At 43.3% G+C, this 120,636-nt stretch overlaps 1 protein-coding gene across 5 annotated transcripts; it reads right to left on the bottom strand.

Annotated features, from left to right (window-relative positions):
• Positions 1–9,226: 9,226 nt before the first annotated feature.
• Positions 9,227–90,886, bottom strand: SNX31 (sorting nexin 31). 5 transcript variants are annotated; one of them, XM_027561429.1, is made up of 14 exons: positions 90,731–90,885; positions 90,564–90,638; positions 79,626–79,740; positions 73,060–73,124; positions 57,186–57,296; positions 52,377–52,467; positions 50,473–50,560; positions 46,593–46,662; positions 34,897–34,989; positions 30,859–31,062; positions 22,801–22,914; positions 18,970–19,047; positions 13,350–13,403; positions 9,227–10,215 (listed from the first exon to the last, which is right to left on the bottom strand). In XM_027561429.1, exons 1-14 carry the CDS (start codon positions 90,794–90,796, stop codon positions 10,126–10,128), a joined length of 1,314 nt encoding a protein of 437 aa, XP_027417230.1. In that variant the 5' UTR covers positions 90,797–90,885; the 3' UTR covers positions 9,227–10,125. The 5 variants fall into 5 exon arrangements, with proteins under 5 accessions (XP_027417230.1, XP_027417228.1, XP_027417231.1 ...); XM_027561427.1 differs by having other exon boundaries at positions 13,350–13,406; positions 90,731–90,883; XM_027561428.1 differs by lacking the exon at positions 9,227–10,215 and adding an exon at positions 12,975–13,254 and having other exon boundaries at positions 13,350–13,406; positions 90,731–90,886.
• Positions 90,887–120,636: the final 29,750 nt, after the last annotated feature.

Here is a 120,636-nt window from a genome sequence, read left to right as displayed (position 1 = left end):
AAGAGTTGGACACGACTGAACGACTTCCCTTTCACTTTTCACTTTCACGCATTGGAGAAGGAAATGGCAACCCACTCCAGTGTTCTTGCCTGGAGAATCCCAGGGATGGGGGAGCCTGGTGGGCTGCCGTCTATGGGGTCGCACAGAGTTGGACACGACTGAAGCGACTTAGCAGCAGCAGCAGCAGCCTTCTTAATGTTCCAACTCTCACATCTGTTCATGACAACTAGAAAAAACATAGCTTTCACTATATGGACCTTTGTCAGCAAAGTGATGTCTCTGTTTTTTAATACACTGTCTAGATTTGTCATAGTTTTCCTTCCAAGAAGCAAGCGTCTTTTAACTTCATGGCTGCAGTCACCATCTGCAGTGATTAGGGAGCCCAAGAAAATAAAATCTGCCACTGTTTCCACTTTTTCCCCATCTATTTGCCATGAAGCAATGGAACCGGGTGCTATGATCTACCAAGAGCTGTAGTCATCAATTAATAGTTGCTGGCCTTCAGGTAAGTCTTCTCTGTAACCCAAATTGATATATTAGTAATAGCAACTGGCTGCTCTAATTTTCAAATATGAACCTAAGTTTTTTCAAAAAGGGTTTGACTACTTACATCCCACTTTTTAAAATTCCTAGACGAAATGCAACACGTGCCTAGCCAAAACTATAAAGATAGTGGGTGGTGAGAAGTACATTTACTGCAACTTTTTTTCCCTGAGTTTACCAACAACTCCAGTCCTGTGGCCAAGAAGACTTACCCTGCACAGAGATCCTCTCTCCCCTGAATTTTAGCATACTCACTCAGCCAATCCACCTTTTCCCTCTAGGGGGTCTCATGTCCATCCATTCCTTGGACATTACTAACAGTGTGTTCCTGGAAATGTCATGTAAATGTTTGGGATTTTTGTCAAATTTGAGAAAGACTCTATCAAATCTCTTTCACATAAGAATAAGACTTCAGACATTTCACATTTTCTTGTGCAGTGACTATCATAAATATTAAATATTCTTTGAATTGATGACATTTATTAACCAATTTGTCATTGATATTCTCCTTGAGGTTGTGTGCTGAGTTTATAATGTCTTCATTGATGCCAGTAAATTGTGTCAAATCAGCAAAGAATTTCTCCAGTGTGTTCTTACAATTTCCTCTTTTTTATTAATTGGTTAACAAACAATCCAAGACCTTAGTCATTACTTCTGTTCGAATGAATCTTTCCATCTTCATGATCTGCTTTTGTTTGATCTGAAAAAGTGTAGTGACTGCTAAGTGTGAGAAGTACAGCATTCCTCCTGGAGGATCTGAGAACCCGTTTCCTTGTTTCTCCAGCTTCTAGAGGTCACTCGAGTCCTTGGCTCATGGCCTCTTCCATGTTCCAAATCAGCAGTGTAGCATCTTTTCTTCTCTCTGACTTCTGCTGCCAACTGTGTATCCTCTCTAACTTTGACCCTCCTGCCTGTTTATAAGGACTCTGGATCATGTTGGGTACATCTGAATAATCCAGAACAGTCCCTCCATTTCAAGATCTTTAATTTTAGTCCCATCTGAAAAGTTTTTTTACTGCACAAGTTAACATAGTCACGGATTCTGGGGATTAGGACAGGGACACCTTTGGAGGAAATGTTATTCAGCCCACACAACGGCCCTGATGCTTAAACTCCATTTCCTTCAGGGAAATCTACCTTTTCTTCCTCATTAGCAAAATCTGTTTGGTCCTGAGTTCTGATTGTGAGAGTTCCAACAAGAGGAATACCTATAATTATAACTAGGGTAAGTGTTAACGAAGGAAAAGAAGGGAGATGCTGTATGAGGGCAAACAGTGCTGGGCCTAATTTAGATGGAAGAGCAGCAATGCTTTTGAATAAGTGATATTTAACTGAGATGCAGAGGAGGAGGAATTAATTATACAGTGAACAAGTGGAGTGATTCAGACAGAGGCAGCAGTATGTGTGGCCTGGGAATGGGGATGTCAGCGGGTGACTGAGTTGTGTCCCTGCCATCAAATCCTTAGCACCACCTACAGTGAGTGACACATCGAAGGTCTTAGCCCTGGCAGCATGTTGCAATCACTGCAGGGCCTTAAAAATACCAACACCCTGGCCAAGACCGAGTCAGAATTATTTGGAAGTATGGCCCAATATCCATAGTTTTTAAAGAGAATACTAATGTGCAGACAGGGCTGAGAACCCACTTTGTTAGATACAACCACAGGAGTAAGAATAAAAAAAATGACAAAAAATATTTGCTTGGGGTAGGATTTTCTCTTAAGAGGTTTTCTTCTTTTTAAAGAAAAGAAGGGTTTTGGCCATCTTGATTATACATTCCTCTTCAGTCTTAGAAAATGCAGAAAAAGCTTTCAAAAACATTGTTAAATAAACTATAAGTTTATATTGTACAATACAGAGTATATAGCCAATATTTTATAAATGACATTTACCATATAAATGTAGTACAACCTTTAAAATTTGTGGATCGCTATGTTGTACATCTGTAGCTTACATAATATTGTACATCAACTATATCTCAAATTTTTTTAAGAAAAGACCACTTTGTGACAGAATGCTTATCAGAAGACCCTCAAGTGATCCAGCAACCATCCAGTAACCAGTTGTCTCTGTAGAAAAGAGATGTGTTGGAACGGACAGGTGTTTTAAAAACACACCATATCTACAAAGGAAAGGGTGTTTCTTGGTTTTGAGTTCTTTTCCCAGGTGTTCCAGTTTTTTGTAGTACTAATGAATGACCATAAGGGGGAGACATGCTCCCAGAAAGCGTGACTTCCCCTGTCTCCAGTCTCTCACCCAGCCTAACGAGACATTGTAACACTGAGAGTTCTCAAGGCATAATCGTAGAGAGAGCAAGTCACAGAATTAGACTTAAATACCGTATATTTATCTACACCAGAGTTCTGTTCATTTCAGTTCTCCAACAGTTTACACATTTAAACCACTGGAAAAATAAATAAATAGCGTATGTGTGCCAGGCATTATATTTACAAAATTAAGGGAAAAAATTGAAACCTAGGAAGATAGTTTCCTTCAGCAGCCAACACAATTAGAAATGAAGCAGCAAGCAAATCTTTCGAAAAGGGATCTCTCTTCTTTTGTTAATTGAAAAGTAAACATCTTAGGTCTCCTTGAATTTCCGGAGTTACTAAGACAACAACAGCTACACCCCTGGGAAGAAGAAAAGAGCTTGGCTGCTTGTTGAAAACTCAATTTGTTATTTTTCTTTGCACTTAACCTGCATGTGGCAGAACCACACAGGTTTTCACGTGTACATTAGATTGAATAATATATGTGATGGGAATGTATATAGTGCCTAACCCCAATTATCTTTCTCTTCCAAAAGTAAAGTAACCGATTGTTAGCCAGGGAATACCTTTTGCAGAGATTTAAGCAAATGCATTGCTTTGCAAGCCTTTAAATGTGACTGGGGAGATGTGGGTTTGGTCAGAGAGGCAGAATGGCTGTGTGAGGGGATAATGGATTTATTACAGGCATTCTGTCTCACACAGTTGGGGCAGGAGTCCAGGAAGTGAAGGTCTGGAAGGAGGTGTTGGAGGCTAAGATCAAAGGTCACAAACTAGTTTCTCTGAGAATTCTAGAAGCCAAGTAAGGCTTGAAGCCCGCTGCAAGTGGGCCCATGAAGGGGGTCTTTGGGACTTGCTGTTTCTGTGAAGCCAGCTACTACTTTGTGAGCCCCCCACCAAGCAATTGGTGGTGGGCCTGGGCTCTGTCGGTCAAGAGGAAGAGCTGGTACAGAGTGGAGAGGGACAGAAACTTCTAGAAACTACCCTTTCCATGTCACTGTATCTGATTGTCAGAAGGTAACAGCCACTGCCTTGCTCTGTCTCCCAGGTCTCCTGGAAAGTCTTCTCTGTGCTAATTTTAAACTGGAACCACATAGGAACCGGGACACTTGGTTCAGCTCCCACCTTAACCAGCACACATGTAAGTTCTTATAACCAATTTTACAGATGAAAAAACTAAGGGCCATATAGGTAAATCGCCTATACTCACATTACTACCTGGAAGCAGAGGCAAGCTCAGAATTCGGGTCAGAGGGGTCATCTTCTACTCCACTCTCATGTCTCATCTTTTGTGGTAGTTAAACACTGCAAAGGATTTCAAGAAAATAGGAGAAAAAATTCAACTCATCACTTCTGAGTTCCTTTCCTAGGTTAAAGGTCTCTGAGTAGCCTGTGTACCAACACTAGGCCTAAATCACTCTATCTTGCCCAGACTGTCTCTGGGCACCTGGGTTACTGGGGCTCTTTGATAAGAAGTTATGCCTGTGACCACCAGATCTCAAAATCATTAAGTAATGAGATATGAGCTATTAGGCATGTGATGGATCATCTTATTTGGGGTGTAGGATTATGTGAGAACTTGCCCAAAGAACATTGTTGTTTATCGCAGAAAACATCAATACATACTCTCCAAAGTGATGGGAATACCAGACCACCTGACCTGCCTCTTGAGAAACCTGTATGCAGGTCAGGAAGCAACAGTTAGAACTGGACATGGAACAACAGACTGGTTCCAAATAGGAAAAGGAGTACATCAAGGCTGTATATTGTCACCCTGCTTATTTAACTTCTATGCAGAGTACATCATTAGAAACGCTGGGCTGGATGAAGCACAAGCTGGAATCAAGATTGCCGGGAGAAATATCAATAACCCCAGATATGCAGATGACACCACCCTTTTGGCAGAAAGTGAAGAGGAACTAAAAAGCCTCTTGATGAAAGTGAAAGAGGAGAGTGAAAAAGTTGGCTTAAAGCTCAACATTCAGAAAACTAATCATGGCATCTGGTCCCATCACTTCATGGGAAATAGATGGGGAAAAGTGGAAACAGTGTCAGACTTTATTTTTGGGGGCTCCAAAATCACTGCAGATAGTGATTGCAGCCATGAAATTAAAAGACGCTTACTCCTTGGAAGGAAAGTTATGACCAACCTAGATAGCATATTGAAAAGCAGAGACATTACTTTGCCAACAAAGGTCCATCTTGTCAAGGCTATGGTTTTTCCAGTGGTCAGGTATGGATGTGAGAGTTGGACTGTGAAGAAAGCTGAGCGCCAAAGAATTGATGCTTTTGAACTGTGGTGTTGGAGAAGACTCTTGAGAGTCCCTTGGACTGCAAGGAGATCCAACCAGTCCATTCTAAATGAGATCAGTCCTGGGTGTTGTTTGGAAGGAATGCTAAAGCTGAAACTCCAATACTTTGGCCACCTCATGCGAAGAGCTGACTCATTGGAAAAGACCCTGATGCTGGGAGGGATTAGGGGCAGGAGGAGAAGGGGACGACAGAGGATGAGATGGCTGGATGGCATCACCAACTCAATGGACGTGAGTTTGAGTGAACTCTGGGAGTTGGTGATGGACAGGGAGGCCTGGTGTGCTGCGATTCATGGGGTTGCAAACAGTCAGACACGACTGAGCGACTGAACTGAACTGAACTAATACTTGGGTTTCCCTGACAGCTCAGTTGGTAAAGAATCCACTTGCAGTGCAGGAGACCCCAGTTGGATTCCTGGGTCGGGAAGATCCCCTGGAGAAGGGATACCCACTTCAGTATTCTTGGGCTTTGCTTGTGGCTCAGCTGGTAAAGAGTCTGCCTGAAATGCAGGAGACCTGGGTTCTATCCCTGGGTTGGGAAGATTTCCCTGGAGAAGGGAAAAGCTACCCATTCCAGTATTCTGGCCTGGAGAATTCCATGGACTAGTCCATGGGGTCACAAAGAGTCGGACATGACTGAGCGACTTTCACTTTCAACTAATACTTAGATACATGATGGATATAAATTCAGTTACAAGTAAACATTTTAGGTTTAACCATTGTGGTACGTGTTCAGTCAACACGTAAAAATAAACTCTTACGTACAGTCTTCCTGTTTTCTTCCTTAACGTGGTGCTATACGAGTGATGGGAGTCTATGTGCTTTCTCTCTGAGCGTAAAGAGGTGTACTTGTTGGCCTAGTGCTCCTGGAAAGCATGAAGCTCCACCAGCTTGTGTGAACCAGAATCTATGAATCAACTCTGCGATTAATTGATTTTTGAACAGAATACATCTTCAAGTTTGTTGGCTTTTGCAACCTGTATGTTTACTAACTGCCGTGTCACTTGTCTCGCTCATCATCTTTGTTGTGACCTTCTCATGATTAGGATCCAGGGGCAGTAGATTTCCATTGTCTCTTCCTCTGCTCACCAGACCCCATTCCAAAGGACTGGAGCTCTTCAGAAATTCTGCAGGGACCAGTTTCTAGTGCAAACAAAAGCACACATGTGCAGAGCAAAGCCAACTCACACTTTTCAGCCTGCTGCTCTGAGCGCCTCCACCCCAAACAACTGCTGTACCGCAGACCCCATCAAATATGTGCTCTTGTGGACAGATGGAAAACCCATTAGGAAGTACAGCCAACTCTGTGTTCCCACATTTCCGGGAGAGAAACCACATTCGGTGCAGGAGCAGTGCAAAATCACTAGGGTCAGTGCCTTTAAATCAACTGAACATCTCATCTCTTCCAAGATATTACACAAGCAAAGCCCATATGGTTAGCCAAAGGCTCTGCCCTACAGGAAAGTACATGGGCTAGGGCTAGACCAAAGAACCAAGCCCACTTTGTATTTTTTTCTATGGCTCTAACTAATTTTTTTTATCTGGGAAATTATTATACAAATGACTTGTTTTTTAAAAATAGTAACAAATAGATATTACAAAGCAACTTATCAGAACAATTATAGGTGAATACGGTGGCAGAGGGAAGTACAATTATAAGGCTTAAGCTGTCTTATGGCTTCCCTTGTAGCTCAGTTGGTAAAGAATCCGCCTGCAATGCAGGAAACCCCGGTTCAATTCCTGGGTCAGGAAAATCCTCTGGAGAAGGGATAGGCTACACACTCCAGTATTCTTGGCCTTCCCCTGTGGCTCAGCTGGTAAAGAATCCACCTGCAATGTGGGAGACCTGGGTTCCATCCCTGGGTCGGAAGATCCCCTGGAGAATGGAAAGGCTGCCCACTCCACTATTCTGGCCTGGAGAATTCAATGGACTATATAACAGGGTCACAAAGAGTTGGACACGACTGAGCAACTTTCACTTTCTTTTCAAGCCATCTTATGAGGGATTATTAGTTAGCCATACATTTGTAAGTTAATTCAGCATGTCTTATTTGGGGTGGGGTGGTGTCTTATTTTGAGCCAAAAAAAAGTTCATAACTTTCTCTTGACTTTTTTCCTGGGATCACAGATGGCAGGGTCAAGAGCTTCCTCATGAAGGAGAGAAGCGCTTTCTACTCCATCTCCTACCTGAGCCCACACGGGCCCCTCCCTCAGCCTGCCTGGTGGACCACCGTCCACCCACGGCAGGAGGAGAGAGGACCAGAAATCATCCGGAGACATCGTTGCTGCCACGGCGTGCTTTGCTTTCGTTCTGCCTTTTAGGATCATTTTGGCCATTATTTCCCCACTGAGGCTTGTAACCTATTTGGTTTTCCACAAATTAAGATCCCTCAGCTCTTCTTAAATTCACCCTGAGGGGGAACTTAAGGCAATTTTTTATCTACATGTTTCACACAAAATTTGCTTCCCGATTGTCCACATGGGGATGTGTGCAAGCCGGACACTCACCAGTGGCTTTGGCGAGTCCATCAGCTCTTCAGACAAAGCCCACACATGCTTCCCTCCATGGGTCCCAACGGGGCTCAGATTTCAGGGCCCAACCACCACTGAATCAGCTCTGACCTTTTCCCCCATAATTATTTTTGTGAAAATTTCAGACTCAAGTGTGTTTGCCTGTGGGCAAAGTGCCAGTTATTTTAGGACTATGAATAGCGGTAGAAACATATATGTATGTCTCGACATGGAGATAAGTGATGTTAATGACTGTAAACCCATAGATTAAAGCATATGCTGATTTCCAAAGCCACACCACACCCCTTAGGAGTTACTTGAATGAATTTCGCAATTGCCTACCTGCATTACTCACGCCCCGAAGGATGTCTTCGGATGTCTTGCTGGGGCGGATGGCTGTGCTGTTGGGAAGGTCCTACCTCACCCCAAGCAGTGATGGGGTCTCACTGGCCATCTTCTCTCGGAGCCTGCAGCTGGGAAGGTCACTCTGGCAGTTGGAAGTCAGGCTTTTTAACCCAATAATGAAGTAGCTTTGATCCAGAAGTGATTCAAACCCCCAATTCCTTCCAGATAAAGGAAGGCCCAGTAACCCCCATAGGAGCTAATTAATTAATAGCTCCTTCTTATCTTGCATAACTGCTGAGGAAGTTTGTTTCCCACTGTCTCAGTTCATTTATTCTTCACAGTATGTACTATGGAATGCACTTCATCACTTGTATTTTTCTTCTCCTATTTTGATATTGATGGTGATCTCAATGTCTTGGGGGAAAAAAACTATTAAATTCAATGCTTCTGTTTTTGCCATCATCAAACAGGGGTAAATTGCTCTACTTATACTAAGGGATGCTGCAGTCCTGTAGGCATAGGTGCTGGTCCCTCTTATCTCCTAACCACTCCCTTAACCTCAGACTTCGCTAGCGCAGAGCAGGGTTGCTTATCCTTCCCTGGACACTGCACTTGCTCTCCCACCAGAGTCGATGCTTCTTTCTACCTGCGTGCCCCTATCTCTGCCTCTGCTTGACTCTGCTTTCTTCAAAGTCCCTCTTCACCTCAGGCCTTCTTGACCACCCCCTGCAACTTCCTATGACACACAGGACCACACTACACATTGGACACCTACTCCCATGCTGTCTTGGATTATTTGCAACTATGTATCATTAAAGGGTTAACATTCAACTATTTTTGATCTACAACAGCAGTTAAATATGGTTCCATCTAATATATACATTTTCTCACCCAAATACAAATTCTCTTTGCATTTCTAAGGTCTTCAATAAATCCTTACACAGTGTAGGCATTTGCTATTAAAAAGAAATAGACTTTTGACTATTCTTAAATTGGCAAAATAGAGAATAAGCTTCTGTTTTAATTGGAAAATGTATCTTAGCCCATTAATACACTCACCATGGGTGATCTGGGATGATTCCACCTTGCAAAAATGTCCCACCATCACCTAAAATGTAAAAATGAAACTTCATGGCCCTAGGAATTATGGTTAGAGATAGTGCTTTATAAATATAATAGGGCTTTAATAGATTCTACACTTCAAAAAATCATTCACAGAGTTTTTTCACCAATAAATCGTACACTCACTAGAATATATTCCTATTTATTATATAATTAGTTACACAACACAGTTAGAAAAGAACATTAAAATATCACACTTTATTGATTACATTGATTCCTCTGTCCCTCTCCCTTATTGCAATATTAATTCTGTGTATAATTCTATTAGTTATCACAATGAACTGAAACTGGATAAGGAAAAATCTAGTGAAAAAGTATACATCGTTTTAAAGCTAAGATATTTGATATTGAGTGAAGGGTCCCCTTGGTTTCCAAAATAAAAATATCCAAAATAGCGTCATGATTGTTGAACTGAACTCAGTATACTAAGGACAGAATGTACCTACAACTGTGGAGAAACAGAGCACGGGGCAGCCTATTACTTTGAGTACATCCATATTGGTAGGCTCAGAGTTACATAAGAAAACAAATTGGTGTTTCATCACCTCCTTGTTCTGATGCTTTGGACGGATCAGTGAAGTCCAGATTTCTTTTTCAATGATTCCATTTCTTAGAGCCACAGCTGATGAGTCATGTCTTCAGATCTTAACCCCAAATGCATTTGTAGTGTTTTAGATTAGGTCTTTCATTCATGCAATATCAGAACATATAAAAGGCTTCATGAAGCCAGGACAACATATATTTTAGGGGAAGAAAAAAGAAGGAGGTTTGTACTAATTGATTCAGATTTGCCATTTGTCATTTATAAGTCATTAAAAACAAACTGTATGACCTTGGTTTGCATTTTCTTTTAATCTTGAGACAAACAGAGTTTTGAAGTAGTCTTGATGAATATGGTCCATCCAGGAAAAAAATGGGAAGGCTCACATTTCTTCCATTGGTGGTAGGAAGCCCACTTTCAACTTCCAAGCCCTTTCATGGTCAAGATCACCTTTAAGACCATTTTAAGAAGTTAGACTTTGTCTTCAAAGATCTTCCTTTATGGTCCCAAAACCACAGTCAACTTCAGCTATCTTAATCTTGCTTTTTCTTGGCAGAAAACTAGAATGGTCTTTCTGTTACAAAGTAAACAGAGAGGTCAGAAATACATATGAGAGGAAGTAATTTCCATAACAACAATAATAGTTAAAAAGCCAAAGATTAATATTAAAAAGGCAACAGAAAGGTTATATCTGTTAAGCAATGATTGTTTTAAATGGTTTTACCCTGGATTTCCCTGGTGGTAGAGTGGATAGGAATTCATTTGCCAATGCCAGCGGATACCTGTTCGACCCCTGATCCAGGAAGATTCCACCGTGTCCCAGAGCACAGAAGCTCCTGAACCACAATTACTGAGCGTGTGTTCTCCAGCTGGCGCCCAGTGGAAACCACTGAGGTCCAGGCGCCTAGAGCCTGTGCTCCGCCACAAGAGAAGCCACCACACTGAGAAGCCCCTGCACCGCAACGAAGAGTAGCCCCCCTCACCACAACCAGAGAAAGCCCCCGTGCATCAATGAAGACATAGCGCAACCAAGTAAATAAAAAAAATTTTTTAATGGTTTTATCTTGTAGCAGCTGTGTTTCAGGGGTGGGTATACATCAATGGCACCCCACTCCAGTACTCTTGCCTGGAAAATCCCATGGACGGAGGAGCCTGGTAGGCTGCAGTCCGTGGGGTCGCTAAGAGTCGGACACGACTGAGCGACTTCACTTTCTCTTTTCACTTTCATGAATTGGAGAAGGAAATGGCAACCCATCCAGTGTTCTTGCCTGGAGAATCCCAGGGACAGGGGAGCCTGGTGGGCTGCCGTCTATGGGGTCGCACAGAGTCGGACACGACTGAAGCGACTTAGCAGCAGCAGCAGCATACATCTGTTACTGTTGAGGGCGCCCCCTACTGGTATGAAGAGGCATGTCCAGAGCACCTTTGCAAGCACTGGGGCGTCTCCAGGTAACACTTGAACCCTGCCTCTCTTGTCTTTTCCTCATCTCTTAAAGACATATGACTTTCTGTTTTTATCTTCACCAAAATCTTCAGTGCACATCCCTCACAAAGTTTTACAAAAAAGTATTATAGACATTTTAACATACTTTAAGAAGTTACGGTTGCTGCAGACCTTCAGTGAGTGAATAGTCGACTTTCAGTGTTTATAAAATCTCTAAGACAGAGTCACAGAGACTGGGTTTTGGCCCTGGTGAAATAAATGTGTGGCAGCTCACCAGACAGAGCAACTAAAACTTTTTTTTTTTCCTATGAGGAATTTGTCTTGATAGAGAGGCCTCATGGCAGAGCAGTTAAAGGAACAACAGCAACAAAATTTTATTTGTTAAATAACAAAGAGTGTTTGGGCATGGATACTAACTCTGTCATTTACCAGCTGGGTGACCTTGGGCAAGTTACTTAACCTTTCTTCTGTTTTCAGTTCCCTTGGCTACAAACCAAGGATAATAATAATATCTGGCTTGCTGTGAGTTATATGTGGAAAGCAATTATAACAGTGCCTAGCTCAGGATAAGCTCTCTATAAAGGTTGGCTAAACTAAGTTGGAATTCAATACAGTTGGGCACCAGGCTCCCTTCCAACCTGCTGGCCCTGCTCAGAGCATCACAGAGGTTCACCTCCTTTAGCATTGCGGTTCATCCATGCTGACTAGCATCTCTGTTGTTCTAGGACAGTGGCTCTCGAACTCAAACGTGCATCAGACTTATTTGGAGGGCTTGCCCAATACAATTGCTGGGCCCCAGCCCCAGAGCTTCTGGTCCAATATGGTTGGGGCCTGAGAATTTAAATTTCTAGTAAGTTCCCAAGGGATGCTGACCCTGACAGTCTAGGGACCCCACTCTGAGAACCACTCTTTTAGAGTAATGGTTTCAATCCTGGCTGTACTTTAGATCATCTGGGCAGCTAAAAAATCCCACTGCCAGGCCCCTCAGAAAAATTTGTTAATAAATCAGAATCTTTGAGAATGGGGCTCAGCCATCATGTTTCTTGAGCTCTTCAGGTGATAACATTATACAGCCAAGTTTGAGAACCACAGCTCTATGCCATACTATGCTGCTGACATGGATGAATTTAAGTGATGAAGTTATCTTAAAGATAAAGAAGAAGTCTGGTGCAGTGTTTCCCATTGGCATTCTTGCTATAAATGCTGATCTACTGGATCCATCTTTTGGGGTGGGAATTTGCATTTTAATAAGCACCCCAAGCATCCCTTATACACATCCAGTTTTTTGACCTGCCTGAAGACACATAGCCAGTAATTGGTGGAGTTTTCACTGTCTGTCTCTGATGTAAGCAGCCAGAAATGCTGTTATTATGTAAGAGAGAGAAGTCTGCTTTTAGTCTGTGTTTAAAATTTTTCTCTGATCTTATCCACTCAAGGAAGGACCGTATATATTTATAAATACTGTAATTATATACTAACTACCTTTATATACACAGCAGGCTCTGTGACAGGAGCTGAACCAATAATGAATCCCATTCAATGCTACTTAGAGGCCACCTTTATTTCATTCACACCCACTAAGATATGAACCTCAAAAGGAAGAGTTAGTTAAGGACACAGCTGTGGAATCAGACTGCCTGCTTCCTTCTACCAACTGTGCAACCTGGAGCAAGTCACCTAACCTCTCTGTGTTCCAGTTTCTTCAACTGATCTGAGGAATGGTGATACAGTACCAATGATACAGGATCATGGTGAGGATAAATGTGTTAATCCACAGAAAAGTACTTTGAATGGTGTCTGGCCATTAGTGTTTATTAATGCTTTCTATTATGATATTTACTGCTATAGTTATCTGCACAGCAGACCTAAACACTTGAAAAAGCAGTTTATCAACTTAAAGGCTGTTTTATTCAGAATACACTGCAGAAAGTCTATGAAACCAAAACATACAAACTAGAAAGAACATTTTCAAAAAAAAACTGCACGGAGTAGAGAAGAAAATCACTAGAGTTTTGTGTTCTTCTTGGAACTTTTGTATATATAAATTCAGGAAAGCATTTCTCCTAGCCCAACTGGGTTCTACAGTAAAAACACTCTGTTTCTGTGATGGTCGTCCAATTGGACCAGTCTGCGTGGAGGAGCTTCTGAGAAAGAGAATTCTGGCTTAACCTTAAAAGTAGAATGACTTTGGTTACTTAAAAGGGGAAAAACAGGCAGATTTATCAAAATTATAATATACCCATTACATAATTTTACTCACAGACCTGGTTTTGTTGAATGTGGTATTTTTTACTTTTGCCTTGTTCTGGAACTTCAATCTGCTAAATAGATTAGTGAAATGTCAGTCAGCACAGCCAGAGAAGCGAGCACACAAATAATCTATTTAACCAGCACATTTCTCCTTCCACAATAATCCTCTTAATGGTCCCGAAGGCTGCCAGTCAGCAGGACACCTGCTCGTCATCCGCACAATCCCCCTTCGTTTGCAAGTACCTCAGCGTTTCAGAAATCGAGTCCCCGAAAGTGAAGTGAAGCTTAATGTTTAACGTTGGTGGCTGCCTATGGATTTTGTGATTTAACACAGCTTTTAAAAGGACTTCACACAAAATGAACTCCTAAATCCAGAAATAATCCACCGAGCTCCAATCCATATGCTGAACCAAAGCCAAATGGGGCTCTGATTAATCAAAAGGCATCATTAATCAAGAGAAGAATCAAACTGAAGTTTAAGGCACTTGAATATACCTCATGCACATAAAGTAACCTTAATATAACAGTCAGGGGCCCAGCAGAAAGCAGATGGCTTACTCCTGGGGTAACCGAGGGAGTTTTCCACAAGGAACTGCTTAATGGAGGTGTGGTAAGGATTAGAGTGCACCAATGAATGGATGTAGCTAGTGGCGAGGAGCTGGGGTGGGTGTGGGTTCTCACCACTTCTGGGTCTCAAGGGGTGAGGGGAGCAGCTGGTACTGGAACCAGAGTGGCCGAAGCAGCAGGTAGGAGAGGTCGCTTCAGGAGCTGTGGCACTCAGTCGAGGACTGGGCCAACCGCAGAGACCAGGCAGGGACGGAGTCAGAGAAATAAATACCCTGGTCTCCACTTCCTCCCACCTCACTGGGTTTCCCCATGGGTGACCCCGGTTGGAAGCTGGAGGTCAGAGGGTAAGATCATAGCACACCAAGGTCAGTCTCCTAGCCAGGGTTTAGGGGAAAGGACTCTTAGACTTTTCCTATATTGGGTTGGCCAAAAAGGTCATTCAGGTTTTTCCAAGCATACTGAAAAACCTGAAAGAATTTTCTAGCCAGCCCAACAGAAAAAGAAAAGAACTACTATTAAAGAACTATGCTTTCGGTGTGTATCTGAGCTTATCACTCTCTCATCCTAAATGTCTCTTTACTAATTGCTTTTCTTTTCCAACAAATAAACTCCTTGACTCTGGATTCTCAGTTTCTAGCCACTATATATGGTAAATATAGGCATCGGTAAATGATAGAATGAGGGGGTGAATTAACTAAGTTGCTTGTTATTCATGAGATCATGTCCCCTATATAAAGCAGGACATTACAAAATAAGTGGGATAAATAACACGGTACTGCACAAGAGGATTAATTTTTAACTATGATTAACTTAATTTTTCTGTAAAATATATCGCTTTGAAGGATACATAGGACTTCCTTTGGGTCAGTATTCTCAATAGAGATGTCCATATATTTGCAGCCTATCTCGATAGTTTTAAAAAATCATTATTAGGTCTTGATAAATGAGAAAGTAATGTTCCGAGGCCTTGTGTTTTGTTATTTTATCATTTTACAGCATTACATGATAGTCTGTAAGTAGTCTTGTGCAGTGAAATACAGAAGTTGGGGGAAACTTCTTGGAATTTTTCTCTCTCCTAGTCTCCTTCCCCTCCTTCTCCCTATGTAAAAATAAAACACATTAGAATTGTTCAGCAATTTCTGATATAGTTTGGTTCCTTGACTTATTTCAGTAGGCTTTTTATATTTTATATATCAGGGTGATAAAGTTGGGGGGGAGTTAATCCTTTTTTTCATAATGCAGGATTCCTGCACTCTCTCTCTCAACAGAGAGTTTCTGTTGATAGCATAATCCTTCATTCCTTCCCCTCTGGCTCTCTGAAACTGTCCTCCTGCTATGCTCGGACCATTCTTGTGACGGCTGTAATGTCAGTACCTTTTCTGTTTTCTGAACTGGACAAGCTATGCAGAGGCTGCCGATCCTGGGACATCAGATAGCACTGGCCTTGGTGTTTCCCCTTCTCATCACATAACAGGAACACACTTCAAAGCCCCCAATGGCCTTTTACACTGTCTGATCTCGCCCCAAATGAAAGAGAAGTGGAGAGAGAAATATATATGGTTATGGTAACTGGGGAGGGGAGGGGAGGTATGAGGCAAGCTGGAGTCAGAAGGCCACCTTGTTCTTCACCATTTTTCAGAAGACCAGTTTAGAGATTCAGACCCACTGTTAAGTAAACCTAAGGAAAAGTTATATAAACTAATAAAAACAAACTAGGTATAGACTATTTTTAAAAATAGTTTTTCAATTCAGAAAATATTTACTAGCATATTTCTGATAACTCATGTATTCAGATTATGGTTCAATATATAAATAATGATAATTATAATGATCATAATACACTTTCAGAAGCTCCTTAGGAATGAAAGTGAAAGTCACTCAGTCCTGTCCGACTCTTTGCAACCCCATGGACTATACAGTCCATAGAATTCTCCAGGCTAGAATACTGGAGTGGGTAGTCTTTCCCTTCTCCATGGGATCTTCCCAATCCAGGAATCGAACCAGGGTCTCCTGCATTGCAGGCAATTCTTTACCAACTGAGCTATCAGGGAAGCCCTTATATCCTGTATGCAGGGAATACACGTACTACATAAAATCCACCTGCTTTCTTTTCTTGGTGTCTTTTAGATTTCTTTACATAGCAGAGATTGCTGTTAGCCTACTCCATTATTCATTCTGTTGTTTCTTAGTAGTAACACCCACATTTATTTGGAAAGACAACATACTCTGCAAAAAGACTACATTTACCAGACTTCCTTACAGTTGGGTGGGGGCCTGCGATATGACTAACTCTTGGACAATGAGCTATAAGTAGAAATTCTATGTGAGACTTCTGAGACTCCTCATTAAAGAAAAAGGGTGAGTGCTTCTGCATACTTTCCTTACACTTGTTATCTGGAATGTGCATGTAATGGCTGGATCTCCAGCAGTCATCCTGGGCATGAGGTAAAAGCCGCACACTGAAGTTGGCAGAGCAGAAAGATCTCTGGTGACACCGTGAACTCACTATCACAGCCCCATTCTGCCTACTTCTGGGCTTTTAGATGAGATAGAAACAGACTTTTATCTTGTCCAAAACACTTATTTTGTCTTGTTTTTTGTCATTGGCAGTCAAAACTACTCCTAACTAATATAGTTTATTTTCAAATAAAATAATCCTTTAATTTTGTTCTAGTTAAAAGTAGCAAATATTAAAAAAAAAAATCAATTTAGGTTTTTGTATAAGAGCACAGCTCTAAGAATAATGTTACACATTTTTCTCCTTTCTGGTTTTTCAATTAATACTGTCTTAAGAATTTAACACTTTTTTGGCTGCATGGTTACATTTTTCTTTAGTGCATTCATTTGACTTCAAATCTTAATCATCTCTTCGTAAGTGGTTCAAGTCTTAACCTTTGACACCATTGCCTAAAGCTAACTAAGCTAATTAACTCTAAGTTAGCACTAAATTTCTTCTTTCAATTCTTTCTTCTTACCAGGATAAAACAGTACTATTTAATCTCTCAAGGGACCATCTGCTTTATTTATGGGGTTCAGTCGGTTACAGTTTTCTCAGTTTTTCTTTCCCTCCCCAGATTCTTCACAATTATAAAATTTTAGAATTTATTCTGCCTTGTAAATTTTGGTCTATGAGACTTCTATAAGTGATAGGTGTCAATTCAGGCTTTATATGTTTTGCCTAGAAAATGAGTAAATGTCACAGTCTGACATTTATATGGTTACTTTAAGCTCCATAAAATGACTTGGTCTTATCAACTGTACTTTGTGAGGAGATCCAAAGTTCAAAGAGATGATCTGTCTTTTCTATCTCCTTTCCAGGGTCCCGTTCTACCCAACGGTTTGTATTAATAGATGAAATTCCAGACTAAAATGTGGACTATTCCTACAACATTCTCTTGAAATGTGAACTATTCCAACATCATCCAATTTTCAGAGGAAAAATCTTAACTTCTTTCTAAGAACCAACATAAGGAAAGAAATTTGATGAGTATTTGGATAAGGCAATACAAGTTTTATTGACTACCATGATGATTTTGCTATCAGTCACCAGGATAAATTATAGATTTTAATTTGCATGCAAATCTATGGAATATGATGGTGTGGTTGTTTTTCTTGAAAACTTTAAATAGATTACTACCTCCTCCTACTGTAGAGAAAACTCTTTTAGATATTCATTGTACAAGTATTTCCTGCATCAAGTAGCTTACACTTTATCAAACCACATTTGAGAGCACTTCTCCCTTTTAATGGGGCTACATTAATTGCTTTTCTCTGTATATACACATACATATATAAAATGATATATATTTATGTTTATACATATTTATAATATACATATATTTAAATTGAGGCCTAAATGGGTCCATCCTTCTTAGGAGGTTAGATTTTATTATGCTTTTAAAAAAAAAGCATTCTTGATTGTTTTATTGGTGTGATTTGCTATTCTCTAGTACATTTTGAAGTGTTCAAACACCAAGGGGCAGTGATTTTTATCTTCCCTGGGAAAATATTTTGAGTTCTAGAAGAAAGAAAAGTAAATATAAAATGTAACATTTTTCTGAGGAAAAAAGCTGCAAAGTCAAGTAAAGATAAGTGTTAAACTAAAGGTATAATCCGCCCTCTTATAATACACTAAAACCTTAGGAAAAGTTTTCAAATATTTTCTGTTGTATTTTTAAAGCCCAGTGTGTTATCCTACAAGAGAATTATGTTTATAAATGTCATTTTAAAAAATCAAAGTGTACTGTCTTACTTGGGACAAGCTTGTATCCTGATGGTGACAAGGCAAGTAGAAAGTTTAGAATCTCAGGGACTCTTTACAGCCCCAGCACCAACACTTACAGTGAGCAACTAGGCCTTTATTGAAGATGGAGACAAGAAAAATAAATTTTACACTGAGAAAAAAGTATAGCCTTGAGAGCTTCTTTTACTTGATGGCTTCTCCCAACTGCTAAAGGCATTTTAATTTGGTACAGTGGAGGTATCAAGAGGCTGTGAGTTCTATCTAGAGACAAAACTTCAGAGCTTATTTAAGCTCTTAGCTGCTGTGCTGATTCTGTCCATGTTGTTGCTTTTATGGTAAATCTGGAATCTTCCATTTGGGAGAAGGCAGAAATACAAGGATACAGAGTTGAGGTTTAGCAAGTTCTCAGCAACCCAAGGACAACTGACTTCTCCCTGGGAAATTGGCTTGAATTCTGAAGATTGAGCTCCCAGGGAGCTGAGAAGCTCACTTCTGGGCAGTTGGGTTCGTCCCTGAATTTGAAAGACCCTGATGCTGGGAAAGATTGAAGGTGGGAGGAGAAGGGGACGACAGAGGATGAGATGGTTGGCTGGCATCACTGATTTGATGGACATGAGATTGAGCAAGCTCTGGGAGTTGGTGATGGACAGGGAAGCCTGGTGTGCTGCAGCCCATGGGGTCGCAGAGTCAGACACGAGTGAGCGACTGAACTGAGCTGAACTGGAAGACCAGACTCACTGTGTCCGGGAAAATTCATGAGTGTAGTTTAGTGCCAGCTGATGGTGGAAACAAACTGAAACACAGACACAGACAAGAGCACTTACCATTTCTGGATTCTCTGCAGCTTGCTTTACCATCTTTTCTGAAATCATCTTTTTCAAGCAGCTACTCAGCAAAAAAGCCTAAGAAACCCAGAAATAAAGAACTCTCTCAGTTAAAGACTTCATTCTCTTCCTTCCCTCTTCATACTGAGAAGCAGGTTTTGTGCCCTGTCTTCCAAAAGTATGCTTTTAAGAATTTAGAGTTCTTTGACTTTCATTAATTTCATAAGATGTAACCAGCAAGTAACCATAAAGTTTCTCAATTACAGGGATATACTTGCAGTAAATTTTTTAAAAGATAGATTAAAAATGACCAGGATCTCATTACTAATCTTTCTCAAAACTGCCCCCTTACATCCCATTTTTTTCCATTACTTTGTAAACAGCTCATGTTTTATGAGCAACAAATAATAAAAATCGCTTTTACTCACAATCAAATCAAATGTTGATGGTCAATCTTCTATTTAACTGTATATATAATGATTGAGAGACCTATAAGTCGGCATATATATTAACCTGTTTGAAAGGCTATATTAGCACCTTATGGCTCTTGCTGAACTGAAGATAAAATTAGTCATTTTTCTTCCTTTTTTAATTTCCCTGGTATTTTTAGTTATTCACTGTCAAGACTGACCACTGCCCCTAACACCACCTGTGGCTTATCGATGGCTCATCACTGCTAGTGGCAAGACACATGTCATACACATCTTGCTGCACAAAAGCTGGGGCTTTCCTTTCTCTAGGTTACCCCATGTGCCAAACTTAAGGTTCCCTTGTGATTTTCCCTTTTGCTCCTTTCCTACAGATTCTTTTATTCCCCCTCTTTTTTCTGCTCTCAACTCTTGGACTGTTCATTTCTCATTCAGCCCCACTGAGGTTTCAGACAACAGAAGCTCAAAGCTTGAGGCTAGAGAACTTTAGTATAAATTGTGCTCGAGGATGGTCCCTGAACTTGAGGGTGGGGGGATGACAGAGAGGAGGAGAGGGGAGGGAGGGAAAGCTTGGGTTATGGCAGCCAATGCAGAGAGCTTTTGGAGGACAGGACATAGAAAGTGGAACTAGAGGGCAAAGGGGCTACATAGAGGGGGCATTTCGAAGTTTTACAGAGATGGGTTGCATTTTATTTAAGCGGAGAGAAAATAAGGGAAAGAAAGGGCTGCCACCAATAAGGAAAAGAGTCACGGATGTGGGGTTTATACACAGACACAAAGCTTGCCTTCCTGCTTTAGCTAAGAATGAACCCTGTTTATCTGTGCATATATGTTACCCATGAAACATCAGGGTACGAAACAGGTAAACGACAGCAAACCCTGAGCCGATGCAGCTAGGAGGGGTGTTTAATGGTGTCCCACAAAGTGTAGACGATTCCATACGCCTATACAATGTACTGAAGCCCGGGTGCCTAGAGTCTGTGCTCAGCAACAAGAGAAGCTGCCTCAGTGAGAAGCCAGAGCACCGCAACGAAGAGCGGCCCCTGCTCCCTGCAACAAGAGAAAGCCCAAGGGCAGCAACAGAGACTCACCACAGCCAAAAAATAAAATATAAGTAAATCAACAAATCTTACTATTATATATGAAGACCATTCTGAAGGAGATCAGCCCTGGGATTTCTTTGGAAGGAATGATGCTAAAGCTGAAACTCCAGTACTTTGGCCACCTCATGCGAAGAGTTGACTCATTGGAAAAGACTCTGATGCTGGGAGGGATTGGGGGCAAGAGGAGAAGGGGATGACAGAGGATGAGATGGCTGGATGGCATCACTGACTTGATGGACGTGAGTCTGGGTGAACTCCGGAAGTTGGTGATGGACAGGGAGGTCTGGCATGCTGTGATTCATAGGGTCGCAAAGAGTCGGGCTGAACTGAACTAAACTGAAGCTTCCATTTAAAGGGCCCAGGAAAGAGTCAGGCCAAGCCCTCTTTCCATATTTGCGAGGCACACAAACCTCATTTCTGCCTTTTGCAGAAGTAGCCCTTGGGTGCACATCAATAAATCCATACTCCAAAGGAAATAAGACCTTACTAGGACTCTTTTCAAAGGATGTTTATTGCACCTCTCCTTAGTGGCTTAAACTCATTCGTACAGACTAGATTAAAAGACCATAATAAAATTTAACTACCGCACTTAGCATTCGGAGGGAAGGGGGTGGTTTTGCTGCCAAAATCTCTCTCTATGTTTCCATGTGACTGCAGATTTTGCCTCAGCAACCATCCTACCACTTCCCTAAGGATGTTTTATATTTAAAGTGAACCTGGGGGGCCATTTCTTTAACCTGGGATTTTGATTTAGTACTTTGTTTTTCAGAGGACATGGATATCTATTATCTCTTGATCAAAACTGTACTAGTGGAGAGTTAAAACTGAGCTTTGGTTGCCTAAAACTGGAATGCTGCATGGAACACAAAACTGACTGTGATCACCAGGCACAGTGGTAAAGAATTCACCTGCCATTGCAGGAGACGTGGGTTCAATCCCTGGGTCAGGAAGATCCCCTGGAGGAGGGCATGGCAACCTGCTCCAGTATTTTTACCTGGAAAATCCCATGGACAGAGGAGTCTGAGCACGCACATCAAGTACTCAAGTTGACTATAATGTTGATGCAAAGATTACTTTGCTATTTTGGTTTTGTTTTAGGACACTTGCAGTTTTGACTCCAAATTGAAATAGTTTAAGTTAGCTAAGTAAAAAGAATTTCCAATTGGATTTGGCATATTGAAAATTAGATTTTTAATGGGTTTTTTATTTAAAGTAGTTCACATTTACTTCAGATTTAACTATTGCTACCCAAAAGCCAATGTCCCTCCTTCCCTAGTAACAGAACCCTGATTTGGGAATGACAAAGTACCCAGCTCTAGGCAATGACTCATGCTTATCCTAAGTTGATTATGAATCCTGTTCCTCTATGATAAATGCTTGACTCCCAGATTCCCTTGAAGCTAGACTCCCTTGAAGCTAGGAGTGCTCGTGTGACCCAGTTCTGGCCAGTAAGACAAAATGGAAAGTCTACTGGGGGGTGTAGGGGGGGTGATTCTGGGGTATGACTTTTGCTTTTATCTACTTGGAAAAGGCCAAAAGAATTATAGGGATGCCAACATCTCCCTCTAGTATTCTTACTAAGTGAGATGATAAAAAATTTGTATTGTATAAGCCAGGGGTTGGCAAACAAATCTTGCCCCATCCACTTGGGTTTATAAATAAAGTTTTATTGGAGCACAGCTATACCCATTTGTTTATATCTTGTCTGTGGCTTCTTTTGTGCTACAGAAATAGAGTTAAGTAGTTGCAACAGAGACCATATGAGCCTAAAAACCTAAAATGTTTACCATCATTGATTCCTTGAGAAGTTAACTAATCCATGGTCTAAGTCACTGATAGTTGAGTCTTCTGATACTTGGTAAATAAATTTGTTTCTAATTTATATGAAAGCTTGGTGACGAGTAAAACAAAACAAGTCTGAGAGCTGGCTCACTGGAAAATACCCCGATGCTGGGAAAGACTGAAGGCAAAAGGAGAAGAGGGCAGTAGAGGATGAGTTGGTTAGATAGCATCACCAACTCAATGGACACAAGTTTGAGCAAACTCTGGGAGATAGTGAAGTACAGGGAAGACTGGCGTGCTGCAGTCTATGGGGCCACAAAGAGTAGGACCTGACTTAGCCACTGAACAACCATAAAATAAAACCAAAACAAATAAATGGTATTACAGGCCTAAAAGTGCATGTGCGGCATACTCTAATACTCTGCTCCACTCGGGTTAGGGCAAGGTGCTTTGTCCACCCCAGCATGCAAGAGAGCATTTAGCACTGAAGGTTTTCCTGCTCTGCCCTGAGAACTTACCTGTTTGGTGTAAATAACAAACCACCGCCAGTGACTGTCCTCGAAATACTGAAATCTGAGCTCTAAGTTCTGGTTGAGAGTTTGCTGTGGCCCATCCGTATCCAGCAGAGTCCCCTACAAAGGAAAAGATATTACTTGACATTCAGCAGGAATTTAAATGGCTATTATGTGCTGCACAAAATATCAAAACAAGTGAGAATATCCCTATTTCCAAGATGCTATCAGTCTTTTGGGGAGCCATGAATGTACAATAAATCATCATAGTTTGATATAAGTATTATAAGGGAAGCAAACACAGGTTATGGAAGTGAACAGGTTGGACATCTAATCCAAACTAGGAGGTAAAGGAAGTTCTGGTGGGGTGGGAGTGGAGGGAGAGTGTTATCTGAGCAGCAGAAAAAATTATCCAAGTTTGTTGTGTGTTTTTTTGAGGGGTGGGTGTGGTGATAACAAGTGTTTCCCAGTAGAAGACAAAATAAGCGCAGATGCACTGAGGCATGGGGGAGCCGGGCACTCTGGAGTGTGGCTGAATCATTTGCCGTGAGGGACGGGGCGCTGAGAGAGGAAGGGCAGGGCCAGAGCCTGGAAGCCTGGTAGGAAGCACCTGTGATTTTTGCTTTACAGCATCGATCACTTTTTCTTCTGGTACTAGAGTTTCAAATTCCCCTGGGAAAAACTTTTCACTGTGGCTCTCAAGCTAGGACAGTCAGGAAATGCTGCCCTCTTGGAGGGTGGCACGTGACCCAAGCTCAAGCCAACTGGATAAATACTCTGGGTCTCTCATTTGATTCCAGGGCAGAGGATCCAAAGAGCAGGTCCTGATAAAGAATCCCTGCTTTCTAGAAATCTTGAGCTCCTCTGGTTCCTGGTTATCCTGAGCCTCTATTTCAGTCTTTTTTTTTTTTTTTCACCCTTTCCTTTAAATCAGTGCATTATCTCATACCCCTCTAATAAATCCTTTTTTTTTCCCCCCCGCTAGAGCCAGAAGTATTGGTTTCTACTATTTGCTACCAAAAGATCCCTGGCTGTTACAGGTTTTACAAGCTAAGTGAAGGAGTCTAAACTTCATCTTAAGGGCAACAGGCCATTTTGTTAAAAGATTTTAAAAGCTGAATAATAACACAAATTTGTATTTTAGATCTATGGGTCTGGCAGCATCAATGTAAAAAACTGAACTGAGAAACAGCTGTTTTCAGACATAGAACAGCAGAGAATGCAGAACTGTCAACCCTGAGAAGCAGAAAACAATAAGGTGAGCCCTGTGGTTACCCAGTTTACTGCCTGGAGGAGTTTCCAAGATTCAGTATACGGAGGGAAACCCAGAGTCCAGAGGTGTTAAGTTGGTAAGAAAGAGACAAAAATCTGTGAAGTCATGGTTAGAATTTATGGGATAGAAGACTGAAGACAAAGGTTTCAAATCTCTTGGCTAAATAATGATTTGTGCATGCGTGCGAGATGCACAAATTTGTATCTGGGAAGTCTGGGGAAAGAACCACTGAAAAGCAGCAGGTTGAACAATTCCAAAAGCTCTTAAACCAGCCTGGAAATAGTTTCTATCAACCTGAGTAGAGATAGCATAATAAACAAGACATGGAGAGTTCTAAGAACGGCAGCTATTAAGTAAAGTACTAAATTAGTCCTCCAGACTTCTCTTGATCTGCCTTAAGAAAGCTTAAAAGCAAGTCTTAAAAAAATAAAACTAATTCCAAGTAATTTAATTGTGTGACAGAACAAAATTCAATCTTCTTTAAAGGAATACAATAAAATCCAACATTCAACAACGTAAAATTCACAGTGTTTGGCATACCATAATAAATTACCTGGTGTGCAAAGTATGAGATAAGCGTACTCTGCAAATAGGAGAAAAATCAATCAATAGAAATGTCAGAGCTGATGGAATTAGTAGACCATAATATAAAAACAGTTATTTTAGATATGCTCCACACACCAAAAATTTAGAAAAAATAGCATGATAAGGAGAGAAATGGAAGATACAGAAGAGACCTTCATGGCCTTCTAGAGATGAAAAATAAAGTATAATAGTAGAAATAAAATTATAACAAATGGGAAAGACACACATTATATGCTACAGAAGATTGATGACCTTGAAATCATGACAACAGAAACCACCCAAAATTAAGTACAGAGAGAAAAAAAGACTGAAATAAAACCACAATGAGATACTACTTTACATCCATTAGAATGGCCATATTTTAAAAAAAAATTAGATAATAACAAGTATAGGCAAGGATATGGGGAAGTTGGAATCCTCTTATGCTGCTGGTGGGGATATAAAATGGAGAAGACACTGTAAATGACAGTCTGGAATTTCCTCAAAAAGTTAACCATAAAAGTTAACCACTATGGTAGAATTACCAGCAATTCCACTCCTCAGTATATAACCAAGAGAAACGAAAACCTATGTCCACATAAAAAAACGTATGCACAAATGTTCATAGTAGCATAATTCAAAACAGTCAAAAGGTAGAAACAACCATCAATGTACAAGTGGATATATCTGTACAATGGAATATTATTTGACCATAAAAAGGAATAAATACAGATATATGCTACAACAAGAATGAACCCTGGAAACATTATGTTAAGTAAAAACACCAGTATGTTTTTTTTTGAATTGTTCAACCTGCTGCTTTTCAGTGGTTCTTTCCCCAGACTTCCCAGATGCAGATTTGTCCATTGCCCACACACGCACAAATCATTATTTAGCCAAAAGATTTGAAAGATGCTCTCTGGAGCTCTTGCTCTATGTAAAACCCTTGTCTTTAGTCTTTTATCCCATAAATTCTAACCAGCACTTCACAGATTTTTCTCTCCTTCTCCTCAACTTAGCAAGACCTCTGGTCTCTGTTTGGGTTTCCCTCTCAAAAAACAAAAAACAAAAAACAAACATTCACAAGCACCATGTATGATTCCATTAATATGCTAGGTTCAGAACAGGCAAATCTATAGAGGCAGAAGGTAAAGTAGTGGCTTCCTGGGCCTGGTGACAAGGAAGTAACAAATGAAGGGTCTGGAGCTTCTTTTTGAGGTATTCTAAAATTGACTGTGTGATGGTTACACAAGTCGGAATATACTGAATGCTACTGAGTTGTACACTTTATATTGTGTGGAATGTGAATAATATCTTGATAAAGCTGTTGCAGAAGAAGGGAATGATGATGTGGTATTGGTAGAGGGATCTATGCCTCCCTCTGTGTGTCTACACAAAGATCGATGGAACAGAACTAGACCCACACAAATGTGCCCAACTGATTTTTTACAAAGGTATGACAGCAATTCAACTGAAGAAAGATGGTCTTTGCAATAAATGGTCCTGGAGCAATTGTACTTCCATAAGCAAAAAAGGGAACTTTGGCAAAGAATTTAGACTTGACACCAAAAACACAATAAAGAAAAACAACTTCATCACAATTAAAGTCTTTCGCTCTGCAAAAGACCCTGTGAAGAGAACGAAAAACTACAAAGTGAGAGAAAATACTAGCAAGCCACATATCCAAAAAAGGACTAATATCTAGAATGTAAGTGCTCTCAAAACTCAATAGTAAACAAAAAATCCAATTGGAAAATGGAAGAAATTATGAAGACATATCACCTAAGAAGATACCCAGATGGTAAATAAGCACATGAAAAGATGTTCAACATCGTTAGCCATGAGGGAAAGGCAAATTAAAATCATAATTGAATACCAATACACACTTGTCAGGATGACTAAATAAAAAATAATGACAATACCAAATGCTGATGAGAAAGTGGAGAGACTGGCTCGCTCATCCATCGCTGGTGGGAATGTATAATAAATTGGCTCAGCTCCCTTGAAAACAATTTGGCAGTTTCTTAAAAAATTAAACACGCAACTTCCAGCAACTACAGTCCTAGGCATTTATCCCAGAGAAATGAAAACTTGTGCTCAGACAAAAATCTATGAATCAATATTTATAGAAGCTTTATTCATAATAGCTAATAACTGGAAACAACCAGATACCTTTCTTTGGGTGAGTGTTTTAAAAAATTGTGGCTGTTCTATACCATGGAACATTGCTCAGCTGCCAAAAGACACAAACTACTGAAATATACACACCAAGCTGAATGAATTTCCAAAGAATTATGCTGAGTAAAAAAAATTCCCAAAGATTACATACTGTGTGGAGATCCAACCAGTCCATTCTGAAGGAGATCAGCCCTGGGATTTCTTTGGAAGGAATTATGCTAAAGCTGAAACTCCAGTACTTTGGCCACCTCATGCGAAGAGTTGACTCACTGGAAAAGACTCTGATGCTGGGAGGGATTGGGGGCAGGAGGAGAAGGGGACGACAGAGGATGAGATGGCTGGATGGCATCACTGACTCGATGGACGTGAGTTTGAGTGAACTCCGGGAGTTGGTGATGGGCAGGGAGGCCTGGCGTGCTGCGATTCATGGGGTCGCAAAGAGTCGGACACGACTGAACGACTGACCTGAACTGAACATTCTTTTATTTTTTAAGGTAACAAATTCCTTGCTTTTATTTTATGTTTACCTCCTAAACACAGTCAATTCTTGTTGTTCTATAGTTCTATAGCTATGTTCTATAGTTACCATAAACACTGCATTAGTGAGTTCTGATACACAGTCCAAGGGGAAATATAGGTTTAGGTCACAATATCTTCATCAACTGACTGGTGCATAACCTTGTTTTGTGTGTGTGAGTGTTTGTTTTTTCTAACTGAGGTTATAATTGATGTGCAAAAAAACTGCACATATTTAATGTACACAATTTGAAGAGTTTGGACATATGCATGTATCCACGAAATGATCACCACAATCAAGTCATAAATAATCCATTACTTCCAAAAGCTTTATAAAATATTCTTGAAATGACACAATATGAAAATGGCAAACAGGTTAGGGTTGCCAGGGGTTCAAGAGGGATGAGAGTGGGAGTAAGTGGATGCAGCTATAAAAAGCTAACATGAAGCATCTTTGTGATGATGGAAACGTCTCAACTTTTCGTTGTATCGACATCAGCAGCATGGGTGGTGATACTGTACTCTAGTTTCAAAAGATGTAATAATTGAAGAAAAGTGGGTAAAGTGTATGCAAAATCTCTGGACCGTTTCTTTCGACTACATATGAATCTATAATTATATCAAAATTAAAAGTTGACCTTTTAATGAAAAAGTCATTTACTGTTGAAAGCAGAAATAATTATAACACAGCATGAGGTTTATAATATATGTAGGAATAATGCATGGCGACAAATAGCACAAAGGATGGACGGGGCAAACCGAGGCATGACTGTTGCGAGGGTTTAACCTTCTTGTGAAATGATGTAATGCTCAAAAGTAGACTGTGATAAGTTAAAAAGATGTATATTAAAGACTCAAGTAACCATAAATTTAAAAGGTGTGGCTAAAAAAACAATGGAACAAATGAATGTCTAAATAATAAAATAATCTATAGAAGACATGAAGGAAAAAACTAACAAAATTTAAAGAAATGGACAAATCTACAATTATATTTGAAGATTTTAACACTCCTCACAATAGCTGATAGAACAAGTAGAGAGAAATGTGTAAGGATAGAGGAGACTTGAACGTCATTAACCACTTGACGAATTGATATTTATAGGGTTAGAGTTAGGGCAACATACGCATTGTCAACAGTGGCAGCATATACATTCTTCTTGAGTGCACACCAAACATTTCAAGATATACCAAACGTTGGCCACAAAACAACTTCCCATAGTTTAAAGGGACTGAAATCATATGATGTGTTTTATTCTTCTGACCCCAAGAGGGTAAGAGTGAGGCAGTGAGAAGGGTTAGGAGGCTGTGGGATTTCATCCAGGCAGCAAATGTTGAGATCAAGACATGAGGGCAGAGAGAAAAGGAGAATCTGGAAGGACAGCAGTGCCATAGGATGATGCGAAGAGCTGACTCACTGGAGAAGACCCTGATTCTGGGAAAGATTGAAGGCAAAAGGAGAAGGGGCCGGCAGAGGATGAGATGGTTGGATAGCATCATCGACTCAGTGGACATGAATGTGAGCAAACTCCAGGAGACGGTGAAGGACAGGGAAGCCTGGTGTGCTGCAGTCCATGGGGTTGCAAAGAGTCGGACATGACTGAGCAACTGAACACCATCACCACCACCAGTGTCGTAGAACAGATAGGTCTGTCTGCATCAGCAGTTAAAAATGTAAGATAAGAGAAAAGTTAGGGGTAATTTCAAAATTGCTGATTTGGCAACTAGGGGTGGTGGTGGAAATCCTATTTACCAAGATAAGGAACACAGGAGGAAGAACCCTAGGTTGGGCATATGGGAAAAGATGAGTCCGGTTTGGGGAAAGGATGACCTTGAGGTGTCTGAATCACTTGGCGAAGATGTCAAGAATGCAGTAGGAAATACTGGACCTGTTGACAGTCATCTGGGAAAATGACTTCAGGAGATAAGTAGAGGAGAGATTCTAGAAATGGAACCCCAGGAAACACCAGCATTTCAGGAGTGGTCAGAGGGAAGGCAGCCCACAAAATTAGAGGAGGAAGCAGGGGGAGTCGTGAAAAGGAAGACGTGATTGACGTATCAAATGCTGCAGACAGGCCTGTCTCTCTACTTTCACAATACTGAGCCAGCTAAAAAATCCCCATGGGTTTCATGGATTTAGTAGCTGGGTGTCATGGTTGCTTTAGTAGGGTTTGTTCTCTACTAGTTAATCTCCATTTCCTGTGTAAATGGGATAATGCCTCTTAGCTCACTGGGTTATATTTAAGAACTTAAGTAAGAAATGCTACTTTTTATAAATATTGACCTTTGTTTTCCTCTTAATGAAAAAAAAAAAAGAATTAAATAGCGTATGTGTCATTGCCTAGCATAGCTGGTACAAAGTAAGCACTCAGTAAGTCTGGTCAGAAAGCTCTCTCTTGGAAGGACATGGCAATGCAGGTGTGATGCCAGAGATCCTTACGAATAGCTCTGCTGGACTATTTACAATAGCTAGGACATGGAAGCAACCTAGATGTCCATTGGCAGATGAATGGATAAGAAAGTTGTGTTACATATACACAATGAAATATTACTCAGCTATAAAAAAAAAAGAACACATTTGAGTCAGTTCTAATGAGGTGGATGAAACCAGAGCTTATTATACACAGTGAAGTAAGTCAGAAAGAGAAAGACAAATACTGTATATTAATGCATATATGTGGAATTTAGAAAGACGGTAATGACGATCCTACAGGCAGGGGAGCAAAAGAGACACAGGTGTAAAAAACAGAATTTTGGACTCTGTGGGAGAAGGCGAGGGTGGGATGATCTGAAAGAGTAGCACTGAAACATGTATATCACCATATGTAAAATACGTGACCAGTGCAAGCTTGATGCATGAAGCAGGGCACCCAAAGCTAGTGCTCTGGGACAACCTAGAGGGATAGGGTGGGGAGGGAGGCGGGAGGGGGGTTCAAGATGCGGGGACACATGTATACCCATGGCTGATTAGTGTTGATCTATGGCAAAAACCATCACAATATTGTAAAGTATCCCCAATTAAAATAAATAAATTAATTTTTTTATTAAAAAAAAAAAAAAAGGAACAGCTCTGCTGGGCAGCATCCAGTTTCCAAGCATAGAGATCTTGTTGGTACTGAGCACATATTAAGTGTTCAGTAAATGGTAGCTATTATTTCTACATGTTGTTACTACTTTAGATACCCTTCAAGCAGTAGAGAAGTCTGCTGTTGGAAGGTGAGAAGAGGAGTGTCTCTACAGCAAGAGTGAGGCACTTGTCCCAGATAACAGGTAGGTTTTACCACTAGGTGATGCTTTGTGCGTGCTCAGTGGTGTCCGACTCTTTGCAACGCCATGGACTGTAGCCCACCAGGCTTCTCTGTCCATGGGATTTTATGATGCTTACTGTGGCTTAGATGCCAGTCCACTCAAGGTACTGATTCAAATGGCAAACCTGTCTCCCTGATACCAACACTGTCATCCAAAAACACTAGGATTTTTAAAATCGTGGATGAAGGCTTTAAATGATGGGAAAGGCAAGGTGCCAAGATACTCACAAGGAAAGTGACCTGCCAGCACTTCACTCTGTCCATCTGGAAAATGACGTCCTGGGTCTGGTTATCAGGCAGGGTTATGCAGCAGCTGATCTCATTATTGCCGACGGAAAGAAGGGCCTGGCAGCCGGGCTCTGGGTGGTCACAGGTGCAGGGTTCCAGCCGCATGTACCCATAATGCTGGACCTCCCGGGCGAGCTCCAAAAACTGCTCCAAAGCGGGGTGGGGACGGAGGAAGCAAAAGACTGCTTGAAGCGGATGAAAAATCTCATGTCAGAAGCTACTGCCATTCTAACACAACACCCGGAATGGAGTCACAGTGAAAGCACCTTCTTCTTCCAGGTGACGCAGATGAAGACCACGCCCCGTGTGCTGACAGGGCTGCCCAAGTTCCTGGGTGTGTGCCTCCTCGTTGACCATCATGTCCCTGCTCTTTTTACAGGGTTCAGACATAGTGGAAATAAAATATTCAGTGTGTGAACGATGAAGGAAGAAAAGAGTAGGATGTCATCAAATGAGTAGTTATGATTCTATCTCAGTAGATTAGAGCAGCAGAATAAACAAAAAGTGAATGTTTAAGATGCTGTGTTTAAAAAGAAAAACAACTAAGCTGAGATCAAATTTTTACAGGCTGCTTTATATGCTGGTGGTATTCACTGTCAGAGACGGAGGTGTTGGAAATGGCAATGAAGTGAGGGCGAGAGTGAGTCTGCTAAGTCGAGTTTCACGGCCCCAAAGTGCCAATGGAATGTTGGTGATGTTTAAGGTTTAGCTTTTCCCTCTGCTTTTATTGTTACTGAAGAACAGAGGACAGCTGCAGGTCACACCTGTGGTCCTGGCATCCTGTCCTGCTAATGTCTATTGAGGACCTTTCGACAAAGTGATCATTGGCGACTGCCTTCAAGTAACCTGCTATCAGTTCAGTGACCTCCACTTTGTTCTTCCAGCCTACGCCATGGTCCTATCTGACGGGGTGGAAGATGTGTGTTCAGAGAAGGTAGTTGACACCTCACCACATGGTTAAATCAGAAAGTAGGCCACTCAGCGACAACCTGACTCTTTCCCAATCCTTTCCTGAAGCAAGGTAACTTACATCTCCCTTTTGAGGGCTACATGAGCGCTCTCTGATAAAGAGAAACGCCGTGAGGGACGGGCAACTCTTGGTACCAGGTGGCGGAAGGATTCCAGGCTCCTGTCCCTCCTGGCCACGTGTCGGATCAGCTCATTGCACTGAGGCCCATGCATTCAACTTAGGAGGTGCGTTCAGCTGCCGGACCTCCCTTTGGGTCAGTGGGAGACATCAGAAATGACAGGTGGTGGGTAGATGTTACCTGTGTGGTGGGGACAGGGGCTGAGTAATCCTGCCACTGAGCATTCAGAGTAGTTTCATGGCTCTTGCTACAAAACTTCTTTTGTATTATATGGTATAAATTCTTAATTGTTTATTTTACTCTTTGGTAACACAAAAAATTTGTAATAAACTGTAATACACTCTTGGCTGCAGTGCTCTAAAAGAGGTGAAAGTGTTTTTCATTGAAAGTTAACCTCCATTTCTCTAAGAAGTTGGTGATCAATAAGTAACTTGCTCAAAATGCTAGCTGGCACCTGCCATTCAAAATGAGGTGGGCGGGGAGTACTGATATTACTGCCTGTGTGAAAAGTAGAGGACAGAAATTTAAAAGGATTATCTACTTGAAAATAAGTTTTGTTTTCTTATTGGACACATCACACAGCTTGCAGGACCTAAGTTCCCCAACCAGGGGTTGAATCCAGGCCATGGCAGTGAAAGTGCCAAGTCCTAACCATGGAACCACCATGGAATTTCTGAAATTTGTTCTCTTAAGAAGTACCTGAAAAAGATAATTTAACACGTAGAACTGCAGAAGGTATATGAGCTTTTGGCAAACTTACCTGCAGAGCCGTGGAGTAAACATCTTCAATTCTGTGGGCATATGAGCACTGCTGCCAGTACCCACCTCTACTGCTCTAGCACAAAATCACCACTTGACAATACACACATGAGTGAGTGTGGCTATGTGCCAATAAAGCTTTATTTACACAAACAGTGGCCCAGGGACCAAAGTTCAGTCTCTCTCTGATTTAGACCAAATGACTGCTCCTTTAAGTTAATTTCACTCATTTTCAATTCCAGGTTTTCTTGTACATGCACACAAAGTAAAGCAAAAGTTGTTAATGTGTTGACTCCATTAGCAGGAGAACTTTTACAAACACTTAAATAACATTGGTTTTAATAACAGTATGCTTAGATGCTTCAAGAGAAAAATCATTTGTTAAGTTGAATAATGGTTCAGTTTTTTTCAAGTGAAAAAAAAAAAAAAACACCTCAGCCATACCCTGTCCTGAAGCAGTACACGTGAGTCTGACAAATAAGACATATTTTAACAAAATAAATGGCCTCTCCTTCATTGTGTTATCTTTTTTATTCTTTATATTTAGCCAACCACTAAAGCATTGACTTCAAACAAAATGCAAAGAAAATTTAGAGGACTAAATTCATGCACTCAAAGTGAGAGTTTTTAAAGATCACTATTAAAATAGTATGGTAAAATGATGTAAAACATTCAACCATAGAAAATAAACTTTGTTCTATGGCAAAAACACAAATTTTGTTAGAGCATAGCAGCATGGTTAAAAACAACGTTCTTACTAAACTAAGAAGTTTATAGGTCAGAAATGTCCTTAGAATTGGTAACTGTGTCCAAAGCGATAGCAACATGATATTCATCAAAATAAAAGCTGTAAGTATAAAAATTTGCAAACACTCAGAGAAATTGAACTCCAAAATTTCTGAGACAAAGCTGTAATGGAATACCAATGGGAAAGTGGGAAAGTGTTAGTCATTCAGTCATGTCAGACTCTTTGCCACCCTATGGACTGTAGCCCTCCAGGCTCCTCTGTCCATGGGAATCTCCAGGCAAGAATACTGGGATGGGTTTCCATTCCTTTCTTGAGGGGATCTTCCCAACCTAGGGAAGATTCTTTACCATCTGAGCCACCTGGGAAGATTTCTCAGTATGCTGCTGCTGCTGCTGCTAAGTTGCTTCAGTCGTGTCCGACTCTGTGCGACCCCATAGACGGCAGCCCACCAGGCTCCTCTGTCCCTGAGATTCTCCAGGCAAGAATACTGGAGTGGGTTGCCATTTCCTTCTCCAAATTCTCAGTATACCAAGGGGGAAAATACTAAATCATGACAGTATATGCTTTTTCCCTTTTTTTTTTTTTGCAACTCATCAATAAAATTCTAAAAATATGGTGACTTTGAAGGATGGCTTTCTATATCAACCTAAGTATAAATGAGTTACCTAAATTTTATTTGCATTTTCTTCAAAATCAGTGCTTTGGTGAGGAGCATTGGTAAAATATAAAGGTTTTTTAAAAAAAAGATAATACAATGAAGCAAAGACCATTTCTTCTGTTAAAATATAACTTTTCAGACTCATATACTTCTTGGGGGTATGTCCGTTGGTACTGTACCGTCTTTATGGAAGTTTTAAAAATGAACATTTAGAAATAATGTGAAGAATAATAGAACATGGATTCAAGACAGACAATGTTGGCTGCTGTGTTCAGGGACCTTCAGCCAGGAACCATACCAGGTGTTGGGAACACAGAGTATGTATTATATAAATTAGATGGACTCAGTCCTGGGCCTCGTGGTGCTCGCTGCCACAGTGATTTATAGAAGCAAATCCTGGAAACAATCTGACTTCCAATAATAGGAAATTGGTTAGCTAAATGATAACATAATCATAAAATGGAATACTCTGCATCATTAAAAATAATGTTGAGGGTCTATATTAATTAACTTGGCAAAGGATGCACACTATATTGTATTTTTAAGAATCTTTAAACAATAAGACTTTATTAATTTTATAATAAGAAAAATCAATGAAGGTATTCTCATTTTTAAGCCCCATTTTTAGTGCTTGATGGGTTTATAAATTACAGAAACAGCTGAATTCCAATATGTTTCTCTAACTCCCTTCCAAGAGATTTCTCTTGGTGCAATATTTCATTCACCTTTGTTTGGTTGTCTTCTTTCTGGAGATCCTCTAATTTCTGCCTCTGCACCTCTGTGGGTTTGGCCCATTCTTTTTCAATGTCCTGTATTGCCTTAAAACAATATAAGTTGTAAAATTAGCAAACTTAACAGAAATGAATTAACCTAACAAAAATATACTCGTGTATGAAACCCAAGTGGGCATATATAAGGATTTATCAGGTTATAAAGGTTACATTTAAAATTAATTGGGTGTGGGTACAATGGTTTGGGTACAACTGGTAGCACTTGGAAAAGAAAATAAAATTTTCTCTTTCCCCACACCACCCAATCAAATAAACACAGATAGGTTAAAGATTTGAATGTAAAAACCATAAAAGAACCAGAAGAAAGTAAAAGTATTTTTATCTGATCAATAAGAAATACCTTTCTAAGCTACAAAGACAAATAACATACAAGTGAATATATAATTACATAAAAATAATAAGCCTCCAAGAATAAAACTAAGAAGAAAATGGCAAACCAAGGCAAAACTGCATCATATGTGGCAAAGAGTTAATCTTATTTACATAAAGCAATAGTAAAAATATAAATACCTCTAATAGGAAAATGAAGAAATGCTATATATCAGCAATTAATAAAAAGGAATTCCAAATGACAAATACAGATTGAACCTCACTGGTAATCAAAGAATCTGTTTGCCTCTCAACTTGGTGAAGATCCATCAGTTCAGTTCAAGTCGCTCAGTCGTGTCCTACTCTTTGTGACCCCATGGACTGCAGCTCGCCAGACTTCCCTGTCCATCACCAACTCCCGGAGCTTACCCAAACTCATGTCCACTGAATTGGTGATACCATCCAACCATCTCATCCTCTGTCGGCCCCTTCTCCTCCCACCTTCAATCTTTCCCAGCATCAGGGTCTTTTCCAGTGAGTCAGTTCTTTGCATCAGGTGGCCAAAGTATTGGAGTTTCAGCTTCAGCATCAGTCCTTCCAATGAATATTCAGGACTGATTTCCTTTAGGATGGACTGGTTGGATCTCTTTGCAGTCCAAGGGACTCTCAAGAGTCTTCTCCAACAACACAGTTCAAAAGCATCAATTCTTCGGCACTCAATTTTCTTTACAGTCCAACTCTCACATTCATACATGACTACTGGAAAGACCATACCTTTGACTAGATGGGCCTCTGTGGGCAAAGTAATGTCTCTGCTTTTGAATATGCTATCTAGGTTGGTCACAACTTTTCTTCCAAGGAGTAAGTGTCTTCTAATTTCATGACTGCAATTACCATCTGCAGTGATTTTGGAGCCCAAGAAAATAAAGTCTCTCACTGTTTCCATTGTTTCCCCATCTATTTGCCATGAAGTGATGCGACCAGATGCCATGATCTTAGTTTTCTGAATGCTGAGTTTTAAGCCAACTTTTTCACTCTTCTCTTTCACTTTCATCAAGAAGCTCTTAATTCTTCTTCACCTTCTGCCATAAGGGTGGTGTCATCTGCATATCTGAGGTTATTGATATTTCTCCTGGCAATCTTGATTCCAGCATGTGCTTCATCCAGTCTAGAGTTTCTCATGATGTACTCTTCAAATAAGTTGAATAAACAGGGTGACAGTATACAGCCTTGATGTACTCCTTTTCCTATTTGGAACCAGTCTGTTGTTCCATGTCTAGTTCTAACTGTTGCTTCTTGACCTGCATACAGCTTTCTCAGGAGGCAGGTCAGGAGGTCTGGTATTCCCATGTCTTTAAGAGTTTTCCACAGTTTGTTGTGATCCACACAGTCAAAGGCTTTGGCATAGTCAATAAAGCAGAAATAGATGTTTTTCTGGAACTCTCTTGCTTTTTCTATGATCCAGCAAATGTTGGAAATTTGATTTCTGGTTCCTCTGCCTTTTCTAAAACCAGCTTGAACATCTGGAAGTTCATTGTTTACGTACTGTTGATGCCTGGCTTGGAGAATTTTGAGCATTACTTTGGTAGCATGTGAGATGAGTGCAATTATGCAATAATTAGAGCATTCTTTGGCTCAAAGAATGGTGTGATCAGATAACCACGATGGTGTGATCTCTCACCTAGAACCAGACATCCTGGAATGTGGAGTCAAGTGGGTCTTAGGAAGCATCACTACAAACAAAGCTAGTGGAGGTGATGGAATTCCAGTTGATTCATTTCAAATCCTAAAAGATGATGCTGTGAAAGTGCTGCACTCAATATACCAGCAAATTTGGAAAACCCAGCAATGGCCACAGGACTGGAAAACGTCAATTTTCATTCCAATCCTCAAAGAAAGGCAATGCCAAAGAATGGCAACGTGAAGACAAATATATATATAATATTCAGAGTTGGCAAGGGGTTAAAGAAATAGGAAGCTCATATAGATCTGACACAATTTAACCTGGTACAACTTTATGGAGATAGTTTGGTATTTAAATCTAAAACCATCTACAGGAATGATAAACACAGATTAAGAAAAATGTATTAATAAGGCTATTACTCAGATCAGATCAGATCAGATCAGTCACTCAGTCGTGTCCGACTCTTTGCAACCCCATGAATCGAAGCACGCCAGGCCTCCCTGTCCATCACCAACTCCTGGACTTCACTCAGGCTATTACTACTACCACTTTTAATATTGAAAAATTTTCAACTATAAATTGTGGCAAACATATGTATAATGCTTACTGTGTGTCAGGCAATGTTCTAATTGCTCTAAAATAAAAATCAACCCCAGCCCCTCCCCTCTTTGGTAGCTACTACTTTGTTCTCAGTATCTACTTGTTTGCTTCTGTTTGGTTTGGTTTGTTCATTAACTTTATTATACTATTTATTTATTATTTAATTTATATTTTGATCAAATCATACAGCATTTGTCTTTCTCCATCTAATTTATTTTAGCAAAATACCCTCAAGGTCCATCAGTGTTATCACAAATGGCACAATTTCATCTTTTTCCTGGCTGAGTAGTATTCCACCCAAGGAATGCTTGAAGCCACCAGTATATGAAAGAGACAAGGAACAGAAACTCCCCTAGCACCTTCAGAGGGAACATGGCCCTGCCAATACCTTGATTTCAGACTTCTGACCTATGGAACTGTGAGAAAATAAATTTTTATTATTTTAGAGCTCCTCCCCTATAAAGAAAAAGGTCAATCCTCACAGCACCTTATGAAGTAGGTACTATTAATATAGGTGATAGAGTTTAGGTACAATCAAATAATAGGTTATGCTACTATTTAAAATTATATAAAATATTTAACAACATGGGAAAAGTCTATGAGGCATTGGTACATGAAAACATGTCAAGTTACAAAATAAGGGCATAGTAATCAGGTCCTGATTTTTATAAAACAAAAAAAAATAAATATAAACCAAGCCCCAAAGACCTTGTATGTACACTTAGCAGTCAAGAAAAATGGATGTGTACATGAGTGAAATGAATTAATAGTATACGAAGTAAAACACTGAAAAAGTTAAGAGTTGATATGTATGGTTGATATAAGATTTGGGATGATGTTTACTTTTGTTTTTGAGTCCTTCCATATCTGCACATTTTTATAAAATGAAAACAAATTTTATAACTGAAAAACAATGAGAAGTGAATACACTATTAGGCCCTGTTGGCTGGGCTTTGAGTAACTGCCAGCAGCAAATGTTCTCAAACTCTGACTCCCTGACGGGCTGTTCAGTCCCCTGTCCTAATCTGCACTGCAGGTTCAAGCCGAACAACACTGGTCTCGATGCCAGAACTCACTGAAGACAGACGCCCCCTGGATTTCCTGAAGCCCTCGGCAGCTTTTCCTGTGCTCTTCCCCTCTTCTCCTGGCACGCAGCCTTCCCTTCCCCTTTATCCTTCCTGGCCCCAGGACAGGCTCTGAGATCAGCTTTCCATCTCATCAGCTGCATACACTTAGCCTGAGTGTGTGCTGTGCTAAGTCACTTAAGTCATGTCCAACTCTTTGCGACCCCGTGGTCTGTAGCCTTCCAGTCTCCTCTGTCCATGGGCTAATCCAGGCAAGAATACTGGAGTGGGTTGCCATGCCCTCCTCCAGGGGATCTTCCTGAGCCAGGGATCAAATCTACATCTCTTATGTCTCCTGCATTGGCAGGTGGGTTCTTTATCACTAGCTGAGATCATGCTTTAGAGTTTTCCACTGGCCCTCAAACTATTAACCCTTCTAGAGAAGAACCAGAGTCCTTTGCCAAAGTGTATCTTGTGCAACGTCTTATGTACAGCAATCTCACAAACAATTCTTTGCTATCAGGTACTTTATACCTTAGTATATGATAGTCTGAATATAGCATGAATATACTGAATATAGTATATGAATATAATATAGTATATGATAGTATATACCTTAGTCTGAATGTAAGTCTATATGTTATGACCCTTATATCACTGAGGGACAGGGTATGTCTTAGCTCCAAGAGGATAAAGAAAAGTGGAATACATTTTGATATTACTATTGAAGTTGGGGAAAAGGAGATGGATTTAAAGAGGAGAAGAAAAACAACTACTATTTGTTGAGACCTTTTTAAGAAAAGTTTTCTCATTGACTTTTTCCAAATTGTCCTGTGGGTTAGGAACATTTACCCCCATTTTAGAGATGAGTAAAATCAAGATCCAGAGATGTGATAACTTTCAAGACAATCCAGTAAGTAAGCGGCAACGGTTGGATTAAAACTCGGGTCAGACTACTCTACCAAGCCCTCCTCCTATTGCCCGAGACACTGAATTTTGACCACATAGGCAGCTACACACCGCAAGACTTTCTCCTTATTGTCAACTGTTCTCAAAACTGAACGTAGATACCATACCTAAGCTAAGAATGGAATTAGCATGGGTGTGAAGAAAGGAACACCTTTTCTTTCCTGAACTCACTTGATCTTAGAGCCCTGTAAGGACTGTTAGAACCTGGCAACGATGTCAGAGAGAAACCTGACAAAATATACAAGGTAAACAGCATTCGTGGTGGTAAGTAGGTAAGTACTAACTAAAGATACATCATTCATCATTAGAGGACCTGGGACTCTCAAATGTAGAGCTTTAAATATCCGACAGGAGAGGTAAGATAAATGTTTTTGTTTTACTACCCTTGAAAACCTTTGACCCTGATTATGATTTCACAAGTCATCACTCAAATATATTATATACAGTGCCTCGCTCCAGACAGTGAGAGAGTCAAGTTTAGATAAATGCCTCTACTCAGTTATATGGTTCCCCAAAGACTGCCTGACAGAGACTCATGTGGAACCTAATTTTTAAAATTGTGTGAAATCACATAAGTCACGGTTTTCATGAGCTTCAATCACACACACTCTAGTGCTCTCTGCAGAGTCTACAGCAGTGAGACATGGAGAGCGCATGCCTTTTCAAACAAGGCAGCAGCCACTCGGCTCCAGGTGGCTGAGGCAGAACAGACCAAGGCTAAGGAGCACTTTGGGTCACGGGGGTATTAGGAGGGTAGTGGGCAGCCCACACTCCCCTCACCACACCACATGCCCTGATGCAGGGCTTGACCTGCCTAGCGGAAGGGGCACCTTTTTCTAATTTGCACAAATTGTAACCAGGCCAGTGGTGGCCCAGCTGAAATGTAGGCCCAGACTGGACAGAGCCTTTGGTATTTTTTAGAAAATCCAGAAACTTCTATTTTTATAGGCAATCTTCCACTTTGTTTGTGGTTTAGTTGCTAAGTCGTATCTGACTCTTGAGACCCCAAGGACTGTAGCCTGCCAGGCTCCTCTGTCCATGGGTTTCTCCAGGCAAGAATACTGGAGTGGGTTGCCATTTTCTTCTCCAGGGGATCTTCCCGACCCAGGAATTGAACCCAGGTGTCCTGCATTACAGGCAGATTCTTTACCAACTGAGCTACGAGGGAAGCCCCCACTTTGTTTAATGTCACTTAAAGTTTTGAAAAGAAGGAAGTAAACACCTTGTGGGAATCCACTTGGCTCCTGGGACATCGCTAGACACACTAGCTTTAAAAAATTTGAGAGTATTTCTTAATGGTTAATTATGATGGCACAGTTATTTATCAGAGGAACTCCCCAGAATTCTTCGATTCACTTTTTAAAAGGATGATTGCTTCTCACTCATTCATATCTCCTAAGCGCCCAGGACACAGTCTGTGCCCTTGGCCATTCAGAGTCTAATTAGAGAGACGCAGATGTGAACCTGCATTCACAACACTGGGTGGGAGTGCCACGATGGAGGGCAGAACAAAATGCCAAGGGGGCAGAGAGGACTTCCCAAAGGAGGCAGCAGTTGTGGTTCCCTCCCTCCTGCTGGCCTTGGGCCCCCTTTCCATTTCTCAGGAGCTTCACTCAAATTTGAGAAATGATAAAGGCAGAGGTTGTTATGACATCAGCTATATAGTTTCTTGAAAACTTTGCCAGGCAAAGAGCTAAGGTTTGAATACCAGTCTGTTAAAGCTGGAAGAACACTTAGAGACTGTTAGTTCAGTCTCTTCACTTCACAGGGAGACATTGTAGTTCCAGTTCCAGAAGGAAGAAGTGACCAGTCCAAGGTCACCCAGAGGAGAGGGCCACTGACAGAGCAGGGACAGAAGGCATTTTTGAAACTACCGTTCAGTGTGCTTTTCAAGAAACCATCTTTTCCCAAGCCATAAGAGGAGGAAACACCATCAGTTTCTCTCTGGTTTACAACTCCTTAATGAAGATTGATAAACATCATAAGATTCTGCTGCTGCTGCTAAGTATGATGCTAGTAGTTCCTAATTCTTGTTACCCTGTATCCCTGGAAACCATCCCACAGAAACAATACTAGAATTAGGTGATGCATTGGCAAACAAACCGGACGTAACTAACAAGGCATTGTAATAGCAAGGAAACAGTGGTGCTAAGCCTCAGGGAACATTTAAAATGGTAAATTACATTCCAACTCATGTAACAGGGGTAAAAGTACATTGAACATGATTATGCATGGATCAAAGCAGGACGTGAAATGAGCTGAAAACTATATTCTGGCCATAAAAGCACAATAGTGAACATTAAACATTTAATAAGTGATATTTTGATTTGCCTTCTTAGAGTTTCATGGAAATCGTTTACTAGATGGTCTTGGTCTCTTAAAAAGTCACCTAAGGAGAAATGGGTGTGAAGGTTGTGACTCCTCCAGTGACATTCTGGCTGCTGGGTCCGCTGTGACTGCTCAGTCACACACCCACCTTCTCTGCCCTGTGCCAAAAAAGCCAAGGTCCCTTCGTGTGGCTGGTGGTCTACTGGGGGAGATCTCTACACAAATGATGCTCTATTTTGTCAAACTGAAAACTCCACTGATTTTATGATACCATAATCTTGTGTGACACTAAGAAAAAAGACTGCCAAATAAATTATGACACAGAACCACGAGGCAGTCCTGTGCAGCGTATCCCTCCTGGCGGGTAATTGCTTTCATTTCTTCTGAGGTATCTGGCGATTTCTCTCGCCTGCAGAGGCACTGCTCAGCCTGTGCTAGGCAGCCCTTTTGCTTAATCATAGTATAAAACAGAGCAGTTTCCTCTCTGTGTGAACATAAAGCACTTGGTTGTCACTTTGCAAGAAAATGTGAAACATGGAACTACAGTCATGTCTTCAAAGATGAACATTTGCTTTCCTGGTACAAAAGGGAACCCTGCCACCCTGTCTTTGCCTCTCTGCGTAAGCAGTAACTCCCCTTCCATCCAGAATCATACTTTTTGAAGTGATTTTAAATGACAATTAGACTCAACACATATATCAACAACACACCTAATCCTACTAAAGGGAATGGCTCTTTATCAGTTGCTACATAACAAACAGGGAAAAGGCAATGGCACCCCACTCCAGTACTCTTGCTTGGAAAATCCCATGGATGGAGGAGCCTGGTAGGCTGCAGTCCATGGGGTCGCCAAGAGTCGGACACGACTGAGTGACTTCACTTTCACTTTTCACTTTCATGCATTGGAGAAGGAAATGGCAACCCACTCCAGTGTTCTTGCCTGGAGAATCCCATGGATGGAGAAGCCTGGTAGGCTGCAATCCATGGGGTTGCACAGAGTCGGACACGACTGAAGTGACTTAGTAGTAGTAGTACATAACAAACCACTCCAAAAATGAAGACTTGCTAAAAATAATCTAATTAAAGCAATTGAATTGTTGAAAACAAGACCAAAAGTCACCTAAGGAAGTACATGTTTTTCCTCTTCTATGCTCTTTAGCAAACCAGAGCATCAAAATCCATCCTTTTACCTTTTTTTGCTATAACCAAACTACTGCAGGAGGTTCTATTAATGTTTTCTTGTCTCCTGAAAGAAAGTGAAAGTGTCAGTCACTCAGTTGTGTCCGACTCTTTGCAACCCCATGGACTGTGGCCCTCCAGGCTCTTCTGTCCGTGGGATTCTCCAGGCAAGAATACTGGAATGGGTTGTCATTCCATCCCCCAGGGGACCTTCCTGACCCAGGGATTGAACCCTCGTCTCCTTTGTCTCCTGCACTGGCAGGCGGGTTCTTTACCACTAGCCCATCTGGGAAGCCCTCCTTGTGTCCTGCTGCTGCTGCTGCTAAGTCACTTCAGTCGTGTCAGACTCTGTGCGACCCCATAGACGGCAGCCCACCAGGCTCCTCCATCTCTGGGATTCTCCAGGCAAGAATACTGGAGTGGGTTGCCATTTCCTTCTCCAATGCATGAAAGTGAAAAGTGAAAGTGAAGTCGCTCAGTCGTGCCCGACTCTTAGTGACCTCATGGATTGCAGCCTACCAGGTTCCTCCGTCCATGGGATTTTCCAGGCAAGAGTACTGGAGTGGGGTGCCATTGCCTTCTCCGCAACCTAGATAGCATATTGAAAAGCAGAGACATTACTTTGCCAACAAAGGTCTGTTTAGTTAAGGCTATGGTTTTTCCAGTGGTCATGTATGGATGTGAGAGTTGGACTGTGAAGAAAGCTGAGTGCCAAAGAATTGATGCTTTTGAACTGTGGTGTTGGATGTGTCCTAGCAAAGCTCATTAAAAGCAATGTCTGGAACTTCCCTGGTGGTCCACTGGTTAAGAATCCACCTGCCAATGCACGGGAAACGGGTTCGGTCCCTGATCCAGGAAGATTCCAAATGCCGACAGGCAACTAAGCCCATGCATCACAACTACTGAGCCCACGCTCTAGAGCCTGAGATCTGAAACTGCTGAGCCCACGAGCTGTAACCACTGAAGCCCCAACTACTGTTGCCTAGAGCCCGTGGTCTGCAACAGGAAAAGCCACTACAACGAGAAGTCCACGCACCACAACTAGAGAGAAACTCTGCTTGCCGCAATTAAGAGAAAGCCCGCAGGCAGCAATGAAGACTCAGCAACCAAGAACAAATAAATAAATAAAAGTTAACATTTAAAAAGGGTTTTACCTGTTTTTTTTTTTAAGTAACATCTGAAACTTCTCCCCTCTCTTCAATTCTGCCTTAGCTTATGAAAAGCTACAGAGTACAGCAGTTTAGAACCACGCTACATAAAAGCCACCTGCAAATGTGTTTTTAAATCCCTTTTCCTAATCTTCCATGTCTAAGCCTACTCAATCCTTTGTCAGCAAACTTTATTTCTTCTTCTTAAAAACAAAGATGGCCAGGATGGAGGGGACACATGTATACCTATGGCTGATTCACACTGATGTATGACAAAAACCATCATAATACTCTAAGGTAATTAACCTCCAATTAAAACAAATAAATAAACTTAATTTAAAAAATGTAGATAGCACCAACTTCCTGACAGAGTTATTATGAGGCTCAATTAGTACAAAGTCGGAGAAGGCAACGGCAACCCACTCTAGTACTCTTGCCTGGAAAATCCCATGGACGGAGGAGCCTGGAAGGCTGCAGTCCATGGGGTCGCTAAGAGTCAGACACGACTGAGCGACTTCACTTTCACTTTTCACTTTCATGCATTGGAGAAGGAAATGGCAACCCACTCCAGTATTCTTGCCTGGAGAATCCCAGGGACAGAGGAGCCTAGTGGGCTGCCGTCTATGGGGTCTCACAGAGTCGGACACGACTAAAGCGACTTAGCAGCAGCAGTACAATGTAGGATCCCCCAAAAGGATTAAGGCTAAGGTCATGTCAGGAATAGTTCTAGTTTCTGGAGATAATAGCAGTAAACAAACAAACCCCCAATTTCATGGAGAAATCATTCTAGCAGGGAGAGACAGAGTAACTCAAATTTTTTATATAGTGAAATGGTAGAAATGCTAAGGAGAAAATAAAACAAGTGTCAGGATGTGAGATTTATTCTGAGATGGGATTTATTTATTTATTAAATAATAAATAATTTATTATTCAAACCTTGGGAGGGTTTGAATAGGCCAGGAATTCGACCCACCGTTCTGGGCTTGAGAATAAGCTGTTGGGTAATTTCAAGGAAATCCTTAAAAGAAGCTTCCAAACTTCCCTCCAGAACTCTCTAAGCCAGGCCTGGGAAAGGATGGGCCTCCAAAGATGCTGCCCTGTGAAGTTGAACAGTGGCAGGGAGCTGGGGAAGAAGTGGGGGCTGAGGTGGGGGGCTGAGGTGGGCGGCTGAGGTGGGGCGCTGAGAGGACTGAGGTGGGGGGCTGAGGTGGGGGGCTGAGGTGCTGAGGTGGGGGGGCTAAGATGAGGGGACTGAGGTGGGGGCTGAGGTGCGGGTGCCCGGCGATACATCACAGGGGCAGCATCTGCTGACCTCCAGACAGATAAGCAGAACCTTCACTGCATGAGTCGGAAAAAGAAAGGAGGCCAAACTCTAAACGTGCTTTTCTGTGGATTGAGGGGCAGGAGTAAGGCAAGACCAACTACATCATTTGCAGGACTTAGTACAAAATGAAAATGTGGTCCTTTTATAAAACTTTAAGAATTTTAAGATGTGACAGCAGAGAGTGAGACAAGCCTGGGGCCCCTCTGAGCGTGGAGGGAAGGGGCAGTGCAGCCTCACAGGCCACTTGCCTACGAAGCTGGCCCTGGAGACAAGTACGCTACTTGTTGGTTTAGGAAAAAAAGATTATGCTAAAGTGAGATTTAGGGACCATGTGTGACTTTAAATTGGCTTCCCCGGTGGTTCAAATGGTAAAGAATCCATCTCCAATGTAGGAGACCTGGGTTTGATCCCTGAGTTGGGAAGATCACCTGGAGAAGGCAATGGCAACCCACTCCAGTAGTCCTGCCTGGAGAATCCCATGGACAGAGGAGCCGGATGGGCTACAGTCCACGGGGCCGAAAAGAGTCAGACGTGACTGAGTGCCTTTCACTTTCAGTTTTTCTGTGACTTTAGATTAGCAGGGCTGTCCTTTCCTGGCTATTAAATTAGCCTAGATGATGGAATGTCAGCTGCCAGTGTGGAGAGATGGTTAGAATGGAGGTAGAATTATTTTCCCTCAAACCCTACTTCTCTTAAAATATTTGTTTATTTACTGTGATTAAAATATGCATAACATTTTAACCATCTAGAGGTGTACAATTCACTGGCTCTAAAAACACTGACAGTGTTATATAACCACCACCTCTCTTTATACCTAAAGCTTTTTCATTATCCCGAGCAAAACATCTATCCCCATTAAACAACAACTCCCTCCACCCCAGCCCCTGGTAACCTCTGTTCTAGTTTCAGTTTATAGGGATTGGCCTCTTCTAGGTGTCGCCATAGAATTCTGAACTGCCACACACACCTTCTCTGTTTCAAGGCCTATAATATCTGGTGTTCTGATAGCCCTTGGTTCCCCTTACCTGCATGTAGATCAGATCTACAGCTGTTCTGCAGTCCATCAGCCTGGCGTCAAGGGATGGGTCCAGGTACCTGCATGATTCAGGAGTGTTCAGTTAATTTATGACACAGTAGATGGTCATACCTGGGTTGGCATGCTCTCTCAATTGGTGGCCCTCAATGCCTTGAACCAAGGCCCCTTTTCCAGCACAGCCACAGTCTTCTGCCTGCCTAGTCTTCCGGTGACCTCTGACCTCTTCTGTTTCCCATTGTCTTTATGCTGCTGCTGCTGCTGCTAAGTCGCTTCAGTCGTGTCCGACTCTGTGCGACCCCATAGACGGCAGCCCACCAGGCTCCCCCATCCCTGGGATTCTCCAGGCAAGAACACTGGAGTGGGATGCCATTTCCTTCTCCAATGCATGAAAGTGAAAAGTGAAAGTGAAGTCGCTCAGTCGTGTCTGACTCTTAGCAACCCCATGGACTGCAGCCTACCAGGCTCCTCCATCCATGGGATTTTCCAGGCAAGAGTACTGGAGTGGGTTGCCATTGCCTTCTCCAACATCTGCTTATTTAACCAATATTTACTGAGCAACTATTATATTCCAAACCCTGAAACACATCAGTAGACAGAGCAAAGTCCATGCTCAACTTATATTTTATTTGAGGGGAAAAAGAGAGAAATATGAACTAAATGGGTAGACAAATGAGACCATTTAAATAACTGGTAAATTAAAGCAAGAAAACAAGACCCAGAATAATAAGGTGTTTAAATAATGTTGATAAATACTCAATTCTGCTCAATGTTTCATTATCTCTGTTCTTGGTGAATTATAAAAGTCAGCCATAATATATTTACACTCACTTATTCTTGACAATAAACAGAATGAACAACAACAAAATTAAGGTTGATTTCATCTGAATAAAAATAACCCAACTCTGGAGATACAAGGATTTTGCAGCTGTTACAACAGAAGCCTGTGAAAACACACTGCCTGATTCTTAGGATCTGACTCATTGTAAGCCTATTTAGTGCCCTCTGTGAGTAGACATGCACAAAAAACAAGGCTTTAAGGAAATGGTCCACATTCCATTTACATCAAGCCTCAAGTCTCAACGCCCCCTTCCCACCGGCAATTCCCGGTATAGCCATCTGCCCTGTACCCACATCCATATCACTGTCCTATGCCCAGGCCGCCTCACCTCTTGCCTGAGCTGCTCAGGTGACCTTCTCACCAGACATTCCGCCTCAGTTGTGTCCCTCAGTCCCACACTCCACATGTGAACTGGAGTAGTCTTTCCCAAGGAACCTTTCAGATGCTCATAGTCCCAGGGATTGGAGCACTTATCCTGTTGACTCCCAAGGCCCTTCATAGGAGATCCCACTTTCATTTCCAGTTCTCTGTCTGACCTCTCTCCCCTGGCCCACACTCTATACATTCCAACCTTGTCTTCTCTTTTCTCCCTCCATTCAAAAGACCACTCCCCTCACCTGCCTTCTTCCTGGACTTATTGGCCTCTCCCACAAGCCTCACCCTCGTGTCTCCTATTCTGGTCCCTACTCCCCAAGGCTGTGTTAGCAACCCATCCCCTGGGCTTCCTCAGCTCCCTGAATTTACCCTGATCTCTGCTCTGATCAAGCTGGTATTACACCAGATATGAAGATCTCTGAGCCCAGGGGCTGGGTCCTATTCAGACCCCTTGCCCCTCTGGACCTTGGCAAAGGGACTTGCAAATAGCAGAGCTTCATGTTTGTCTAGCAGATCCAGGATTGCCAGGATGAAGTGAAGTTACACATACTATGTGAATGCAGTAGCCAGCCAAGACCGGACTGAAACCGTCAGGAGAGGGTACGCCAGGGTTGGTCTATCATCAGTCTGAAGGCAGAGTGAGCAGAATCACGGAGCTCAGCAGAGGAGGGGGAGGAGATGATGGGATTGTCATAGACCAGGAAAAGGATGAAAATACAGATGCTCGAAGATCAACTTCATTCTAGCGGCTGGGGAGAAGCAACTGAAGCGTTCCTATGTATGTTCCATTTAGCTATTTCACCCCTGCACCCCAGGTGCCCTATGTGGCAGAGATAACAACTGTTACACCAGAGATGGAGAGCCCCCAGACTCACCCCAGACCGGAGCTCTGAGAGGCCACGGCAGGCCACCCTCTGGTCTAGAAGGAACTATACCATCTTTAGCAAGAAGCATCATGGAATTGACAGAAAAATCCCTAAAACTCGACTTGTCCTCACCGACAGCCCTCACCTGCTGGGGCTTCCACAGCAAGTGGTAGCCGACCTAGCCTCCCTGCTCCCACCTAGTGAGGGCTCCCTCAGGACAGAGGGCCAGGACCTGCAGGATCCTGCCCCCAGACTCGCCCCTTCCAGTAACCTCGTCCTCAGCTCTAAGAGCTGAAATAGGCCCTCCTTTCCTCTTGGTCCCCACGAGCAAAGGCAATCTGCCTGGATCTGAAATGCAGGCTGATGATGGGGTAGACATTTTATCTTGTACTTATGATCTAGAGTTTATCTATTTGATGTAGACCCAGGCAAAGCCCAATTTCTAATTCAAGTTTAAGATGAGGGACAGAATCCTCATCTCTTAGAGAGTTCGTGGACAAAACAGTCTAATCCAGAGGGTTTGTTTTTTAATTACAATTTTCATCATGATTATTATCACTATAACAATAAAAAACATGACCAAAATTTATTGAGCACATAGGATTACTTCATTTAACTCTCACTATAATCCTGAGATAGACTCTATCATTAATATTCTCATTTTACAGATAAAGAAATTGAGGCTTAGAGAGCTTCAATAACATGGCTAGAGTTATTGAGCTAAACCCTGAGACGCACATATTCAGATCCCAGGAACAACTGTGCTTAGCCACCTGTTACTCACTAAAATCTCAGACAAAACTGCAACCTTTTTGCCTTCTCAGGACTCTCTGCCACATATTTCAATTATTTCTCAGAATACTTTCGAATAGCAGTACATGAACTTCTAGCCTTGCTGGGAATCCCTTTCCAAAATTTGAAGCCACAGCCTGGAGCTCTAACAAGGCACCACAAGGTCAAGATTATTACTATTCCTTGATTTCAAATGCCTTTCTTTAGAGCTTCTGTGTTCAGATTACAGAATAACTGGGCCAGCAGAGAGTAAACCAAAGAAGCAATCCAAGACAGCCACAGTGATATACACTGGGAAATACAGACTAATCCGCCCCCCGTGCCAATGGAGAGTGTCCTGCTTCTCACTGTTATTTTGTTCACTTGTTCTCCATAGGATCCCTTGTATCTGGGGGAAATAAAGGTGTTTTCTGCAAAAATACAGCAGATTTTTTCCCCCTAGATTTCATCTTCTCAATCTAGGAAAATATGTCAGGCTCTGGTAAATAAGCATGTATAATTGGAATCCATTAGGAAGGTAAGCTGAATACATAGAGTTCAAGTTCACTGCAAATTAGCTGAGTCCTCTCTGCCTTCAGAAAATGCCATAGTTCAACAGATAAATCAGACTTGCTTGTAATCATCAATAAACTCCTTCAATTAAGTAGTCAGTCATATATTCCAAAGCAAACCCTGCAATTACTTGCCATTACCTGCTTCAATTCCCAGTCCCCCTACCCCCAGCCTTATCTTCATGGTTGCCATCCTTATGATACTATCCCTCAGGTTTTTAATCTGAGCCAGTGAAAGTCATCCTCAACAGCCTATTCTTTAGGACAAATATTCTGGTTCATTTCCTCGCCCTGCCCTCCTTCACTGCTTTCCTCTTGACCTTCCCCAAGGCCCTGAGCTCTGTCCAGCTGTTAGACTGTAAGCTGGACGTGGTGAGATTCAGACAAGTTCTTATTAGCAAAGCTAAGATATCCCGAAACACTCTGTCATCATTAATGCTTACTCACCACTTCCTGAGTCCAACCTTGCAGTTTTCCACTTCAGAACTTCGAAGGCTAACACATGGGAGTTCAAAGTCGGCCAATTTTTTCACGACTAGAGAAAGAAGAAAGAGTCTTCCTGGTTGAAATACATACATATTTACACACAGTGTTTACATACAGTGCTTTAAAGAGATAAAATAGAGCATTAATATTGGAAGGAATAAAATCACATTAATAATATTCTCTTGCATTTGTATACAATTTTTAACTTTCTAAAATTCATTCAAAAAATGAGTAGCCTTTGATCCTCATAAAAGACTAGTGCCTTGGGCTTTCCTGGTGGCTCAGTGGTTAAGAATCTGCCTGCCAGTGCAGAACACACGGGTTCGAATCCTGGTCCAGGAAGATCCTACATGCTGCAAACAAAGCAACTAAGCCTGTGCGCTACAACTATTGAGCCTGTGCTCAAAAGCCTGGGAACTGCAACTCCTGAGCCCTCCCGCCACAGCTCCTGAAGCCCACATGCCCTGGAGCCTGTGCTCAGCAACAAGAGAAGCCACCGCAATAAGTCCATGCATCACAACTACAGGATAGCCTCCGCTCGCTGCAACTAAAGAAAAGTCCACGCAGCAATGAAGATTCAGTGCAGCTAATACATTTTTTAAAAAAACTTCACAGGTATTTAAAAAAAAAAAGGGGGGCCAGTGCTTTGAGTAGGGGACATTTTCATTGTGATGCGGATGAAGAAACTGGGGTCCACAGAGATCCAATGCCTTCACCAGCACACCACAGCTCCTGGTGGCCAAGTTAAGAGGTTTTCCTAACTTCCACCTCCAAATCACCTCCCCAAAGCACCTGAGAACATATATAAACTACTCAGAGGTAACATACCATTTCACAACAACAACAACAACTTGTAATTTCTAAAAACGCACTGCAGAGAAAAGCGAAACACATGGGAAAAGACCCTGATGCTGGGAAAGACTGAAGACGGGAGGAGGGGATGACAGAGGATGAGAGGGCTGGATGGCATCACCGACGCGATGGACGTGAGTTTGAGTAAAGTCTGGGAGTTGTTGATGGACAGGGAAGCCTGGCTTGCTGCAGTCCGTGAGGTCACAAAGAGTCAGACAAGACTGAGCGCCTGAACTGACTGAACTGACTGATATGAAACATAATGTCATCGGTCACTATCTCACTGCAAGTAGAGTTTTTTAAAGGATCTAAGAACTGAATTATACCATCCACACTTTCAAGCAAATATTCCTTAACAAGGAGACATGATGGTCTGATGGGATCTGCTGATGCCCAGAGTCCAGCACTCCAGACAAGGGGGCTGTGGCATGGCTGGCGGCCAGCAGCCAGGGCAGAGATGAAGGTGCGCCTAGATAGCAGGACTGGGGTCAAGAGCCCCCAGAGGAAGTGTAGTTACTGGAAAGAACTGACGTCTTGCTCCTGACTTCACTGCGTCTCTGGAGCTGCTCACCCCAGCTCACCCCGAGGTCCAAGGCACAGTGAAAGTGAAAGTGTTAGTCCCTTAGACATGTCCAGCTCTCTGCAACCCCATGGACTGGAGCCCATCAGACTCCTCTGTTCATGGGATTCTCCAGGCAAGAATGCTGGAGTGGGTTGCCATTGCCTTCTCCAGGGGATCTTCCCAACCCAGGAATCGAACCCAAGTCTCCTGCATTGCAGGCAGATTCTTTGCCATCTGAGCCACCAGGGAAGCCCAAAGGCATAACCTCAACCCCCCAAAACAGATGTCCAGTCCAGGAGCCAAGAGTCATAGTAGGGACCACACACTGGGAGTTCCCTTTGAAGTGAGTGTAACCGGCCCCTCAGTGGCAATCCTTCATCTCCTGGCTGAGCACTTGCCCACACCAGCCTGTACCATCTCAGGCTGCCTGCACCTCTTCTGTCCTTCTTACCAGACAGCCTGCCTTCTTTGCAAAACTGAATAAGAAATAGGCTGAAGTATTCCAGCAGCTCCTGACACAGTCCAATGTTGTGTGACACCACCTTTAACCAAAGACAAGAAAAAGGGAAAAGTTAGGAGCGGCCACCTGTAAATGCCAATTAAAAAGAGCTTTAAGGGGGCAGTAGACACTAAGAGAACTCTTTCCCAAATCTAAAAATGGTTCATACTCATTTTAGAAAATTTAGAAATTAAAAAAAAAATACAGTAAAGAAAATAAAACTTGGTCCCCCTGCAATGGACATGAACTGGTCCCAGCTGAGACTGGTTTGTCCCATCTCACATGCAGGCACGTCTTCCCAGATGGTTTTGGTCTTTATTGTCCCCTGGGGGCAGTAGCCATTCACCACGATCATTGGTCCAACTTGCCTGCCCCAGGGGCCGGATTACCAGATCCTGGGAAAAGGGATGTTCCCCACCACTTGGCTGGCGTATGAAAGTATACAGGATAATGTCCACCTGTGATACCCCAGGCTTCCTTCTCTCTGCTGTCTGCTGTGATGGTCAAGTCTAATTCACGTGGCTTTTGCTCAGTGAAACCTCAGATCCTGGGCACAGGCTGCCTTCATTTCATATTCCTCTTTGACCTTTACCTCCAACAGCTTTCATTTCAACACAGATGATTTCATTTGAGGCCGTAACCTTGTAACATTTCACGTCCATTCACCCTCCCTCAGCAGGAACGTTCCTGTTCCATTGGCCCTTTCCCTCTCCACTTAGCCAGCCCACCCCTCTTTAAGGCAGGGTTCCTGGGTGATTTCTTTGCACACCTAGTCTGAATTCGCTGGACCACCTCTGCAGCATGTGAGAGTCCACCTATACAGCTCTGTTCATGAGCTGACCTTTTAACCAGGGCTCCAGGTTCTCAAGGTGGCAGTTGTATAAATGCTAGACTCAAAGTGGTACTTTTCCTGTCTGAGGCGTGTAAATTACCTTGAGAGACAGTCTAAAGAGGTGGATGGTATGAGTGGGTGTTCTTAATATAGCTCTGAAAATAAAGATGAGCTTGGGAACTTTTCACGGCTTTTACTCAATGTTTATCCCCATTTTCCTTCTTTCTACCTTACTCTTTTCCCTAGGCCCTTGCAAAAATAAGCAAACAAACAAAAAGTCCAAACCAAACCACAGGGCACCTCTGTGTGTGGGGCTGAGTGAGCACCAGTAGTAATAGATTGCAAAGTCATCCTTTCCTAAAGTAAATAAGACCCACATCCGCTCAAATTAGATTCCTCTTTTCTCTGACTCATTCAGTGAAAACAGGAAGCTTACAAGCCAAGGAAGATAGTGGAGTGAGAAGAAAGAGAACAGAGATGCTTTCTACAATTTATAAAGACATAGATAAACACCTTCTTTCAAGAGGAAAAATCAGCACAAAAAGAGACACAATAGTATTTCCTTCTTAACATACGTTAATGATGCTTCAAAACTCAAATACCACTAGTACAACTACATTAGCACAAATGTATACAAAATTAAAAAAGAGATTTTACTTTGTTGCTGGTCCTTAAAAGAACCCAGCAGGATAGCTGGAGAAGTGAAATGAGAGTGGTGACGTGAGAGTGGTAACAAGTACGCTTGAAAAGATACAGACAATACTTTTTAATTACAAAATGCAAATTACATTTTATACCAGCTATTGAACTTCCCTGGAAGAGAATTCACAGCAGTGCCTGGCCAAGTATTTGCTTTTGGACTTCTCTGGTGGCTCAGATGGTAAAGAATCTGCCTGCAATGTGGGAGACCTGGGTTCGATCCCTGGGTTGGGAAGATCCCCCGGAGGAGGGCGTGGCAACCCACTCTAGTTTCTTACCTGGAGAATCGCCTGGCAGGCTCCTCTGTCCGTGGGGTCACAAAGAGTCAGACATGACCGAGTGACTAAGCACAACACAGCACAAGTGTTCGATTTACCTTTTAGGGAAACTCCTTTACTTTGTTTTACTTCCAGTGCCAAGGATGTCCATGCCGTGGGTTTGAATTTCTCACTGGCCAGTGTGATGAAAGAAGGGAAGTTCATTTATCTGAGGTTAAAGTACCTCATTCAACTTATGCTATTAGTTACAAAGGGAAACTGGCCGAAACAGGTGGCATCATGGAACCCTAGGTTTATTCCCTGTGTGTATGCTTAGTCGCTCAGTCGTGTCTGACTCTTGCGACCCCGTGGACTGTAGTGTGCCAGGCTCCTCTGTCCATGGGATTCTCTGGGCAAGAATACTGGAATGGGTAGCCATTTCCTTCTCCAGGGGATCTTCCCCACCCAGGAACTGAACCCAGGTCTCCGGCATTGCAGACAGACTCTTTACCATCTGAGCTACAAGGGAAGCCCTCCAGACTTACTGCCCTACTCAATATTTATTCAGCACTCCCTCTAATATCAGTACCAATACCAATATTGATGAAGAACGATAACCGCCATTGCTGATGGATCACAAGCTATTCCTATAATTACTTAGACATCAACTCAAAAAATTAAATAACTTACCCAGACTCAAACAGCTAGGATGGGGCAGCTCTGTAATTTGAACCTGGGACTTGACCTAACCCCAGAAGATAGGAGACCCCATATTCCCAGCAGCAGCCGACTTCAGCTACAGTTATGTCTAATTTGGCCAGTGAGCCCAGTGTATGGAAAACATGTCAATAATGGTGTCTTCAGGAGGGTGGCTGCTCTCCAGGTCTCTACAGGTCCAACCATTTGCAAATTAGCTTACAACCTGCAGCTGCATCCCTGTCTTAGGTGCCTGGCCCCCGAAGTCTCTGAGTTTGTGTTCCCTACACCAACTGTTACTATCTTCTTCTGTTGTGTCTTTCTCCCACTTTGTTAGTCCTGGGAGGGCAATTTAGGGACCTGTGATTTGTGTTCTGGGGTCTCTCGGTATAAAACCCCTCAAGTATTAAACATCAAGAGCCCTTGATGCATTTTAGAAAGATCATTCTAGAAATCAATACAGATTAGCCAGACTGGAAGCAGGGAAACTAGTTTGGGGGGCTGCTAGGGGCATGGGGATGGAAAGGAGCAAAGAGGGAGGGTGAATGAATAGCAGAGAGATGGGATGTAGTGGAAGTAGGATTTGGGGGGCTAAGGAGGAGGTTGAGGAGGAACCATAGTAACTTCTCAATGAATGGCTTCAGCAGCTAGGTGGCTGCTGATACCATGCAAACGGGTCACAATCCAGCAGCCAAGAAAAGGCTGTATGTGGTGACTTCAGCTAGGAAGAAAGTTATAAAATTATCATTCTTGAGCAGAGCAAGACCTAGAGAAGGGGTATTTCCTAATCTGAGGGTGCAAACAAAAGGGTGCAGGTGAGCTCAAATCTGCAGGCTGGGAAGGGGAGCCAGGATGCAACAGGAAGCGCCCAGGGTCTCAGGGCGAGGCAGGCTCAAAGGCTGGGAGCCCAGCAGGGAGCATGTCCCATCATCAGCTCAGAAGCCAGCTGACACCAGGACCCCAGGACCCCAGTACAGGGAATTCCCGTCCTTGGAAAGGTCCTAGAAACTTTCTGACCCCCTCCTGTTCATAGCTTCTTATTCTTCATTGAATGTTTCTCTGGAAGGTTAGAATTGGTGAAAGCATTGCAAAGGCAACTGGAGGATATAAAATGGAAAACCCCACAAGTGTGCCCTCAAGAAGACAAGCCCTAAGGACGGAGAGGCTGATTTCTCATAAATGCCTGATTCACAGAAAACTGATAATATTGGAATTATTTTTAAATGCTAGGGAGCTGGTCCAGGGTTGCCTCACATCAACCTTGGGAAATTTTGCTCATGGTTTCCAGAGACCCAAACAAGATATGACCGAGGTCAGGCTGGTCTCATGAAATAAGTGGAATGGAGCTTTGTTTGTGTGACTGGACTGGTTTTGTCTGCTCAGGGAATTTTCAAATCCGGTCTCTGTTTGTTTTGGTTTCAGCAGTCTAACTGAACTCTCCCCTCTTTACGTTCCCAGCCTGGAAATATAGTCTCTTCCAAGCCCTCAGCGAACACGCCAGCAACCTCTCCAGTTTGTATGTGCCCAATTGCCAATTCCTCTGCTATTTCCCGATTACATGCATCTTCTTGACAATTTTGAGATGCCTGATCTTACCTTCCTATTTAAGTTGACAAGCTAAAACTCTCCACAGGCGAGGGACCTGGGAGCCAACCCAGGAGTCCTCTCCACAGCCCAGTAGAGGGAGGAGAGGCCACAGGGGCCAGGCTAGTTACGGCTGCATCTGGAGAAGGAAGAATGCTTTCTGGGTCCCATCCTCTGGGTCCTTAGAGAACTGACTGGAACACAGGTCTGGCCCTGTGGACCCATGATTAGACACGCTGGGCATTGGTTTCAGGGGCTTTCCCTGCATCAGAGAAGGGAGCAGTCTTTCTGCATTGACAACCCCACTGTCATTCTCTGCCAGAACCTGACATCAGCCCCCCTGGATAGACTCATCTGGGCTCCATCCTCCATCCTCCTCCCAACCATGGACATCCCATAATAAAGGACTTTGAGTTTTTGCAGTAGGCACATCCCTGGCTGAGTTCCAGGGAACCAACACCAGCCCATGGGCGGTGGGGAAAACCGAAGAGATCCCAGAGATTGGCTGTAGCTGAGATTCCTCCATCAGTCACTCAGATAATTTCCCCATCAGTCTCTTATCTCTACAAACGAGTCATCCAGAATAAAATGACAGGTAGGAAACTTCCAGAAGGTAACTGTATCCTAGTCCCTGCCTTCAAACAGAATGATTCCTAAATTGAGGTCTGGGGCTGGAACTTAGATCGAATTTACCTCCAGGACTCTTTCGGCAGTATCTGATGTTAGAATTTCGATTTTAATGCTCCTTCCATCGGGCAGAAGTATATCCAGAGACGCTTTCTTGGTGGCCATGCTGAATGTGTCCTGTAAGCAGAAGAAAGCACAATAAGCTTCGGTGCCCTTCTGTGGGGGGCAGTCGGCTCTCTCTCCGGACCCTCAGGGCACACAGTGTTCAAAGCACATGAAAGCCGAATGCAGAGACTGAGGGGATCGGTTTAAGGGGGTGAGGTGGGAGTGAAGAGGGGGTGGAGAGGAGTCCAGGCAAAGCAATGACATGCAACTTGAATAATTTCCAGATAAACAAGGCATCCATTCTAGGAAAAAAAGCTTTTGATAAAATTCATCCACGTGACTCTTGGTCATCCCAGATTTTAACTCTCATTTTGAATTTTCCAGGCATCCCTACAAGTTTGTGATAGGTGGTAATTTAAGCTCCTGCTAAACAAAACTCTGAAGTTGCAAATCATGAGGCCCGTGTGGGGAAGCAAGTCTCCATCTGGTTGAATGGCACCAGCTGAGGGCCCACACCCCAGCTCAGCGCAGCCGTGCCTGCACACACGCATTCCAGCCTTCTTCAGGGGACCTGTGTGTGCCAGAGGTGACTGGGAATCCAGGGACCTGTGAACCTCTCAGATAGAGTGTTCTAGAAGGTCAGAGACATGCCAGTGACATGGGAAGCCCATCAGAGCTGAGGGAAGCGTGAGGCTGAGGTTGGTGCTCAGCGAGAGGGACCCCAGGCAGGGCAGGGACAAGGGTCAGTGGCTGACCACTCAGGCCTCCCAGCGCAGCTGCGTCTGGGGGTGGCTGTTCTCAGCACCTCCCAAACCGGTTCCTGTCAGTTCACAGAACTGCTTCCTCTCTGGGAGGCTGATCCTGGTCACAGCCCTTCTCATCCCAGGTTCCACAATGGACTCATGCAGCCATTGTGTGCAATGCATTCACTTCCCTCCTAGGCATTTAGAATGGCACTGGTGATGTGACATCTGTGGGAGAACTGAGAAAAGAGCCACTCAAATCATCTTCTGTGTTCTGAGCCTACTATATAAGCAGGAATATTAGTAGTTAGCAATACAGTGGGAGGGGAAGGTGAGAGGAGGTACCTCTTGAGTGACCAGAAAATTTCCAGCCAGGTCACCTCCTTCCTGGAATCAGTTTGGGGAAAGGAAGATCCAAATGACCGATCAGCAGATTGTTGGGGATCATGGGGTTGGGGCTCAGGTCAGCTGACCACTGAGACCCCTTCCCCTCAACAGGCAGCCCCTTCCCTTCCTTAGTCTTCCTGACCACCCCCTGCAGTTCACAGACATAGCAGATTAGGCACCAGGCTTTGTAGGGAACAGGGGAATCTTGTGACCCCCAAGGACTGTAGCCTGTCAGGCTCCTCTGTCCATGGGATTTCCCAGGCAAGAATACTGGAGCGGGTTGTCATTTCCTTCTCCAGGGGATCTTGCCAACCCAGGGATTGAACCCGTCTCTTATGTCTCCTGCACAGGCAGGTGGGTTCTTCATCAGTGGAGCCGCCAGGGAGGCCCAATCACACTGCCAGGTACCTCAGAAGGCCCATCACCTTAGTGACTGGCTTATTTTTTCCTAATTTTATTATCCAAGGGCAATCCTTGAATAATGGTTAAATTTTAACCACCCCCACCCTGAGCCCACCTACTTACAATGACTAAATGGCTTCGCTTCTGAACTTGAGTACTTTAGAAGAGAAAGGCTGATATTTTCCAAATTCAAAGGGTTGGTCCACAAAACAGTATATGTTTGTGAATGTGTTATATTTATATATACAGTCAACATGCAGAGATAGCATCTTATTTATGAGTAAATATAATATCTGTGTATTTATTACATATAAACCTATTGTTAGATCACAATGTTGATAACTGTGCTCTGTGCTGCTTCACATGTAGTAATTAATGCAATTCTCATACAATTCCATGAGGAATATACACTTATTAAGCCCCCTTTTTAGAGATACTTAAACCCTTATATTCACTGCAGCACTACCTACAATAGCCAAGACATGGAAGCAACCTACATGTTCATGAACAGATGAATGGATAAAGAGATGGTACACACTTACAATGCAACACTACTCAGCCATAAAAGGAATGAAATAATGCCATTTGCAGCAACATAGAAGAACCAGGAGATTATAAAAAGAGACATAAGTCACACAGAGAAAGACAAATACTACAGGATATCACTTACATGTGGAATCTAATATACAACACAAATGAACATGTCTATGAAACAGAAACAGACTCACAAACATGTGGTTGCCAGGGGAGAGGGCAGCAGAGAGAAGGCGGAAGGAAGGAGTAGGAGTTGGGGACTAGCCGTAAATGGAGAATGGATAAACAGCAATGTCCTACTGTATAGCACAAGGAAGTACACTCAATATTCTGTGGTAAACCACAATGGAGAAGAATATGAAAAAGATATATATATATATATGTATATGTATAACTAAGTCACTTTTCTATCTAGTCTACTTCAGTCATTCAGTCATGTTCCACTCTTTGCAACCCCCTGGACTGCAGCACGCCAGGCTTCCCTGTCCATCACCAGCTCTCGGAGCTTGCTCAAACTCATGTCCATCAAGTCAGTGATACCATCCAACCATCTCATCCTCTGTCGGCCCCTTCTCTTCCTGCCTTCAATCTTTCCCAGCATCAGGGTCTTTTCCAATGGGTCAGTTCTTCACATCAGTATTGGAGTTTCAGCTTCAGCATCAGTCCTTCCAATGAATATTCAGGACTGATTTCCTTTAGGATGGACTGGTTGGATCTCCTGGCAGTCCAAGGGACTCTCAAGAGTTTTCTCCAACACCACAGTTCAGAAGCATCAATTCTTCGGTGCTCAGCTTTCTCTATAGTCCAACTCTCACATCCATACATGACCACTGGAAAAACCACAGCTTTCACTAGATGGACCATTGTTGGCAAAGTAATGTCTCTGCTTTTTAATATGCTGTCTAGGTTGGTCATAGCTTTTCTTCCAAGGAGCAAGCATCTTTTAATTTCATGGCTGCAGTCACCATCTGCAGTGATTTTGGAGCCCAAGTAAATAAAGTCTGTTACTATTTCCATTGTTTCTCCACCTATTTGCATGAAGTGATGGGACCAGATGCCTTGATCTTAGTTTTCTTAATGTTGAGTTTTAAGCCAGGTTTTTCACCCTCCTCTCACTTTCATCAAGAGGCTCTGTAGTTCCTCTTTGCTTTCTTCCATAAGGGTGGTGTCATCTGCATATCTGAGGTTATTGATATTTCTCCCGGCAATCTTGATTCCAGCTTGTACTTCATCCAGCCCAGGATTTTGCATGATGTACTCTGCATATAAGTTAAATAAGCAGGGTGACAATATACAGCCTTGACGTACTCCTTTCCCAATTTGGAAACAGTCTGTTGTTCCATGTCTGGTTCTAACTGTTGCTTCTTGACCTGCATACAGATTTCTCAGGAGGCAGGTCAGGTGGTCTGGTATTCTCACCTCTTTAAGTATTTTTTACAGTTTGTTGTGATCCACACAGTCAAAGTCTTTGGCATTGTCAATAAAGTAGAAGTAGATGTTTTTCTGGAACTCTCTTGCTTTTTCGATGATCCAACAGATGTTGGCAATTTAATCTCTGGTTTCTCTGTCTTTTCTAAATCCAGCTTGAACATCTGGAAGTTCACAGTTCACATACTGTTGAAGCCTGGCTTGGAGAATTTTGAGCATTACTTTACTTGTGTGTGAGATGAGTGCAATTGTGCGGTAGTTAGAGCATTCTTTGGCATTGCCTTTCTTTGGGATTGGAATGAAAACTGACCTTTTCCAGTGCTGTGGCCACTGCTGAGTTTTCCAAATTTGCTGGCATATTGAGTGCAGCACTTTCACAGCATCATCTTTCAGGATTTGAAAGAGCTCAACTGGAATTCCATCACCTCCACTAGCTTTGTTTGTAGTGATGCTTTCTAAGGCCCACTTGACTTCACACTGAAGGATGTCTGGCTCTAGGTCAGTGATCACACCATCGTGGTTATCTGGGTAATGAAGATCTTTTTTGTTTAGTTCTTTTGTGTATTCTTGCCACCTCTTCTTAATATCTTCTGCTTCTGTTAGGTCCATACCATTTCTGTCCTTTATTGTGCCCATCTTTGCATGAAATGTTCCCTTTTTTTGCCTTGAGAATCCCATGAACAGTATGAAAAGGCAAACGATATGACACTGAAAGATGAACTCCCCAGGTTGGTAGGTGCCCAATATGCTACTGGAGAAGAGTGGAGAAATAACTCATAAAGAATGAAGAGATGGAGCCCAAGCAAAAACAAAGCCCAGTTGTGGGTGTGACTGATGATGAAAGTAAAGTCTGATGCTGTAAAAGCAATATTGCATAGGAACCTGGGATGTTAGGTCCACGAATCAAGGTAAATTGGAATTGGCAAACAGGAGATGGCAAGAGTGAACATTGACATTTTAGGAATCAGTGAACTAAAATGGACTGGAATGCGTGAATTTAATTCAGATGACCATTATATCTACTACTGTAGGCAAGAATCCCTTAGAAGAAATGGAGTAGTCCTTATCAGAGAAGGCAATGACACCCCACTCCAGTACTCTTGCCTGGAAAATCCCATGGACGGAGGAGCCTGGGAGGCTGCAGTCCATGGGGTCACTGAGGGTCGGACACGACTGAGCGACTTCACTTTCACTTTTCACTTTCATGCATTGGAGAAGGAAATGGCAACCCACTCTAGTGTTCTTGCCTGGAGAATCTCAGGGACGGTGGAGTCTGGTGGGCTGCCATCTATGGGGTTGCACAGAGTCGGACACGACTGAAGTGACTTAGCAGCAGCAGCAGCAGCAGCAGCCCTCATAGTCAACAAAAGAGTCCAAAATGCAGTACTTGGGTGCAATCTCAAAAACCACGGAATGATCTCTGTATAACAGGCAAGTTTGGCCTTGGAGTACAAAATGAAGCAGGGCAAATGCTAACAGTTTTGCCAAGAGAATGCACTGGTCATAGCAAACACCCTCTTCCAACAACACAAGAGACGACTCTACACGTGGACATCACCAGATGGTCAATACTGAAATCACATTGATTATACTCTTTGCAGCCAAAGATGGAGAAGCTCTATATAGCCAGCAAAAACAAGACCAGGAGCTGATTGTTGCTCAGATCATGAACTCCTTATTGCCAAATTCAGACTTAAATTGAAGAAAGTAGGGAAAAACACTCGACCATTCAGGTACGACCTAAATAAAATCTCTTACGATTATACAGTGAAAGTGACAAATAGATTCAAGGGATTAGGTCTGATAGACAGACTGCCTGAAGAACTATGGGTGGAGGTTCATGACATTGTACAGGAGGCAGTGATCAAGACCATCTCCAAGAAAAAGAAATGCAAAAAGGCAAAATGGTTGTCTGAGGAGGCATTACAAATAGCTGAGAAAAGAAGGGAAGTGAAAGGCAAAGGAGTAAAGGAGAGATATACCCATTTGAATGCAGAGTTCCAAAGAATAGCAAGGAAAGATAAGAAAGCCTTCCTCAGTGATCAATGCAAAGAAATAGAGGAAAACAATGGAAAGGGAAAGACTAGAGATCTCTTCAAGAACATTAGCGATACCAAAGGAACATTTCATGCAAAGATGGGCACTTTGATATGCAACAGAAATTAATACAACGGTGTCAATCAGCTATAATTTGATAAAATAAAAATTTTAAAGCCCCCTTTTTCAGATGTAGTAAAAGTTCACAAAGGTTAAGTAACTCCCCTCTAGGACATACTGCCATTTGGCAGCAGAGGCAGGACTGAGAGCCAGCTCTGCATGATCCAGGGCCTGGGCTCAAATGGGATGGACTTTTCTCCTGGCTGGCCCAGGAAGGTTGCTCCTGCATTGCTCTGGAGTGAATGTTTGTGTCTCTGGTGCCCCATGCCCCCATTTATATGGAGCCCTAACCTCTAGTGTGATGCTGTTACAGATGGGGCCTTTAGGAAGTGACTAGGGTTAAGCACAGAGAAGGCAATGGCACCCCACTCCAGTACGCTTGCCTGGAGAATCCCATGGACAGAGGAGCCTGGTAGGCTCAAGTCCATGGGGTCAATACGAGTCGGACATGACTGAAAGACTTCACTTTCACTTTTCAGTTTCATACCTTGGAGAAGGAAATGGCAACCCACTCCAGTGTTCTTGCCTGGAGAATCCCATGGACGGCAGAGCCTGGTGGGTTGCCATCTATGGGGTCGCACAGAGTCGGACATGACTGAAATGACTTAGCAGCAGCAGCAACAGGGTTAAGTGAGGTCCTGTCCTCATGATGGGATTAGTGTCCTTGTAAGAAGAGACACCAGACAGCTTGCTCTCTGCACATGTGCACAAAGAAGAAATTTATTTCTCGCAGTTTTTAGAATTTTGGTTCTTTAAGCTACCGGTTACAGCAGTCCGAGCAGACAAATATAAGCATATCAATTATAGCTCTCCTTTCTAAGTGTCTAAGGGGACTTTCTTGGTGGTCCAGTGGTTAAGAATCTGCCTGCCAGTGCAGGGGACATGGATTCGATCCCCAGTCTGAGAAGATTCCACATGCCACATAGCAAGCCCTCGCAGCACAACTACTGAGCCTGTGCTCTAGAGCCAGAGAACCTCAACTACTGAAGCCCACACGCCTAGATCCTGTGCTCTGCAACAAGAGAAACCACTGTAATGAGAAGCCCACACATTGCAACTAGAGAGTAGCCCCACTTGCCGCGACTGAGAAAGCCCACGTGCAGCAACGAAGACCCAGGGCAGCCAAAAATACACAACTAAATATTGAAAAATAAAAGATCATCATAGTCGTTTTTTTTTTAGTGTCTAAGTTTGGATAAATTGGGCTTCCCTGGTAGCTCAGCTGGTAAAGAATCTGCCTGCAGTGCAGGAGACCCTGGTTCGATTCCTGGGTTGGGAAGATCCACTGGAGAAGGGATAGGTTACCTACTCCAGAATTCTGGCCTGGAGAATTCCATGGACTGTATAGTCCATGGGGTCACAAAGAGTCGGACACGACTGAGCGACTTTCACTCCATTTCACTTGGATAAATGACGTGACCATCATGTCACCACTGGAATACCAGCATAAGGTACCATGTCATGTTGCCTCTCCACACACAACAAGTGTCCATCTGCCTGAGTGAATTTGCACACTCATCAATCACCATGTTGGTCACTTTTCAAACAGTCCTGTGGCTTCCCTCTGTCAATACTGGCCTTCACGTCAGCAAATGCTGACCCAACCATCTGCCAGGTTTTCCCTTTAAGTGTCCAGCGCTGGGACAACCTACCTCCCGGGAAGCTTTGAGAATCACTCCAAGCCCTTCCTCAGCAGGTCAGGGCCATGGGTTTCCCTCCTCCACAGCACACGCCCTGAGGTCCCCACATACAACCACAGCCACACTTTCTTCATTTCTAACTTCCCAGGGGAATTCTGCCTGATTTCCCAAGTTCCCCTGCAGTTATGATAACTGCTAACAGTAGGGCCCCTGAGACCCCACATTTAGCTGAGTAGTCAAGGCTCAGGGGCTTCTCAGAGCAACTATTGCAAATAGTCCCTTTCCAGGTACACACCTCTGCTTAGGTCTTAGGTTCTTAAAGGTATTTGGCCTAGACTCACAAACATCAGGTGGCTCAGATGGTAAAGCGTCTGCCTGCAATGCAGGGGACCTGGGTTCAATTCCTGGGTCGGGAAGATGCCCTGGAGAAGGAAATGGCAATCCACTCCAGCATTCTTACCTGGAAAATCCCATGGATGGAGAAGCCTGATAGGCGACAGTCCATGGGGTTGCAAAGAGTCAGACACGACTGAGCGACTTCACTTTCACTTTCACTTTCAAACATCTCTTACCTCAGAGGAAAAACACTCTTAAAATGAATGGAAAGATGCCATTGTCTTTTGATATGATTAAGGGAAAGCCTACCATTAATCTGTTACTTCAGTGCAACTCTTGACTCAAACTATGAGATATCTAAATTATATAAACAGTTAAAATGAAACAAATGCATGCCCATATTAAAGAAAAGTGAGGAAGTAGATTGCATTGGTAGAGTGGGTCAGATCATAGATGGCCCTAAAATCAGACACTTGAGGGTTTTATTAAAAACCTGGTTCTGGACTGGGACATGGGAGGGTAGAAATGGAGTTAGGGAAAGAGGTGTCTGACACTGTAAGTGAAAATGAACTAGAGGGAAGACTGAAGGATGTGGGAGACTTGAGAGAAGTGGGTGGCGGTCATTCAAGCACAAGGTACCAAGGGACTGGGCTAGACTGTGGGATTGAGAAATGCATGATGCACAGAGCAGACTGCCTGGTTCCAAGCCTAGTTCCGCCCTCACTGCGTGGGACCCTGTGGAAATCTGGACAGGCGACTCCCCTCTGTGCTCTGCATTCCTTCAGCTCTAAAGTAAGGCTGGCAGCTCCGGGAGGACACCCCCTGCAAACACTCAAGCAGCAGCTTTCTTGGTTCATTCTTGTTAGCACAGGAATGAGGAGGTCATTACATACCTTTGATTTGACTTAGTGGCAACAGGTAAGAAATAAAGGGGCCCAGAAAAGATTCAGGAAGATGTTTTCCACACTCATATCCAATCAAGTGCCGAGTCTTGTATATTCACATCTTAGACAGTCTCTTCAATCCATCTACTTCTTTTCATCTTCACCACCTGCCCTTGAGTCCCACCTGATATGTCCTCCCCTCCTTGAAGCCTGCGATGGCCTCCTCACTGGTTACCTTGCTTCCATTCTTGCTCCCCTTGCAAGGCACTCTCCACACAGTAGCCAGAGAATACTTTTTTTCATGCAAAGCTGAAAATGTACTCCTCTAGCTTAAAACTCTCTAATGCCCTTACACTGTTCCAGGGACACTAAAAGAAAAGCACTGTTTTTCTCCACTCCACTCACATCAACACTTCTGACACTGATTACCTGGAGTTAGCACACACCACACAGATTAAGGACCCAGTCCCACAGGACGGCGCCTCCCCCACTTCAGAAGCCAACTGCGAGTCCAGGCCTCCCATACTTCTGATCAACTCCTATAAATCTGGGATTCCTATGACCCCTTACTGGAGTTTGATGATTTCCTAGAATAGCTCATAGAACTCAGGAAAGCTCTTTTCTTACTATAACCCATTTATTGCTAAGGATACAACTCAGGAAGAGCTAAATGGAAGGGATGCAGCACCTCTACATGTTTGCCCACACAGAAGCTCTCCGAACCCCACAGTTCAGGGATTTCTTGGAAGTTTCAGCATGTAGGCGTGACCAATGATTAACTCAGTCCCCAGCCCCTCTACCAAACCCAGAGGCCAGCAGGTGGGGCTCAAAGTTGCAACCCTCCAATTATATGTTTAAAAACAACTAAGCATCTTTTTTTTTCCTTTAAATGATATCATTTTAAAATGACGTCATTTTGAACTCTAAGAAAAACAAAAGTTGTTCATGAAAGTAAAGGTAATCGTAATCATAAACATTATTTGTTCAGTAGTAAGAAATATTTACCTGTTATAAAGATCAAAGTATTGACTAGGAACTTAATGTTTTTAATGGTGAGATAAAACTGGGGAGAAGAATGGAATGAAAGAAGGTGATACAGAAAGCTGAATCCACATCCCTCATGTGTATGCATGTGTGTGTGTAAAAGTCACTCAGTCATGTCCAGCTCTCTACGACCCTATGGACTGTGGCTTGCCAGACTCCTCTGTCCATGGGATTCTCCAGGCAAGAATACTGGTGTGGGTTGTCATGCCCTCCTCCAGGGGATCTTCCTGACCCAGGGATTGAACCCAGGTCTCTCTCATTGAGGGCAGATCCTTTACTGTCTGAGCCACCAGGGAATCCTCTCATCCCTCATACAGGGAGTCAATAGATAATACCTACAAACTGAAGAACGGGAGAAAGAGATGAATATTATTAATCTCCAGATATTGAGATATCTGAAGAAAAAGCTAAAAGATTTGAAAGCCATTGCCTCTGGAAAGCAGGAGATGGTTATATTACAATACTTTTTAACACTATTTTACTTTTAAAATTATCAGCACATTTTGTTTGGTTTAAAAAAATGAAAAATTTTAGGACAATATGGTGAAGAGGAGAAATGATAGAATTGAAAAACTTTAATGAGATAAAAGCAAATGCACAATAGATGAAACATTCTGGGTTGGGAGTTGTGATCGAGGAGGAATTTGGCTCTATTTGTGATATTTGAATTTTACTTGTATATATATATAATTTATAAAATATAAAAGACATAATAATGCAATTAGAGGAAAAAAGCCAACATGGTGGGTCCAGATTGTACAAAAACAAAACTAAGCCATCTTGATTTAGGGGGGGGCCAGGAATTGAAACACACAATTCATACTAGTAAACTAAATGCATTTATCTTTAAGAAACCTCTAAATCCTCCATTACCATGGGCTGCCTTTGGAGAAGAGAATGGCAACCCCACTCCAATATTCTTGCCTGGGAAATCCCATGGACAGAGAAGCCTGGCGGGCTACAGTCCCTGGGGTCACAAAGAGTGGGACACACCTTAGTGACTGAGCGCACATGGGCTGCCTTAACACATTTTCAAACATTTAAAATGTTTTAATTTTAACACATTTTCAAACATTTAAAATGTTTTAATTTTAACACATTTTCAAACATTTAAAATGTTTTAATTTTAACACATTTTCAAACATTTAAAATGTTTTAATTTTAACACATTTTCAAATCAAATTTAATACCCTGAGAAATTGTGTAATATTTCAAAGAAGCTCCATCAGTGGGCTTTATTGATATTCTCCTCTGAGGCCAAAGAATGTCTGGTAGCCATAGCACTTACCCTGATCTTTATTATCCAGAAAATCCATATTTGGATGTGCCAACCTCTAAATTTCCATCACACTTACTAATCAGTCCTAAACATTTCACTACAAGGGACACAGGAAACATTCTTAAGAGGAAATGGGGAAAGAGTCACAGAGCCCCTAGACCCATGGTAGGCAACACTCCCCAAATACATACATTCCCCTAACTCCCCAAGTACACAAAAGCTACAGCAAATACCTTCTTAGTCTCTTTCTTCTCAAACATGCTGTTCACACTATATAGATTAAGAACCAGGAACATACAGGCCTTAGTTTAAAGACTGGTTTTGCCTTTCAAAAACCCCTTCATCTCAGAGGCAATCGCAGGCCACAGTTTGGGAGCATGGTAAGTGGGTGGGCAGGAGGGGTCTGGATACAAAACCAGCGGAACCTGGTGAGGGATCGGGCTAGAGGGGGCTGCCACCGCTCTAGAAATACTTCATGACATCAGTAGATCCAGGCTCCCTGGGCTTCCACTTATTAAGATGTGTATCCTTGAGCAAATTACTTAACTGAAAAAGAGGAGCACCACTCTCAACAAGTTGCGAGGGTGAATGAGATACAGCACAGACAGCGTCGGGTCCAGCCCGGATCGAATATCCTGTAGAAGCAGCCCCCTCTGATGACTGTTGCTCCCCCTGAGTAGAGGCTCCTTGGAAGGCTCCTACACGGTCACACGTATTCACATTTCTAACACATTGTGTCCTTGTCCAGAGACAGGAAGGTGTGCATGTACCTGCTGAGTCCTGGAGAGCCAGGCCTGCAAGTGTGTGACTATTGGGTAATAACCACCAGGAAACAGCAGGCCAAGCACTTATTAAAAGCTGTGAAAATATTCGGCGGCGGGGAATGTCTGTATAATATTGAGGTGGGGAGACTTCCCAACCCTTGCTCCCTGGGCTCCTTTGCTGGTCTGGCAGACCCACACATCCGCTGTGCTCATCTCAGTCCTCCTGGCACTCACCAGTCCTCCACGAGCCATCTCACTGCAGGCTTGGCTGGTCGAGTCTCCCCTGCACCGACCACATCTAGTCACTGCTGAGCAATAACGCTGGCCCTGGAAGGTGGTCAGGGGACGGGCTACTCACCCCCAATAATAAGCGGCTACTGCTTCCCTTTTACCAATACCTGTCCTGAGTCTCCCAGACCACTGAATATTAACGTGATTTCCTAGCATTTCCCTGAATGGGAAGAAAAAGCTGGAGTATAATCTTACCTCCCTGCTTACCCCAGAAATCACCCGATGCTAACTTCGAGGTCCTTCTTCAGGTCATTAACCAGGGTGCCCTCTATCATGTTCCTTGGACACTCATTCACCCTGTGGCAGTGCTTCTGAGCCCTTTTCTCACCAAGTCACATGGAGAAAATAATACTGTTTGTACTGGACACAGGGAAGGTGGGCACGGAGCTGCTGGAGGTGGGTGGGCCCACAAATGCTTCATCAGGGCTGAGAGGATGGAGATCTCGACATATCCCTAATCCTCTCCTGCATCATGACCGTGTATCACAGCACTCGGTCCTGTATAAGAGCACTCAGCCCTGTACCGTAGCGTGTAGTCCTGTATCACAGTCTCATTCCTGTGTCACTGGGCTCATTACATCATGGTCTTACATGGTGACTTTTCTGTCTCCACAATAAGACTGGAAACTCCATGATCTGGACGAGGTGTGATTTCCTGGTGCCTCCGTCTCCTCTACAGCATTATCAAGTCCCAGCAACCATTCAACACATATTTGTTCCACTATAAACAGTCACAAGGCTTCCCAGGTGGCACTAGTGGTCAAGAACCTGCCTGCCAATGCAGGAGACTTAAGAGATGTGAGTTTGATCCCTGAGTTGGGAAGACCCCCCTGGAGGAGGGCATGGCAACCCACTCCAGTATTCTTGCCTGGAGAATCCCATGGACAGAGGAGCCTGGTGGGCTGCAGACCATAGGTTCACAAAGAGTCAGACGCGACCAAGTCGGATGCAACCAAGGGACTAAACAGCAACATGAACAGCCAAGGGCGGCAGCAGGCAGGGCAGGGGCCTGATGAACACAGAACCACCTTCCTGACTTAGACTTAGTATCCTTTTCAAAATCATACTGTAGCCTCTTTTATAAACATCTTCAGGAGTTGTCCTCATTTTGTTTTGGAGGCAAACAGAAAACAAGTGGAAGGAACATCCTCTTTGAAGAAGCTGAAAATGGTCCCAGGCCTGAAATGCTGGGTTTGCAGAGGAGCTGCCGAGCCTGGTGAACACTGGACCTGTGCGGGGAGGAGGGAAGCAGAGGGACAAAGGGGCAGCAGGCAGGACTTAGGCCACATTGACGCTGTCTTAACGCAGCTCCTCAGGAGGCACCAGGAGGGTCTGGGAGCACAAGTCTGGGCCCCTCTGATGGCACCAGGTGTCTGGGGAGAGATGCACAGGCCTGCCATCTTTGCCCAAAGCAATCTCAGCAGGTGGGGAAGAGGCAAAAGGATTGGTGTTGGTGATGGCAGGAGGACCTCCTAGGTGTCAACATTGGCCAGGTGACATTTATGTGCCTTAGGAGCACCGGCTCACTTCATCCTCCCAACAACCCTCAGAGAAGAGCTACTCTGCTCATTCTAGAGATGGGGAGACTGAGATACAAAGAGACTAAGTAAATGGCCTCAAGCCATGCAAGTTGAAAGTGGGGCAGCTGCCAAACTATGAATCTTGGGCATCTCACTCCGAGCCAGCACTCCCAGCTACTGAGTTAGTCCTGGGGCTGATTCATCAGCAGGAGGGTGGAAGACATGATCTTGAGAAGAGGAACTGTGTGGTTTGGGCTTCATGACAGACACGCCACTCCACCCTGGGGCACAGTGTTAGTGAGAAGGTGCCCAGAAATGAGAGGCAAGATCCAGCAGACAGGTTCCACCAACTCAGCTCTGGCAACTCCCAGCATCATGGGTCAGCAAACAACTGGCTCCGGGAACATAAACTCTTTCAAAATTGAGGGTCTCCTGGGAAGAGCCAGAGGCAAAAATCCCTCAGGAAAGGAGGAAAGAAATGTGACCAAATGTGGGTGAAAAATATATGCCCCCAAAATGATGCCACTGGGCTTCCCTGGTGGCTCAGTGGTAAAGAATCCGATGCAGGAGACATGGGTTTGCTCCCTCGTCTGGAAAGATCTCAATTAAAAAAGAAAAAAAGGCAAAATGATGCAACTAAGGAAATGAAGATGATGACTGTTAACCAAAGCAAGACTTCTCTGAACTCAGACCTCAAAGAACAAATAAAGACCTCAACGAGGAGATAAGCAAACAAAAGAGCATAGAAGGAAGCTGGCCAAACTCACGGAAGCAATGGAAGAGAAAAACAAAGCCCCTGCAAAAGTGAAAACTCCATCACAAGAAGAAAGAAGAGATGCTGCCAAATGCAGCTGGGGCAAAAGGCTTCCGCACAGTTATACAGATAAAAAAAACACTAAGAGCACTAAAACACTCAAAACAAAGACACTCAAAACAAAGCTCCAAAACGCTGCCACCCTCTGAATGACTTTTAGAAAGCACTGAAAACAAAAACCACGATGCACACAAAGATGACAGAACCAAGGCTGATTTACCTCTGTGCGTTCACGCAGAATGATTTGCAAGATGCAAATTGTGAAAAGCAAGGTTCAGAAAGTGGGTAGAGTAAGTGCTTATTCATGAGACAGAAAAGGATATGCCTATGTATGAATGCTCGTATCTGCACAAAAGTGCGTAGAGGGACACGCGTTAAACTGTAAACAAGTGTCTACGGTGGGAGTGAGGTTGCACGGGTGTGGTGGGAGTGAGGTTGCACGGGTGGGGGCCCAGTCACATCCAACTCTTTTCGACCGCTGGACTGTAGCCCACCCGGCTCCTCTGTCCACATGGAATTTTCCAGGACTGCGTTGCCATTTCCTCCTCCAGGGGATCTTCCCAACCCAGGGATTGAACCCATGACGCTTGTGTCTTCCGCACTGGCAGGCAGATTCACCACCACTTTGAGGTTACTTTTATCATGTACCGTTTTGTGCTGTTTGAATGTTACCACCATCACCACTGCAACAACAAACTTTTCAAATAGAAGGAAAATATACATGTATGTGTATATACACGCACACACACACACACACACACCCCTAACATTAAGTATACGTGAAAGTACGGGCAGTCATGTAATGGGAGGCTCCAGCGGCATTTCTCAGTTGGGTGGACCAGTAAGTTTATCAACACTCTTGAACAACTGAATAAATGCACTTTGTTCCCTTTTTTTTTTAAACAAATCTGGTCAAAGTATCACTCCTCCCTGAACCAGGGAACCAGTTCAGTAATATCATATCACTGGACGACTTCGGTCCTTTCAAAGCTCTTCCATTCAGTAGAGAACGTACAAGGAGGCATAAAGATGTTCCCAGTGTACCAGCCGAATGGATCCTGCACCAAACAAATGTATCTGGCCAAGCTCCAGCCTCTGGGGCAAGTGGCCAATGGTTCTTTAGACCACCAAAGGACAGGGAGTTCCTGTCTGTCCTGTGGAGATTGAATTTTCTCCATAATTCATTTACAATAAAGTTCTAAGCAGAGAATACACAAATATAATCTGGCATGGCTATTATGCTGTCCTGAGGTCTTCAATGTGGAAACTTGGAAGTCCCAGCTACAGAATCAGGGTCCCAGAGTTGTCATGGGGGCCCTAATAATCATGTATTCTCTTTTCCACGGCTAGTTTTGAGATGTCAGTGCTTATGCAACAGATAAAAGGTATCAACTTAATTAAAATGGGCAAAAGGCCAAGTGATACACTTAATGTTCCATCTAGAATCTAAGCCTCCAAAAGAAGAAAATATTAATAGGTACCATCTTCCTGTGTCCTCAAATGAATGTATTTTATCTGAATCCAGGCTCCATGGGGCTGATGGTCAGAAATGCACCCATGGAAACATGTTCCGTAGTGAAATCATGACCTTAGTCAAGAAAAGTAAGCTTACCAGCTGCACCAGTTTTAAAAAATCAGTGAAGACATCACTTCTCAACACGTTTGGGTCCATGGTTACTGAAAAACAGGAACAGCAAGCCAGGTTAGCACAGGGCTGGGTTGGCTGTTCTGTTAAACTGCCCTGTCCTCCAGGCAGCCCTCCAGACCTTGACAGTGCACCGCTGCCTCCTCAAAGGCAATGGAGCCTGTGACTTCTCAAATCCATGAAAACCCACAAGGCCTCCTCCTCCAGGCAGCCTGGACTGACACCGTGAACCCATCACACCAGTCCCAGGTGACTCTTTCCAGGAGTCCTTTTTATTCATGCACATCCATCACTCAATAGCCATCCTGCTGCCCCTACTAGAAAGACGATGAAGTTGATATGAAGAAAAAATAAGATCTAAAACTGTGGATCTAGACTCCCACTTTAGCGAGATGCTTGGTCATTTGAAAATTTTAAATCAGCCAAGAAACAAGGATGTAGAGGACTTCTTTTCACAATGGGAGCTCTCAAGAGGTTATCAAAAAAAAAAAAAAAAAGCAACAATAAGGCTGCCAGAGATTTAAACTTTCTTTCGTACTTATAAGACATTTACCCCCTTAGATTTAAAGCTCCAGATACCAACACACAGAGCTGTAGCCAGAGTACATGGGGCCGGGACTTGCCCCCCGAGGACCCCACAGTCACACGTGAGGGGCTTCCCTGCAGCTTTCTCAGTTCTTATCTTCCTCCCCATGAGTCCTCTCCCACACTCGAGCTGAACTTATCCACCTTCTAAATCTATATCAAATGTCTTTCTTTTTGTTGCTCTTTTCCTGATCTTGTCAAATCACTTCTACCAGCATTCCAAACTAGCACTGACTGAAGTCATTTCGGGTTGTGCTTCCCAAACGATGCCAGGTTTTTCAAAATAAAATAACTAAGAGAGAGAGTCTCTGTAAGAACAAAAACTTTTTTCCCCTCTCTTTTAAAGAGGTAATTTCACTGCGGGGCTGGGGGTGGGGGCAAGCTCTTGTCTTATTTTCTGGAATATATGTAACATGTGTGCTAAGTCGCTTCAGTCATGTTTGACTCTGTGTGACCCTATCAACTGTAGCCTGCAGGGCTTCTCCGTTCATGGGAGTCTCTAGGCAAGAATACTGGAGTAGGTTGTCAATCCTTTCTCCAGAGGATCTTCCTGACCCAGGGATCGACCCCACGCGGCATATCTCCCGCACTGGCAGGCAGGTCCTTTACCACTGGTGTTACCTGGGAAACCCATATGTGGCATGTATGCAAACTAATCATGACAATCAGTACCACGGATCCTTGGGATGGGGAACACTGTTGAAGAAGTGTTCAATAAATTAGTATTTACTGTACAACCGTTAAGTACGGAATACTATGCAAAGCATTTTGCATGTTTTAGCTCACTTAATCTTCACAACAAACCCTGAAGTAAAGAGCATTTCCAGTTTACAGATAAAGACACTGAAGCTCAGAGAAGGTAAGTGTCTTTCTCCAGGTCACACAGCCGGTGAGGTGCAAACCAGGGGCTTGGCTCTGGCTCTGAGCAGAGCCTGTGCCCTCAGTCACATGCCACACTGCACTGTCTCCTTCCTCTACCTTCCAAGGGGATGCATGGGGCATCCTGATTATGGATAAAGGCCAGGTAGAGAAGTGACCCCTGAAGCACAGTATGCATTTGTGAAAAGGCCAGCTGTTAAAGGAGTATTTCATGAAGATCTGAGAAAGCAAACCAAGAGAGAATGAAATTTCAAAAGATATTACATTTTGAACTTGAAAAAATTTATTTAATATGTCTAAAAAGGGGTACATTCTCCATTACAAAATATGAATGGAAAATAGATGACTTCTAGAATTTCTATTTGCTATGTTTAAAAAAAAATATGTGCAACTCTGAAAAATAATGAGGTAAATTTATAATTGCTTCAGATGACCATTATATCTACTACTGTGGGCAAGAATCCTTTAGAAGAAATGGAGTAGCCCTCATAGTCAACTAAAGAGTCTGAAAGGCAATACTTGGAGGCAATCTCAAAAACAACCAGAATGATCTCTGTTTGTTTCCAAGGCAAACCATTCAACTCTAAGTAATTCAAGTCTATGCCCCAATCACTAATGTCAAAGAAGCTGAAGTTGAATGGTTCTATGAAGACCTACACAACCCTTTAGAGCTAACACCAAACAAGATGTCCTTTTTTATCATAGGGGACTGGAATACAAAAGTAGGAAGTCAAGAGATACCTGGAATAATAGGTAAGTTTGGCCTTGGAGTACAAAATGAAGCAGGGAAAAGGCTAACAGAGTTTTGCCAAGAGAACGTGCTGGTCATAGCAAATACCTTCTTCCAACAACACAAGAGATGACTCTAACACATGGACATCACCAGATAGTCAACACTGAAATCAGATTGATTATATTATTTGTAGCCAAAGATGGAGAAACTCTATACAGTCAGCAAAAACAAGACCGGGAGCTGACTGTGGCTCAGATCATGAACTCCTTATTGCCAAATTCAGACTTAAATAGAAGAAAGTAGGGAAAACCACTAAACCATTCAGCGATGACCTAAATCAAATCCCTTATGATTATACAGTGGAAGTAAGAAATAGATTCAAGGGACTAGATCTGATAGAGTGCCTGATGAACTATGGACAGAGGTTCATAACAGGTACAGGAGGCTGTGATTAAAACTACCTCCAAGAAAAAGAAATGCAAAAAGGCAAAATGGTTATCTGAGGAGGCCTTACAAATAGGCCTTCTCAGGTTGTCTGAGTAAAGGAGAGACGTGAAAGGCAAAAGAGAAAAGGAAAGATATACCCATTTGAATGCAGAGTTCCAAAGAATAGCAAGGAGAGATAAGAAAGTCTTCCTCAGTGATCAGTGCAAAGAAATAGAGGAAAACAATAAAAGGGGAAAGACTAGAGATCTCTTTAAGAAAATTAGAGATACCAAGGGAACATTTCATGCAAAGATGGGCTCGATAAAGGACAGAAATGGTATGGACCTAACAGAAGCAGAAGATATTAAGAAGAGGTGGCAAGAATACACAGAAGAACTGTACAAAAAAGATCTTCATCACCCAGATAACCACAATGGTGTGATCACTCACCTAGAGCCAGACATCCTGGAATACGAAGTCAAGTGGGCCTTAGGAAGCATCACTAAGAACAAAGCTAGTGGAGGTGATGGAATTCCAGTTGAGCTTTTTCAAATCCTAAAATATGATGCTGTCAAAGTGTTGCACTCAATATGCCAGCACATCTGGAAAACTCAGCAGTGGCCACAGGACTGGAAAAGGTCAGTTTTCATTCCAATCCCAAAGAAAGGCAATGCCAAAGAATGCTCAAACTACTGCATAATTGCACTCATCTCAATTGCACTCATAGCAAAGTAATGCTCAAAATTCTCCAAGCGAGGTTTCAACAGCATGTGAACCATAAACTTCCAGATGTACAGCTGGATTTAGAAAAGGCAGAGGAACCAAAGATCAAATTGCCAACATCTACTGTATCATCAAAAAAGCAAGAGAGTTCCAGAAAAACATCTGCTTCATTGACTACGCTAAAGCCTTTGACTTTAGCATATCATAACAAACTGTAGAAAATTCTGAAAGAGATGGGAATACCAGACCACCTTACCTGCCTTCTGAGAAACTTGTATACAGGTCAAGAAGCAACAGTAAGAACTGGACATGGAGCAACAGACTGGTTCCAAATTGGGAAAGGAGTACATCAAGGCTGTATATTGTCACCCTGCCTGTTTAACTTGTTTAACTTGTATGCAGAGTACATCATGTGAAATGCCAGGCTGAATGAAGCACAAACTAAAATCAAGATTCCTGGGAGAAATATCAATAACCTCAGATATTCAGATGATATCACCCTTATGGAAGAAAACGAAGAGGAACTAAAGAGCCTCTTGATGAAGGTGAAAGAGGAGAGTGAAAAAACTGGCTTAAAACTCAACATTCAAAAAACTAAGATGAAGGCATACAGTCCCATCACTTCAAGGCAAATAGATGGGGAAACAATGAAAACAGTGACAGATTTTATTTTCTTGGGCTCCAAAATCACTGCAGATTGTGACTGCAGCCATGAAATCAAAAGATGCTTGCTCCTTGGAAGAAAAGCTATGAGAAACCTAAGCAGCATATTAGAAATCAGAGACATTACTTTGCCAATAAAGATCCATCTAGTCAAAGACACGGTTTTTCCAGTAGTCATGTATGGATGTGAGAGCTGGACCATAAAGAAGGCTGAGTGAGTGAGTAAAGTCACTCAGTCGTGTCTGACTTTTTGCGACCCTGTGGACTGTAGCCCACCAGGCTCCTCTGTCCATGGGATTCTCCAGGCAAGAATACTGGAGTGGGTTGCCATTTTCTTCTCCAGGGGATCTTCCCGACCCAGGGATCAAACCCAGGTCTCCCACATTGCAAGCAGATGCTTTAACCTCTGAGCCACCAGGGAAGCCCTGGTATAAGAAGGCTGGGTGTTGAACAATTGATGCTTTTGAACTGCAGTGTTGGAGAAGACTCTTGAGAGTCCCTTGGACTACAAGGAGATCAAACCAGTCAATCTTAAAGGAAATCAGTCCTGTTTATTCATTGGAAGGACTGATGCTGAAGATGAAGCTCCAATACTTTGGCCACCTGATATGAAGAGCCGACTCATTAAAAAAGACCCTGATGCTGGGAAAGATTGAGGGCAGGAGGAGAAGGAGACAACAGAAGACAAGATGGTTGGATGGCATCACCAACTCAATTGACATGAGTTTGAGCAAGCTCTGGGAGATGGTGATGGACAGGGAAGCCTGGCATGCTTCAGTCAATGGGGTCGCAAAGAGTCAGACACTACTGAGCAACTGAACAACAATAAGAAAGATCTGTAAGACTGATATTTTAAGAGGAGCAAAATCAACATACAGAAGAAAAAGGTTTTTTTCTTTTGTAATGAAGGACATTAGTGGGGTATTTGGCGATGTTTGAATAAAGTCTCTATACTAGATAGCATTACTATATCAGTGTTAATTGCCCGATTTTTATAACTACACTTTAGTTACTGAAGAGAATGTCCTTGATCTCAGGAAATACACATAGATATACTTAACGATAAAGTGGTTTATATATGCAAAACAAGTGTCTCAAAAATTATATACAATATATATTATGCATACATTCATAACACCAACACAAACATGGGAAAGTGAGAGAGAGTAATAAAGTAATGAAGAAAGTAATAAAGTAAAGTGTTAACATCTGGGAAATCTGGGTAGAATATACAGAAATTTTTGCATTAATTTTGCAACTTCTCTGTAAGTCAGAAATTCTTTCAGACTAAAAAGTTTTAAAAATTCAGATTCAGGACATCCCTGGTGGCGCAGCCAATAGAAATCTGCCTGCCAATACAGGGGACATGGGTTCGGGCCCTGGCCGGGGAGGATTCCACATGCAGTGGAACCACTGGGCCCTTGGGCCACAACTACTGAGCCAAGAGCAGCAGCCCCTGAACCCACGTGTTCTAGAACCCATGCTCTGCAACAAGAGACCCGCTCGTGGTGAGACGCCCATGCACCGCAACAAACAGCAGCCCCCACTAAAGAAAGCCCATGTGCAGCAATGAAGACCCAGAGCAGCCAAAACAAGCTAATTAATTAATTTAAAACAAAACTCATATACAGAAAAATGCATAGAGTAAGCTTCGATTTGTCTTTAACCAACAAAGATGTACTCACACACTAGAATACACAGGATGGTTTCTGAGAAATACACAAGCCTCTTATATTAATAATAGTATTTTATTTTAAAGGCATGAGAATCTGAGGTGGAAGGGAACATGTCTTTCATTTTAAACTCTTTGGCCAGGTTTTATTTTTAAAACATTTTATGTCTATACCATTTCCCCTTTTTAAACTTTTAACTGTTTGAATGCCAATGATTCTATTTCTCCCCACCGTCCTCTCTTATGAGAGTTCATCTTGCTGTGCATATAGGACTTTTTAGAAGCCCACCAATGCTCCAAGACTCTGTATCACTAGCTTCATGGGTCCAGAGCAGACCTCCAAGCATTCCTGGTGCCTCAGCTTTGCTCCTAGGGAAGCCAGAGAGGAAACTGCCATCTCCAGCACTGGCAGTAAACATTTCTGATATCTCCTGAAAGCTTTCACATAAAAACAGATCATTTTATCCTTTTGTTCAGTCTTAATCCAAATGACATTTCTTTGACTTCTACAATCAAAACCAACACAGAGCACGTGGGGAAGGGGTAACTCTAAACAAAGCATTTTTATACCAAATACAAAGACCGCATATTGTATGATTCCATTTATGTGAAATATCCAGAGCAGGGAAATTTATAAAGGCATAAATTAGTGCATAAAGACAAGGGCTGGTAAGGGAGAGCAATAGGAAGTGGCTGATAATAGGTATAAAATTTCTTTTGGGGTGGTAAAAAGGCTCTCAGATTAGATGACGGTGGTGGTTACACAATTCTGTAAATATACTAAGAGTCATTGAGGACAGATATAAACCTTCACATTTCCACAGATCTGTTTTAAAAAATCCAAATACATACCATTTTGTAAATATTGTTCTAACTGGTCCCTTCTCTCATCAGCCATAGATGCGGTCATTGCAAGATAGTACTTTGGTGGAAAGGGTGGCAGGCAATTTCCAAACACCCGCTTCAGCTGAAAGATCCAGAAAACACAGGGTTAAGGCGAAGCCCCTACCGTTCAAGGCTGGTGAGACACCTAACCTCCGCCCGGGGCAACTCTCTCTCCAGCACTTTATCTAAAATTAACACTTCCTGATGGTCACAAAGAGTCGGACACGACTGAGTGACTGAACTGCACTGATGGTCAAAAGGAGGAAGAGGTGATACCTTGATTTTCTTAAAGAGGATTTTATTATAGTATAGGTTTCTAGAACACTGTTAGACGTATCTCAGACTGACAACTCCAGTCTGAGTTTGGTAGATTTGGGGTATATTTTAATCTTTCATTTGTTTTTACACAACTGCCCATCAGTCACATCATACAATATTCCTTTAATTCATTCCCCAATAGTATTCGTGACATCAATGATGAGAGTTAGGAATTTAATTCCCCCTCCCCACACCCACCCATTTTGAACAGAACAGCAGATGCTCAGAGTTGTGCAGTCTAATTTGGTAGCCTCTGATAACACAGCTAGTCCAAACTGAGATGGGAGGTAAGTGTAAAATACACTCTAGTTTTAAGGGAAGACTTCGTACAAAGGGAAGACAATGTAAAACATTTTGCTATGTGTATGCTAAGTAGCTTCAGTCGTGTCTGACTCTTTGGACTGTAGACTGCCAGGCTCCTGTCTGTGAGATTCTCCAAGCAAGAATATAGGTGTGAGTTGCCATACCCTCCTCAATAACTTCTTATGTTTATTATCTACTGAAATCATAATATTTTAGATGTATCAGATTAAATAAAATATATCATTAAAATTAATTCCACCTGCTTTTAAAATCTTTTTTAACATGTTAAAATTTTAACACAAAATTTTGCAGTGTTACATATGTGGCTCACATTCTACTGCTAGTGGACAATGTTGGTTTCTAAAAGTCCTGCAAGGCTGACATATGATCCCAATAGAAACCCTGCCAGACCCCTCCCTCTTCCCCACCCATATATGACCCAAGACCATGACCAGGTTGGAAACTATCTTTATGCAAGCTCATAGTGGATGCATCAAAAATAATTTTAAAATTAGGTAATCAAAAATGACCTTCATTCCAGACTCACATTTACAGTGAAAGCTTGAAAATAAGACATCGTATTATTCTTTTTAAAGTAGAAGAAAGGAAACCAGTAAGATTTTAACATGGTACCTCTGGAACAGGAAATTTCACTGGCTTAAAGAAAATGAGAGCAGATCTAAGAGAAATGAGACTGCAAATAAGAACGAACTAAAATTCCATTACCTTTGTCAAAAATAGTGTGTGTTTGGCTATTTACCTTGCACCAGCCCTAACTTCAAAATAGATCCCAAATCTGGCCACTTCTTCCTCCCCCACTGCCATCACTCTTGTCCACACCCCTGTCATCTCTTGTTCCAGGTTATTGCAGTAACTTTCTAACAGATCTGTCTGCCTCCGCCCTTGCTCCCCTTCCGTCTATTCCTAATACAGAATCTAAAGTTACTTAAAAGTGTAAGTCAGATCATTCCTCTGCCCTGCACAAAATCCTTCATAGCAGCCTATCTCACTCAAGTACGAGCCAAAATCCCAATTCTGGGCCACCCGCTAAGACGTCCATTAGCCACCCATGACTACTTAAATTTAAACTTAAAATTTTAAATTCAACTCCTCCATCTCACTAACCACATTTCAAATACTCAGTAGCCACTGGAAACATGGCAAGTTCCTAGCAAACTGGACAAAGAAGATACAGAGCATTTCCACCAGCACATAAATTTCTATTGGATAGTGTTGATTTAACACTTAGAAAGGTTATTACCTGCCTACCTGAAGGGAAGATACAGCTCCCTTATATTTCATTTGGTCTGCTAGGTTGTTCGTTCGATTTCTAGGGAATCTAAATTTGATGCCAACATTTATTTTTGCAATTTAAAAATATTCAAGTTATATTCTGGAGAGAATATAAAATGGCACAGCCACTTTGGAAGAACTTTTGGCAATTTCTTACAAGGTAAACATAGTTTTACTACATAATTCAGCAACTACACTCCTAGTTATTCACCCAACAGATTTGAAAACTGTGGCCACAAAAAAAACAGCATACAAACATTTAGAGGTGCTTTACTCATAATCACCAAAACCTGAAAGCAACCGAGATCTCCTTCAATAGGTGAATGGATAAACAAACTCTGGTCTATCCCTACCATGGAATATTCCCCAGCGATAAAAAGAAATGAGTTGTCAAGCCACAAAAAGACATGGAGGAAACTGAGATACACATTGATAAATAAAAAGTCAATCTGAAAAAACACACTGTATGACTTCAATGATATGATATTCTTGGGGGAAAAGCAAAATGATAGAGAGAGTGAAAACATCCATGGTCACCAGGAGCTTGGAAAAGGGCGGTATTGAACTGGTGAAGCCCATGGAACCTTTCAGGGTGAAACTGGTCTGTATGATACTATGGTACAGAATACTAGGCATTTGCCAAACCTACTGAACTTTACAACACAACTTTAATGTGTGCAAATATTTAAAGAATCATTTGGGAAGTGGGGGGAAACCCAGAAAGGAATGCAGAATGTGAGTAAACAATTTAACTATATTATACATACATGAATCAACTGGAGTGAAGGGAATGAGGGAAAAGGTGCTGACCCAAGTCACTCTGCAAATGAGTGGTGTCTGTAAAATTAAAGGCAAGAGCAGCTGTACAGAAGCGCTGAGCTCCAGCTGATAAAATTGTCTCCTACGTGGATACAGGTTAACCATTCTGGTACCTCTATATGTGCCCACAGAATGGAACAATCAAGTCAATGGGTGGCAGGTGGCGTGAGTGGTTTCTCACTGTTGTAATGAGAGTTTTCAGATAAGGGAACAGGCTAGAGTGAGCCATGTGGTGATGGGTTACCGTTGAAGACATCGGTATGAACTCAGGTTTAACTTAATTTAGACACTGATGGCTACACGCAGAGGTATTTATTTATAGACATGCACATACGCACATATGTTTTCTTGCTCTTTAAGCTGAGAGGGCCTAAAAGCAACGACACTGCGACAGTGGAGAACACGTCTAGTGCCAGATATTGGTTTCTAATGTTATTCTCCAATAAAAGCAACTAGGACTCCATGAAGAAATGGTTGATTCTAGGACTGAGGCCGGAAATACACAAGATGAGTCTGGGACTGGGACTTCCCTAAGGTCCAGTGGTTAAGACTCTATGCCTCCAATGCAGACGGTATGGGTTTGATCCCTGGTCGGGGAAAAAAATCCCACCTGCTACACAGTGGGGCCAAAAAAAAAAAGAAAAGATGAGTCTGGGGAATCTTATAGTGCCAGAAAATAAGAAAGTGTGCAAAGCAAACAAAAGTCAAATAAGGGTATGTCAAAGAAACAGGAACAAACAGAAAGAGCTCCCACAGGCCAAGCTGGAACAATTTGAACAATAAAATAAAGTCTAATTGAAGTACAGCCTGAAGTATAAAGTAAATATCTAGGAGTCCACTCCAGGAGTATTAAATCCAGGAGTCTATAATAATTTTTAGCCCAGCTATAAATTATTGACTAAATAAATAAATCAGAGAGAATAGACAAATCCTGGTGCAGAAGAATCCCAAATAATGTATGTAGATACTTCATGCCACAAGGAGATGGAACATAAATCCTCAGTCTTTAAGTGTGGTCTGTGCATGGTGACCTCGCTCCTAGGAGCACAGTGTGGAAAGGCAGGGAAAGAAGTAACTTTATGTGGAGAAACCTGACCAGCACTCCCTCAGCCAGGTGACCAAGGGCAATATCAAAAATGTTAGATCGATAGCAACTGCCCCAGACAAGATGTGATTAGAAGCACTTGTCCCCCAGGGTCTTTCTCTCAAAACCATAAACCCAGTCTGGTCATCTGAAAAACATCAGACCGAGTCCAACAGAGGGACATTCCACAAACTGCCTGCCTGATACTCCTCAAAACTGTCAAAATCATGAACAAGAGGAAAGCCTGAGAAGCGGTCACAGTCAAGAGGAGCCTAAAGTGACATGACAGCTTAATGTGGGGCCTGGATGTGGCCTTGGAACAGAAGGACATTCAGTAAAGACCAAAGTTAGAATAGATGATAGACTATAGTTTGTAATTCTGCATCAATACAGGTTCATTGTGTTAGGTCACTTTTAGTCGTCTCCAACTCTGTGGGACCCCATGGACTGTAGCCCACCCAGGCTTCTCTGTCCATGGGATTTTCCAGGCAAGATGACTGGAGTGGGTTGCCACTGCCTTCTCCACATAAACATCACAGATGCTCCCAAATGGGTGGGAATCGCAGTATCCTTGAACCAGCAGGGCTATCTGGGTTATCCAGGGGAGATATGGGAGGAGCCCTACAGCCAAGAGCTGGACGAAAAGTCAACAAGGATTAAGGTCCTAATACCCACCCCAGAGCCAAAGCTCTCCCAGCAGGTTTTACAACCAGAGCTGACTTCTCAAGGAATCTTTCCCCTCCTTTCTCAAGCACTGGTCTAAGGGGGAAGATAAACACAACAAACTGAGCAGTAAAGTCCACCAAAGGTCAATCACAACCGCACGAGTTCTTCAACTCTACCAAAATACAGTCTCAAATAGTACATAGTTTACCTATTAAAAGCACTTGCATACTGAGAATTATCTGTTATTAGAGTTGGCCCCCGGAGACGGCAATGGCAACCCACTCCAGTACTCTTGCCTGGAAAATCCCATGGGCAGAGGAGCCTGGTGGGCTGCAGTCCATGGGGTCGCTAAGAGTCAGACACGATTGAAGCGACTTAGCAGCAGCAGAGTTAGCCCCAACATTCAAAAACTGTTTCAAGAGATCAGAAGGAAAATGCACCTCTTGTGTTCCTTCAGTAAGAGGTGTTTTTGTTTGCTTGCTTTGAAAAATCATGTTCAGGTAACATTATTTTTTTAAATTCCAGCACAGTCTCCTACTCCAATTTCTCCATTGCACAGTTCTGCGTCTTAACATGAACAGAACTCTACTGGCCAAATGAAGCTTGATGTCCAGGTGGGAGGATGTGGTCAGATTGCCTTCGTTATCAAGGTGGGAGGATGACAGGGTGCATGGTCATGATGATCATCTACTTCACAGGACTGTATTGAGGAAGAAATGGGAAAATACACAAGACTGATGTTCTTTGGTACAAAATCCCACAGTCCAGGTTGATTTGAGCTGTGACCTTTTATCTGGAGATGCCATATGCACTTGCATCCCCCTATTTCTATCCCTTGGTGGTGACCTGGGACGAGTGGAATTACAGTCATAACACTGTCCTCTTGATAGCCTCTGTTTCTGATGTTGACTCAGTCATCCCACCTTCCAAGGCCCCTTGTATTAAAAATCTCAGATTGTCCAGATAATGGGTCACAAGCTCAAATCAACCTGGACTGTGGGATTTTGTACCAAAGAACATCAGTCTTGTGTGTTTTCCCATTTCTTCCTCAGTACAGTCCTGTGAAGTAGGCAATCATCATGGCCATGAACCCTGTCACCCTCCCACCTTGATAATGAGGGCAATCTGACCACATCCTCCCACCTGGACAACAAGGTTAGTTGACAATGAGTAACTCAGGCAGTTGAAGTGACTTAAACCAAGATCAATGAGCAGCAGAACTTGGACACAGTCTTTTCACCACTTTTTCTTTCTCCTTGCCCTCTTTCCCTCCCATCCTCCTCCTCCATCAAATCTCTATTGGGCCTCTCCTAAAACAGGATTCTGTGCTGGATACGCTACGCCTACAGCCTTCATTCATTCCTTCATTTAAGCATGTGGGCTTCTCAACTAAATAAAGAGGGAAACAAAATCTTCACACAAAGAAGGGGAAAGCAACAAGGTCTAAACACAGAGTGGCAGAGGAATCAGAGAAAGGCGTCTTGTGCAATTAAGGGGGACTTCCAGAGGAGGTGGAGCTCGAGGTGACCCTTGAGAAAGGCTGGTCTCTAACCCATGGCCCAGCAGGCAGAGGCCTTCTCAGGAGGGGGAAGTGAGCCAGGGAGTGGCAACCGGCCAGCTCATGAGAACAGACGGTCTAAGTCAGGGAGAAGAAATAGCAGGTAGGAGACAGACTGAGTCAGCACCTGGCAGGGAAGAAGACTGAACCAGTGCGGAGCCCTCCTCTCGCACGGAGGATCCTTTGCAAGGCTCGTCAGCATTGCTACGACTGATGCCAGCAGGGCATTTCCAAAGAGGCAAGCATCCTTGCCACAGAGTCCAGCCTCATTTACACAGGATGGCCAAAATGAGCCAGTTAAAGGTTTCTTTCACAGATTTAACTCCCCTTGAGGGAGGTGGTACAGGCAAGGGCATAGATCAAACCGATTTTATTCATTTAGAGGCACAGAAAGCAGTCAGGTCAGGGAGTTCCCGTGGCAGAGAGACGGATAACACTCAGCAGTGGAAGGGAAGCTGCCAGAACTTGAGAGCCTCCGTGGGAACCGGGCTGCCGGCCATGACTTCAGAGATCACGGGTCACAGCTGACCTCTGGGAAACACAACCATCATTCCTCAGGTCAGTCGTATACACATTAGCCTCCCATAGAAGGGGCAGGGGCCACATCACCTCAGTCAGGTTCTCCTTCTCAATTGCAGAGGGCTTCCCTGGTGGCTCAGATGATAAGGAATCTGCCTGCAATGCAGGAGACCTGGGTTTGATCCCTGGGTTGGGAAGATCCCCTGGAGAAGGGAATGGTTACCCACTCCAGTATTCTTGCTGGAGAATTCCACAGATAGAGGAGCTTGGAGGGCTACCATCCACGGTGTCACAAAGAGTCTGACATAACTGAGAGACTTCCACTCCATCAATATACAAAATAGAAATCAAATTCATAAATCCAAAAAACACATGTGCTAAAAGTCAGAGTCTTCACTTAATTTAACATAGTGCTTGCCATTTAATAGGTACTTAGTAAATATTCTTAAGTAAATGAGTAATCAGTTAAGCCTATTAAGATGAAATTTCTGTTCTATTGTGATGCAGAACTTCCAAATCAATTGGAAATAAACTTCTACTCACCAAACAGACACAGGACACACACATTCATAAACACAGATGGGGACTTACTTTATATTGTCTCATTTTTTATTGTGCTCAGTATTAATATTAAATCAGATTAAGAATTCTTAGCCATTTCACATCTTCCATGGAGTAGGAAGAATAAAAACTGCTGAGAAGAGGCTGGGGGAAGTCAGCCAACCTTTTGGTCTCTGACTTAGGGTTGCCAGATAAAATAGAGGATGCCCAGTTAAGAGTATCTCAAATATTGCAGGAAATATTCTAGTACTTTGCCAACAAATGTCTGTCTAGTCGAGGCTATGGTTTTTCCAGTGGTCATGTATGGATGTGAGAGTTGAACCATAAAGAAAGCTGAGCGCCAAAGAATTGATGCTTTTGAACTGTGGTGTTGGAGAAGACTCTTGAGAGTCCCTTGGACTGCAAGGAGATACAACCAGATCCTTTAGATCCAACTGATCTAAAGGAGATCAGTCCTGGGTGTTCATTGGAAGGACTGATGCTGAAGCTGAAACTCCAATACTTTGGCCACCTGATGTGAGGAACTGACTCATTGGAAAAGACCCTGATGCTGGGAAAGATTGAGGGCAGGAGGAGAAGGGGACGACAGAGGATGAGATAGTTGGATGGCATCACCGACTCGATGGACAAGGGTTTGGGTTGACTCCGGGAGCTGGTGATGGGAGGCCTGGCATGCTTAGGTTCATGGGGTCGCAAAGAGTCGGACATGACTGAGCGACAGAACTGACTAATACTAGACAAGTATTTGTTATTTATCTGAAATTCACATTTAACTGAGGATCCTATATTTTTATTTGCTAAATCTAGCAAACTTACTTGGACTTTTCATCTATAAAATGGGAGTAATGATAATGATTGCAATGCCAACCTTATAGGGGCTTCTTGGGCAGGTGGAATAAAATCTTATGCCAGGAACTCTAAGGACAGAAAGCAGATCTTGTTGTCTGGGACTTGAGGTAGAGGGAAGGGATCAAGGGCAAAGGGGACAAGGAAACATTATGAGTGTGGGAATTGTTCTCTGTCTTGATTATGGTGGCAGTAGATTAAATATATTTGGAAGGAATGATGCTGAAGCTGAAGCTCCAGTATTTTGGCCACCTCATGCAAAGAGTTGACTCATTGGAAAAGACTCTGACGCTGGGAGGGATTGGGGGAAGGAGGAGAAGGAGACGACAGAGGATGAGATGGCTGGATGGCATCACTAACTCGATGGACGTGAGTCTGAGTGAACTCCGGGAGATGGTGATGGACAGGGAGGTCTGGCGTGCTGTGATTCATGGGGTCGCAAAGAGTCAGACATGACTGAACGACTGATCTGATCTGATCTGATCTGATAGTTCATCACACTAGACACTTACAATTGGGGAATTTTATTATACTATGCTTAAATAAAGTAAAAAAAAAAATGTTAGCTTAGGATGCAGTTGTTTTTCTGATAATCTGTTTTTCTGATGTTTTGCCAACTTTGATAATGAACCACAAAATGGTTAGAGCAGGTTCCAAAGATCAAATCTAGGCTCCAACACTTGGAGTGGTATGACCCTGGGCAAGGTGTACCTCAGTTTTCTCATCTGTTAAATGGGGCTAATTATAATCCTAGCTCATAAGACTGTTATAAAAACTAAACACAATATTACATATAAAGCTCTTGGCACCAACCTTAGCACAGAGTAACCGTTAGTTATTGTTCTAAATTAATAATACCAATAGCCACCTCCTAAGATCTAAGCAGTTTATTTAAAAGGAACTGTTCCTACAGAAAAGGGAAACAATGATACATGTAAGATGGTTGGAAAATGGCTAAAGAAATCCTCACTTTAGAATTTTGAAAAACAAATACAAAATATTCATCAGTATCCATTGTATACTCTACAAAAGGCATATCTTTGTGGAGATCAGAAGAACTGGCTTTATGTTTCTGCTTCAGGGCCTGCTAGGATTTGATAAGTCTGAATTTTTCTGAAAACAAGCATTTTTCTGAGTCAGTTAAGGAGGGCTTGACAAGCCTCTGCGTCAGCAAATATTTACCAAGCACATAAACTATGCGTCAGGTTCTCTGAGAACCTGGATTCGAAGCTTCACAAGAGCCTTGTGAAGTTGACACCCACAACCACCTACCTGATCATTTCTGAGGAAAAAATGGAAGTTCAGAGAAGAGGTGAGGTGTCCAGCCAGGAAGTGGTCAGTCCATCTCTCCCTTCTCCTCTCTGCCGACTCCTGCTTTTTACCTGTGATGGCCACCTCCCCATCATGACCTCACACGCAGGGAGGCAGATGAGGGTGGGAGTTCATCCTCATGTTCATCCTACAACTGCCTAAACCAACCATACTGTCTCTTCCTTTGAGTTCCCCATCTGTAGTCCTCTCAACTCCCCAGGCAGGTTTCAGTCACAAGTAGCTTGTCATCCTTCAAAAGTCTGAATCCATGCCCTTTTTATTCAGCCCCTGACAGTCATTCCTGAGGACCTACTGGGTCACAGACACTGTGTTAAGTGCTAGCAATTCAAAAATGACCACAAAAAGTCACAACCACATTACACCTGTTTTCCCTGAATCCAGAGAAACTTAGTCATACCTTGAAAATGGACTTTTCCAACACACTGGAATGTATGAGGGAGAAGGCTCACTTCAGTGAAGATTTTATAATAGTATAATAATGGAACTGAGCTGTCCATCAACAGAAAACGGTCTTAAAGAAATATGATCTATTTACTCACTAGAAACCAGAGATTATCTGAAAGGACTCTCCCCAAAATGTTAATATCTATTGCCGAGGCAAGCTTTTTTCTTTTTCCTTTTTTCTTTCTAACTTTAGGTATGTGTTCTTTATAATTGGGATACAAAATCTTAAAAAAACCAACAAAAACTGCATGAAGGTGGGGGAAAGGTGAAGTTCATTTCCAAACTTCCATGTACTCCTCTAACCCACTTTGATGATTTGCAACACTTCCTTGTTAGGAAAACAAAACCCATTAGACCTGGTTAATAAATCAATCTGCATGCTGGAAGAAAGTGTCATCAGGACACCAGAGTGAGAAACTAGAGTGGAAAATGGCCTTCTAATTTAATAATTCCTCTGTTTCCTGGCTTTCCAGTCTGCCCATATTTGAAGCCTATGAATACCTTCCTTTGAAAACAAAAATAGAGACACACCTTTTCAAAGGGGGGAAAATTAAACTCTAGGAGAAAGAAAGTGTTAGTCACTCAGTTGTGTCCAACTCTTTGCAACCCCATAGATTGTAGCCCGCTAGGCTCCTCTGTCCATGGAAATCTCCAGGCAAGAATACTGGTGGTATGGGTTGCCATTCCCTTCTCCATGGGATGTTCTCAACCCAGGGATTGAACCTGGGTCTCCTGCATCACAGGCAGATTCTTTGCCATCTGAGCCACCAGGGAAGCCCAATACTCACATACCAGAGACTGGAGACTACACCTTGATCTAGACTTGGTTTGCTCTTTTTGCACAAGGACATTGTCTTGGGAAAACAACTGGGATTGAAATGGAGCCCAGGTTGGGCTGGTGGGGGTCACCGGGCTGGGGTGGGTTGGATAATTAATTACCTATGGCACCCCACCTCACCTCACAGCCCTAGGTGATTAGACCAGGTAACATGTATTCATTGAGCTATATGCCAAGCAATTCACGATTAACCAGTTACCACGACTCGGATTAGGAGCCCAAAGCCCTCAGGAAGTGCAGTGTCTTGTCAGGGTCAAGCACCCAGAGCCCACGGGCCACACTGGAGTCGGGTGGCTGGGCTGGGACCCGCCTGGGTCCTCTCACCTGTTCGTTCCAACGATGCAGCTGGCTGTAACGCACCTTACAGAACAGAAACCCGTCCAGGTACACGGAATACAGCTGCAAACAGAGACATCAGAGTCCGAATTAGCCGAGTGAGGTGAACCCCCGCCTTGTCCCTGCCCAGTCTCACCCCGAGCCCCCTGACGCACTACGTAGCGGCCCCCCAGCGCGTCGGGCCGCTGCTGGGACACCGGGATGCAGAAATGCATCTTCATGGCTCTGGCGGCGGCCCGGGGCGGCGCTGGGAACCCGGCCCGCGGCTGCGGCTGCGGCGCGGTCCTCGGCTCTGAGTCCCGCGGCGGTGGGTGCAGCGGCGGGTCCCGCGGTCCGCTCGCCTCGGGTGTCCTCAGGTGCGGCCCGCCTCCTGGTCCCCGCCCCGCTCCGACTGGACCACTCGGGTCCCCGGAACGGAAGGAGGCGAAGTGAGGCCACCGTCCACGCCCCACAGCCAGTCTGCGCCCCAGGCGGGGCTTCAGGTGCTCCGCGGGGCCAGGGACGGAATTCAAGATAGACGCTAGAAAGTGCCAGTGCCCGCCGTGGGCCAGAGGCTTCACCCTGGGGTCTGTGGACTCCCGGGGGCTCTTTAGGGGAAAATGTGCATGGATGGGTGGGGCGATGGAATTCTTCTGAGAAGGTCCTGGGTTTCATCAGACTTTCAGAGGGTTCCTTGGACCCACGAAAGTTACAAATAGTTGCTCCGGCAGCATGGATGTCGTGTGCACCTGTCAACTGTGTAACTCACTAACTACTCCCCACCCCACCCGGCATCTCAGGCTCCTTGCTGGGCGTTAGGCGGTGGGGGGTGCACAGCCCAAGAGAACCCCGTCTTCTCCACGTGTGGGCTCCCGGGCCGCATTCTGATCTCTGTGGCCAGCAGAATGTCCAGGATCCCTTCCATTGGGTCCGTCATGACAAAGACAGACCACACTCAGACCCACCTTCAGACTCCAAATGTTGACATTTTTTTTTTTTTTTTGCAAGTCAGTGTCCTGATAGGATTGAAAAACATTGTGTCCCATTGCAAGCCATCATTGCATGCAGTACACTGTGAATTAAGACTGTCAACATACGCCTGCTGCTGCTGCTGCTGCTAAGTCGCTTCAGTTGTGTCCGACTCTGTGTGACCCCATAGAGGGCAGCCCACCAGGCTCCCCTGTCCCTGGGATTCTCCAGGCAAGAACACTGGGTTGCCATTTCCTTCTCCAATGCATGAAAGTGAAAAGTGAAAGTGAAGACGCTCAGTCGTGTCGGACTCTTCGAGACCCCATGGACTGCAGCCTACCAGGCTCCTCCATCCATGGGATTTTCCAAGCAAGAGTACTGGAGTGAGGTGCCATTGCCTTCTCCTACATCTAGTAATTACCCTGGGCTTCTCAGGTGACTCAGTGGTAAAGAATCAGCCTACCAATGCAGGAGACTCAAGAGAAGTGGGTTTGATCCCTGGGTGGGGAAGGTCCCCTGGAGGAGGAAATGGCCACCCATTCCAGTACTCTTTCGAGAGTACAAAAATCCCATGGGCAGAGGAGCCTGGTGGGCTACAATCCATGGAGTCACAAAAGAGTAGGACATGAGTTAGTGACTAAACAACAAGTAATTACCCTATGACTAGAACATTTGTATTACATTCAGTATTTTGTATTAACATTTGTTAAAGGCAATACTTGAGATATGCCATAGTATTTGCAATACCACTTTAGGATTTTCTAAAATACTAAATATTTTTCCTTAAAAAGAAAAAAAGAAAACCAAAAACTTTTTTTCCTTTAATACACCAGAAACCTCATCAAATGGAAGTGGTTTCAGCAACTCTTGATCCCCAAGAAGCCCTGATTTCAAACAGGTGCCAGCACCCAGTTAGCCGGGTTCCCCTAAACTCCTTGGTCTCTGGACTAACCATCTTAAGTTCTTTCAGCAGTCTCTCATTTTAGTTGGAAAGTAATCCTCCTAATTCTCTTATTTTAGTTAAACCAAAATAGCATTCCTGCTGCCTAGTCATCAGGGTGGAGGGTGGAGGGAGGTAGAAGTCCCACGCGTGTCTGTCATAGGTGGGCCCTGGGCTCTCTCCTCACTTCCTGTCCTTTGTGTGGTGTATTAAGTCACTTTTAGTCATGTCCGACTTTTGGGGACCCCAGGGACTGTAGCCTGCCCAGGCTTCTCTGTTCATGGGATTTTCCAGGCAAGAATACTGGAGTGGGTTGCCATTTCCTCCTCCAGGGGACCTTCCCGACCCAGGGATTGTACCAGCATCTCTTAGTTCTCCTGCATTGGCAGTCAGGTTCTTTACCACTAGCACCACCTGGGAAGCCCAAGGTGGACACTGGGCTTTATCCTGTCCTTTATCCTCCCATAAAGTCTTCCAGGTAAACATGAAGAGTAACATCCTACCCACGACAGGCCAGAGAATGAGGTAGCTTTTACAAGTCACAGATCACTTTTTCATAGGTCCAAATAGTTTATTCTAGAACTTCAGCAGAACCATGGAAAGCCCTTTAAGATGCTTATCACTGGGAGAGAACTGAGGGCCTGACGTGAGAAGCCGAGACAGGGAAGGAGCACAGCACGGCCGAACCCTGTTGGTTCCCATCGGCTTGCTGGATGCTGGGCTGTGATGTACATCATGCTGTTCAATAGCCCCAGTAACTTGGAGCTAGGAACCTGTTCTGCTTTTTCAGAAAAGGGAATTGAGATTTAGAACCCTGGAGTTAGGGAGGCTGTAGAAGGCAGTGTGGCTAACAGTGTGGCAGTAGGAATTTATATCCCAGCTCAGCAGCCTCTCACTCAGAGGTCTTCGCATGTGAGTGGATTGTTTTTAAAAAAATATTTATTTATTCATTTTTGGCTGTGTCGGGTCTTAGTTGTCATATGTGGGATCTTGCCTTGTGGCATGTGGGCTTCTCTCTAGTTGTGACACGGGGGCTCATCAGTTGCCCCACATGTGGGATCTTATTTCCCAACCAGGAATCAAACACATGTCCCCAGGAATCAAACCCAGCGAGGGCTCAAATCCAGTGTTGGAAGGCAGGTTGTTAATCACTGGACTTCCAGAGAAGTCCCTGGATTCTTAAAGTGTGTACTTTCCGTCTCTGAAATCATGTTAATTACGCTACCCACTTCAAGAGGACTTTCCTTCCAGGACAGCTGGGGCTCAGGGTTTTTCCTTTGCCTATGGGCCCTGTCTAATGTGGAGGGGCACTCTACAGCAAGGTCAGAGGTGTCCCTGAGCGTCCCCTTGACTAGAGGCTAAGCGTACGCTCTGGGATCTGGTCCAGTCTTCAGGCAGCAATGTGGAGCGCTCTGGTCAGGTTCCTCCTCCTGGGGATTTACTTCTACCTGTGAGGGGCCTGGGTCCTGACTCAACCCCCAGCAAAGTCCAAACAAGCCACTTCCTCCCTTTAACTTATGTCACACCTGAATCTGAGAACAGGACTGGCCTCTCTGTACGTCCCTGCCCTCCTTCATCCCTGATCTCTGCCCCTTGCAGGTCTTTCTTTTAATTGAAGGATAATTGTTTTATGATATTGTGTTGGTTTCTACCATACATCAAATGAATCAGCCATAGGTACACATACGTCCCCTCCCTCTTGAACCTACTTCCCACCTCATCCCACCCCTCTAAGTTGACAATCAGGTCTTAATCACTTATTGTCAATGAACTTTTTTTTGCTGGAGTATTTTATTCCCGGCTTTATTGAGATATAATTGACATCTAACATTGTGTAAGTTTAAGGTGTACAATGTGATGACTTGATACACGTATATATTGTAAAATATTACCATGATTAAGTTAATATATCTATCATATCTATCACTTAACATAGTTTTTTTTTTTTTAGTGAGAACATTCACGATTTACTGTTAGCAATGTTAAAGTACATAGTATAGTATTATTAACTATAGCCACCATACTGTACATTAGATCACCAGAAATTTTTCATCTTATAAACTGGAAATTTGTACCTTTGACCGCCATCACCCATTCCTCCACCCCCAACCCATGGCGACCATCAGTCTATTTGCTCTGCAGCATGCGGAATCTTCCTGGACCAGGGATCGAACCCATGTCACCTACGCTGGCAGACAGACTTCTAATCACTGGACTAACAGGAAAGTCCCTTTTGCCCATTTTTAGATCATAGTGCTTTTTTTTTTTTTTTTTGCTAATGAGTTGTGTAAATCCTTTATATATTTGGGGTATTAAGCCCTTATCAGATATAAGACTTGCAAATATTTTCTCCCATCTGGTGGGCTGCCTTTTCATTGTATTGATGCTTTGCTTTGCTCTGCAGAAGCTTTTAGTGTGATGCACCCCCTCATTTATTTCTGCTTTTGGTGTCACATCCCAAAATTCATCGCCAATACTGGTGTCAAGGAGCTTACCACGGATGTTTTCTTCTAGAACGTTTAAGGTTTTGGGTCTTACATTCAAGTCTTTAATCCATATTTAATTGGGAGGGATATTGTGTTAGACAGTGATCAAGCTATCCCAGCACTATTTATTGAAAAGACCAGATGGCTACTTTTCAAGGGTTCCTTGTGAAATCTATGCCATTTCGTTACCCCCATGACCTTTATAGTTTTTAACTCAATGCAGTTTTTTAAGTAAAGAAATTTTATGCTGCTCATTCTGAATCAATTCTATATTGTTTCTAAGGGGTATTTTAATTTACTCTGTGCCTGGCATTTCATGCAAAGATGAGCTCGATAAAGGACAGAAATGGTATGGACCTAACAGAAGCAGAAGATATTAAGAAGAGGTGGCAAGAATACACAGAAGAACTGTACAAAAAAGATCTTCACGACCCAGATAATCACGATGGTGTGATCACTCACCTAGAGCCAGACATGCTGGAATGTGACGTCAAGTGGGCCTTAGAAAGCATCACTACGAACAAAGCTAGTGGAGGTGATGCAATTCCAGTTGAGCTATTCCAAATTTTGAAAGATGATGCTTTGAAAGTGCTGCACTCAATATGCCAGCAAATTTGGAAAACTCAGCAGTGGCCACAGCACTGGAAAAGGTCAGTTTTCATTCCAATCCCAAAGAAAGGCAATGCCAAAGAATGCTCAAACTACCACACAATTGCACTCATCTCACACGCTAGTAAAGTAATGCTCAAAATTCTCCAAGCCAAGCTTCAGCAATATGTGAACCACGAGCTTCCAGATGTTCAAGCTGATTTTAGGAAAGGCAGAGGAACCAGAGATCAAATTGCCAACATCTGCTGAATCATAGAAAAAGCAAGAGAGTTCCAGAAAAACATTTATTTCTGCTTTATTGACTATGCCAAAGCCTTTGACTGTGTGGATCACAATCAACTGTGGAAAATTCTTCAAGAGATGGGAATACCAGACCACCTGATCTGCCTCTTGAGAAATTTGTATGCAGGTCAGGAAGCAAGAGTTAGAACTGGACATGGAACAACAGACTGGTTCCAAATAGGAAAAGGAGTATGTCAAGGCTGTATATTGTCACCCTGTTTATTTAACTTCTATGCAGAGTACATCATGAGAAACGCTGGACTGGAAGAAACACAAGCTGGAATCAAGATTGCCAGGAGAAATATCAATAACCTCAGATATGCAGATGACACCACCCTTATGGCAGAAAGTGAAGAGGAACTCAAAAGCCTCTTGATGAAAGTGAAAGTGGAGAGTGAAAAAGTGGGCTTAAAGCTCAACATTCAGAAAACGAAGATCATGGCATCCAGTCCCATCACTTCATGGGAAATAGATGGGGAAACAGTGGAAACAGTGTCAGACTTTATTTTGGGGGGCTCTAAAATCACTGCAGATGGTGCCTGCAGCCATGAAATTAAAAGAGGCTTACTCCTTGGAAGGAAAGTTCTGACCAACCTAGATAGCATATTCAAAAGCAGAGACATTACTTTGCCAACAAAGGTTCATCTAGTCAAGGCTATGGTTTTTCCTGTGGTCATGTATGGATGTGAGAGTTGGACTGTGAAGAAGGCTGAGCACCAAAGAATTGATGCTTTTGAACTGTGTTGTTGGAGAAGACTCTTGAGAGTCCCTTGGACTGCAAGGAGATCCAACCAGTCCATTCTGTAGGAGATCAGCCCTGGGATTCCTTTGGAAGGAATGATGCTAAAGCTGAAACTCCAGTACTTTGGCCACCTCATGCCAAGAGTTGACTCATTGGAAAAGACTCTGATGCTGGGAGGGATTGGGGGCAGGAGGAGAAGGGGACGACAGAGGATGAGATGGCTGGATGGCATCACTGACTCGATGGACGTGAGTCTGGGTGAACTCCGGGAGTTGGTGATGGACAGGGAGGCCTGGCGTGCTGCGATTCATGGGGTTGCAAAGAGTCGGACACGACTGAGTGACTGATCTGATCTGATCTGGTACGTGGTAGGCATTTAACAAAAGCTCAACATTCATTCGGTCAAGGATGATTTATTGAATGCCTCCTATGGGCTGGGCATTGCAGTGACAGATTTCAGTATCCTAACCTCACAGAGCCTACAGGCTAGTTTTTAGATTTTGTTTTTTAAGGCAACTTCTATAATACTACCAAACAAGTACACATTTACTGCTTTTAAAGCCTTTAAAATGTTATTTGCTTGTAGTTCCTTATCCTGTTTGTAATCTTTCTGGTCCTTTTATATATGGTACTCACACTCTTTCTGAGCATATGAATAATGAGATTGAGTTTTCTGCCTCTCCTGAGTCCACACCCTCTGGCCTCTGAGATGGGCAGTGTAGTGGGGTCCATCGGAGAGCCAGCTGGGTGGTTCATAATGACTGATGCTCTCACGTACACTGCGGGAACCCATCCGTACATACGTGCCCTTTCCTCTTTTCTTATAGCTCAGTCTTTGGGCACCAGTGGTCAAAGCCATGGGCCATATGAACAAAAGCACTTGAGCAAACATGCAAAGAGTTTCTGGGTTGATGGGCAGCGTTTTTGAGCAAATATACTAAGGTATAAGAGGCATAAGATGAGGGGTGTAAAATTAAATCTTCCCATCGTATTTTTCTTCATTTGTCAGCATTCTCTTTAGCTCCTTGAGTTCAAACATGTGAGTTATAAAGGAGAACTGGAGAGCTTGGGCTGTGTGTCTCTTTCTGTCTCGACTCTGCCCGTATTGGGCTGTGTTGAGAACTTGAGAGGACTACAGAACCATAGAAAACATAAAAGCTTCAAAGTTATGCTAATGGGTCGTTATGAAACATCCAGGGTTCCTAGCTGATTTTCTGATCTGGAACCCCTAAACCCAGAGACTGATTGTAATCAGTTGAATAGTGTCCTCACAAAATTCATGTGTACCTGGAACCTCAGATGGGACCTTGTTTGGAAATAGGATCCGTGCAGATGCATTTAAGGTAAGAGTTGAGATGACAGCCTGCTAGATTAAGATGGCTTATCCAATTGAAGTGTCCTTACAAGGCATGGAAAAGGCCACGTAGACATGCACACAGAAAGTCTTGTGGGGAGACAGGCAGAGAATAGAGTTTTGCTGCCGCAAATCAAAGAATGCCTGGGGTCATTGGAAACTGGAAGAAGCAAGGAAGTATTTCCCCATGAAAATAACAAGACAGGCTAACGTTATGCAGTGCTCACTCTGGGCCAGGCGTGACTCTACGTGTTTACACATACAAACCCACTTAACCCCTGTTACAACTGTATGAGCTGGGTGAACTTGCCATTCCTGTTTACAGGAGACCAAACTGAGGTGCATGGAGTGGAACCCTTGTCTGGAGTTACACCGCTTGTAAGAGGAGAGTCAGGATGAAACCCCTGTCTCTGGAGCCCTTGCTCCCCATCACTTCTCCAAAGAAAAATAACTTTTCAGGTGGTGCTTGCTCATGGAAGGAACTCTAGAAAGTCAAGGGCCTTCAGATTTGGGGCACTGACATTAGGAATTGATTACACTGTGGATATGAAACTGCTGGGAATAGGGCGTTGCGGAAGCAAGCCCATCAAGGGGGCCTGTGAACAGGCTGCCAACAAGTTCAGCTCTGCCCCAGTGCCTCCCAACACCACATCAGGGGCTGGGAAGGAAGGAAGGGCCAAGGACTGACTGCAGGGGGGGCCTTGATGCCTGGTCGGGGGAGGCAGGCATGCAGACTCTGAAATACCAGCATGCGGTGAGTTTAAGGACAGAGAGATGCCTGGTGCACAGCAACAGCACAAAGAGGGGACCCTGACCCGACCAGCACAGAGAGAGGCGGGAGGCAGAGGAGACTTCCTAGAGGAGGGGAGCTTTGTCCCTTTTGGAGATCCTTTCAGGACAAAGTCAAAGTCAAAGTGTCAGTCGTGTCCAACTCTTTGCGACCCCATGGGATGCTGGAGTGGGTAGCCATTCCCTTCTGTAGGCTATCTTCCTGACCCAGGGATTGAACCTGGGTCTCCTGCATTGCAGGCAGATTACTTACTGCCTGAACCACCAGGGGAGCCCCCTTTCAGGGCAAGGAGAAGTTAACTGGTGAGAACATTCCAGGACGGAGGCAGCAAAGACCCAGGATGGTTGGGGAAAACAAACAAATCAAGCAACTAAACCAAACCAAAACAAGAAGTTTATTATTATAAGGAGGCTCAAAGAGGGACATGTTGAGACTGGCGAGGGAGGCAGGCAGGATTTGAAAGGCATAGCCGCTGGGCCAAGGAGCCTGGAGTCTGTCCCGTAGATGAAGAGCCACTGAAGTTTTGTAAACAGAGAGAGGGTGTGGTGCCTGTGTTTTAGTTGGGTCACTGGTGACTGCACCACCAGAGGCTGTCAGACCAGCAAGGAAGTCTTTGGCCAAAAGAGATTCTAGATTCCTGTAAAGTGCTCCTCAAAACCTGCTCTAAGAGCTTGGGGTGAACCTGCTTGTGACAGTCCCCTCCTGGGCTGTCGACATAGTTTAAGAAGTCTGCAGCAGAGGAACCTGGAGCTGTTTGAGGTCTTCCTGTTCACACTCTGAGGAGTGGCGTCCTAGGAAATGCTGTCCTTGTGCCAGAGAAGACAGGGCAGTGTTCTCAGGGATAGATTTAAAATCTGAAGGAGTACGGAACAAACTGGGCTTCCCTGGTGGCTCAGACAGTGAAGAATCTGCCTGCAATGCGGGACACCCAGGTTTGACCCCTGGGTCAGGAAGATCCCCTGGAGAAAGGAATGGCAACCCACTCTAGTATTCTTGCCTGGTGAATCCCATGGACAGAAGAGCCTAGCGAACTACAGTCCATAAGGTCGCAAAGAGTCAGACACGACTGAAGCGACTGAGCATGCACACACAGCACCATCTAGATAATTAGCAATGGTTCTTGTTCTCAAGTAGCCAACGGATGTTAATTGAAGGCACTGATAACTTTTATTTGACTTTAAGCTGCTCTGTAATCCTTGCACAATATGTTGCAAAGTTTGACCAGCTATTCCTGATCCAAACTTTAGAGTAATTTGTGGGCTCTATTTCCTTTCTCTCGGCTCCTCTCTCCACGTGTAATGGTTGCTCCTAACAACTGCTGTGTTCTGGTCTGGTAGCCAGGTGTATGGGAAGCAACGAACTAGGGATTGACTTTTGAAGAAATAAGGGTGCAAGAGCAAACATCTACATCTAGCTTTATTATGAATGATGACTGCTGGACAGACCCCAGTTCAATTCCTGGGTCGGAAGATCTGCTGGAGAAGAGAAAGGCTACCCACTCCAGTATTCTGGCCTGGAGAATTCCACGGACTATGTAAGTCCATGGAGTCACAAAGAGTTGGACACGACTGAGCGACTTTCACTTTCACCAGACAAGGATGGCATGGCACTGTACATCATCGTTGTTGTTCAGTCGCTCAGTCGTGCCCCACTCTTTGCAACCCCACAGACTGCAGCATGCCAGCCTTCCCTGTCCTTCATATCATCATATCTTGCAGTAAATTCAATGTACTTAAATTGTGGCGGGGGCGGGGGGGAGGAGAGAAAGTTGCAGGGCTCAAAATGATGGGCATGGGAGGTAAAGAAAGAAGATAAAGAAGACCCACGGCTGCCTCAGGGTTTGGGTTGGAGAGGCTCAATGGACACTGGGGCCTCCATCTGGGGAGACAGCAGGTAGGGGATGGGAGAAGCCCAAGACGAGTTTGGATGGGCTGAGTTGGATGTGCTGGAGAGAAAGTCAGTTGGAGGATTCAATTCAGGCTGGAGAGGAAGGATGAGACCATGAATGGGAATACAGTGGGAGGCCAACATCACAGGAGAGGATCCGGTCGTCTGGCAAAGGCACAGGGGGTGTGACGTGGGCTCATGTTGTGGAAACTTGGTAAAAGCCTCTGAAGTGCAGTTAAGACAACTAGAAGACTTCCTCTGAATGAATGAAATCAATTTTACTGAAGTGAGTATCCAAGAAAGGATATAGAACCCTAAGGTCTCTGGTTGGTGGAAGGGCAGCCAACCAGCCCAGGCTCCTCCTTCTGCCCCTCCCCAAGTTCTGTCCAGAGGAGGAAGTGACTTATCCATCCTGTACCTACGGCCATGGAGCTGTGAGACAGAGGATGAGCTTCAGGCTTCTGCACAGCCAGGACGAGGTACCACTCAAGACCATCCAGTGTCCTCCACTTTGACTTGATGCTCATAGCACAAACTCCTGACTAGTAATTTGAATTTCTGGGAAGACTGGCAAAGGAGTGGTGTCCTGGAGACCCCAGCCAGCAATACCCTGTCATGGAGAATTGCCCTCCCTGCTGGTAGTTCAATAAATCAGAGGCTGGCCAGTACATCAGCCTCCTGTAAGCCTAGATTATATGCCCTTTGTGAGCCTGACCAATTCTAGGTACCCAGGTTGACCCATGGAGACCACAAGAGACAATTGTCATAACACTGTGTGAAGCCCAGTGGGCCACAAGCGCCCACTTTGGCAACTGTCTCTAAGGGCAGCATAGCTTTGGGGGAAAGATAGATGATTTTCATGAGAGAGATGAAGAACAAATGACCTTTTGTAGAGAAATGGGATATAGAATGAAAAGTGAAAGTGAAGTCACTCAGTTGCATTGATCCTTTGCGACCCCATGGACTGTAGCCTACCAGGCTCCTCTGTCCATGGGATTTCCCAGGCAAGAATACTGGAGTGGGTAGCCATTTCCTTCTCTTCCTGACCCAGGGATTGAACCCAGGGGAATCTTCCTGACCCAGGGATCAAACCCAGGTCTCCCGCATTACAGGCAGATGCTTTACCATCTGAGACACCAGGGAAGCCTCCTGAAGTGTAAGCGTGTTATTAAATTATTACAGATAGTGCAGATGTCAACCACGATTTTAACAGCAGCACAGACCTTGAACATGAGAATTCAAAAACCACCTAAAGCATTGCCCAAAAACCACAATGGAAAGGAGTCTATCACCTCTCAAAAGTGATGGGCACGTTATTGAGGAAAGCTTAATCTGGGTTGTAGAAGAGTCTAAATAATCATTGCTGCTTAATACTGATGGTGATGAAGATGAAAACACACCTACCCCGTAAGGGTTTTCTCAGCGCCAAGCACTATCTAAGTGGTACCAACTCAGTCTTTACAGTGACCCTGAGATAGGTACTATTATCCTCATTTGACATTTGAAGGACAGGCACTGTGAGGGTGAGAAACTCTCTTAGGGACACATAGCCCGTGTCCCTCCCTTGTGGCCTCCTCTGACTGCCTCTCATCTCTTCAGAGACTCTTCATAGCCTCCTTCTCTATGCTTCCAGGCTCGGCTCCCATCACACCTTCAGCATATGCGGAAGGGCTAGTCATTTCCCCTTTATCCCTCAACTCTCCTCCGTGAGGCCCCGAGTGCCTCCATTCCAGAAATGTGAGGCTCAAATGTGCCTTTGCCCAGCCCTGCCTTTGTGTTCTCGTGGGAAGTTATGAGCGTGGGACAGGTGTTAGCCAACAAGAGGGAGATGGTCCCCTAAAGCTCTGTACATTACAAGAACACAAGCAGGACTACCTGAGGATCCCTGCAAAGTCAAGCATCTTTTGTCAAGATCAAGTACCATGGAGCTTGAACATCTTAATGTTACTGACCCATGTTCTTGGACTCTTTGACCAGTAAAAATTGATCAGAGGCCAGGCGTGGAATTCAGGCAAAACTTCACTGGGACACCCGCTGCTGCACAAGGAAGTGAAAACCAGTAACAGGTGCCCCCGTTAGCTCCCCAAGGTGATGCAAGATGGTCCCTAAAATGGGGTGAGGATGGGAGCGGATTGGGTCGGCCGGGAGGGGTGGCGCACGTGGTGTGCTGGCCCTCTTGGTGGTGCCATGTGCAGAGGTCACGCGCAGATTCCCTGCTTTTGCTCCCGGCACTTCAGAAGTGGAAGTTGCTGTTTGGGCCTTTTTGTATCTTCTTGTTCATAATTTGCCCCCAGCCATACATGCACACAGTCACTTTTTGTCCTTTATAGTTTCTTTTATTTTGTTACCGGAGGAGACATTTGTCCAGAGGTGAGCACTGCAGCAAAGGGTCCCAAGTCCCAGCCTGTCTCATGAAAGGCCCCATTCCTGACCCTTTTCTGCCTCCAATCTTGCCAATTCATCAGTATCTTATATCTTTAAATAGCATTAGCCACCACCTGTCACCCATTCCTACTGTGAAAACATTCACCCACTCATGACCTTCGACTTAGGCCCAGGCAACGCTTCTCAGCCGTGACTACTTGTTGGAATCATCTGGGGAGCTTGCAATACCGAAGCCTGGGTCCCGCCTTCAGGGATTCTGATTTCATTGGTGTGGGGATACATCCTGGGCATCAGGCTCTTAAAACTTGCCAGGTGTGAGGGATATGGGAAGGTAATAAAAGCCATTATAGTCAGAGCCCTTCCTAGCTCTTTCGGATTCTGAAGTTTGGAGTTTGGCTCCACCTTGCTCTGTGTGAGACAGCGTCTAATCGCAGAAAGATGGCTCCCTGGGAGGCTGGCTGCATTTAGAACTTCATCCAAGCTGCTTTCTGGGATAAAATGAAGTCTGTGAAGCATCGCCTGGGATTTTATTCCAAGTTTTACATTCATTTGCAGAATGAAGATTTGTTTCACACACTGCTGGGGACCCACTGAGGTGAGTGCAGCTCAAAAGCTGAGCAGAGGCGTTGGGCAGGAATAAAAATAGTTCATGTGTATAAGTAGGTACCATGTGCCAGGTGCTACTTGGAGTAACTTTGCCATATCAATCACTTAATTCTCATACCAGTTCTAAGAAAGAGATTTTACTGAGTTCACTTTACAAGAAAACTGAAATACAGAGAAATTGTCTCATCCAAGATTACCCAGCTGGTAAACCCCAAGATTTGAAATTTGGCTGTTTGGGCGTTGCAGGAAAGTCTAAGACAAAAAGACAGTTGTGGAGCATGGCCGAAATGGATACATGAGATGCTCCTGGGGTCACTGTACATTTTAAAAGGTTTCTTGCAGTAGCTCCTGGTTTCAATATGATCCTCGATGGACATGAACCAGTGATGGCTGTTTCATGGCTCTTGGTGGGATCCAGTGACTGATAGGCTTGGGGGGAACTCAGGGTATGATTAGTCTCAAGCTAAGTCATACAGACAGAAAACATGTTGATTCAAGAAGAACTGAGATGTGTGGATTCCAGAACGAGATCTAGCATTAAGGGACTTAAGGAGGCTTGGGGCCAGCACGATCATTTTTATTTCGGGGTCAAGGGGCAGAGCAAGCTCTTCCTGAAACTACCCGGTGCCACAGCCCTCAGAGATGGATGCCTGAGCTGACAGATCATACTTAAAGGCATTTAAATTCTGTTCCTGTTTACAGCTGATGGTCATCTTTATTGGTTAGAGGTCATAAGAATGTCTTTGCCTTTCTGGGCAAAGGTAGCAATTCTATGCCAGACATACCTTGGTTGTTTTTTGTTTTTTTAAGTTTCTTATTGTAAAAGTGACATCCACTCATAGAAAACTTAGAAAATGCAGGAAAGCTAAGAGAAAAGTAAAAATCTTCACCCTAAGTCTAAAGGTAATCACTGTCGTATGTGCTAAGGTGCTTCAGTTGTGCCTTTGCGACCCTACGTACTACAGCCTGCCAGGCTCCTCTGATCATGGGATTCTCCAGACAAGAATACTGGCGTGGGTTGCTGTTTCCTACTCCAGGGGATCTTCCCAACCCAGGGATCGAACCCGCAGCCTCTTACATCTCCTGTGTTGGCGGGTGAACTCTTTACCGCTTGCGCCACCTGGGAAGTCTGAGCCACTATTACTGTTTTGGTTTATACCTCTCAACATCTATTTAGTACACTTGTAATTGTGTCTTTCCAGTGGGTTTTTTTTTTTAAGCTTATAAACTTCCTCTCACCACAAAAATGAGGTCTTCTATCAAGCACTGTTTCTGGAGAACAACCTGGTAGGTTCTCTGGAGTGGTATTAAATGGCTGTTTTTGTTTTGTTTTGTTTTGTTTTTTTATGACAAGAGATCAAACCTAGGCCCCGCTATGCTAATCAGCAGCAGGCTTTAACTCATCAAAGGGCAGAGGCTCCGGGCCAGAAGGAACCAGCTTTGACAGGTGGTGGCATCTCCACCTGGAAAATTCCTATATAAGGTGATCTGCCAACACTGGCATGCCTCTCAGAGTGGCCTCGCCTGGGTCCCTCAGACTCTTGACATCTCTGGACCTCTGCTCAGCACAGCCTGATGAGTAACCATAAAAATGAGCTAACAAAGGTGTTCATACAAAAACCATAAACTTGAGTAGTATTTGTAGAAGGGCTATTTTGAGAGGTGCTTGGTATCAAGTTCTGCTGGCAGACCAAGTCTTGGCAACACAGTACATGTTCAGAGGAACGCAGCACATGTCCCTCCCTCGTGTACACGTAACACCGTACAGTATTTTGGAGCACTTTGAACGTTTCCACATTCTGTCTTCACAACCATCCAGAAAGGCAGATAGATAAAATTTCCATGTGTTACTGATGGAAAACATGGAGGCTCAGAGAGCTTGTGACTTGTCTAAGATTAGAGAACTAGTAAGTTACAGAATCATAAATTCTCAAAAGTGGTAGAAAATCAGAAAAGTTGGGCTGCCATCTATGGAGTCGCACAGAGTTGAACACGACTAAAGCGACTTCGCTGCAGCAGCAGCAGCAGCAGCAGGGATAACCAATAGGACTAGAATTGAATGAGTCTGATCCAGTAATGACCACCTGGGACGTTGTTAACAAGGGTGGATTAGTGGGAAACTGGTAATGGCTGACATTTCTTAAGCAGTTTTATTGAGATATAATTGACATATAACAAATGACATACTTAAAATGTGTAATAAGTTTGATATATGCATAAATTCATGAGATCATCACCACAGTCAAGATAGTGAACATATTAATTCATCACCATCAAAAGTTTTTTTGTGTCCTTTTTTCTTCCCTACCGCCTCTCCCTGCACCCCCAATTCCCAAGCAACCTCTAATGTGCTGTTACTAACAATTTGTTTTGTTTTTTCACAGGTTCTGTGTAAATTGAATCATATAGTGTTTCCGGCCTGGGTTCTTTCCTTCAGGGTAGTTATCTGGAGATTCACCCAGGTTCTTGTGGGTGTTAGTTGATAGCTTTTCTTTTCATTGTTGAGTGGTATTCCAGTGTGCAGATATACCACAGTTTATCCATTGGCTTGTTGTGGTTACTTGGGTTGTGTCTACTTTTTGACTTAAGAGCTTAATATGTTTTTTGAGTACTTTGGGCCAAACCCCCTTCTAAGTGGAGCTGGTAGTAAAGGATCTGCCTGCAATGTAGATGACATAAACAGAAGCAGGTTCGATCTTTGGGTTGGGAAGATCCCCTGGAGGAGAGCATGGCAACCCACTCCAGTAATCTTGCCTGGAGAATCCCACAGACAGAGGAGGCTGGGGGCTACAGCCCATGGGGTCACAAGGAGTCAGACACGACTGAGTGACTGAGTACGCATGCACGAGGCAGGCACTTCCCCTCTGTGTTGATGAGTAACTGAAGCACTGTGTGGCCAAGTAAACTGCCCACGGTCATGCAGCTGTTAAAAGAAAGAACTAGGAATCAAACCTAGACAGCATGATTCTAGAGACCACATTCTACACTGCCCCACTTAACTGTTACCAAAACTTAGCCACTCCTATCATAGGTGGGGTGGGGAGATGGCAGTTACACCTTGTATTTGCATTACCCAGGCTCCATCATTTGCCATCTGAACGATCCTACCCCTTGCTGAAGTCCCCATGCAACATCCATTTCAGGTGTTTATTCATTGAATGGAAAACATTTCTAGGTATGAATTTGTTTAGCACTAGAAATTTCTATTCCAGTGATAAAGTATCATAACACAGTTGGCCTTACTGTTCTAAGAATACTTTTGGCTTTTGAAAATCAATAGAAATGGGTCACATAAGATTGCCACTGAACAAAAACCTTTGTATTGAAAGTTTAAAAAGAGAACTCTTTCCCAGCAGTATGTCTGGAGATGACCCAAGGTGCACTTTTCTGAGGTCACAGGGAATGCCTTTTGGGAAAATCTTGCTTTCTCCTTTTGGTTCCTCTTCCTCGCTTGTGAGGATACTGTGGATACCATGTGAATTGCAGTGATGCCCCACAGTTCAGAAATAGAGCAGGACCCTCCCTGTCACTTGAAACTCTTATTTAAGGGTTTGTATAAAGATTTAGGGACATCCCAGGTGGTCCAGTGGTTAAGACTCCAGGCTTTCAATACAGGGTACTTGGGTCTGATCCCTGGTTGGAGAACTAAGATCCCACATGCCATGTAACATAGCCAGGGGAAAAAAAAAAAGAGAGAAGTTTAATAAAAATATTTTCAAAATAGAAACTGAGACAGATTAAAATTTTTTTTAAGAAAAAAATGTGTTTAACAGAAATGACAGCCACAACTTCAAGGCTGGCAATGAAGACAGAACATTACCAGCCAAGCCGGGACACTCGGTCAACAATAACATGCCTGAGTATGCCCCACCTGCTGAGCCCGTCTTACTGTTCAGCCGTCAGACTGTGATATTGTGAAATTGAGGACAACCAGATTTTCTGCATCTCTAGTCAGGGAGTTGTAGGAGCAAGGTTGAGCTGGTGGTTCCAGTAGTGAGCCGGGCCAGCAAGATGGACTGATATTCAGCCAAGAGAAGAGAATGTTTAGTGGAGATCTACCGTGTGTCTTTCTGGTGGCTCAGAAGGTAGAGAATAGGCCTGCAATGAAAGGAGACCTGGGTTCAGTCCCTGGATTGGGAAGATCCCCTGGAGGAGGGCTCCTGCCTGTAGAATCCCATGGACAGAGGAGCCTGGTGGGCTACGGTCACTGGGTCACAGAGAGACACGATTGGGGGACCCACGCTTCCACTTCCATGGAAGTGTCGGCCCTGTGCCTGGGCTGTGGGTGTTGCAGGGACTGTACAGAAGTGGCTTCTGCGCTCACACTGGCTCATGGGGAAGCCAGACATTCAGCAAGAAAAAACACAACAGTCTCCAAGCACAATCTGTTCCACGCAGGGACAAGCGTAGAGCATGGCACATGCATGGGGCTGGAGTGCGAGAGTGTCAACCCTGAGTCAGGGGCAGAGGTAAGACTTCTCTGGACAAGGCACAGTTAACTGAGACCTTAAGTATGTCAGGATTAGTCTGATGAAGAGATGAAAGTGAGAAGTGATTAAGGTAGAAAAATGGGCAAGGGTGAGGAAGCTCTTAGCACTCTCAGAAAAATAGGACTAAGGCCATTGAATTGGAACGGAGGAGGAAGAGGTAAGATGGGGTCGGGTGAGGCCCACTGTACTGATGAGGAAAATGAGACTCTGGGAAGCTCACTGATATGCCTGTGCTGCTGTAGCTGGAACTCTCAGTCATCACACATCTTCATACAGCATTTGACCCCCTTTATTCCTATAAGGCCTTTAAAATGTGCCGATTTTATAGATTAAGAAACTGAGGCTCAGAAAAGGTTTTCTCAAGGTGACATAGCCAGAAGCATCGGAGTCAAGACTTCTGAAGTTGAAGTCTTGCTGAAGTTCTGCCTCTAAAGCTCTCACTGCCTTGGCAGTGGCTCTCAAACATGCATGAGTATGAGAAAATGCTGAGAAGCTTAAAAAAAAAAACAAAACTCTGACCTCAACCCCAGATTATCTGAGTGAGGCCTTGGGAAAGTCACTGATCTTGAACCACTTCAGCTTTCTGATCTGCAAAATAAGGGAGCAGATCCTCACTTTCTATTGTGAGAAGTCAATAGATGAGGCTGATCCTGAAAAATAAGTGGCATTGTAAGGGTGACATTTGGTGACGTGGAGGTTATCAGTCAGATACAGGGAGAGATTACCTCTCTGGAGGGTGAGACGGGGGTGAGGTCTAGAGAACTGCTTATCTTCATAAACTTTATAGACTTAGTTGACTCTTTAACCTATATGCAACTCTATAAACTTTTAAAAATTAAAAAAGGGGCTTTCCTGGTGGCTCAGTGGTAAAGAACCTGCCTGCCAATATAGGAGACACGGGTTTGATCCCTGATCTGAGAGGGTCCCACATGCCTCAGACCAACTAAGCCCCGTGGGCCACAACTGTTAACCCTGAGCTCTAGAGTCCAGACCCGTGACTGCTGCAGCTGGAGCACCCTAGGCCCGTGTTCTGCAACGAAAGAGTAGCCCCACGCGCTGCGACTAGAGAAAAACCTGCACAGCAACGAAGACCCAGCACAGTCAAAAATAAATTATTTTTTAATTGTTTTGAAAATAAAGAGGGGTGGGGAGGTTGGACCAGATAAACTTGAAGACTCAATCCTCCTCTATCGTTCTATGCTTTGTCAGAATTTCAGATTAAAATTCAAGTGCAAGAGAGGCATTACTTGTGCTGATACTGAGGGGCTGGTTAGCCACTAAGAGCAAGGTGGCAAAGAGGACAGGGGAGAATGTAGGAGAAATATTTACTGAGCTCGGATGACTGCGCTGAGCACATTTCTGTCTTCATCTCACTGAGCTATCCACTGCAACCCTGGGAAGTGGGTTATCATTATTGTCTCAAGTTTAGAGATCAGGGGAGTTAAGTAACTTACCCAAAGAGACACAGCTGATGAGGCTCAGAGCCTGGATTTCTGGATTTGGTTGTGAAAGCCTCTGGTTGGTTTGTGGTTTTTTTTTGTTTTTGTTTTTTTGAGATTTTTTTATTTTTTTAAATATAAATTTATTTATTGGAGGCTAATTACTTTACCAATATTGTATTGGTTTTGCCATACATTGAGTTGGTGTTTGATTAAAGCTGAGGGCAACACTTAAATCTCCCCATCAGCTCTCCCAACCCCCTCCCCTGTTCTGCAGGGATGACTCACCCCCTTACCCTCACCACACAGCGGGCTTCCTAGTGATCTGATTTGATGTGAGGAGAGAACTTAGAATACCTAGAGGAATAAAGTGTTAGAATTCTTTAGAGACAATAATAGAAACTCACTGGAGATGTAAATAAAGGGTGGAAATTCATTTAAAGATATAAGGCTTCTGGAAGAGCCCACGAGCAGAATACAGTTGAATCTTGGGAAGGGATGGGTCTTGGAACTAGAATGCTTCTGAAACTGTTTTTCTTTCTGCACCTCTGCTAGTCAGTTTCCCTCTTTAAAATCATCTGACAGAATAAAATCGCCTTACAGCTCTCCTTTTCCCCCTCCCTAGCGTTCATGTTACCTGTAACAGTTCCAGCCCTAGGGAGAGAGCTTCAGTCCACTAAGCCTAGGGCTGAAATTCCAGGGAGAGAGAATTTGAGTGGTCCACCATAGTCCAGAGGATGAGACGGTTAGATAGCATCACCGACTCAATGAACATGAACTTGTGCAAACTCCGGGAGATAGTGCAGGACAGGGAATCCTGCTGCTGCTGCTGCTAAGTCGCTTCAGTCGTGTCTGACTCTGTGCGACCCCATAGACGGCAGCCCACCAGGCTCCGCCGTCCCTGGGATTCTCCAGGCAAGAACACTGGAGTGGGTTGCCATTTCCTTCTCCAATGCATGAAAGTGAAAAGTGAAAGTGACGTCACTCAGTCGTGTCTGACTCTTCACGATCCCATGGACTGCAGCCCACCAGGCTCCTCCGTCCATGGGATTTTCCAAGCAAGAGTACTGGAGTGGGGTGCCATTGCCTGGTGTGCTGCAATTCATGGGGTCGCAAAGAGTCAGACATGACTTAATGACTGAACAATGATGAGCATCCATGGTCCAATCAGGCATACCCGGAGAGCATGACCAAAGTATACGAATATGCCTGCTAGAATGTGTGTGTGTGTCTAGGTGTAGATAAATCCCATGAGAAAAAGAGTCAGTTGGCTCACAGGCATTAGTAAGTCTGCCATATTGGAACATAACACCTTAGAGTTCATGACACGTTAGAATAGACTTCCCTTATATTCCTATTTTGCAGAAGGAAAAAAAGTTGTGATGATAAAATATCATTGAATAAGCAAAAAAGAAAATAAGTTATGTCTACAGCTGCCTCTTAAAGCATGTATTGGGCCAAATTTTTCTAGTTGCACATGTCAGAAACCAAACCCAACAAAAAGGAAATTTTATGCTCATGTAAAGAGGGAAGTACAGATGTTAGATCTAACATAAGGTGTATTGGGATCCAGGAGCTCAAAAGATATCTTGGACTCTGCCTTTCTCTCTCCAGTTCTACCATCCTCTCCATGTTGGCTTCATATGTGTCTTCCACAAATGACTGCGTCTGTGAAGCTGTGTGAGATGACTGCAAGCAGCCCCAGCATGAAGCTCACCACCCTGGAATTGTGCTCCTCAACGAGAGGAGTGGGAGGGGGTGTACCCCCTAGAAAGCATCTTGGAAATTTGTGGGGATAGTTGGGGTTGTCACGGTGATGGTGGGGAGCTACTGTTTGAATTTCATGCTAGACATCCTACGGACCATGGGGCACTCCTATACAAAGAAGAGTTCTTATGTTCTATGCCAGTTTCTAATGTCCCACTGGACATTCATGTAGGTAGAGAGCCTATTTGTAATGAACTGAGCCTAGACTTAACCCCGTTTTATATATAAAGCCGTTTGCACAGTCATCTTTAATTGAGTATACATAACATAATGACGTAACTTTAGTGTCAGGCATACAGTACAATGTTTCAATACCTATATACATTGTGAAATGATCACCACAATGTCTAATTAAGTTCTATCACCACACTGAGTTACATATTTTTTTCCTTGTAATGAGAACTTTTAAGATCTATGCTCTTAGCCACTTTCAAGTATACAATATAGTATTATTAACTATAGTCACCATTGTATTATATTCCTATGATTTATTTTATAACTGGAAGATTTTATCTTTTGATCTCTTTCACCCATTTTGTCCACTGTCCAACCCCTACCTCTGACAACCCCCACCTGCTCTGTATCTATGCACTTGCTGTGCTGCGCTTAGTTGCTCGGTCGGGTCCTACTCCTTGCAACCCCATGGACTGTAGCCCGCCAACCTCCTCTGTCCATGGGGACTCTCCAGGCAAAAACACTGCAATGGGTTGCCATTCCCTTCTCCAGAGGAGCTTCCCAATCCAGGGATCAAACAGGTTTCCTGCGTTGCAGGTGGATTCTTTACCATCTGAGCCACCAGGGAAGCCCATCTATGTGCTTAGTGTTTTTTTTCCTTTAAATTTCATAAATAAGTGAAAGCATATGGCCTTTGTTCCTCTGACTTATCTCGTTGAGGGCACACTGCCCTCAAGGTCCATCCATGTTGCCACAATGACAAGATACCCTTCCTTTTTTAAGGCTGAATATTGTTGGTCTTGTTGGGCAGATCCCCTGGAGAAGGGAAAGACTACCCACTCCAGTATTCTGGCCTGGAGAATTCCATGGACTGTACAGTCCATGGGGTCACGAAGAGTCAGGCACGACTGAGTGACTTTCACTTTCACATTATTGCTCTGTGTGTACCACATCTTTTTATCTGCACATCCACCGAAGCGCACGTCCATATTTTGACTATGGTAAATAATGCTGCAGTGAGTATGGGGGTGCATATCTTTTCAAGTTAGTTTTTTGTTTCCTTTGGATAAATGCCCAGAAGTAGAATTGCCACATTTATAAGGTAGCTCTGTTTTTAATTTTTGAGGAACTTCATACTATTTTCCATAGTGGGTTAACAAGTTTACAACCCCACCAACAGTTCAAAAGGCTTCTCTTCTCCACATCATCATGGACACTATTGTCTCTCTGATGATAAGCATCCTAACAGAAGTGAGGCGCTCTCTCATTATGGCTTTGCATTTCCCTGGTTAGTGATATTGAAGATGTCTTCATGTACCTGTTGACCATCTGTGTGTCTTCTTTGGAAAAGAAGGTCCTCTGCCCATTTTTTAAATCAGATTATTTTTTGCTCTTAAGTTGTATGAGTTCTTTATATAATTGCAGTATGAACCCCTTACCAGACATATGATTTGCAATTATTTTCTCCCATTTGGTAAGTTGCCTTTTCATTTTATTGATATTTTCCTCTGCTGAGCAGAAGCTTTTTAGTTTGATGCAGTCCCAGTTACTTACCTGCTTTGGGTGTCACATCCAGAAATTAATTGCCAAGATCAATGTCAGGGAGCTTACAGCCTATGTTTTCTTCTAGGAGTTTTATGGTTTCAGGTCTTTTAAGTTTTTAATCCATTTTTGGTTAATTTGGAGTGTGGTGTAAATTAGTGGTCCAGTTTCATTCTTTTGCACATGGCTGTCCAGTTCTCCTAGCCTGATGTATTGAAGAGACTATCCTTTCCCCATTGGATGTTCTTGGATTCTTTGCCATAATTAATTGACCATATAAATGTGGGTTTATTTAGGGCCTTGCTCTTCTGTTCCATTGATCTATGTGTCTGTTTTTATGCCAATGCCATACTATTTTGATTACTAGAACTTTATAATATAGTTTGAAGTCAGAGTACATGATGCCTCCAGCTTTTTGCTCTTTCTAAGATAGCACTGGCTGTTTGGAGTTTGTGGGTCAAAGTAAATTTTAGAGGTTTTTCTATTTCTATGAAAAATGCCATTGGAATTTTGATAGGGGTCGGACACGAATGAACGACTGAACTGAACTGATGTTGAATCTTTAGATTACTGTGTATATGGGGACATTTTAACAATATATTTATTTGAAAAAGTTGGCTTAAAGCTCAACATTCAGAATACAAAGATCATGGCATCTGGTCCCATCACTTCATGGGAAATAGATGGGGAAACAGTGGAAACTGTCAGACTTTATTTTTGGGGGCTCCAAAATCACTGCAGATGGTGACTGCAGCCATGAAATTAAAAGACGCTTACTCCTTGGAAGGAAAGTTATGACCAACCTACATAGCATATTCAAAAGCAGAGACATTACTTTGCCAACAAAGGTTTGTCTAGTCGAGGCTATGGTTTTTTCAGTGGTCATCTATGGATGTGAGAGTTAAACTATGAAGAAGGCTGAACACTGAAGAATTGATGCTTTTGAACTGTGGTGTTGGAGAAGACTCTTGAGAGTCCCTTGGACTGCAAAGAGATCCAACCAGTCCATTCTGAAGGAGATCAGCTCTGGGATTTCTTGGGAAGGAATGATGCTAAAGCTGAAACTCCAGTACTTTGGCCACCTCATGTGAAGAGTTGACTCATTGGAAAAGACTCTGATGCTGGGAGGGATTGGGGGCAGGAGAAGGGGAGGACAGAGGATGAGATAGCTGGATGGTATCACTGACTCGATGGACGTGAGTCTGGGTGAACTCCGGGAGTTGGTGATGGACAGGGAGGCCTGGAGTGCTTCAATTCATGAGGTTGCAAAGAGTCGGACACGACTGAGCGACTGAACTGAACTGAACGGAATCCATTCTTATGGAATATCTTTGCAACTAGTTGTGTCTTCAGCTTCTTTCATCAATATCTGATAGTTTTCAGTATATCAGTCTTTCACTTCATTAGTTTAATTTATTCCTATTCTTTTTGATGTTATTTTAAATGGGATTTTTCCTAATTTCTCTCTCTTATAATTCATTATTAGTGTGTAGATCTTGCAACCTTACTGAATTTGTTTATTTAGTTCCAACAAGTTTTTGGATGGTACCTTTAAGATTTTCTATACATAATATTGTGTCATCTGCAAATAACAACAGTTTACTTATTCCTTTCTGATTTGGATGACTTTTACTTCTTCTTGCCTAATTCCTCTACCTAGGACTTCCAACATTATGTTGAATAGAAGTAGAAAGAGTGGGTGTTCTTGCTTTGTCCCTGATTTTAGGGGGAAAGTTCTGTTCCTTATTTTAGGTGAAAAGTTTTCACTGTGGTTTTTTGTTAGTTTGTTTTACTGTTGAATATGATGTTAGCTATGGGCTTGTCATTTAGCTTTATTATGTTGAGGTATATTTCTTCTATAGCCTCTTCATTGAGACTTCTTATTGTAAATGGATGTTGAACTTTGTCAAGTGTTTTTCTGTATCTAGAGATGATTATATGAATTTATCCTTTATTTTATTAATGTGGTATCACATTGATTTGTGGATACTGAACTATCCTTACATTCCTAGAATAAATCCTACTTTATCATTGGATATGATCCTTTAATGTATTGTTAAGTTCAGTTTGCTAATATTTTGTTGAGGATTTTTACATCTATATTCTTGAGGGATATAGACCTGTAAATTTCTTTTCTTGTGGTATTCTTATCTCATTCTGGTATCATTAATGCTAGTCTCATAGAATGAGTTTGGAAGTGTACCTTCTATTTTTTAGAATAAATGATAAGGTTTGGTATTCTCCCTTAAATATTTGGTTGAACTCACTAGTTAAGCCACCTGGTCCTGGACTTTTGTTAGGAAGTTTTTCATTACTGACTCAATCTCCTTACTACTAGCTGGTCTGGTTAGATTTTCCATTTCTTCTTCATTCAGTCTTGGTAAGTTTCTGGGAATTTATTCTGGGATGCCCAATTTGGTATATGACTGTTCATAGTAATTATGATCCTTCATAATTTTTGGTATCAATAGTAACATCTCCTCTTTTGTTTCTGATTTTGAGCCCTACTTTTCTTGATGAATGTAGTGAATGTTTTCTCAATTTTATCTTTTCATAACACTTAGTTTTTTAAAAGAAAATCTTTCCTATCATCTTTTTAGGTTTTAGTTCATTTATTTCCACTCTGATTCTTGCTTTTTCCTTAGTTTTACTAACTTTGGGCTTCATTTGTTCTTTTTCCAGTTCCTTAAGATGAAATGTTTTTCTTATTTCTTATGTAGATGGTTATTGCTGTGAACTTCCCTCTTAGAACTGCTTTTGCTGCATTCCATAGTTTTGGTATGTTGTATTTCCATTTGCATGTATCTCAAGGTAATTTTTTATTTCTTTGACCATTGGTTGTCCAGTAGTATGTTGTAAATCTCCACATGTTAGTGAATTTTTCCATTTTTTTCTTATAATTGACTTCTGGTTTCATACCATTGTGGTTGGAAAAGATGCTGACATGATTTCAGTCTTTAAATTTATTAAGGCTTGTTTGTGGCCTAACATATGATCTATCCTGGAGAATGTTCCACATATACTTGAGAAGAATGTTGATTCTGTTACTTATTCTGAAGTGTTTCTATCTAGTCTACCATGTTGTTTATGATCAATGTTTCCTTATTGATTTTCTGTATGGATCTATCCATTGATGAAAGTGAAGTGTTAAAGTTCTCTACTATTATTATACTATAAGTCCCCTACATACAGACCTTCAATGTGCAAACTTTCAAAGATGTGAACATGCATCTGGTTCCAGCAAGGGAGCAGAAAGTGTATCGTCAACATCATGCATGAGTGAAATTGCAGCTTCCCCTCTGTCTCCTATTGCTGATGATTCTTCAGCTCTACCATCTCCCACCTTCTCCCTTCCTCCTCCCCTTCCTTCCAAGAAGGAAGCAGGAGAAGCCAGACTCCAAGTAACTCTTCTGGCTCAATTCCAGCCCCTGTATGCCAGGTGTTGTACGGTACTGCTGTACTACTGCACTTTTCAAGATACTGTACTATAAGATTTTAAATGTTTTCTTTACTTTTTGTGCTTGTTTTTTAGGTATTATTGGGTGAAAAGTATTATAAAACTATTAGAGTACTATATAGCCAACGGTGTTAGTTGAATACCTAGGTTAATTTCAGGCTTCCCTGGTGACACTTGTGGTAAAGAATCCACTGCCAATGCAGGAGACATAAGAGACACAGGTTTGATCCCTGGCTCAGGAAGATCCCCTGGAGGAGAAAATGGCAAGCTACTCTAGTGTTCTTGCCTGGAGAATCCCATGGACAGAGGGGCCTGGTAGGCTACAGTCCAAAAGGTAGAAAAGAATAGGAGACAACTGAAGCAACTTCGGGAGAAATATCAATAACCTCAGATATGCAGATGACACCACCCTTACGGCAGAAAGTGAAGAGGAACTAAAAAGCCTACTGATGAAGGTGAAAGAGGAGTGAAAAAGTTGGCTTAAAGCTCAACATGCAGAAAACGAAGATCATGGCATCCGGTCCCATCACTTCATGGGAAATAGATGGGGAAACAGTGGAAACAGTGTCAGACTTTATTTTGGGAGGCTCTAAAATCACTGCAGATGGTGACTGCAGCCATGAAATTAAAAGATGCTTACTCCTTGGAAGGAAAGTTCTGACCAACCTAGATAGCATATTCAAAAGCAGAGACATTACTTTGCCAACAAAGGTCTGTCTAGTCAAGGCTATGGTTTTTCCTGTGGTCATGTATGGATGTGAGAGTTGGACTGTGAAGGCTGAGCACCAAAGAATTGATGCTTTTCATCTGTGGTGTTGGAGAAGACTCTTGAGAGTCCCATAAACTGCAAGGAGATCCAACCAGTCCATTCTAAAGGAGATCAGCCCTGGGATTCCTTTGGAAGGAATGATGCTAAAGCTGAAACTCCAGTACTTTGGCCACCTCATGCGAAGAGTTGACTCATTAGAAAAGACTCTGATGCTGGGAGGGATTAGGGGCAGGAGGAGAAGGGGACGACAGAGGATGAGATGGCTGGATGGCATCACTGACTCGATGGACGTGAGTCTGAGTGAACTCCAGGAATTAGTGATGGACAGGGAGGCCTGGCGTGCTACGATTCATGGGGTCACAAAGAGTCAGACACAACTGAGTAACTGAACTGAAGCGACTTAGCACCCCACATACAAATTGGACTTATGAATGTACTCTTTGAACAGAACTCATTCATATGTAGAGGATTTATATGTTGTTGTTGTTGTTTAGTAACTAAGTTGTGTCCAACTCTTTGCAGCTCCATGTAGCCTGCAACTCCATGGAATTTCCCAGGCAAGAATACTGGAGTGGGTAGCCATTTCCTTCTCCAGGGAATCTTCCTGACCCAGAGATTGAACCTGGGTCTCCTGCATTGCAGGCAGATTCTTTATTATCTGAACCACGAGGGAAGTTGATTTCTGTATATTAGATAAAACAACCACCTCTCCCAGTCTTAGGGCTTCCCAGGTGGCACAGTGGTAAAGAATCTGCCTGCCAATGTAGGAGACACAAGATATGCAGGTTTGATCACTGCATTGGGAAGATCCCCTGGAGTAGGAAATGGCAACCCACTCCAGTATTCTTGCCTGGAAAGAGTCCATGGACAGAGGAGCCTGGCAGGCTACAGCCCATGGGGTCACAAGGAGTCAGCGGCAAAAAGTCCATCCTTAAAGGAGTAAACTCATGTTGGAGATGAGCCTTTTTGTTAAACCTTGCCTACCTCTCTTTTGTCGTCATATTAGTAGTCGTCTTCTAGAGTAGGCATGCTCATGCTTGTACATATTGATGCATCATTACTTCACTGTAAACTTTTTATAAGCTATTTTTATTATGTTATTTTTAATGTGTCTTTTAATTTTATTTTTAATTTTTCTCTTTCATATTAGAATTAGGGCAACATTGTTTATTTTTAACGGTGTGTATTATCTATGAATTCTCTTTGGTATGTCAAAGGGATAATAACAACATTTGCTTTTAAAAAGGAAGTGTTGGCTTTAAGAACCAGTGTCCTAGACGAAAAGGACAAAGCCTTCCCCTGCCTAATGAGCGTCAATTTGCCAACTTCACAAGGAGGACCTTGATCATCTAGAATGGGTCAGATCCCACCCCTGAACCCAGACTCAATGTGGCTAGAAGGAAGTGCTCTTCTTGGCTAGTCTGGGTAGCTGAACATGCTTGGAGCAGGGGCCAGGAAGGAAGCAGGAGAAGCAAGACTCCAAGTTAAACACCCCACTAGAGACATGTGGAGTTGAGGAGGGGTCCCCAACATAAAACTTGAGTGCTGCTTCTGCATGAAAGCAGAAGCAAAGCTGGTTAGGCTAAGGTAACAGTTGTGCTCAAAAACCAGTTTACCCATGACTTAGAACCTAAGTGATGGAGAAACATTGATGGAACATTCTCTACCACAGCCTCTAGAGTTTACCACACCAACCCATAACGAACCAGATTCCTAAGGATAAAGAGAAACAGAGAGTTATCATTAAAATGCAAGAAAAACTGCAAGAGAAAGCCATGATCCCTGTCTAAACTGCACTGATGATGCAATAATAACAAAGCTTTCATCTAAAATTGGCAGGAATTCCAGCTATGCCGTGCACACGCACAGTGGGAGATGGCGACCCCCCAGAGCCGGACTTGGCAGCTCAGCTCCTCCGTTGAATGTTAAATCAGTCCCCAGGAAACACTAGCAAAGCACTAATTTTGGTAACCCTTGGCTGCACAGAAGCAACTGTGCATAATAATGGCCCTCTAGGGAATTGTATCCACTCACTTGTAAGTACCAAGGAAAGGACTGCATTGTTCTTATCAACTGGTGGCCCATCTGACGTCCCTCCTCGTGGGCTGCTGACTCTGTCTTTTATAAAAGAAGGCCTTGGGAGACCTATAAATGTCACACCTCCCAGATGGGTTTTGCATGGAACTTGGGAGTGAACAATTGAGTCTGGAATACTGATATTCTAATTTGCTGATGGAGGGGGCTTTATCTGGTTAATAATTTATTTCCCTTTATTTAATAAACATGTATTGAGCATACTCCATGGCCTGGCACAGTATCAAGCAATACAAAGACTTGAGAATCACAGTCTAGTGGGGTGATCACGTCTACAGACGGATGTGCTGCCCAACACAATGGGCCCTTCCCCACCCCTGCTCCCGCCTCCACTTCACTCCACCCCATAGTTTCCATTCCTTTTTTTCTTCTGGCCCCACCAGCTGTCTTCTGCCTCAGGGTCTTGTGTTTTGCTATTTTCTCAGCTCAGAATATTTGAGGGATCCCATCCTCTTTATTGGTGGGTCAGACCTCAGAGAGTAAAGAATCTGCCTGCAATTGCAGGAGACCCAGGTTCAATCCCTGGGTCAGGAAGATCGCTGGAGAAGGGAATGGCTACCCACTCAAGTATTCTTGCCCGGAGAAACACAGAGGAGCCTAATGGGCTATCCAGTCCATGGGGTCACAAAGAGTAGGACACAATTGAGCCACTAACACTTTCTTTCACTCTTTCCTCTCTGCACTTCAGTTCAGTCGCTCAGTCATGTCTGACTCTTTGCGACCCCATGAATCGAAGCATGCCGGGCCTCCCTGTCCATCACCAACTCCTGGAGTTCACCCAAACTCGTGTGCATCGAGTCAGTGATGCCATCCAGCCATCTCATCCTCTGTCGTCCCCTTCTCCTCCTGCCTTCAATCTTTCCCAGCATCAGGGTCTTTTCCAATGATTCAGCTCTTCACATCAGGTGGCCAAAGTATTGGAGTTTCAGTTTCAGCATCAGTCCTTCCAATGAACACCCAGGACTGATCTCCTTTAGGATGGACTGGTTGGATCTCCTTGCAGTCCAGGGGACTCTCAAGAGTCTTCTCCAACACCACAGTTCAAAAGCATCAGTTTTTTGGCACTCAGCTTTCTTCACAGCCCAACTCTCACATCCATACATGACCACCGGAAAAACCATAGCCTTGACTAGATGGACCTTTGTTGGCAAAGTAATGTCTATGTTTTTTAATATGCTATCTAGGTTGGTCATAACTTTCCTTCCAAGGAGCAACTGTCTTTTATTTCATGGCTGCAGTCACCATCTGCAGTGATTTTGGAGCCCCCCCCAAAATAAAGTCTGACACTGTTTCTCTGCAC

This window comes from Bos indicus x Bos taurus, chromosome 14, assembly GCF_003369695.1.
Source record: "Bos indicus x Bos taurus breed Angus x Brahman F1 hybrid chromosome 14, Bos_hybrid_MaternalHap_v2.0, whole genome shotgun sequence".
Taxonomy (NCBI): domain Eukaryota; kingdom Metazoa; phylum Chordata; class Mammalia; order Artiodactyla; family Bovidae; genus Bos; species Bos indicus x Bos taurus.
The sequence above is the reverse complement of the archived record's forward strand: the minus strand, read 5'-3'. Positions and strand labels throughout refer to the sequence as shown.

Excerpts from the sequence above, each read along its gene's own strand:
- SNX31 (XM_027561428.1), bottom strand. The coding sequence starts at position 90,796 with ATGAAGATGCATTTCTGCATCCCGGTGTCCCAGCAGCGGCCCGACGCG. Across the intron at positions 79,741-90,563 it reads TGCATCGTTGGAACGAACAG|CTGAAGCGGGTGTTTGGAAA; the intron begins GTGAGAGGACCC and ends TGGATCTTTCAG. Across the intron at positions 22,915-30,858 it reads GCTGGCAGGTCACTTTCCTT|GGGACTCTGCTGGATACGGA; the intron begins GTGAGTATCTTG and ends TTTCCTTTGTAG.